This window comes from Cynocephalus volans, chromosome 1 (assembly GCF_027409185.1).
Source record: "Cynocephalus volans isolate mCynVol1 chromosome 1, mCynVol1.pri, whole genome shotgun sequence".
Taxonomy (NCBI): Eukaryota; Metazoa; Chordata; class Mammalia; order Dermoptera; family Cynocephalidae; genus Cynocephalus; species Cynocephalus volans.
This window is the reverse complement of record NC_084460.1, coordinates 162,752,886-162,897,064: the sequence shown is the minus strand read 5'-3', so window position 1 is coordinate 162,897,064 and position 144,179 is coordinate 162,752,886. Positions and strand designations below refer to the sequence as shown.

General features: G+C 35.9%; 1 protein-coding gene across 1 annotated transcript; it reads left to right on the top strand.

Moving 5' to 3' along the window:
- The first annotated feature begins 38,870 nt into the window (after positions 1 to 38,870).
- Positions 38,871 to 136,585, top strand: NRIP1 (nuclear receptor interacting protein 1). The gene is made up of 4 exons (XM_063101144.1): positions 38,871 to 39,133; positions 57,032 to 57,103; positions 78,390 to 78,509; positions 129,392 to 136,585. The coding sequence occupies exon 4, from the start codon at positions 129,733 to 129,735 to the stop codon at positions 133,201 to 133,203; it is 3,471 nt and encodes a 1,156-aa protein (XP_062957214.1). The 5' UTR covers positions 38,871 to 39,133; positions 57,032 to 57,103; positions 78,390 to 78,509; positions 129,392 to 129,732; the 3' UTR covers positions 133,204 to 136,585.
- Positions 136,586 to 144,179: the final 7,594 nt, after the last annotated feature.

Here is a 144,179-nt window from a genome sequence, read left to right as displayed (position 1 = left end):
CACCACTGTGTCTTTAGCATCTGATATATTCCCTAAAACACAGTAGGTGCCCAGTCATATTTGTTGAAGTAAGGACCGAGAATGATACAGCACATGAGCAAGCGTCTCTCTCTGTAAGTCACAGCTGGGGAATTTTAGTTAGAATATAAAGATGAGATCATGTGGAAAATCAGCTCATAGCTAATAAGTAGTTCATCACATTTTATACAGATGTCTGGGACCACAAATAGTATAAATATTAATGCATACCATGTAAGACAGTTTATTTAGAGCCAATCAAATGTGGTTATTTCATTATTTCTATCTCGTCAAGAAGAACATTTTGACTATTTTATTTGTTATTGGTAAAATGCCATCTCCATCCATACGCTCTGTTATCTGGGTTATTTCCCCAACAACACATGTCAGAACAAATTCTGATAATAAAGGCATTCCATGTATGAGGAGGTTTGGCTTTCAGTGGCTTTCAAAACTATTACTACCCCCAGGGCCTAGATAGAATATCAGAGAGACAACTGATCATTGACACTGACCCTTCCTTTATGTCAACCCGTCCCCTATCTTGTAGGACCTACATTCTCTCAAGTCAAAGTATTTCATTCCTTCATACTGTCTTCTGGCTGTTGAATTCCTTCATGGTAGAATGTATGCATGCTCTCTTACTCCTCTCTCTCTCTCTCTCTCTCTCTCTCTCTCACACACACACACACACACACACAAAATTCTCCCTCCTTCCTTTTCTCACATCTCTATAAAATCTTAATTCCTCAGTGTTCACGTAAATCCACAGGAGGAAAGAATCTGACTACACTGATTAAAGTAATGAACAAACAGAAATTCCTAAAACAGTACAGAGACAATAATTTTGAACAGAGGTGGTGGTTATCTAATCCAGCCCACTGTCCTCACTCCCTCATCAGACACCAGAAAGACAGAAATCAGGATGGGAGCATGGTAGCTCATTTCTGAAAGTTTTCCAACCCTTAAGCTATAAATCAAATGGGAAGTATAGGAGACATCTGGACATCCAAAATTTTGCATTGCTAATGCATGTGTTCTGGAAGCAAGCACACAAAAGGATGAATATGAGAGCTCAGTCTCTTTCTCAAAATTAGTTCAGAGCTACTTAGTGAGGATAAGGCTAGTGGCAGAAACCAAATACCAAACAGAACAAGGAAAATTTGATGGAAACTCAAGGATAGCACTGAAATATTTCTAAAGTAAGTTCTCATGTAAGAAACTTGATTTTACTTTACTGGTGGTTTAGTTTAGAGTAGCTAGATAACAAAGGCCATTCCGTACTACTGCTTTCTCAGATATCATTATTTTGACATCATAAATTGAGCATTTCATGATGCTTTAGTTTTTTATGAAAATTTCACAATATTTTTATTTTCAGCTACTTGAATCAACATTCCAGGCAGTGGTAGAACCAGGGAAAGGCTATATTTGGAGTAACAACTCTATTAATAAATATAGGAAAGAAAAAAATCAAAACAAATTTCCTATTAGAATTTTCTAGAAAATTTTCTTTTGTAGAATAACAAGTAGCCTTTTGTGTTTCATTTATCATGTGGCATTTTTCTTTTGAATGAGACAAGGATTACATTTGAAAGTATTGCTGTGTTCTGACCCATTGTGGTAGCAAATTATAAAGAAAGGAATAGACTATGTTCCTCTCTTTTATTCTCTGGTTTAGATTACGTGCAAACCTCTTCACTCCAACTTGAAACCAAGTACTCTTCAAGTAAATTAATCTATTTTCAAGTATAAGCCACCCATCTGTCCCTTTCACTCTCCTTTAATTCATTTTGGAACTCACTATTGAAAATAAAGTTACTAGCTTTAACCTATGTAACAACCATCCAGGAAAAAAAAAATGAGTGTAGGCCACATAAAGAAAATGAAAATTTCAACATCTATTCTACTGCATTCGTAACACTCATTATCAGAAAAAGCAAATTCGAACAACAATAATAAAAATACAGACTCCAACAGGTAAATGGATTGTGCTCCAAAATATTGTTTGCAATTAGGTTGTTTAGAGCATTAACGCTTATAATAGAAATAATGTTCTACATCATAGTTAGTTCCCTCAGACATTCTGTGAATGTGTATTTAGTCCACCTAGGATGGAAACCATGGAATCATGTTACATAAATGCATTTTGAGTCCCAGGATGAAGAAGGGAAGAGAAGGAAGAGGGAGTAGAAAAGGAAAAGATTATTCCCATTTGTGTTACAGGTATGAACACGTATATGAAATAAGAAAGATCACGTTTGGCCCTGTTCCATTTCCCTTGTGGCATCCCTTGCCCACATTTTGGTACCTTCAGTCTTTGGTTTCCAGGCACTGGAAAATTTACTCTTCCCTAAGACCCACATGATAGAAATCTAGACAAGTTTGCCATTATGAACTACATGCTACATGGTAAGAAATTATCTATCATTTGGCAAAATGTCTGTTCTTTCAGGTAATACCTATTCATTATTATATCCCTGGCATCTAGACTAATGCTTGGCATACATTAGGTGGTCAATAAATATTTGTTGAGTGAATAAATGAGTGAGGTATAGCTGATACAAACTCCATGTGAAAGAGGCATTTCTAAATTAGGGCGAAGTTATATTTGCATTGGCTTGGAATTCTTAGCTTTATTGGAATTCATCCATAATTAATTTTGTTCTCACTACATTGTCGGGAGCTAGTAGAAAAAGTTATTCTATTGTCTACATTATCAAATGAAAACAGTTGCTTTCTCAAATTCTTTTATAATAACAATAACAATAATAATAGGTAATGACACATATGCCATTTCCTGTGTGCCAGGCATTTCAAATGCTTTTCATATCTTAATTTACTTAATCATCTCATTAACGCTAGGGCCATGTGACACCCTGCATTGCTGTCACCACCCACCAACAAGGCCCTCACTTTGGGCTTCCTGGCTTCCAAAACTGTAAGCAATATTGTTTCTTTACAAATTACCCCGTTTCAGGTAGTTTGTTATAAGCAACAGGGACAAACTAATACAGCAGTCTAGCATGAAAACCGAAAGCTGTCATAAATTGATTTTGGACTTTCTTTTAGCCTTAGAAAATGTAATGTACAAACAAGAGAAAGATTACTAATATACCTTCTAGGATGAAAACAAAAAAAGAAAACCAATGCTAAGATAAAGACCAAGGAATGACATACGAATACATCTTACACACTGAAAACTGAGATATTGTACACATAGTACAATATGGATATTTGGCATTTAGTTGATAAATTAAACAAGTATAGATACATAATCTAAATGAGTTCAGTGGCTCTTGGTCAAGATATTTATCATCTGGAAATCTGTAAAATCTTCGCTTCACCTGGTCTAAAGGAAACGATCAAATAATTAGACCCCTTAATCAAGCAGGATGCTCATATAATGTGTTTTTCTGCTTAACTCTGCACTCACAGATCCTTGAGCAATATTCTGATGCTGCTTAACTGGCGGTATGTTTGTATCAGTATTCTTAGCGTCAATATTTATTGAACACCTACCACAGCAAATGGAGAAGGTGTGGAAGATTAATCTAACGATGGACTGATCACAGTACATGACTTATATGACTTCTGTGGAGGAGCTTAAAAAATAAATCATTGATAGTAGTTTGTTTTACTCATCAAGTGCAGGATACAAATTCCACCTAACTAAAGTCTCTGATTAATCAACTCTGTGCTTTTTAACTTTAGAATGATATGTTAGATGCTTTCTATTTCCATGAATGAATCTTTGCTATTTGTATTAGTCTGTTTCTGTTGCTTATATCAAAATACCTGGAACTGGGTGATTTATAAAGAAAACAAAATTTATTGCTTACAGTTTCAGAGGCTAAGTCCAAAGTCCAGGGAACACATCTGGTGAGTCTTGTTTGCTGGTGGCTTTACAGCAATACAGGGTCTCACATGGCAGAAAACGGTGGAGCAGAGAAAACAGAGAGACTAACCTCCTCATTCACTCCCTTTTTAAGCCCTCAGAACCACACCTCTGACCATCCATTCACTACAGCATGGTCCTGCAATCTAATCACCTCTTCAAAGCCCCACCTTTCAATTACCATAGTAGAATTTCCCATTCACTTTACACAGTCACAATGGGGACTAAGTTTGGGGGACACATTCAACCCAAGGCAGTATTGCTTTAATGTTGGGTCTGTTTCATGATTAAGTAGTGTAATGGCTTTGGCCGATAGTGTCCTCTATGGTGAGTACTACAGTATTTTTAAAATTTAATCAACAAAACAATTACAAAATAAATAGAATTTAAAAATCAAATAAGAAATCTTTGTGTCACTAAAAGGTTAGTTTGGAAAGAGCTTTAACTTGAAGACATCAGACCTTTAAATAGGTGTGAGTACTGGATATTATGACAAAGCACTGAGTTTTTATTGCTGCTCTGTGGATAACAGTACCAATCTGTTGGCTTGGACTTTGACCCAGGCCCCTGGGGACTCATATTCCAAATGTATGACTATTATAGTAAAGTTTGAGATTAGAAGCAAAACACTGTAAATGAAAGTCATTGACTGTGTGTTAAAGAAGCGATGTATCTTCTGAGGCAATGACTTTTTAAGGTTGGGGGTCTTTTTTTTTTTTGTCATTACTGCCTCATGCTGTAAAAGTGAAAACAAATATTATTTTCTTTCAAGACAGTGAATAATTTAGCTTCTTACTTTGGAAATTCTGACACCAATGTGCTGCATTAAAACAAATGTTTTAGTACTCATAAGAGTGCTAAGTGAAACATAAACGGCTTATGGGAATTCGTAAATTTCACATTAAATGTAAAAATAGCAGTCCAACCTTTGAATAATGGTACTTATAATTGTTGACTTGTATGCACGGTAAATCCTTTATTCCTGTCTTTTGGGTTTTAATTCTTAGACTTGGTTATAAAATGTAAACTGGGCAATTTAGAAATACCCAAAAGACTTTTTTTTTCTGACCTTTTTTTTTTTGTATCTTCATGTTTCTATATTTAAATCATAAAATGGAAAAGATTAATGTAAAGTCTAATCGAAGATACAGCACCCAAATCTCCCAGAATTGCTACCCATAATATTTATTTCATGAGCTACTGTGTGATTTGTAAAACATTTCCATTGGTATCTTGGGCCAGCCTCCTTAGCATTTGATCTAATGGAAGTCACTAGACAGATATTTTGATCATGCCAAGGTCAACAACTTAGGTCCACAGCAAGAGATTACATCAGGTATCTAAATTTTGTAAATGAGTGCTACTGTTTGGAAGGTGAGGATTGGAGAATGTGCACAGCTCAGAGTAATCCTCAGCCTAAGGTTTTCGGGGCTGTATATGCATGGGACAGCCTGCCAAGGGTGTGGGGACTGGTGAAAGCCTATCCACGTTTCACTACCCAAATTATAGGCCGGAAGACTGGGGGCTTTTTTCTAATTTATCCACCCAGAGGAGCCCCCTTTCTCTGAATGGTCTGTCCAGAGGTCAGATGCAGTGCTTCACACAAAGATATTTACCAGTCGTGACCTGGGCTGGGTGCAAATAACCATTACTACTAGAAACACAATTCAAAATGTATGTCATAAAAATAATAGTAGCTTCCCTTTTGCATTTAAAATATGGTAAATTTTACTTATTATTGGAAATTAAATTTTTTTAGGTTTACAATATACTTGAGTCTATTATATATTTTCATATCAAATAATATAAGTAATACTAGTAACACATTAAATGTTAACTAAATGTAATTTTGAAACTTTGATATTTTTAGGTAAGCTTATAATTTGATATTTTAAAACGTTACTCTTGGGAAATCAGAAATATTATGACAAACTAGGGAGACGGTTAAGAATGAAATCCCTAAAGTCAGGTCTGGGTTCATATCTTGGCACCACAACTTGCTGGCTTGTGAACTTGGGACAAAAATGTAGCTGCTCTAAGTCTGCTTCCTTTGCCAGAAATGGAGCTGACAATGGTACCCACCTCATAGAGATATTATAAATGTTAAATAAGATAATTCATATAAAGCACCTAGCAAAGTACCTGGCAGGCACATACCAAGCATTGAATAAATGCTGGCTAGTAATAGTAGTAGCAGTAGAAAATGGTCCCCAAAGATATCTCGACTTAATCTCTAGAAAGGCAGTGAGATATTACTCTGATGATTGTGCTATGTTATATGGCACAGTTGACCTTAAGGAAGGAAGGTTATCTGTGTGGGCCTGATCTAACCAATTGAGCACTTAAAAGCATAGAGCTTCCTCCAAGTTGTAGCAAAAAGGGTAGGAAGATTTGAAGCATGGGAAGGACTCATTGTGGCATTGCTGTTTCTGTGATGGAGGGAACCACAGGACAAAGAATGCAGTCAGTCTCAAGGAACTAGAGCATTTCCCAGCCAAAAGACAGCAAAGCCATGGAGACTCCATTCTATAACTACAGGAACTTGATTCTGTCAACAACCTTCATGAGCTTGGAAGTGGATTCTCGCCCTGATGCTCCACATAACAACCAAGCCAGTCAACACCTTGACTTCAGCCCTGGAGGCTATGAGCAGAGAACCTAATCAAGTTTACCTGGACTGCTGAGCTTCACAACTATGAGATAGCAAGTGGGTATTGTTTTAAGCTGTTAAAATTGTGGTATTTTTTACACAGCAGTAGATAACTAACACAGACAATCGGAGGGGGGCTTGTTATCTGGAAAGGATACCTGTTTTAATTGTTAGGGTGAATTTCCAAAAAGAAAGGACATTCTTATGTTTGCATGGAGAGAAATCTTGTGGGAGAATTTTAATCAATAATTAGGAGTACTAAAGGGTAACATTTTCATTTTCCTAACAGCATAACACAAAAATAGTTTATTATTAAGAATCAAGGGTCACCCCTTCTGAGATAGCCATACTATCAGTGGCCAACAAGAAAAACAAGTAGGGGTTACCTCTAGAAATCATATTTCAAAATAAGTCTATGGGGTAAAATCTTCAGTCTGGATCCCTATGGAAAGAATCAAGTTTTTACATTTACACATGGTTTGTACCGGTCAAATATGATAAAAGATAGAGTTTAAAGTGTCTCCTCATAGAGGACAGCTAATGCTTTTTGTTTGCCTAGCATTTTTTTTTCTTTTGGGGAACTGCCATCTTCCTGATGGCTCATCTTACATGATACTGTCTCTTCCTCCAAAGGGTTGACACTTGCTTCATGCTGGCCAATCAGAATACCCCAAACTTCTACACATAGTGACTTCTATGCATAGACATTGGCTCAGAGCTGTTCATAATAGCAAAACACTGTCAATCAAAAACTTAATCAGGGAGAGAGGAAACACATAAACAAGAAAGAAATATCCCTACCCTCTGTGGGTAAAGCTCGTTTGCATCATTCAACAAATTCCTGATTATCCAGCCACTGCTTTATCTAAACTCTGTTTTCTTATTTTTATTTCTTCCTACAGTTTGTTTTTTAAGATTTCAATAAGTATTTATTATTTTACCTTCTCTTGAGGTTGGGAAAAGGACAGGGCAAAGGGAAAATGTATGTATTTCACATGGCCATTTTGGGGAGGGTGGTAGTATGAAGAGAGATAACTTGAGAATTATCTGTGACTACCGTGCACAAATACTATTCCTGCATCTCATTTCCAGGTAACTCAAATTTGCAAGGCTTCTCCTTCACTTGAAAAGTCTCTTCAAATTACATATATTCCAGGAAGCGAAAGATTGGGGTTCAGCATCTCTCTGTAAGATGTGATTTGGTCACAAGTGAGGTGACTAGCTAATTTGGCAAATTGCTGTTAGAGCTTATTTTCAGGTGAACTTTTGCTGAGAGAAGAAAGAACAAGCAGGCGAGCAGAGAACATACTATATGCATCACTGAAACTTCTTGCTTATCTTTATTGCATTTGAGTAAATGCTCTTTTTTTTGCTGTTGCCAAGTAAGTCATCATATTTTAGTTCTGCACTGAATCCCGCAGCAGGAGATGAGATTTGAATAGATCCACAGTGCAGGAAATAAAAAGAATGCACACTTGGGCCAAAATGCTCCTCTCCCGAGGCTCTCTCCCACCGCCTTTATTGGGAATTTGCACAATTCATATTAATCTGTATGAAACATTTTATAGAAACAACAGTGGGGTTTTATGTTAAGGTTTTTAGCTGATCAAAAATATATATTTATTCCTCTGATTAAGATTGATACATGCTCACTGTAAAAAAAATACATAACCTTTAAGGAAGATTAAAATTTACCTGAACCCTCACCTCTCAGAAACCCATTAATTTTTCAGTAACCATCCCCTAACCTCTCTCTATTTATATAGATCTACCTATATGATATTATTTAAATTTGATCATAGTAACATAATTTTTCAAATTCTATTAACAACTTTATTTTATACATTATTGACCTCCTTCCCCCCCCTTTTTTTTTCTATCCACGACTTTCTCCTAATCAAATATGTAAATACATATACTCATGTAGAGAGTTTCCTATTTTATCTCCATAATGGACTCATTTTTTGCATACTTTTTGCATCTCGCTTTTCCCACTTAGCTACACATTGTTGAAATTCTTCAAGGGTAACTGGGATAAAATTAGCCCATTCTTTTTAATAGTTGTGTAATAAACCCTAGTATGAATGTACCACAATTTATGCAATTATTCCCCTATTTATGAGTATTCCGATTGTTTCCAGTTTTCTTGCTATTACAAATACGCAATAGACACCTTTATATGCTGGTGCTTTTATTTTTATAGAAAGGTGTCTCAAAGTAGGATTGTTGAGCCAGAAGTGTATATGTGTATGTATAAACACACATATTTGTTATTAATAGATATTACCAAAGTGCCTCCCAAGAGAGCCTAAACAGTTCACATGTCTACAGCAATGTACAAGAGTCTCCTTTTCCCCACAACCCAGAAAGTAACAGACATAAAACATTTGCTTTTATAATTTGATGAGTGAGTAGTGATATCTCATTGTTACTTTGTTTTCAATTTTCCCTACTACTAGTTAGGTTGATTAAATCTTTTTTTTCCTATGTTTTTTGGCCATTTAGGTGTTCAGGTCTGTAAAAGGCCTACTCATTTCTTTTGCCCATTTTTCTCTGGGCTGCCTTTAGTTTACATAACCATCAAAAACACAATGATGATTATTTGAAAAGCCTGAAAGATACTGTGATCCCCATGTTTGTCTTTCTTGGCATTACCCTGTGTTCTCATCTCTCCTTACATATGGCACAGTTGGCCAAGTACTGTCTCTTTCCATGTTTACTCTTTCTCTGAGAGTCCTGAAAACTCTCCTATTGGAACAGCTTGTTTTGGTGCAAATAGTTTATGCTCTGGCTTTGGAGAATATTGCTATGCACCAGTTGCCATGAATAGATTATAGGTCTTTGGGGAAGAAAAGGATTAGTTGCTGCTTTTAACATTTATTTCTTCTTTATCCAGGTATCTATTTATAGTACAACATAAAAAATAATTTCTTTCCCCAAAGTCCTAGAAAAGCTGTGAATAATTCTTTGATCCATTCCCAGCTTGGGCTGGTGGTCTTTGGTGCTGTTAGTTAGTTGCAAACAGTCCATGTAAAGGACATTGCATGACCCAGTTCCTTTCATTTATTCCAGGTCATTGGTAACCAGATGAATTCTAGTTGTGTAGAAGGTTTGGAATTTGTGTAGGCATGGGTTATGCTTCAGGTCTGTATCTTTGTTTAAAAGCATTGTTTCTCAGCAAACTAGGTGAAAGCTTGAGGGTTATATGGGCAACAGAAATATGTGTATATTTAGCTCTGTTTGTTCTGGCAAACTTCAGAGCACAGACCTGGCTATCTCAGCTCCCAGCAATGTGTAGCCAGACATTACCTATGCCTATGATCATATTTGACTTTTTATTTATCCATCAGATGCCTCATTCTCATCGCTTTATCCACCAAGGGCCCCATACCCAGTTTCTTACTGGCAGAATTGACAGAGTGGCTGATAAATCTCCAGTCTAAATGGCACATTCCAAACAATATAGCCAAAACAAGTACGTCAGAGCTGGAAATATAATATGCTCTCTCATTCTCAGTGCTGTCTTATAAAAGGTGGCATACACGTATGCTGACAGGGGAGCAACTTTTAAGAAACTTGGCACTCTGCACCAGAAATAAAATGAGACTCTGGGGTTTCTCAGAGGTGCTCAGGTATGCCTCTGAATCATAGAATAGCCTGCACTCCCAGCTACATGCAGCATGTGGCACCCAAATTGTGAAGCTCTCCTAATTTACTCATAAATCTTGCTTGTCTTGAAGCAATTCTTTCCCTTGAAGGGTTCTTTTAATTACCATCCTCTGGACTAACCAACCAAGCTTCAAAACCCTAAAGCAGCTGAAAGAGTCTACTTCCATGATTGTCGTGCAGCCTCAGCAGGTTTCCCTGCCTATGGAAGCAATTTCTATCAGCCACTTCCTGCCAAAGCACCGAACTGAACGGAGCATGTTGTTTCAGATGCCACTTCATTATCCACAAGACAGAAAACTTTAAGGGGAACATTTTCAGAATCTGAAAATTGATATGTCTCTTATCTAAAATGAAACAAAAGATACCACAGACCCTTTTGGGTTAATAATATGCTTTACTTGTGAGAAGAAATTTTTTTTTTCTTCTCTAATGTGGTGTGATATTTGTACAGGAAAAGCCATGATATGATTTGTTATGCCGAAGCAACTATACATTTCCCCTGTTCTATCCCCACCTTTGCTGTGTGCCACTCCTAAGTAAAGGCATAGCACACTTGTAAATGGCAATAAAATAAAGCAACACAACCCAATATTAAACTTTTGTTCATCAGCACCCTACTCTAACCATCTGAGCAACAATCATGTTGCTTCTAAATATAGAAAACACTTATAAATGAATTTAGATTATATGTTTTTCCATGCTTCTGTCAGAACACACTGTTAATATGAAGTCTTATTGTGTATCAATAGGCCCAAGTCTCAACTCCATTAAATAAGTTGTACCAATCACTTGTAGGTTTATGCTCAATAAAAGGTTGTGATTGCAGTTTGTAATAAGATGAGTCATTGGATCAGACTTAGTCATGGAATAGTGGAGCTAGAAGAGGCTTGTAGACTAGATCCAACTTTTCTGTCTGTCTCCATGCTAAGTTAATGAAACCATCTAAGTCTACATTCTCTAAAGCATATTTCATGAAACACAAGCCAAGAAAGATACTGCACCAAAAAAAAGAAGAAGAAAGATTTTGGAAAACTTGGAGACTCTTAATAAATGTTATAAGCTTTATTGTGACCTTAAGTACAGAAAATAATTTAACTTGGTTTAATCTAGTGTTTCTAAAAAGTATTTGATCATAGAACCCCTTTTCTTCACATTACCCCTATTTACATCCCATGGAACCACTGTTACACAGAAACACACTTTGAATAAAATTGATCAAATAATTTCAATTGCCAGAAGCTCACCACAGAAAATTTTTAACTGCCCTTCAGAGATCTATGCCATTCTCTCAGAAATATTTTGCATTATTGTTATTTTCAAGAGAAATCTTCCTTGTGGCAAATTGGTTTGTACCTTAAGAAAATGGGGATCCCCTGGCTCGCACCATTGAGGGGGAAGGGCAATGCTTGTTATTCAGCTCCCTGTTATTTCTACAGACAGCAAAACATTTGTGCTCCCCTTCTTGGGAAGAAGCACTAGGGAAGGACACTTCATGTCTTCTTTCTGTCTTGTTACTGCTTTTCTTACCAGTTAAGATTGTAGCAAAATCACTGCTCTTGCCTGGCCTGGTCTCTAGGTTCTCTCTATTCTTCAAATTACATGTGAGGCAGACTACAAACACCCATGGGCCCATGGGTACATGCCTTGCCTTGTAGACCCAACTCTCTCCTTGACAGTCCCTGTGTTAAGATTTGTGTAGTTAAATAGTGGAAGTGGAGTTGTAAGTAGAAGAAAGAAAGTAAGTAAAACAATAGGAAACTATACGTGGGTGTCAGGCCCAAGTTGCACTCTCCAACACAAGAAACCATGACTGCTCAGGGTGGTAAAACTGATTCTATCTTTGAATTCTCACCTGGCTGCTTGGACCTGTTCTCTCTTTGATTCTGAAAATTTGGAAACTGGAAGTGAGACGGAAATGATTAACGGGGATGCTCAATCCCCAGCACCTATTATCCTTACGATACCCCTTCAACAGTTGAAAATGATTATGCAGTCACCCTGCAGCAAGTTCTTCTCCAGCTCAAATAATTCCAAGTTCTCTTCCCTCTTGTTCCTCATAGGTCCATTTGCCAACACCAATTATTTTTGTTGCTCTTCCTTGGTTCATTTCCAACTTTCTAAATCACTTGAAATATAGAGCCCAAATGGGACAAAGCCATCTGTGGGCCTGGCTTAGTCTCAGCTTCTAGATGGTGTGCTGGCCACTGCAGCATTTTAAGCTTAGTGGTGGATGCAAGTGTATTCCTATGTTAGATTAGCTTTCACAACAATAAGTTGGCAACGATGACCCCACTCTGTGGCTTACTATAATTTGCACTCCTGTACTGTAAGGATGCTTAACAACCATGACGTTATGAGGGTGGCATCAGTTAAGCATTTCTCACTACGTATTGATATTGCTTATTTTTTCTATCTAAGTGCTTCATATTATATACTATTCCTATTGGATCTTAGTGAGTTTCTTTTTAACTCAAGTTTCTCAAAAATATTGAGTTTATTTTGACCTTCTGGTGGTTCAGGTTAGGAAAATTTCTTGTTCATCTTAAAACCTCCAGAGTATTTATTCCAATTTACAAAAGGGTCTTTATAATCTTGAGTTTGTTATTCAATTCCTGCGTATTGCATTGTTTTGTCAATACACATTTAAGGTTAAGAGCTTCGCACCTATAAGTGAGGGATACTTATTTTATAGCACTTTGCAGTTTGCAAATTGCTTTCACAGTACATGTTCTCCTCCATTCATTCGACAACTATTTATTGATGATATGTCAGGAATTGTGCTGGGCACTAATGGGATGAAGGGGAATAAAACATTATAACTGACCTCAAGAGGCTCACAGTCTAGTGGGGGTGATGAAAGAAAATGCAGTGATGGAGGTAATTACTATGAAAGAAGAACTGGTGATTTTTATGTGGGTTGGGAGGAGGTTTTGCAAGAAAAAAGAGCAGATGAACGTGGTTCACAGAAAAGAATGACCAAAGGGTTGCAGTGAGGGGCATGGAAAGAGAGAGTGCTTAAACAAAAAGTGCGTGCAGATTTTGACTGCTTTCCTATGCTGAGCGTGAATCCAGCATATTAACTCATTAGGTGGGGCGTGTATTATCACTCAGTTTTACAGATGACAAATATGGGGACCAGAGAGACACATGAAGCAAATGCTATAAGATAGACAAGTTCTAGTCTTTTGACTCATAGACCAGATCTCTTTTCACATGGAATGTCTGTTATAAAAGTGAATAAAAGGCTGCAAAATGCTTATGATATTAGGATCCAATTTTTTCTAACCTTTGTTTTTTATTACAGAAATTAAAACATGTTTATTGTAGGACATTCACAAAATAGAAATGAATGTGGAATAAATAAAAATCATAAGGTAATAGCATTTTGAAATATTTCCTCTGTCTTTGTATATATAAATATGCATACATATTTTATAAAATCGACACTATGATGCATATACCATATTTTATCCTGATCTTTTCCTTGAACAAAATATATTGTGAACATTTTTCTCATGCAAACAAACATGCTTCAATGCTATGATTTTTAATGGCTGCAAAGTATCCCATTATTTTTAATGGTTTTAAAATGTTCCATTGTATATATGTAATGACAATCACTTGCCCATTTCACTATCGTTGGACATTTAAGCTGTTTCTAATAGTTTGCATTATGAATAGCACAGATGTGAACAACTTCTTACAATTTCTAATTCCTTCTTTAGGATGAAGAATCACTAGGTCAAAAAGTATAGTGCTTTGAAGGCTCATGACACTTACTGGCAAATTGTCCAAATTTGCAATCCCGCTAGCTGTGAGCAAAGAGCCATTTCACCACCATTGCCAACACTATGCATAAGATAAACAACTTCTTTTTTACCAACAAATAGATTTTTGTATTTGACTGTTTGCTAAATTTGAAGGGCATGTGTCTCAGAGATAACAGGTTTAGGAGTCAGTGTGTTAGGGCCTAGGGGGATGTACTTTCCAACCTTGTTTGTACTAGACAACCAAGGCCCCTCTATTTCCAGCTATCCCGAGGCATTGTGGGAGATATCCGTCTTGTATAGTCAGACAGGGACTGAGCATCTTCTGTGTCATTCACACCTGGCTTTTGACAAGTAAAGTGTAGAGCATAAATTCCCTCCAGTCATAACAAATGTTACTATTTTGCCCAATGTGCTTCCAATATTGTTTTCTTTTTGAGAACTAGAATGTTAGAGATACTACTGAAGCCCCTTTATATCACTCCTTATTCTATCCTCATCTGTTCCTCCTTCGCTCCCTCCCTCCTCAGAGAAACCACAATCCTGAGGTGATGTGGATCTTTCCTGTCCATATTTCATTTTATAATTTTACTACATATGGTCAGAATCCATAAACAACATATTATGTTAATTTATTTGTAAACTTCACATGAATGAAATTATTCTGCATATATACTTCTGCAATTTGCTTTTATCACTGATCATGTTTTTGAGTTTTATCTATTTTGTTCCTGTAAATCTAGTTCATCTTTTGTAACTGCTATTTGGAACTCTATTATATGAATATACTACAATTTGTCTATTCTCTTATTGGTAGACACTTAGGTGTTCCAAGCTTTGCTATTACAAACAACGCTGTGATGAACACCATTGAATATATTTGTCTCCTTTTGCACCTTGACCATGAATGAAATTGCTGGTTATAGGGAATGCACACTTTAACTTGAATAGATATCATGAAATTAATGCAAATTAATTAGCACAAAGCAGGTGTACTAATTTATACTCCCCCAATAGTGTATGAAAATTCCCATCTTCCCATGTCCCCCAATTCTTGCATAATATAATCTGATGATCTGTTAAACTCAGAGCTCAGATCATAAGAAATTGAGAAATTGAGCTGCTCTTCCCTTGAGGGGAGGGAAGAATTAACCTTGCAACAACACTCCCAGAAAAGAACAGCTACATTCTATTTTCCTAATGCAGAAAAAAAAAAAAAAAAAACTATATTATATGTGCTATTTCCATATTAAAATAAACTAAACTATCATAACTTTTAGCAAATATTTTAATTTTCTATAAACCAAGTAACAGTCAATGGAAACTGTTATTCTTTTTCTCTTTGATGAGGCAATCCAGTTGCTTCTCATTTATATAGTGGATATAAGTTGAAGACTCTGAGTTGGATGCTAAAGAGAAAAGAACTTTTTATTTAGAAGAAAAAGAGTTGCTTTCATACTGATACATAGAGTCATCAAAATGAAATGACAGTAGGGAGTCTCTCACTCTGATCCTGACCAAATGACTATGGTCAAGGAGACAATAGAGCCATTAAATATAATTAATATGAAGATAAGGACCAAATATTCTGTAGGGCTATAAAGTTATTGGAAATGCAAATCTGGAGCAGTCTTCAAAGAAAAAATAAATTATGAAAGGAAATGTTAATTTTCAATAATGAAGAAATAGGTTAATAAAATATGCTCAATATTTATATGACATACAGGCTATCAAATCATGGATTTGAAGACTACTTAGTAAATATAGGGACATGACCATTTTAGCGTTGTGCAGATATTAATTCAAATAACTTTAAATGTGTGTGTTTATGTGTGTATGTTTAAGAAAGAAATGAGGTTAGAGATAGGTTGAATGTTTGAATGTATTTCAATTTTGCATTCCTTTGGCAATCTAAGAAGAAACAAGCTTACCTGAGATCTGTAGTCATGAAAGCCAGAGAAATTTTGCTAAGTTCGAACAGATGCAAAGTGGTCATTTTGTCCTGAGTTTATATGAAGGAACACTCATGTGCAAAGAAGCTGATTTTGAGATTTAATGGGCTTTTCACTGAATCAGATTGGATAGGTTACCAGTGTGATCACTGAGCACAACTGAATAATCAAGATGGCAAAAAGAGAGATTCAACTAAAAGTAATTGATCCAGTAGACACAGAATCAATTCCAGTATCAAGACAATGAGAAAATCAACGTAAATACTTGCTTTCTAAAACTTATTCAAAAATGCTTGGGAAAAATAAAAGATAATCCTGATTTTTCGATACAGCAATTGCTCTAATTTTTTTAAACTATTCATTTATAATGCTTTATGGAAGATAATATTTTTGTTTGACAGCTGGCCAGTATGGGGATCCAAACCCTTGACCTTGGTGTTATAACACCTTGCTCTAACCAACTGAGCTAACTGGCCAACCCTTATATGTTTCTAAGGTTCTTTTTTTTTTTTTTTTGACAGATCTTGTGGTTTTAATTTCTTTTCTGTACTTTTGAGTGGTTGCAGACTGCCAATCACTTTTGAGCACACGACATCTCTTCTTTCTTTCCTCCCTCACTACACAAACCAGAATTTTCATCTGGGTCAGGAATGTCAGGTCCTCAAAGAATTCCTACATTCTATCACTTTTATTGCTGTTGAAATAATTTTTGTTCACAAAATTTAAACTTAAATTTCCATCACGTGAGAGACTAAATTAGCTAAAACTGAGTGGGAAGAGTTATTCATAAAATGAAACTTAGGCTGAAAGTCATAATACAAATGATCTCACTGTGAGTGAGAATGAAAATGCCTCAACAGATGAACACACACAAACACACTGTCATCACTAAGATATTAACAGGCAGTAGTGTGCATTAAAATTATAGAATCTTAGTGGCGAGAAGGGAATTAGACATTATCTAAATTCAATTCCCTCCCTGTTTTTTCAGATGAAAACAAACAAACAAACAAACAAACAAAAAAAGAAGGCCAAAAAAAGTAACCTGCTAGGATTGTAGCCAAAGATTCTTAAATTTCAATCTACTCTGTTCAAAAACAAAAGAAAAATGTCTTCCAAAGAGTTGTGCGTGGTTATCCTTTCTGTTCAATTTGCACAGTAAATCCTAGGCAATCAGCACTAAACAGATGCCACATCACATAAACCTTTAGGGCTTAGTGAAACAGATGATTCCCTGGAAGCTTCTATAACCTGGGGACCTTCTGGCCCTTCAGTCCACACTGCAACTGACTGAGACAATTTAGTTTGGACAGCAGGTGAATCTGATGATGTAAAAAAGGAGACCACTTAAAAACCAATTGCTTTCAGACAGGCTTCTTTAATATTGGAGTCCACTATAAAATTGGTGATTATTTTATGTCATTATAGTAGGCCAACTTTAATGTGAAAGATATATTTTGTTGATTAAATGAAATTCTTTTTAGTGCCATTGGGTTACACATAACATATGTCTGGTCAATTATTTTAGGAGTAGTTGAAGATTTCTCTTTTCACAGTAATAGTTTTTTTGGCAATCAATAGAGCTTTGAAAAACCATTTTTCTTGATAATGACCTAGATCTTTTCTACAGCAGTTTTTTTCCCCCACCAAGATGGATACAGCTGGGTCATGGGCAAGGGTGACCAAACATGCTTTATTGTAATTTTTCCAGAAAGATTGATGGTTTTGCATTCCTAAATGATAGCCTAAAACAATAGTTTTTAATAACTTAGAATGACTAAAAACAAATGTGGGTTTGACTTGGCAGATGTCAAATAAAAGTACTGATACTAAAGAAATAGCCATCCTTTTTCCAGGAAATTTCATCTCTTTTTATCTTGCTAGATCAATAAGATAAATTTAAGCCATGTGGTGGTCAATAACCTAGCCAGGTAGAAGACTCAATACTGGATATATGGGGGTTTAATTTCAGGTCTAATTCTGACACACTTATTTTCTGTGGAACAATCGTTTAACTTTTAATTGCTTCACAAGTAAACCACTAGCTTTTAGCTGCCATTTGTATTTTATTAGAAAAATAAATGTTTACTAAAAGAAACACTTGAATTTTATAGATGGTTCTTTGCTTCCAGTTTGTGCTCGGATTGAAATAAATAATCCAGGGAGTATACTAGCCTGCTCTTTAGTTCATACAGGCAATTTACATTGGGTGGTATTTTCTCCTGAAGGGATGAAGAAGGACTTATACTGAATGGCTTAATCAGCAACCCCTTGTTGACATAAACGGTACTTACACTGAAAATTGAGTTAAATATCTCTGTCAGTCTTGTCTGAGAATTATCACGCATTCTGTCCATGACTCAGTGAATCTTGTTGACCTACCCTTTACCCCTCCTTCTTATTCTCCAAGCAGGATGGTACCTATGGACTATGGTACTAGAAGATAAAATTGAAAAGTTGAAGAGTGCTGGCTACACTCACTGCCTAGGCTAGAATAATGGGCTACTTTGTGTGTAGGTGCCCAACCCAAGAGTCATCCAGTTCACTGAAGAAGGGAGCAGACCATGCCTTGTGTTGTAACCTCATAACACCCTAGGTGAGAAGGAGAGGCAAATGTTCTGCATCCCATGGAATTAAAGCTAGAGGGAAGCTACATCTGGTTCTTATCCCTCTAGACCCAGAAGTATCAGGTGACTACTTTTGCCAAACACTGATCCCGTGGACCCAGGAACTTTCCTAAAACTAATCCATTCCCATGGGACTAGGTACTTTCATGAAGGATCCAAGTAAGGAACTCTCAACACAAACTGGGTGTGGTGACAACTCTGCGCAGCTGCTTTTGTTCATCATACAAGTTCCTGCTTGACAGGCATATTCGCTTTCTACATATGCAAAGTTACATAGATAGAGACATATATGGAAACCTTGTTAGACCCCCTGGCACCCTTCTTGAAAAAGAACAGAAAAATCTGTTTTCCACAGCTGCCTTAGCCTTAATGAGATTCCCCTTTGGGATCTTTAGCTATACTGGGCCCATTTCTATAGATGTTGGAGTCATCTGACTCCATTTGACTTCTGAGTCATCGCTAGCTGGACCCTTGATCTGAGAGGAGGGCAAATGGATGACAGTTTTCCAAACTTTTGAATGCACTGTAATTCCATTAAGTGTCCCAATAGTTTATTCTAAGGATTCTGAACCAGTCAGAATCGTATACTGACATCTTCTTGAAATATTTCACTGAGCTCCTTTTCTTAAGTTCCTGATGGGGACTGTTCTAAACAGAATGTGAATATACCATCTCTGTACTAATACCAGCAACACATATTAAGAAGTTTGAGTTTAATACTAGAACAGCACAAGTATCACAATCATGAAGGGGAAGAACCATTAAGGATGTCCAACAATTTCTATGATTTTCAAGATACAAACGGCGATTCATGCCCTACATTTTTACTCTGACCATCCCAACAAAGACCTCCTCATGCACTGATACATGTAATCTGGTCTATGGATGAACCATCAGCATTCCAGCAGTTGAAAACTGACCCTAATGCTGTCACCACCTAATCTTCCACCACCACCACAGATGATGCTGTAAGAATATCTTGGCAAAAGAAATCTTCATGCTCACATCTCTAGAAACCTAGTCCTGCCTGAAATCCACAGTGCTTATGGAATAGGAAATTCTGGCAATCAAAGCCAAGCTTCAGTCAGGTCTCTAGACAAGTGTCAACAAGCCATCCATCCACGGCAGCCTAGGAAAGCTGAGGCAGCTAGAATAGATAGGTGAGATGGGCTGTTTTCTTTAAATGCTTCAACCTGTATTCTATCTAAATTCTGAGCAGTCAGCATCAGATGGATACCAGAGCACACAAACTGGCAGGGCTCAGTAGAACAGACATCTCTCCAAAAGCGCCTCTTACCTGGGGACCTTCTGTCCAGCCAGACTGCAACTGATCAAGAAAATTCAGTTTGGACAGCATACAAATGCCTGATCGCATTAGTGCCTAACCAAGGTACTACACGTAGTCTTTCCCAGATTTTACAGGATCTCTATTATTTCAGAAAAGTGCCAGCATATCCCAGCAGAACCATTAACAATAGCTACTTATTCTATGCATGCCCTGGAGTCCTGCCCAACCTCTGATCTGTTGCTCTGCTTTTTGTCTCCCTGGCTCCATTTCTTGTTTTGGTATCTGTAACCTTTATCATCTGGCAACTTTTCTTTTGGCATTTTTGGACTTAGTTTCCCTCCCATTGTAGAAAAATGAGGGAAAGAAACTAAAAGCAAAAATAAGAATTCTACCTTTCCTTTCAAAAATAATCACCGTAAGCATTTTAGTGACCATATTCTTCTAGTCATATTCCAGGTCTATTAGTATACACACAGATACCACAAACACACACACACACACACACACACACACACACACACACACACACACCACGTTTGTGTGTATGGACTTCATGTAATTCTGCATATTCATCATTCTAGAATAAATTCCTAACAATGAAACTACTGGGTCAAAGAGTTTGGATAGTTAAGACCTTTGATATGAAAGGGATAAATTTATTTACAGATGATGAACTTATATCAGTTTACATTCTTCCATCAGCAGCACATTCAGAATGTCAATCCATTTTCTTATTCTTTTATCCAACAAGTGAATTACCCGACTATGATAAACACTACAGATATTTTGGGGACCAAATATATAAGATTCTTGCTCTCCTGGGTATGTATTTTAAAAGCAGAGAGAATAGACATTAAATAAATATTACAGTGATCACTGAAAAAGTTTTAAAAGTACCATAACTATAAAAAATGAAGGTGCTATTATATGTGTATTGGTAATATATCACTAAGTAACAAATTGCCCAAAAGTATAGTGGCTTAACACATCAAATATTACTGTCTTACAGTTTCAATGGGTCAGAAATCTGGGTGCAACTTAGCTATGTCCTCTAGAGAGATTTAACATGCATGTTTTAGAGGATGATATGGCAGGCCTTAGTGAAAGATTAGATGTGGATGAAGCAGAAAAAGAAATCAGACATGATTTCCAGGTTTCTGGCTTCAGCAATTGACTATAGGCATTATAGGTTTTATATTACTATTTTACTGTTACTATTATTTGCTTATTTGATAGGTAACAATGTTTTGCTCATTTAGTTTTTAATTTGCATTTCTTTTCATATGTTTATTGGTCAAGGGTGTGTTTTGGTTTAATTGTTTTAAGGCTGTCATAGCAATTATAATAGTATTTTCCAAATATTAGAATTCATATTAGAAATTTGGTTTTCAACATCCTTGTTAGGAATTTAACCACTAGAAATTTTTAGCAGGGCTTGCTGGTTAGCTCAGCTGGTTAGAGTACTGCCTTGTAACACCAAGGTCAAGTGTTCAGATCCCCATACTAGCCAGCCACCAAAAAAAAAAAAAGAAAGAAAGAAAGAAAGAAAATTTTAGCATATATTAATAAGTGAAAAAGTATGATACATAGTAATGTGTTTATAAATGTATGTATAATAATACATTTATGTTTGTAAATGTACTTATGTTTACAAATGCTTAGATTGTCTGTAGCAGAATATATCAGAAACAAAATATATCTGATTTCATTTTCTAGAGAGGAGAACTGGGTAGCTGGGGGACAGAAAGAGACCTGCTTTCCTGTATGTATTGTCTATCTTTTGAATTTGGTACCATATGCAGATATTATGGGTTTCAAAAATCACATAGTAATAATAATAATAGGTATATATGATGGTTTTATTGAAGTAAATATATAACAGACTTTAGCACGCATTCTATTGTTATCTAACAGCTATCTTAGCAAGTGAAAAAGATATATCCAAAGGCTTCCAGAAGAATTCATTTTAGAATATGCTGGCTCAAAAACATGGATTGTATTATCATAAGAATTGAATATAAAAAGTCATTACTGGGGATTGGTAGCTGGTAAACTGAGATTATTAGTAACAATAGCATTTTGCTCTGTGTATCAATATCCTCTATTTGAGTATTGTATACACCCATGTATCAATTATTTAGCAGTCACCATTGAGCTTGTGCATTATCTAGACTCTTTGATTCACATCCTTAGCTCCTCTGCCACCTGCCTCTTAATCATCTTCCTAATAGATCCAGTGGGCATGGTCATAAGGGGGAGAGAAAGCTCAAACAAATTTATTTGTCATTGTTAATTGTACATATAAAAAAAGGCTTTAGGAGGAAAAGTTGAGTGTAGTGATTAAAATGAGATGTTTCAATAATTTTAATTTTTTTTTCGTTCCAATTTCTTTCACAACTATGCACTCTACTTAGTACTAAGCACTGGCTTTTCTAAAAATATATTTCTGCATAAAGGACTACTTAGATGCTCACTGGCAACTCACTCAACTTTGCAACATTTATCCTCAAATTTGGGCAATATAAAATGAGAAAATTAGTACAGTGGCAGGTGCTGAAATGAGATTTTTCAGGATAATAACCAAAGAAAACAACAACAAAAAAATTTAATTGTTTGTAAAAAGAACAAAGTAAAGTGGTGTGGGCATGACCCAGGAATGAGTACAGAAAGGCCAGATGTAAGATGACTGCTCAGAAGCAAAAGGTCCCCAAGAAAAACAGAAACCAACTGTTTAATGTGCTTGTTAAAAGAACTAGAAAGAGAAAGAGAAATCCAAGGTTATGAATGAGTAGAAAAAATAACTAAAATGGCACTATAGTGGACCTACTGTTTAGTAGGAACCCAATATCAGTTCCTCCTATTCTGGTAACTGCTTCCAATTTATCTATTTAGGGATCTGTTCCTCCTCCAGTCTCAGTTCTTATGGTCCCTGTGGAGAATATGCTACCCTGACTCCAGAGGTGGCATGTGATCCAGAACTGGCCAATCAAAGCATCACTTTTTCCCAGCAACTGTCATTGGTTCCCAGTGAGCCTATGGCCCCCCAGTCGGGCCAATCAAAGCCAGTGACACTGATCTGGGGGAATTTATATTGCCCTTTTGAGGAATCAGATTTGTTCTTTTCTGCTGGACTATAACTTTGAGGAATTTAAAGTCAGGTGATATTTCTGCTATCTTGCTTCTGTGAATAAATCTGAGAATGAGGCTAACACATCAACGGTAGAGAGCTGGGTCCAGCCAAGAGGCCCGAGAAGATGCAAGACCTTCAGGACACTGCTTGAGCTCTTGCCTAAACCAGCCTTACCTGAACCCACCACTACTCCTGGACCTCTCAGTTACATAAGCTAAACAATTAAACTACCCCTTCTCCCTGCCACCAAACTATATAGATTGAGTTTTCATTGTACAAAGAAGAATCCTAATTAATAGGCTTTATTCACAGAAGGCACTGAGGGAAAGAAATATGATCTAATTTTTGGCCAACTAACCAGTTGGTACAGGTAGGGACAGTATCTTAAGGAGATAACTTGCCATCCATTCCCTATGAAGACTCAGCCTCACTTGGTTGGAGCCATGAGGAGCAACCTCTCCTATTGGGCAGTAAATGCCAATAAATACCAGTAGTTTTACTTTCAAAAATTTTGAAAGTGGTGGGAAATTACTTCTGTGGCATCTCTAAGAAAATAAATGACAGTGGCTTATCTAAAATTTTGTAATGGCAAACTGTTGACCTGTGCAAGAATGTGGATTTGAGACTGAATAAAAAGGAGAATAAAATTGGGGGACAAAGAAAGATAGGATAGTGAAATTCAGAATAGAAGTGTGGAAATGCAAAATTATTTCCATCCCTCCTATAATTAAAATCTCTCTGAATCTGAGTGTAACTGATGCCTGGAAAACATGGTAAATTTCACTGTGACATTGAAACTTGCTGAACAGAAACACTTTGCTTCCATCACACTTTGAAATCATCATCCTAGGCTTGAACTTTTGGGAAAAGTTGAACAAGATCAAAAACTCTGAATCACTAGTGTGATAGCTCAATGCCAGGAAGCTATGACCTCTTCAGAAAAGTGGGACAGTGACAGCAGTTTACAACGGGTCACTAGGTATTGCTTAGAGTGGCAAGTTTTTGTGTGCTATTCTGTAAGACGCTTCTTGCATGAAATATGAGACCTGAACTCTAATTCTAACAATATTATAAACAAACCTATGCAATTAAGGCCTGTGCATGACTGGAAGCAGAGATAAGCTAATAAGATTATGAACCAACTAAATAGATCCTGAAGCCATATGATGACATCATGAAATTTTAGAAGATACAGCTGGCTTCCAGTTATTTTTGCAGTTGAAAATATGTAGCATCTGGTGTTTCGCTTATCATTCTTTGCTGAAGTAGTTGTCATCTTAAGTTTCCTTTTATCATGAAGATGTGTTAAGTTTAAAAATAATGTTGAAAAAATTTGATAGAGCATTCCATCCAATTTCAAGTAAAATTAAGTAAAAAGTAGTTATTGTTTCATAAACAAATTGTTCATAAGGATGGGCAGTGCCCTGAGCCCTTGCAGTTGTATTAACCAGTTTGTACTCTTAAAGCACCATTAACCTAAAGAATGATCTCTTATCAAGTGTGAAACATTGGATCATTCATCCTTGTGTTTTCAGTATAGTGATGTAATGTAATATATGGGTTAACGGTTCTGGCACTGGATGTAGGTTTCTTTGATTCAAATCCCAATTTCACCTCTTATCAGATATGTAACTTTGAAGAAGTTATTTAATTGCTCACGTTCCAGTTTACTCATCCATAAAATAGGAATAATACTAACTACTATTAAATGACTCAATATTTGTAAAGTATTTTGCGTCATGTCTGCCACACATAAGCCCCAAGTAAATATTATTTATTATTAGTCACTCACTTAACAAATAATTATTGAAGTCTATATATGTGCTGAGCACTGTGCTAATCCCTGGGAATATTTGGCCAGGAAGAGAGAAATAAATACTATAGTCTCTTAACAATTAACTGGTGTGTAGGGATATTCTCTGACATTTTAATTGTCCATAACCAACCTGCTAGAGTTCCTGACCTTCAACTAAGAAGAATCTTGCTAAACTATGTTCTTAGCATCCACTGTTAAAAATGAGCAAGGATTTATCCAGAGAAATAATGTTAAATGGTAAAGTTTAGTAATGCTTCTATGACAAAAAAGAATGTATTCTAAAAATACATAATTGCATGTTATTATCAAAAATTTAATTCTAAGTGGTGGCAATGATGTGGGAGGAGGCATAGGACTATACTTCAATATCCGTCTGCTCTAATGGAGGGACATAGGCTGATGTTGCTAAGTCCCCTTCTGGTTCCACGTCTATTCCATCTTCTCTGCTTGTTCAACCCCTGCAACTGTTATGGCTGCTGGCAATATTTCTTCTGTCATGGCTCCTGCCACGCTGCCATGTGTCATCTCATTGTCTTTACAATACCTCAAATTCTGCTCCCCAGATCTGTCCCTGCCTTCCAGGATCTTATAGTTTAGCAGGATAAAGGACATTTGGAAATATGACTGCATTCAACCCTGGATGAAGTAAATACTAATGAAGAAGTATCAGAAACATATCATACAGAAAGGAAAATTTTATGTAGAGAGTGGTATTTGAGTTGACTCTCCAAGTAGTTAAAAAGATTTTTATAGACAAAAAATAAAAGGAAGACCATCTCAAGCTACAGTAATGGCATAAGCTACTAAAAAGGTCATCATTTGTCTGTTCTTCTAATAGTAGAAAAACCCTAAATGAATGAAGGCTTTCAACATGATGATCTAGCCACTTTGTTTTCTGGAAGGGCATATTTAGGTCAGTTTTTCCAAGCATACATGTGTGAATGAAGCTTTGGTTTTGCAGAGTGCAAGAAGCTGTAGGTATTGGGGGGGGGGATTGTTTGTTTTATTTGTGTCCACCAGTTACTTGCCTAATTTTCTGTGAGTGGTAGATGTTAACACAAAGCACATTAAGTGTGTATGTGGGGGGGTGCCGTGTGTGTATATGTGTACACAAACACACACACATACATATCTAAAATTTAAAACAATAATTTAGAAACAGGAACCAATTTAAATTCTAAAACACTTAGTCTAATTTCTATAAAATAATAGCATATAGTGATCATATGAGTTATTTCTACTTCTACTGTTATGAGCTACTGAATTTATTTTGTTTCACATGCCAGAAGTATTGTGTTTTCATATGAACTACCATAGGCTAATTCAGAAAGCATTTACACTGTACACTGTATCTGAACATTAATTACCAACTCTTTTTTTTTGATGAGTTGATTAGTGTCATTAATCCTCATTACTCACCTGAGTCTTATAGTTATGGTGCCCTTGATCCAAAAGATACACAGAAACAGGATGTGACAAAATGAGACCGTTCAGGTTCATGGTATTTAGATATGTCAATGAGAAACCTTTAATGCCATCACAATAACATTTCTTATCTCTCTTCACCAGAGCAGAACACAACACAGAATGAGAAATGCATATGCCCAGGTTTTAACAAGGAGCCCATTACCATATTAGACTTAGCTGTGCTCAGTTAACTCTGAAGGCTCAGAATACAGGCAAGTGATCCAATGAGTGCACTTTATTGCCAAATGTTGTCCAAATTAAAGAGATTATTTTAGCAAATGTTTCATTAGTGTTTGACTTAACAGACAAACCACTATTTTCCCTGTGAGCATGTTTTAATCAAAATGGAGAACGCAGCAGATGCTATTTAATAGTTTTCAAATTTATACTAAAATTTCTCCCACCATCAAATATATTTCAAAGTTCCTTTAAAGGTGATATTAAGAATGCTTATGCCCAAATTACATAGCTCAGTTCACTTCAGAGCTTTCTTGCTGTTTTATGTCAATTCTCTTTCACACATCATTCAAACAGGATTAAATTATACATGCCTTAAACATACAGTGCGTTGAAGTAATGAGAGTCAGCCTGGCTTCCTGGAAAGATTAATTAAGTGTATCAGTTCTTTCATGGGTAGAAAAAAAGCTGTAAATCTGGTTCTTTGATGCATGATTGAGCTACTCCCCCCAAAATGTAGTGAAAAAAGTGTTGATCACAGATAAGACTATCCTGAAATTAGAATGTCTTGTTCATATTATTTAATCAAAGAAAAATAACCCCTCCATTGTCTTATGGAGTGTCTCAAATTCCCACTCTTCAATTCACTCTTGTGAATTTTCTAAGGACTCTTCTAAGGAGTCTAACACAATAACTTGCCAACTTGTTAGCAGGGATTAGTCTGACTGAGCCATTAGTATAACTGTGTCCCTGGAAAGGGGAAAGCTTCTGGAAGAATACATGTAATCAAGGGTTTTTATATTTGTTCACTTAATAAAACACTTGTGGCAAAGCTTTTTCCATAACACCCTGAAAAGCTGCTATGGTAAACTAAAAATTACTATATGTTTTATGCAAAATCAGTACCATATAAAACAAGCTGCCAGTACAATCAAATGATAGCAGAAATTAGAATTTTTTAAAAAGATGAGAAAAACGTCATTTAGAAAACTGAGAGCAGATTTTTTCGCCCTGCAAATTGGAAGATAGCCATTATTTTATTTTAAAAAGCAGAAAATCTTGAAATATCAGTATTTTTCTAGAGTGTAATTTGTGAAGCTGGATTAAATTTTTCAATGGACAAGTACAACTGATAGGTAGGAGGTTGAGAATTACAGTGTAGATCTATGAATATCTAAGAAGTACAATGATAAGTAGCATGGATTGGTAGAAAGAGATTTAGATTATGTACAAAATGTCCCAGTACTACCAAGCATAGTATTAACTCTACTCCTTATTAGCTTTGTGTCATTGGGGCAAGCTACTTAATTTGGGGGATGTCTAGTACATCATTTGTAAAATGAGAACCATTGCCTACCTGACTTATCTTACATTATCATGATGAGACAGAAAGAGATAATGTATGAGATGACACTGGAAGTTATTGAGTAATAGCAGATGTCTTTGATTCTATGTCATATGCCATTGATTTGATATTTTATCAAATATTTTACCAAATGATATTTTAACATCTCTGAAATGGGATGTGTCTTGCTGTCGCTGTCTGTGGGTATCATTTACCTGTGCATCTTCATCAAAACATGCTCAATAGAGGTGAGCAGCTTGGGGAAAAAAATCCCAGAGATAGTAGGAGAGCACTCTTTTAAGAAATGCTGCATCAACAACACTTACTGATGGCACAAAAGATTAAACTGTGCTTTAAAAAATAGACATCATTGACTAAGTAAAAAAGTGGTTCTTGGGATACAGACTCAATGTGAAAATGTTTTAGGATTACCTTAAAGAATGTATTTCACTTATGTTATCCTTTTATTTATACATAAGAGTGATATAAGATTAAAAATCTATGCATGAATAAATTTAAAAGGGCTCTTCCAATAGGTATAAAATTAGAGTTCTATGTGATAAGAAAGCATTGTGTCATTATTTAATTGGTTGCAATCTTCTTTCTTAGAAGTAAATGAAACAACAGATGGTGTGTTAGAGTCAAAAAAATTTGGTACATAAATAAGCAATGTTATTATGAAGTTACTGGGCATCTAAAAGGGTGTTGGAATAAAAGTGAGTTAGAAAAAGGGCATACATTAGTACCAAAGGTAAGGTTGGCATATTTTACAACTTTGTTTAAGGCTGGCCCTGACACCAACAAAGAGATCATGAAATGACAACAACAACTATGAGTAAAGACATCTGAAAAGTTCTGATGTTCATGAAGCCATGATGCTATTAGAAAAACAGATTTTACCCCATGGGAGGTGTCTGAATCTACTTCCATTGATAAAATACCATTCTAGCTCTATATCAGGGTACTTTTAAAAGTTTGTGGAAAAACAAAATTAAAAGATAATATGACACTTTCCATAAACTTTTTGAAGACCCCTTGTATATTGATATATTGGGAATCATATGAAGCTTCTTGAAAGGTAAGAACAACTGCAAAATATGATTTGATGACATGATGCTATGGTAAGTGCATAAAGGCTAATCAGTGATGACCATAAGAAAAAAAAAAAGCATGTTGGCAAATTCATCATTCATGATCCAGTTCAAAAATCGTTTCCTCAAAGGAAGAAACCTTTCCTTGAACTTCCAAAATACTAATCAATGCCTCCTTTCCTTAAAACACCCATCTAAACTCTATCTTTATTTAAAAATAAATAAATAAAGATAAATATTATATGTCTCTTCCTGCGGGTGCCACAAAAGAATAACCATGATTTGTTCATTTGGTATCAAGAGAACCTGATACAGAGTACCATGGGATACTTAGTAGGCAATCAGCAAATAACTGGTGAAAGGATGAATATGTTTAAAGTATTTTGTACAGAAGAATTTATAATTTGCAAGGAGACAGTTTGTAAATAAGATTAATGATGCTGTTATATTACAAGTCTTAATTTATGTGGTGCAAAAGATAATGACTGTACTGGAGACATTAGTTTATTGATCTTCCACATCCATCTTAACCTTCTAGTTTTGCCAGTCCTTTTCACAGGCTTGGGAATATCAATCGCTTGTGTTAAGTGAACTTTCCCTCACCTCCACTGGGTACAACTGATTAGGCCAGGGGTGAATCCCACCCATGAAAGAAGTAGTCCATTGGCTGGCCAATGGTCAATCAAGTTTTTCCTTTAAATAATGACCAATAGACAGATCTGGGTAAGTAGAGAAGGAAAGCTCATTATTGGTGAAGCACCAAGATGAGGGTTGTGATCTTATGAGGACTGGTGGGACAGCATTTCCTTAGATTCTATGACTTTGATACCTCAGAAGTTCCTTTTTTCTCAAGTTAATTGGCACAGGTCTGTCTTCCTTACAACTAAAGATGCTCTATCCTCTTACTTATCCAAGAACAAGTATATTTTTTGTATTCCAACAAGATCAATATACAGTATACTGGTTAATAGGAGTTAGCCAAATTTCCAAGAGCTAAAATATAGTGAAATATAATTAGTGCAAAATTTACCCAAATGTAATAATCCTTGGACAAGTTGTTTATCATTTTATAGTCTGAAATACTTCCTGTGCTTCAGATATTTTAGGTCTTGCTCTTTACTGTATACTTGACTTTGACCCACTTTTAGTTGCAGATGAATTTTTTTCTTTTACCATTGGGCACTTATGGTCCTCAGGCATATGTACCAGCTTCATTGTTGCCTTACACCGTGTTCCAGTCTTATATCTCCACCAGGGAAGGCCTTGCATCAAAGAGGTGCACCTTATTAGAATGGAAAAGTGTGGGAGTGAAATGAGCAGTTATTGATTTATCTGCATAAGGGGATAAACATTTTTGGAATGTTATTAGTGACTTTAAGACAGAAAGATAGGCTAAACAAACTACAACAGCAACAACACAAGAAAACAAAAAACAAAACAAAAAGAACCAAAAAGAACCCTAGAGAAAAGGGGAAATGTAGTACGTCAACTTAATTTCTGATATTTATAAATTTTACTATATATGTTGTCATGATTTTCTTAAATTTTAGTATATTAATTAAAATATAATTAAAACTCAGAAATAAACCTTTGGCCATTGTGGAAGATACTGCAGAAAGACACACTAAACACCACTCTAATCTCTTCCTAGCATGCTTTCCTGGTTACGAAAGACTGGAAAGCTGAATGTGACATATGTTTCTCAGACTCAGGGAGAGCTCTGGTTTTGCACGTGACCTGATATTCACCAATCAGATGCACCTACATAAGGAATGGACGATGGGTATGAACATTGTGAGGCAGAGCACACAGGGTTGTTTGGAAAGTAAGGTGGTTGAAGTGTTTGGTTCTTCTACAGAGTTGTAATGGAGGTTCTAACGTTTAGTGTATATCTTCGCTAGTTCTAAGTGTCAGATGGTGGGTGGAGTTTCCACCTGGCAGTCCCTTTGTACAGCTGAGTATTTCTCTTATGTATCTTCCTAGCCTGGTTCCCGGGTCCCAGAAGAAGTTTTGTAAACTATCTATTATGCTGTAATAAACCCATTTCTGCTTAACCTAGCAAGAGTGAATTTTGCTTTGTGTAACCAAGAACCATGTCCAATGTAGTAATTGGTACCAGAAATGGGGTGCTGCAAGGTACAAGTAACACTGACTTAGTAGAAGCAGTTTGGCAGTATATGATGAAGGTCTGTTTTTAATGTGGTAGCAAAATATTTGGTTAAGCTGTCACTTGTTTACCTTGAAAAGCAGGCTGTTTACTGACTGAGGCTATAATGTTAAGAGAAACTGTAGAACAATTCATAATGCTAGTAGGGAGTGGATCATTTTTGCTATTTTCTGCAAAATCTTATGAGTTAGATTAACTCAGACTAGCACCGAACATTCTGGAAGTAGAGATGTATGGAAGCAAAGATTTGCTAAGGGAGACATTCTCTGTCTATGCCTGCTCACTATTCTGATGGAGAGTCCAGTGATTTGGGCCTTGCAGTGCTGAAAAAGTCATCTGCTCTGTACCTGAAATTGAATAAGTTTTAAGCCGTGGCCATAAAACTTCAAAATTAGCAGAAGGCAAGACTCTTGCCTTGTTATAAACAACAGTGATATTGCTGACAAGAAGTGATAAATTGTATTGCCTCCCCATCTCAGCCTATTATTTCAGATGATCTCAAGGTAGCCACCATTAATTTAAGGTCCAGAGGGATAGGCAGAGCAGAGAACCCAGTAAATAAAAATTGAGAATCTGCAGTCTTAAAAACCATGTCTGGGCAAGCCTTTTGGCTATGGTAGCTTGTACATGAAATGAAATGGAAAAAATCAAACTTCAGAGTATTTGAAGGAATTAACTTTCCAAAGAAACCCCAAACTTGGTCTGTAACAATTTGTGATTATTAAAATTTTAAGACAATTCCTGCTGAAATATTTCAAAATCCACAAGGTCTCCAAGAAAGGCATTCTCCCCTGTGCCTACCTCAGATATATTCGTCGAGGAAATTGTTGAGTATGGACCTCTCAAGGGCAGATCCAGGAGTGACAGAGGGCAAGACATGAAGGAAACATTCAAGAGAAAGAATCAAGAGAAGGAGAACATTCAAGAAAAAGAGGGGCTACCAGGTTTGACAACCAATGAACTTTCTGCAGTGCTAGGGCAGGGAGTGCTGGTTATTCCTGCTCAGTAGGTTTTGATAATTATTATGGAATGGTGACTAATGTGTGTTTTTCCTTCTCCCTTTTCCAAATAGATAGGTTTATTGCAATGATCCTGTTCCTTCTCTACCAGTGAAAATTTAAATGTGCTGTTGGCTGAAAACATCTCTTTAGTTTACTGGTTGTGAGCCTACAAGTAGTCCCAGCTAGGCCTTTTGGAGAAGGCTGCATATAACCCAGAAATCCTGGGCAGTAGATTTGACGCAGTAACCGGAAGATGCTTAGGTCTTTATCCCTTGGGGGAGGCAATGAGCCTGTTCCATGTGTGGAAACATGGGTGTGAATGTATGTTTGGGAAATCAAAGAAGCAGACCATGACAGAAAATGCTTATTACCCATTGTGGTAGTTTAAAAATATGTTCACAAATATTTGATGCTCCTCCCTTTAAGATGACTTTTCCTTCGAGTGTAGAATGAACTTAGTGACTCACTTCTAATTAATAGAATAAAATGGAAGTAACCATGTGTGAATTAGAAGACCAGGTCATGAAGGACACTGTGACTTCATCATTGCTCTGTCTTGTATTGCTGGCTCTGGTGGTAGTTAGCTACCACAGTGTGAGGAAACTCAAGCAGCTTGCGGAGAGGTCTGTGCAGCAAGGATCTAAGACCTCCTGCCAATATCCATGTGAGGAAGCTTTCTTGAAATTTGATCCTCCAGACCTAGAAAAGCCTTCAGATGACTGCAGGCCCTGCCTGCATCCTGACTGCAACTACATGAGACATCCATGGTTGTGTCAGGACCATCCAGCGAGGCTGTGCACTCTTTACCCCCAAAAGTGATGAGACAGTGTTTCTTGTTTTAAGCCACTAGGTTTTGAGGTAATTTTTTATGCAGGAACAGGAATAACAATTGAGGGTACCAATTACTCTTCAACCTCACCAACAGTTGTTTTTATCTGTTTTTTTCTTTTTCTTTCTTTTTATTTATTTGATTTTAGCCATTACTACTGAATGTGAAGTGATATCACACTGTGAGTTGATTTGTATTTTCCTGATGGCTACTCATATGGAGCATCTTCTCATGTGCTCAGTGTACATCTTTGCAGAAATATCTATGCAGACACTTTGCTCATTTTAAAAATTGGGTATTTGTCTTTATTATTGAGTTTAAGAGTTCTTTTTATATTCTAAATACTAGTCTTGTCAAATACATGATTTGCATATATATATATTCTATTTTGTAGGTTGTCTTTTCATTTTCTTGATGCTATCCATTGAAGCACCAAAGACTTTAAGTTTGATTTAAGTCCAATATATCTATTTTTTCTTTTGTCACATGTGCTTTTAGTGTCATGTCTAAGAAGCCTTTGCCTAATCAAGGTCATGAGCATTCACTGCTATGTTTTCTTCTAAGAGTTTTATTGTTTAGTTCTCACATTTAGGTCTATGATTCATTTTGAGTTAGTTATTGTGTATGGTGCAAAGAAGGGGTTCAATTTCATTCTTTTGCATGTGGATATCCAGTTGTCCCAACACCATTTTTTGAAGACTATTCTTTCTCCCATTGTATTGTATGAAATCTTAGGGGTATGTGTGGATGTGCATGTGCATACTCAAGAATGTGTATATGTTTCTTTGAGAGTGAAGGTAATTTTGGTTTGGCTTTGTGAAAGGATAAATTATATAAGATTTTTACATTCTTTAAACAAATCTAAAACAGTTACGTTAGTGTCTACATCTACTTCTTTTGAGAGTCAAACACTTATAAAAATGGTAAGCATACATCATGTTTTCTTATAGCTTTCTTCCCTATAGAACCCTGAGTAATTAGGAAAAACAGATGTGTACTTTTAGGATCATGTTTTTACAAATTGATTCATAACTGGAATGTATGTTTGTGAAATCCTGTAAAGAGATTTTTGTATTCATTTATGACAGGACTGTTCTACACACCACATTTCTACATAAAAGGATAGGATTCCTTATAATATTTACTTTTAAACATATAGACAAATTGAACTGACACATCATCAAATCTGACATGTTTTTCTTGCTTCACTGGGATCTCACCATACTAGACATTTTCTTGTTTTGAGAAGGAATGAAAAGGCATCATCCACATTTGTATTTTATTGAAGTATCTACCTTTTTCTTGCATAGTTTCAGCTGCTCGTAGACAATTGCTTTCAGACTTTTTTTAAAAGATCTATTTTTCAGGATTCACTTTAGTGTGGAAATTGAGTATCCTGGGTTTTCCAGTCCTTGGCACTTAAGTCTGCTGAATGGAAAAAGGCTCCAATCTCTTTAGGGAAAACTGCACCGTAATCTACAGACAGGGTCTCTAAACATCTTTACTTTAGTTCTTTAGACATTTCTCAATACTCAGGGAGCTGTAGCACATCCTTACTGTTGGAGTTTCTGGTAGGTGACTGCCTCAAAGCTGAGGGTGGATTTTGTAGTCCATTAGTAACTGGGCATGGAAGAATTAAAAAACAAAAACCTTCCTTCTACAGCTAGGAAGATGCTTGGCAGTAACTAGCATAGAGGTAGTTCCGTGTTCTAGGAAAGACTTTTTTAAAGCTTATTCAACCCCAAATTTATAGCATTTTATTTCTACCATAAAGACAGTTTACATTTACAGTCCACCACCACAGTTAATAGAGATAGAAGTAACTACAGTATGGTTAATGAAGACACAGTACATAAAATGTAAACTTTGCTTATTCTCTAATTGGTGTAAAAGCCTAGACACATGAAAATGGTTTTTATAAGGTACTACAGTTAAATACCAGTAATTGACACGAATAAAATCTTAGATTTAACAAGATTTAGATTTTCATCTTAAGAAAATCTCCTTTAACTGTACTATTAAAGATTTCATACATTCTCTAGAACTGTGTTGTCCAACATGGTAGTCATTAGCCACATGTGCCTATTGAGCACTTGAATATGACTAGCCCAAATCGAGATGTGCTGTGAGTATAAAAGACACACTGGATTTTGAAGACTTAGTATGAATTAAAAAAAATGTAAAATATCTAATTAACCATTTTTATGTTGTGTACACATTGAAATAATAATACTTTGGCTATATTGTTAAAAGTGCACTATTAAATTAACTTCACCTGTTTGTACTTTTCAAATGTGGCTACTAGAAAACTTAAAATTACATTTGAAGTTCACATTTGAGGTAAACTTTGTTTTTATTGCATGGTGCTGCTCTAGAAGCTAAGGGACTATAACTAATAGTGTAACTACACTGGGGTTCTATTTGTGTGTGATCTATTATATACATTTTTTTCCTTCAGGTGTCATAGTTCACTCAGTGTAGAATATGGGTTCGATATTTCTCAATGCATATTTTTGTTTTCTCACACCTCCCTACTGTTAATCTATTTTCTCACTTGAGAATCCCTTTCCCCTTCTTTGCCTACTTGGCAAATTCTTCTTAACTTTTAATAGCCAGCTGAAGCATTATTTTCTCTGTGAAATGTTCTCTGAACTCCCTCACTCCACACCCATATACCAAATAGAAATAAACACTCTGTTCTCTGGGCTATGAAAGTATCTTGGCCAATACCTACTGAATGCCTACTGCTTGCTGAGCACAGGGATAGGTGGTGAGAGGTATCCAAATGAGAATGAGAGGGTTATGAACCTTGTGCCTGTATTGCTTGCATTCTAGAGTGGGATACAGACAAGTAAATACTCAGTCACAAACTGGTTTGAAAAATGCTATACAGGAGAGATGTAGTGAACACATCAAAAGCATACCTTTCTATGTCTTTGTGGTGAATAGGAATATTGAGCCTTAACTACAAGCATCTGATCCCACAGAAGCCCTGGGCTTACAATACTTACATGTTTAAGTATATAAACTGAGTGACTTCTTTTTCACATCACAAGTGGTTCAAATGAGAGGTGGCTTCAAAATGCAAATTACCAAATAGGTATTCTTATATTACATACATGCTCCCATATCCTTGCGATGACTCTCTTAGCCAGGGAATTTAGGTATTGACTTTTTAAAAACGAAGAACAACAACAAAATAGTCTCCACACAAGCAGCATGATTAAGTAAAAATGAATTCCACAAAAGATGTGCAATTTACTTAACACTAACGCACTATCAAAAAGAGTTCAGGATTTCAATGGTCAGATTTCTGTGGGGTTGAGAAGATAGATTAATAATAAGCGAGCAGCTTTGTTAAGTCATCTAACATACATGGCAGCAGACTTTTTAATGCTAATATTGCAGGGCAGGACCAAGACTTGGCTTGTTGGGCAATCTCAATGATCCAAAACCCAGTTAAGAAGCAAAACAGAACGCTTTTAAAAACATTTGAGTCATCCAAATATCTGTCCCAAAGTCTATGCACTAAGGGGCGTGTAGCTTACACTTTGGCCAGAATATCAGTCCCTTACACAGAACCAATTTAGATTTACTTTAGACAGAATTTTGACAAGTGAGGCTATCTGGATTCCCAGTCTGCACCAGACTAGAAGCTGCCAATCAGGAGAGGAATGTTAGAGGCAGAGAAAGGACAACATATTGTCAGTTAGTGAAGGGGGAGAGCGAGAAACTACAAAAGGGAGAGATAATCCCTAAGTCATAGCATCCTGGAGGTGTTCAGTGCAGCAACAGATAGCTTACAGACTTCCTGGGAGTACCCCTGACACCTAGGAAAAAGCCTCATATACAATAGGAACTTGATGTATTTCTTAAATTTATGACAACCTACTATAATAATTACTTTTAACAAGATTGACATTGAATTTTCAAGAAAATGCCAAATGATGTCCAATAAACCTCTCAAGAAAACAGAAACATTTATAATGCATTTTAGAAAATCTTTGTATGACAGTTAAAAACAGTTTTTTAAGAAGAAGTTTGACCTCGGCCCCCCCACCCCACAAAGGGCCAAACTCCAATTATGCTGACCATCACACTTTACTGGAACAGTTTGCTTTTTATCAATCTTGAATAAACGATGCACTATAGAACAGCAGCCTGTATTAATTTGCTTTGAACAGATTTCAAACTTGGTATATGCAAATACTATGCTATTATATGAGGTTTAAACTATATAAGATGGCAACAGATTGCACAGTTGAATCACTATGGTGATGTAAAATAATTGTTCTAAAATGCACCATAACCATTAAGCAAACGTTTCTACTTTGTGCCTGGCACTGTGCTAGGTGCTGGATCTATTAAGGATTAATTTGAAAAATTGCTTTCACTTTCAAGATTATGAAGGTATTTCAAAAACTGTCATTCATATTTTTTCAGGTTAAATGAAATTTTAAGTGCACATTACAGCCCTTACATAACAGGCATAGAATACACTTTTATGACTTGGATAGTTTTTGTTTTATAAGTGCACTAGCAACTCTATTTCCAAACGCTATCAAATTCTTAAGGACACGAAAACCTATATATAAGGATAGAGTGCCTCATCCACTCATTTGTCTTATGTAATAAGTGTTTTAACAGAGGCATGCCATTTCAGAGTTTAGGGTGAGAGGAAGCTGTACTTTAGCGTTTTTGTGTCAAGCAAAAACAATTTCAGCAAAGGCACTCATTTCCCCTGGTAATCTTTTCATGGCGAGTTACTAAATGCTAGATGCTAGAGTCAAAAAGAAACCTGACATCTGGGGAGGTGTTGAGGGGGTGTTAATAGTTCTAGTTAGATGTTTGGGGAGCATTGAGGATGCGATTTTGAAACGGCAAATACACAGAGAAGGGGAAATTATGGTTTCGTATGACTCTCTCCTCCCTCCACTTTCTCGCTTCATCCATCCGTAGCCCCCCCAGTTCAGAGGCGGGTTCAGCCAGATTAGGCTGCAGGAAACCGAGAGGCTCCACAGCGCTGCCGCCTCGACCTCGTGATGTAATTGTTATTTCTTATTCGGAGACGGAACCGAGGAGAGCTGCCGAAGAAGTGGCAGCTCTGTTCCTTTTGCCTTTTCTTGTTGGGTCAGGTCCTTCCTGGGGATGATGTAGATTCGCTGACAGGCTCTGCAGGAGACTTCGCAGTGACAAAGCAGCTGAAGATAAACCCTGCTCCTGGGTCCTACGTCCGTCCAGGGAGCTGAGCGGGCACTCCTCAGGTCTCCTTCCAGTTCTCCTCTCGGAGTCACTCCACATTTATTACTGGGTGCCTACTATGTGCTGGGCTTGGGGTCAAAGTGACCTGGAGTTAGTGACTGGAGCCCCCCAAGATGAAAGCAGGACACACATTCCAAGGAGGTGGAAGTCGGAGGGTGGATGAAAGGGAGCCAGGGGGACGCGTGTGGTGGGGTGAAATGGGAGGAGGGAGACGCTTACGACGCCAGCACCCAGTCGGGGGGCGCCTGAGGCTTCCGGGCCTTCAGGCTGTGCCCCAAACGTGAGCCCCTTGGCCTGGGTCATGAAAACGATCCCCAGGCCCCAGGTAGGAGCTGTCCAGGCGCCTGCGGCGGTCAGGGGCGGCTGGAAAGAGCCGGGAGCCGAGGGCGACGGCTCCGGCACGCCGAGCACCCACCTCTCCCGGCTGACGCGGTCCTCTGGCTGCCTCCGAGCCCGGCAGCCCCATCCTGGCCATCCGGAGAGCAAGCGAGTAGGAAAACAACCATGCGGGGGGCAGGGGGATCGCCAGCTCTAGCGAGCCGCCCGGACAGGAGCGCCTTCCTCCTGCCCCAGTGACAATGGGAGGGGGGAGGGAAGAAAAGGGTTAAGAAACTTGGCAGAAGAGCTGAATGGCGTGGAGCGGCGAGGGGAGGGACCGGGCCGCGGCGGACTCGGCGGCGGAGGGAGGAGCGCGGCTGCGGGCGGGCGGGCGGCGAGCGAGGCGCTCAAAGTCAGCCTCGCAGACATTGCAGCAGAGCCCCGAACTCGGGAGGCGGCGGCGGCCGAGGCGGAGGGAAGACCCGGCCCCACTCCCGCCCGTCCGCGCGCGCCCGCCCTGGCCTCGCGTCCGCCGCTACGCTCCGTAGCGCTGCTGTCAGAGGGAAGAGCTCGCCCGGGCGCCGGGGAAGGACGGGGCGGCGGGGCGCCTTCGTGGAGTGAGCCTGACGGAGCCGGACGCACGGAGCCGCGGCGGCCTCGGGTGAGTGGCGGCCGCGGCCGGAGGCTGCCGAGGAGCGACCGCCCGCGCCGCCGGAAACGGCCCCGGAGCGCGGCCCACGGCCGCGTTGGCGTTGGCGGGCAGGGCCGCGGGGGCGTCGGGGCTGCGGGAGTGAATGCAGGCGTGGGCTCGGCGGCGGGGCCGAATCGTTTCCGGGGAAACCCCGTCTCTCCTCCCGGGTCCAGATCTCCCCGGGAACTCGGGGCCCCGAGCAGCGGGGCTGGCAAGTTGTGGAGTTAGCCCCGGGCGCTCCCGCCCGTCCGTGCCAGGTCAAGGGGCGGCCGCCCTGTGGCCCCTGGGCCGGGAGCGACACGGGTGGCCGGGCCGCCGGACCGGGGTCGCGTCCCGCTGGGCTGCCCCTTCGGCCCCGAGTCCCGGCTGCTTCTCGCCGCGCCGCTCTCGGTCCTGCCTCCCAGAGGCGCCCTGGGCGGCGCCGGGAACAGCTCCCCGCCTTTCGCTCGGGTGCCTCCCTGGCCTGTGGTCGCCTGACTCCCGGCCAGGAAAAGTGAACAGGAAAAGGGACCGCTCTCCAGGTCCCCGCCGGACCCCCAGGCCCGGCCCGCCGGCACTTGCCCGTTCTCTTCCGAGAGCGAGCACCTTGGACGCGAGGCCTCAGCCGTCATTTACCCTGAGCCGGGAACCGGTCTCATATTTAGGGTGAGCCCCGTGGAAGACCCAGGAGGCTCGGAGAAGCTGCTTTTCTCTCTTCTTCTATCTGCGTCCACCCTACTACTGTATAATATTGTTGTTTTAGGAAGGATTTCCATGGAAATATGTTACATACCCTCCCATTTTTTCCAAAGTAGTTTCTAAATTTTAATCCGGAGTTGATGTTCAGTCTGAAGGAACAAAGGAATCAACTATGTCTTAGAGACGGACAGTCTGGGAGTCTGTGACACATGTTGATCTCTGAAGCATTCCAGGAGTTTCTGCCTTCTATAATGTTAGTAATTTGATTGAGTTGTGAAGGTAGTAAAAAGAACAGAATGATAATACTATTGGAGTTTAAAATTTTTTTTAAAAATAGATTACTTTGTTTTGGGAAAAAGTTAAGACGTTCCAAGACGGTACAAGGATTTTTAACTTAGTTGGATCTGAGTTGGAGTTTGTCTCCGGTAAAGTAAATGATTAAATGTGAGATTGTGAGGGGAATATGCCTAATTTAGAGTAAGAGAGACTATCCGTAGGTGTCCAAAGTAAAAATGGTTGTCGGGTTATTTATGATGAATGCTATTTATATTTCTTGGGGGAATTTGTGAAGCCAGGTGTTTTGGTAATTCATTGTTTAAAGTTATGAATTGCATTGAACCTGCTTATTAGTGAATCATAGGTTTATGCAAGTGGGCGGCATCTTCCGATGCGATTATTCAGTGTTTAATCATCAGTTTGCCACCTTTGTTGAAGAGACAGTGAAATAAGTAGACTTTGAAAACAAAGAGTGCTTCATCTGCCTGGCCCCTAAATGTGGGTTGCTGCCTAGAGCATATTGAAATGTTTTTTGACTTCCAAGTAAGTAAGTTGCTCTGGTTTTACCCAGTGGTTTGGTAACGTCCATAGGGTTTAACTGGTTCAGGGAGCTGTGGCTTATCACTAGTAGTTACTTATGTCTGCCTGGACTTAATGCCTGGAGACAAAGAAGGAGAAATCAGTCAGTGGAACAGCTACTGCTCTGCAGGCTGTAGGATTGGTTACCCTAGTCTGTTTTCATGCTCTGGTGGGGAAAGACCTCTTTCCAAACTTACCGTTAAAAGTGCACTATGAGTGTGAGTAAAATGTATATTTAAAAATAAATAAATAAATACAAAAGAACTAATCATTGCAGCTTTTACTCCAATGACTTCTCTACAGTGCCTTTGAGGTAGCTGAAAACCAGGTTTAATGCCTATGGGAAGAACTGACTTAAAACCACTTCTCGAGTGTGTCTCCAAACTCTCTAGAACTTGGATTTTACTAATTTAAATACCCTAAAATAGTGTAAGTTTGCAATAAAGAAATGTGTACAAGAGGCTAAAGGCTCTTCTGACGCTCGCAGTTTTAAGAGCAAAACATCATGGTAAAAAATAACCTATACCACCACCTAGAGTCTGTTTGTTAGTTTATTACTCCTGAAGTTTGCTTTAAATTGATATGTTTCTTGTGGTTCTGATATAGTCACAAAATGAATAAGAAGTGTTGGCTTTTGAAAGACCATCCAAGAGAACAATTATTTAAGTAATAAATAGAAAGTGCCAATTTAAATTATCTGTGCCACCTTTAAAATTGAAAATGATCAATTGAGTGGGCTATTCTCCAAAAGATATTAATTCAAAAGAATTTAAAACAGGGAATTTTCAGCTCGTGCTCCAAGGTAGCTCTGATTGCTTAAAGACTTTCTGCATTGTATGTCATTAGGACTTTTTGAAGTCTCTGTGAAACAAAAGCAATGATAAAATTAAAATATGGGTAACATTACAAGTACAGAAAGTCTGGAAACTCAAAAGAAAAGACAACATAGGCTTTAGTAGAATTGTAGTTCAGAGATGTGAAAAGTAGAATCAATGTGAAATAAAGTGGTAATCTGTTTTGCTGGTAGTTTCTATGTTGTAAAGCAATCTATTAAATGGGAGACCTTAAGGAGGCAGCTTTGTTGCCATGTGGCTTATCACATTGTCCATGGAGGAAGTAACACTCCCGTAAATGGTGTAGCCTGAGAGAAAGATGGCCTCCAAGATCTTTAATTAAATACTAGTTGAACAGAAAGAACTAAAGCACTGTATTAATTCTGCCAGACATCACTATTTTAGAACATAGAAGACAACTAAAAATGAATTAACTCATATCTGAAAGCAGAGTTTTATGGAAGGTGACAGATGAGGCAAAATATGTCAATCTAATGGAACAAATAGGAAGATGAAATATGCCGTCCTTGGTTCCCTAGAAAGATGAGAGGGAAGAAGATATCACTAATTTCATAGATTCCATTGCAAACCAGTCCGAGAAGACAATGACATAGAAGTAATTTTAAATCAGAGTGGCTTAGGATATACTTGTTTGAGGTTAAAGGAATTAATTTTTATTTTAAAACTTAAAGAATGTAAGAAACTTGAAAACTCATGTTTTATGTATTGTTTGGGGAAAGTGATAATAGTTTTGTGTATCAGGTTAATCGATAATTCTGCTCAAAGTAAGTTTTAAAGAACTAATTTTTATCAAGAAAAAAATAGTTCACTTTAAATTGTGGTGGGGTTAGTTTTCTTTTTCAAACTTTAGATTACCTGATATAGTTAGTTTTTAAAGTGTAGATTAACAGAAAAGGAGTTCTAGTGTCACTTTCTCTCCCCCTTTGCTAGAATAAATAGCTTCTACATCTTTGGATATTTTCTTCTATGAAAATCACCTTAGTTTGCAGCTGTCCTTGTTGGCTGTAGTGGGGTTCTTTACTCTTGTTCTTTTTCCACCTGCCCTTTCAGGTGATTGATACACAATCAGAGTGAGTTTAGTTTTTTATTGTTTTTTTAAATAATGAATTATTGTCACATGGATGAAGACTGGGGAAAAAGCATTTGCTGTTCTATCAAAGCCCAGTGTACCCATGTCTTTCAACTGGAGAGATTTTTATTTAAAAAACTTGACTAGTATTTAAAAGTTAAAGAAACATTTTCAACGGAATATGGTGTGGGGACTTTCCGGATGTGTGAGTTTGAATCTGAATTAAAGTATTAAAGATGCATTTCCTTAAGTTGCAGTTTTTTCAGGGGACTGACTGGTGGGAAAATGGGTAAACTCATTCTGTAGTATTAAGATAATACCACAAAGAAGGGTAACACCAGGATGGTCACTAAGACTAAGGTAAAAACCAGGAGTGTCAGATGATGAAGCAGGCCAATGACATAGAACTGAGGATTATGTCAAGAGGTTGGAATGAACAAAAAGTAAATGGAGGCGAGAGATCTTGTTTCCGTATCCTGTTTGCATCTGATGCTGAAGCAGGACGTGAATTGCTGATGGTAATGAATTCCCTTTTATGAGGCCAACAATATTATATAAATAGCGGTTGTTTAAGGGAGAGAAATGACAAATCCCCCGTTAGTGTATGTGTACACTTTGTTTTTGAATGTCTCTTAAATATATCTAAAGTAGAGGATCAAAACTGAGTACCAGAATGGAACTAGGAATTATAGTTTATTTGGGAGAAAATGAATTAATATTAGGAACTTTTTCTTTATTCTTTTAAGATCTGGAGTTTTCAAAGGTCTTGGTCAATACAGAAAACAGTGTTTTGAGTGCTGAGGTTTGGGTGGTGAACTGGCGAACTCTTTTATAGGATCTCTGATAAAGATAACTTGATGTAAGTAACTACAGAAAGAATGTTTTCTTTAAGCACATTATCTTATGATTCAAGGTAGGGAGAAAATTTACACCAGAGAGATCTGAGGACTTGTCAGGGTTTCTTTACAAACTGTTTTATAGATGCCTATCTGTTGTTTTTTTCTTCCTTGAACTTTAATGTTGAATTTGATGGATATTGAATGTGTAGGATTCTAAAGATGGTAGTTTATTTAGAACAGAACTTCCATTTTGCTGCAGGTATGAAAGGTAGTTTTAATTTTTCATAATAAATGTAGAAAGTTAAACTAATTTTTGTCACTATGATAGTACATGCTCTGTATCATGAACCTTGAAATTCAAATTGATCTCTACACTATCTTTCAGGTACCACAAATAAAGCATTACAGAACTTGTGCTATTTTAGTTTATCAATACACCTGAAACATAAGATAGTTTTTCTTTTTATGTAGTTTATAAAACATTGAGAAGAAAAGGATTTAGTTAAAAATAAATGTGATACATTTTACCATTTCATTAGGATTTTGATAAAATGAATACCTAAAATCATGCTAGGGATAAACATTTAGCCTAAAACTCTGGGAGTAATATAATGCAAAGCAGACTTGAAGAATTTGGAAGGCTGGCAACTCAAAAATGGAGAAAAAAGTCACTCTTTGGGGTTATAAAAAAAGGATCCCTACTATATTTACTTATTAGTATTAAGGTTTTTTAAAAGTTATATCAGATTTTAAGATAGATTGTTCTTGAAGATAATGGTATCAGTAATTACTTGTTAAAGAAATTACGAATCATCCGATTTATTTTTTGGTTGAATTAATTTCAGGAACTTCAGCATGTATGGTGAGACTTTGTCTAGAAAGGTAATTGTGACATCCATCCATTCATCCATTCTCCTCCTCCTCTTCCTTCCCTTCCTTCCACTTTCAATAAAAATAGGGCTGGGGTGAAAAAGAGTTTTGTTAATAAATTTGGAAATAGAGGTGCTCCTCTGACAGGGTTAATAATTTTATTTCAGATTCAAAGCTAGCATGTTTCACTCTCCCTCCAAGTTTTTTAGCTTCATATACCTCAGGGAATAACAGCTGTAAATTAAAACCCATCTTGCTGCTTTAACTTTGTGTGGCTTAACAAAACTATCTTTAAGGATGAAAGGAAGAGACTCTTATTTGCCTTAAATTCCAGATTGCTGTGTGACTAAGCCTAGAATTTCAAGAAATATTAAACTAGAAGCCTGCTGGGAATTTGAGTCATCAGCTTAAGATACCACTGGGACAGGACACCCCTGATTGACCTGATGTTACTGTTTATTCAGAGCTTTGGTGGAAAGGAGTCTCTCACCCTTGGACTTTTAATTATGAAAAGTCATTTCTCAGTCATCTGTTAAGTGATAGGGCTACTCCTTGTTTTCAAACCTCTAATTTGTTGAGGGGATTGAGGACAACTCAAGAACTAAGGAGTTTGGAGCTTGTGTTAGTAGTCAGCTTTGATTATTTTACTTTCTGTACTAGCTGTGTGAGGGTACTAGGTAGCAGCCTGGTGATTAGCTTTAGAGAGTGAAGAGAAAAACTTAGCTTAAGTCATATATAGTGGCTAAGCTAGCTTCTTCTTGTAGTTAGTTAAGTGGTTTTAATAGCTGAGTTTGCCTATACTCTACCTAACATGTCAATGTGTTGAATATGTTACTGAATTAAAACAGTCATGATAATAATTTAGCACTGCAATAGTAAGATATAAAATTACGTTTATATATAGTCTTAAAATGAGAATAGTATTACAGATATAACCTAGGTAAGAGAACCTAGCATGTAACAGTACACAATCAAAATTTGAGAATTAGAAGTTCAGAATAAAAAAGGGACTTTTCTCTTAAGAAATCTTTCTAGAAATTGAAAGCTATGAAGTGTTTAAGGAATTGTAATTGGTTCGTGGAAATAACACTTTTTAAGTTTTTTTGATTCTTTAATTTAGAAGTTTATAGTTTCTGTAATAGTGTGGTAGATTAATACATGGGAAAAGAAATAAATAAAGGCAAGGCAGGAGGACAGAAGAAGAATGGAGGACATCAAGAAAAAGTATTTGGGAACATGCAAAATACTCCAAATGGTAAATTTTAAAAAATCCTCAAAATGAATTAATCACAGTTGCAGTTTATCCCTTAAAGGGACTGTTTGCACAATGGGTTGTGTAGGTCATGTTTGATTTTTGAAAAACATTAAAAATAGTATTTTTGTTTTGTTATTCCACATTTATTTTCCTAGTTTAGATGTTGCTACTAACTCAATGTATGATGCAGATAAAAGGAAGGACCTTTTATCTCCCTGGGCAGCATCTGTAGAATGAGGGGGTGAAATCTGATTTCTAAATTCTGAAATTCTGACTCTATACATCAGTATGAGCCGCTGTTGACAGTAAATAGCAGAGATTTCAAGACTGTGGTTTTAAAAGGAATAGAGATGATTAGGTAACAACTTGGAATATAAAAAAGTTGTTTAGTTACTTTTTATTGGGAGGAGAAGCAGGGAAAGGAAGATAACTGATATTTTGGAGGCAACTGCTTTGTTGCAGGCATTGTGCTGTCTGCTTTATATACATTTTCTCTTCTAATCCTTACAATTAACCTGTGACATATAGATAATCATTTTTGCTAGTTTACATATAAAGAAACCCAGTCTGAGAGAAGGCAGAGTAACTTTCCCTGAGATCGCATAGCTAATTTCATTGATAATTTGATTTTCCATGAGAAAACGCCATCTTTCGAAGAGAAAACCAGTTGCCATCTGATTTTCAGGAAATCATTAAAGTGCCTTCCCAGCCTGGAAGCCACAAAACTTATGCAGCATGTATAAGCCTCCCAGCCTGGATTCTCAAAGACCAGTCTCACTGGGAAGTCACGTTGCTGTCAGCTGATGATTCTGCAGCATGTTATGTTAGAGAACTGATGTCCTGCTACTTGTGCCTAACCCGAGGGAAATGTAGTCACCAAGGGCAGCTGTACAGGCTCTTTTCCCCCTCTTGTGAAGGGTACCACAGAATTACTGCAGTGTTCTTTGAGGCAGTGAAAGCAACTATGTTTCTTGCTATAATTCATTAAAATAGCTTGTCACAGTCTTAATCCAGCTGTTCCCAAGGCTAATTATGTTTGTCCACTTGGGAGCAGTTGTAGCAAATCCAGAACCATACCTCTTTCTGGTTGAAAAGTTACACTTCTTGACTCTCTTAACTATTACAGTTCTTACCATGACTTTTTTTTATTACCCTGTCTTCACCCACAGTAATTTTGTTAAAGACTATGCTATGCTAATAAACTAGTCACTCTAATGTAAAGAGGAAATTGATAATGCATTTGTGAATTTATTTGAAAGAAGTGGAATTAGAGCATTGAGGAGTAGTTGGCTTCATTTGGGGGAGGGTGGGGACCGTGGTCAGGAAGGAGATTTTTGAGTTGGGGAGGTTTGTGGCACATAGTGTATTTTTATGTGCGCGCCAGGCAATGTGCTTTTATTTTTGAGGCCACGAGAGAGAAATGGAGTTATAAACCTCTCCACCTCTTTTTACTTGCCTCATTTAAAATTTATTGAATTTTGAACCCAAAAGAATAAAGCTAAGTGGTTCCCTATACATTGAAAGATATAGTCAAATTGAAACTATATTGGAGGCAGAAGGATGAGTAATAAGGCTCATATACATAATATTTTCTAGTGTGCTTTGGATTTTGAATTGCTAAGTAAATGTTGGAAGTACAAAGGATTCATTATAGAAAGTTGCAAAGGAAATGTTTTACTTCTATCTTTCATTAAGAGAATGGGTTATATTTTGGCTGAATTAAAAAAGAGAAACTGTCAAAGCGAACAGTCTCTGGAGTTCAGATATGTATTTATATTATTTCCCTAACCCATCCATGCCTTTTTAAAAAAATCTAAGTGAAATAGGCTTAATCTATGTGATGCAGGCATAAGGACTGAAGTGGGAGTTTTTTATTTACCATCTGGTTCTTTCACAGTATCTGGATTTTTTGGTATTACTGAGGCAAAACCAAAAGGCAGTGAATGCATTGTTAGCTCTATTGTTAAAAAAAACCTCTTACCTGTCCTAGTAATACTTGACTGACCTGAATCAAAGTCATATTTTCTTCTTCTTCTTCTTCTTCTTTTTTTTTTTTTTGTAACTTTGAATTTCTTTTGTTTGGACTTTCACAAACTGAAGTAATTTTCAGGTTGTTTTCAGGTTGGAAGAGATTTGCTGAAAGATATGGATGCTTTGGATTTAAGCATAATACCTTGTCCTACTTCCCCTTTATCAAACAAGTCAGTTTATAGAGGTATCTTGCTTATGGAGGAACGCACAGTTAGTGTAGCCTATAAATCAGCTAGTGATAAAATGTTACCACTTAGCACTTATGCACCATTTTCTTTTCTCTTTATCCTCCTCCTTTATTTTTGATTTCTTTCTTTCTTTTTCTTTTTTTTTTATTTGCCAGGGATATCCATGTGATACAATGAGGTAAATGATTGCTTCCAACAGTTTTTGTTAGTGTTCTTAATTTAAAATTTCCAAAATATTTATTATCTGCAATTTTATAAGGAGGAAATTGAGTTCCTAAGAATTTAAATAAATTTTAAAAGTCATACAGCTAGCAGTTGAGTAGGCTCAGGATGAGTAGTCAAATTTTGATTTATTTCACACTTTTTTGTTTGTTTGTGCACCAGGTGTTAAGGAATGTTTAATAACCTTTGGCAGTGGATCCAGCAGTAAAATCCCCAAGTAGGGATCTATAATAATCAGAACTGGGTATTGAGAAGTGGAGTGAAAAAAGTCCAACTATATCACCCTTGTTCTAGTACCTTATTTTCTTCTCATGGTCTTCAGAACAGTCTTAGGATTCATTTGATATTCTAGTACTGGAATGTAATTTCTAGGCTGAAAAGTAAAAATAAGTTTTACAGTACAGTGTATACTATATGTTTATGTGGTGGCTTTGTTTTACATGTTATATACATTTTGATCTCTATTTAAAAACCAAAAGGGGAGCTTCCTATTTGTAGATTAACAGACCCAGGTAATTTTAGTTGACTAGCATGACCAGAACACTCACAGGCCAGCTCTACTTATTACTAACGAGTTATGTTCTAAAAACCATCATGGAGGTACTTGGATCTGTTGGTTCACTTGGGAACATAGTGCAAAGTTTATGGACCCCATTCCCATATTCTCCTGTGAAAAGGTAGCAAGATAAGGGGTCTCTGTGTAGGGCATTGGTGATAAGGTGCCAAGAACCAAGTGCCCATGGGTCCAGCCCTAGGAGGGGAGCAAGAGAGAAGAAACCTAACAGAAGATCTTTATGTTGGGCCGCAGGTAGACCATGTTCTTAGTGAAACAAATTGGAAAGGAATATTCTCACTCATGGGACAGTGGGCAAGAGCGTTTAGAGCCTCACTGATGTCCCAAGCCTCTAAAAGATCAGTTTTTTTCCCTCACAGTTTTCTGTACCCCCATAGTGACAGTCACACTTGTTTTATGTCTGTTTTCCTCATTAGACTATAAGCTCCGTGAATAGGAGCTTATTCATTGATGTATTGTTGGTGCCATAAGTGCCTGGCACATTGAAGGCTGTCTGTAAACATTTGTTGAATTGAATTGTGCCAGTCCCAAATACTGGTAAAATCTGGCTCATTTGGGTCATGGATAGAGCCTTTATGTATTTATATATAACAGCTGTTAATTATTTTGTATGACTTATGAATTATAGCCAATCCTCTACATTTTTTCTTTGGTCTATTTAAATTAGGACTTCTAAAGGGAATATTATTTCTTCCTTAAAATTTATCATCTTTTTTCCAGGCATATTAATTATGAGAGAAAAAGTTAAACTGTGGGTGACATTGTAATTAATTGGTACTTGAAATAATTTGTTTTGTAACATTAAATTTTTTTTAAAAATACACAAATTATAATATATTAGAAAACATGTTTAGCAAAATCTTTGGGGGAAGCATTTAATTATTTTTGTAAGGAAATGAAGCAAAATATTTTTAGAGCCTTCTGGGCAGTTTCCTTATTAGCTTTACTTCTAATAGTCACAAGGACTCACCAGCCTTGGTATATTTAAGTGCATTGTATTCTACTGCTTGAGAAGGTGGAAGCATCTTAAAATTTCATGACTAAAGTCAGTTTTGGTGTTCACTAACCTTAAAAGTTGGAGGGTATCAAGAACAATTGATGATTTAAAATCTAGTGAGTTATACAACTTAAGAAGTATATGAAGCCCTTTTGTTACATTTTAAAAATTGGGATTTGCTCTTCACTAGAGGTGAATTTCCTGACTATTAGAATGCCATCACGTTCAACTACATTAATGATTGCTGATAGGAGGCAAAAAATAAAATTATTTTGAAATGGAGCTCAAAAGTTTCTAGATGAGAAATTTATTTTCAAATGCTAAAGAAAATATATAAATTATTTGGACATATGTTTACAGCCTTGATTTTTAACAAATGCTCTTAAAATAACTTTAACATAGTTTCCTGCTTTGTGAAGAAAAGTTTTTCACTAGAAGTAACTTTCTGCGTGCTTGGCAGTGGATGTCTTTTGTAAACAGGAAAAAACATATTCTCTCATGGCTCACATATTTTTCTATGTATTCATATGCTTATATATCATAGCAAAAGAAGAAGAAGCTAATGGACTAATGTCCAAAATAAAAGGGTAGAAAAATGAGCACCTTTACTATTTATGTGGTATATTCTACTTTGTGCTTTGCCCAGTACTTATCCTGAGTACCTGAACTTTTTCCCTTCATTGTTCGTTAGTGTCAGTCAATATGTTATAGAGTGAATAAATTTCGGTATGTTAGTGTGAATTTCCCAAGTTAGATTCCTCAGCAGGAGAAACTTAATTTCTATTTTATTAACCAAAACTTGTAGCTAAGTTATAGTGTCTCATTTAAATTAACATTATTATTCTTTGCAATTTGAAAAAGGTGAATAAAACTCTGAATTTGCTGGTAAGTTGTCCCTGCTAAAAGCGCTTGTTTAGCTTTGACCAGACATCCCTCTACAAATTTTACATTTTACACATCCTTGCATATTCCTCCTGATATTGCCAAGGAATGCTTTCCATTGAAGGTATAGTATCATTCCACTGACACAAACATGTTTACCTTGAATTTTAAACTTTTGTCTTTTTTCTTTCCCTTTTAAAGTAGTAAATTCTCTTATTGGAGTCATTCATTTTTTTAGCACAACTCTAAGTGACCTTGCTTTTGCAAAATTATGTTTCATTTAATGGCATGTTACTTTAAACCTGTAAGATTCAGGGTTGTTAAAGGCAAAAGATGATAATATTGCTTAATATTGAGAATAGGTAAAAATGGGCCTTTGGGCAGTCAACAAAAAAAGATAAACTTAAAATCTTTTCAAAATGTAAAATTAATATGCATTTCTTCACACCAGTCATAGAAATTCAAATTTTGTTTTGTGTTACTGACCTTTTAAGTTGTTTCATGTGTTACGGTGAGTGGCAAAAATGTTTTTTCCAGTTGTATGAAGTAAATGGAAGAAACAATAGCATATATTATTATATGCTAAAACTAAAATATCTCTGTGATGGTAGCATGTTAATTTGGACTACACTTGATTTTATTTTACAGTGAATTTAAAGTTTTTTTGTTTTTTTTGAATTTTGGTAAATGTGCACAGCAATCCATATACATATAGGTGTAAAAAGGATATATTTTTAAACATATGCAACTGGCCCTATGGGGATGAGACGCTGGTTGTAATTGCTTTCTGTGTTGGCTCTATTGAATACTTAAATAAAGCACCAGGAAAGAAAATAATTTGTATTTGTACATATTGCCTTGTGAGTGTTGCAGGATTTAGCAGTTCTCAGAGACCACGGTTCCTTTTAAAAAGAAGGAAAAAGTAGTGAGGGGTATAGCAAATTTTGGTGTGTGGGAGGGGAAAGGAAAAATGACTTCTAAACTGTCAAAGTCACTATTTATTTTGCTTTAGGCCTATTTGTGTAGCATATTCTAGAGGATGGTGAAAGGTAATAATTTGTGGTGAAAATATTAGTAACCTTAACACACTGCTGGGTGGTTTTAAACTATTAATCAACACCTTGGAGAATAAAGAATTAGAGCTAGGGATTAGATAGCTTGGCATTGACATAGAAAAGCTATGAAATGGGTGAGTCATTTAATGTTTTCTGGCCTCAGTTTCCTTTGTATAATGAGAGGGTTGGACTGGAATGATAATTTGGTTCTTCTCCACTCTGTAAGAAGCAGTGTTACTTCGAAAGTGAGGTTTACTTTCAAATGCATTGCGTATCAGGGTGCATAGAACTTAGGGCTGGAGGATGTCCCTTATGATTTTTTGAGCTTGGCATTTAATATTTTACAGCAAAGTTTTTAGTTTAACATAATTGAACTTGTACTAGATAGGGTTAATAGGCTAGAACAAAAGGTCAAAGCATACGGCATTAGGCTTAATTAAGGGAGAGCAGGAGTGGCAGGAGTGTGTGACAGTTAAATGGGTTTCCCACAGACTAATGTCGGTTACAGTGCAACCATGCCTCAACTTAAGTGGGTTATTTTGTGCAAAGGGCAGCAGTGATTAGCAGTTTGACATGCCAGACACTTCTGGCCAATCCCATCTGTTTTAGAGGTTAAAAAAGCACACCTTTATGAGCTGATGGATTGATTTGTGTGCCCGTCTGGTAAAGATTAGAAGTCCAAGGCCAATGCAGTAAATGTCAGTTATAGAATATTGTACTTTCTTGGTTGGCTCATTGTTTTAACCGTCAACTGTTTTATAATGGGGGATAACTCCTGTTTATGGAGTTGAACGCAAGATGGGTGGATGAACAGGTGAGGGAGAAAGAAAAATATTTCCTATATGAAATTGTGAATTAACATATTCTGTAGCAGGTGTTTCAGATTTTATGAAGTGTTTTTGACCTGTTCCTTAGAGTTGGTATCATTGTTCTTTTGTGAGTGTTACCCAAGCAACATTGTCAGTCAGGATTTAATTTTGCATACTGGTAGTTTTCTTTATTGAGGCACCTCTCTTTTAGGCAAATGGATAGTTGATCTCCATATCATTATATGTATTTTTAAAAGTTTAATATTTTGTTCATTGACCTCCTGGGGAAGGGAAAAGGGAAAAGACAAGAGGAAATGAAAAGAGGTGTGTGCATGCACACACACACTGTTCTGTGTTCTTTTATGTGGTCAGTCAGGTGCAGCCACAAGAGGAGACACAGGAGAGGCTCAGGAAAACAAAGGTTATTATATTCACAGGTCCTGGGAGGCACAGCAGGCCACGCAGGGCCATGTGGGAGAGTACCATTGTTGGTTAGGAGGCCAAAGGGGCAGAAGTGAAGGGAGAGTCTAGGCTGCGGCCTTTATTGGAGTTTCAGTGGGAAAGACAAGGCAGGGCCGGATAAACACATTTAGGATTGGATAGTTTGAATAAGCTATGGGTATATAATAACAATAATAAGCTATAAGTATATAATGGTAATAGCTTTGAATAAGCTATACATACTTGAAGTACCCTCATATAAACTCTAAGCTTTAGGGTTGGTTCCTTGTAGCCTGGTACCTGGCCCTGGAATGATGGAGGCAGAGGAATATTGCTTCCTATGGTGTATGGGCCAGATAGAGGAGATATGAGTCAGGATTGATTAGTTTGCATATCAGAGGCATGCTCTAGGCTGAGCCTTTTGCTATCTCATTCCCCTGGAGAGGCAGTCCTCCATCAGAAAGATTTTAAGATGTCAAAACATCATAATATTTAGAAAATAAAAAACATGAACAATATGCACACAGGCACCCTTGCTTTGTGGGTAGGATTTACTATGGTTCTCTGAGATTGATGTATGTCTGAACCTAGACTCAGATTTATTTCCTAATTCATTGGAAGCCCTAAGAGTTGATGCCATTAATGTAGTTCATTTTCAGTTCATGGTTGTAGCATGTTTAAGATACAAATCTAGGTTGTGTTTATGAAAACTGGTTTCAACATATTCTAATATCCAAAGAAAGGAAAGTCCTAATTTTATGTGGATAATAGAACTTCAGATATTGTCATCACAGTCAATGATTTTAGGAACATAAAGCGTGCAGTTTTTTGAGGTGGGCAGAGAAGTGTTTGAGAGAAACAAAAAGTTATCATCTTTATCAGAAGATCATCTTCAACCTGAGGTTTGAATTCAAATGAAAATGTGACCAAGAACATTAGAGACACCATTGGAAGATTCTGATAGACCCCATATGCTCTTATCCTTTCAAAGAATGTGAACCATGAAGTAATTGCCTGTTACATAGTTACATAGATTGTGTATTACATGTCTGACCCTGAATTGCTTCTCATAGAAAGAAAATTAAAATGCCTAAAGAAGATGTGGTCACTGAAAGTTATAAACAGATAATAATGTTAATTAGTATTTCATTAAATATATGTATGTATTTATTTTAAAACTAAGCTAATCCAAAGTGAATTCGCTTAATTTATGATAGAAATTAAGATATTTTCTTTCTCATTTAGAAAAGACAAAGTGATGTCATGGTATCTGAGTTTATTTAGAAATATAGTGCTTAAATATTCACCCTTGTGTTCTTTGTGGAGTAACATCAATTGAAATGATTTGGATCTGATACAGATTTACATGAAAAAAGGCGTTGCTCTTCTCTGGAAAGAGAGATGGTGAGGAAGCATAAATATTATAATATCTTTGCATCTCTTTCACTAAATCATTTTTAAGTTGCAAAAGATTGGCTGGTGTAGTATAAAAGTGCTAGAGTAGTAAATTAAATGTGGGAGATTTACCTAATTTAATGGACATAAACGTCTTGAATGAATCTTCTGATGATGTTATATTGTATATAACAAATACTCCTACATTTGTACTAATATTACAAACATTTAAAAAGTACCCTGGATCCTATCCTTTTGGTTTCCTTCTCCTTTTTCCAATAAGTTCAAGTGCTAGTAATATCTAGTTTGTGTTAGAATTGCATTTTACTAAACTAAAAGGAAAAATTTTGTAGGGTTAACCTTTTTGTGTGTGTTTTGGTATATTCTGAGGTTTTGAAGGATGCACATTGTCCCCTGTAATATATAGTAGTTACTTTCTGTCAATCTATTGCACTTTTTTTTCTTTTACTAATGTGGTATTATTGGATTTGAGACATATAAAGTATGTTCCTGTAAGCAAATTAGTTTAAACATATGCTTGTTTAGGTTGCAAAAAATCAGAGCAGAAACTCTTAATATACTTAACATCCTGTGTTTGCAATTCTTGTCCTAAAACTATAACTTTGTAACCTGAATTTTAGTTGTTAGAACTTTTTATGAGACAGTGGAAAAAATAATAGCCCTATTTTGTGTTTTGATTTTAAATGCTGTTAGGGTATAAAGTTGTTCTTTGCCTCTATTTAGGCAGGTTAATTTTAATAAGAAAGCCGTAATATATGATAAACTTATTCAAATATATATTCTTCATATGTTTTATATATATGGGTATAAATATATGTATTTATAAAATCAATGTGTGTGTGGATGTATGTATGTGATGTATTGCACAGAGATGTCTACACCTGTTGATTGCAGTAAACATTTGGTATCTCCTAATGAGGGATGGACAAGGTGCTGCCACACTGTCTAAGTGCATCATTCCTCCTCCGTAAATTGCATACATTCTACTTTTTTGTATTCTGTGACCTTGCAGTCAGTGACTTCAGCCCAGAATAGTTTCAAAGTCATGTAAATGAATGCAATTAAGGTATTGCTTATCATCTTACATAGTTCAGATGGAACCTTATTGGATAGAGAGATTTGTTTGCTTTATGAGGAAGGTCAAAATAAGGTTAAGTTTTATTACATAAAATGATTTGGTAATGTCTTTATTTAGCTGCTGAAAAAGTAGTGTCCTAATAGGAAATGATAATGCTTTTTTTCCCCCCAGTCACTGGGAGTTCTCTTCAGGGCTTTTTGTTTGTTTGTTTTCTCTAATAGTTATAAACTTTATTTTAAGGATGAGCCTTCTGTCTACTTCTAAGATCTTAGGATCATTCTGCCCTTAGTTATGATTCTAGGTATCTCTGACTTATACACATAGGTGACATTCCCTGCTGCAGATGGAGGGTAGCTTTGGAATTGCTGATGTGTGTGCTTAAAACATTTGTGTTAATGTCCAATTACCATGCCAGTTTGTGTAGGACCTCTGACAGTGGAACTTAGTCCCAACTCACCTGGGCAAAAAGGAGACCTGCTACCCAGCCAGACTGATTATCTGTGGGGGTTGGGAGAGCATTGCCATAGATAATAGAAGAATCTTACTGATGAAGAACTGAGAGTGAAGAGTGAGTGAGCATGCATATGTGTGTGTGAAGTAATTAAAAGAATGGCAAGTATTCTTCATTGTAATTGGTCCATATAACTACCTTCTCTCCTTTTATGGCATTTTTTTTAGTTAAGCATGGTCTGTTAACTGATCAAGACTCTAAGATTCATTGATTCGTTTAGCAGACAGTTATTGAGCATCAGCTATAAGCCCTGCTAGGTATTGGAGAATTCAGAGGTGAATAAAGGGCTCATAGTTCAGGGAGAATAACAATAAGCAAGATACAGAGAAGGTGACCTAAAGGCATAGTGGTTGAAGAGCCTGCTTGGTTAGGATGCTGGGGAAACATCACTGTAAGAAATTTGGTGCCTGTATATGGTTTTAAGGAGACTGAAGGGCCCTGATAAAATGAAGTGATAGTGAAAAATAGGTAACTTTATTTTGGGAGATTAGAATTCAGGTTTATGGATTTATTTTTAGTGAAAGCTATAATCCTTGAGAACTGATCATGAGTTATGGGTTAGGAATTGAGAGTTCTAGAAGTGTAAGCCAGATATAAATGCAGGGGCTGATATAGATGGAATGCTGCTATGGTGGTATCAGGGAATTTGCATCATTCCTCTCTTATCACTAGCCAGCTTCACTGTTCATCGACCTGTTGATCAATATACAGTTTCCTCAACCACTACAGTAAGAGTAGGCTATGTCTCTCGCTAGCCAAAAGCTTTCATCCACTCTTTGATTCCTTACTTTCCCACACGTCAATGTCATTCTCGTGTAGGATGGTTCCAGTTCCCAGCTTAACATTCTCTGTTCCTAGTGGTCTGGAAAAAAAAAAGGAAGTGTTTCAAACCCTGCGATGACTATCAAATAATTCTAATACTTTTTCTCCCAGAATCCTTGATTGAAATTCCTTTTTGTCCTTGACATCAGCTTCTTACATCCTTAAGAAGAGGTGACGGTCTTTATAGTGGCGTAAAGACAGATAGGTAAATACTTCTGTAATGCAGGTCGTTTTCATCAGATCAAGAACTTTGCGCAAGGAAAGCATTTATAATTAAGAATAATTTTTACTTCACAATAAATCATTTTTGTTGTTTTCGAGATGATTTATGTTAGTAGTTAAAATTCTGTTGTAAATGATGGCTATTGAAATTCTTTGAGTTAAGAATACTTGAAGTAACACTTATTTCTCTTAATTTTCAGGAAATATTTGGATTTCAGAACTCTGCTCTCAGGACCCATTATTTAAACATTGAGGAGAAGCACATCCGGAAGGTATTGTGTTTCATCTCATTGCTCCATTTTTTAGAAACATAATCAAGCATTCTCAGTTTAAGACTGTCATGCCATATTGTGGTGTTTATTTTTCTTTAACTTTCAGATATTGATAAACTAGTTTGACATTTGTCACAGAGAAGGATATATTTCAGTCCTTATAAATTTGAATTTTGTATGAGAGATAAAAATGTGGTTTAGAGTAAACCAGTTTTGCCTATTTTAAAGATCTCAGGTATTTGCATTTTACCTTTTCACTATAGAACTGTCTTAAAGAATGTCTTGATTTGAAAGTGATATATATATATATATATGTGTGTATGTGTGTGTGTGTATATATATATATTTATAAAGTTTCTGTTTGTCTAAGGCAGTGTAGTCCTTCCTGCCTATGACAACTCTACGTTCCTAGTGTCATGATCAGCTGCCATCTGTATTTCTATCAGTCTGTCATCAGGATCCATGGACATATTCAACCCAGGCCACCTGGCTCTGCCTCTAAACATCCATCTGCTAAGTTCCCTCTTTGCATCATCACATGTGGTTAGATTGATGTAGCATAATAATTCATCTGTTTGTAGACTCAGAGTTTCAGACATGTGACATACTACTGGGAAGGAAGAATGTTAAGATCACCAATCAAGAAACTTACTATCTTTTTACTTTTGTCTTTTGCACCTTAGTCTTAGTCTGTTTGCTTCTGTAACAAAATACAGCAAAATAAAAAATGTACCAAAATAGCATGGGTGGTTTATAAACAGCAGAGGTTTATTTGTTATAGTTCTGGAGAAGTGAGGATCAGGGCACCAGCAGATTCATTGTCTGGTGAGGGCCCACTTCCTCATAGATGCCCATTTTCTCTCTGTAACCTCACATGGTGAAAGGGGCCAGGGAGCTCCTGGGGCCTCATTTATAAGGACATAAATTCCGGGTAAAGAGGGCATTGCCCTCATGACCTAATCACTTCCCAAAGGCCTTACTCCACATACATTCACAGTGGAGATAAAGCTTCAATATAAAAATTATGGGGGACACAAACATTTAGACCATGTCATACTCCAAAGACCCCATGTGGATATGTCAGCCAGTTTGGCTAATGTCAGTGGTAAACATAGTCCCCTTGATACATATCCACAGTTTTCTTCTTAATGTCCGACTTTATACTTCCCTTATATCTTGTGTTTTCCTTTTCAAAAACTTTTGCCAGCTGTCTTGTTTGGAATAGAAACAGCTAGAGCAAGGACATATAAATACATTTAATAAAATAATGCATTTGTTAAGATTCTATACTTTCTTAACTGAATATTCATGATTTATATTCATACAAAATAATACAAAAATTACTTTTACAAATTTTCTTAATCACTTATCAAGCAGTGTGAATTTCTAGGATTGATGAATATAGTCTTGTATGTTTCCCTAGTACATTGTGTTAAACTTTTAATATGGAAACTATGTTTTTATGTTCAGGATTATTCACTATTGGCAAAGTAGCATTTTCTTCCTTCTACTGTCAGTTATAGAGAGAAAGTAAAAACAGATAAGAAATTTAAGTAAGGGAATTAGGACTGTAAAGAACCCCAAATATTAAATTTAATTTTTACTATGTATACTTTATCAGTAAAAGAAATTATATTATCAGGAACTGTGGATTTGGTGGAATTTAGAGATACCTTTTAAAATTGAAAATAACGATTAATTATTATAATTAAATATTTGAAGATATAAACATTCAATCTTAGTTATAAAGAAGAATTTACACTTTTAAAGCCATTATGAATTATCTATTTATGAAAGTTTATCAGATAATCTCAAAATTAAGAGTGTTTATTATTTTTATTAAAAAGAAAATACAAAGAAACTAGTTGAAGGATTAAGTAGAAAAATTTTCTTATCAATTCAGAAAAGGAATTGGTTTTAAGTATTTCTTTTGAAAATAAATCATAATGTGCAATGTCCTTTTTAAGAAAAAAAAAACTTTTTAATTGAAGTGTAACTTCATGTAGTCAATAGACACTCCTACTTGCTAGCTCAATGATTTTTTACATAAGTATTCCCTGAGCGTAACTAACATTCTACCCCAGAAGTCTTCTTTGTATATTTCATAGTCAATACTGCCTCCAACCACAAGAAACCAATCTTTGGCATTTTTCCCATGGATTAGTTTTGGCTGTTTTTGAACTTTATAAATTTGGAGTCACATACTCTGAACTCTTTTGTATCTGATTGTTTTTTTCTTTTTTTTGGATCAACATTATGCCTATGAGAGTTATCCATGTTGTATCACTTGTTTTTCTCTCTCCAAATTGTCTGTATTCCATTGTATGATTATACAAATATCCATTCTACTGTAAATGGACATTGAGTATCTTTTGGACATTGAGTATCTTTCCAGTTTGTGGCTACAACTTCTTTATATCTTTTGGTAGAAATAAGCACTTATTTCTGCTGAGTAGATGCATAGGAGTGGAACTGCTGTGTTTTGGGGTACGCATATGTTTAACTGGAATAATAGATATTTAGAATGCTTTTAAGAATACTTATGAAACATTAGTCAGTGTATCTTTTACTAATGATAGATTTTACTGTGAGATAGATTTATTTTCCTTCAACTTAATGTAAACTCTAAAGTTGTTTTTTAGGAGTTATTTAAATTTTCCCTACTATTAGAAAATAAGTTGCTTCTTTTCTGATTCCAATATAACATGCATTTAGTTCAGAAAACCTGATCTATTCTAACCCTAGTGAAGGAAAATAGAACATGAAGCCCTCCTATACATAGTTAAGACTGTGGAAATAATGAAAATGAGTTTTGATGCAAATCAGGCATAGCATATAATGAAGGCTTTTTATTTGTCCCATTTTTGTATACTTCTTTGAGTATTAATGTTTCTTGTGACATTTATGTTTGTATTACTCTCTCTGGTGATTTAAAGTGGACTTATGAATTCTAGAATTTAAGTATTGAGAAATTTTATATTAATCTTTTTCTGGGTTTTTACAGCAGTGCTGTTCAATAGAAGTAATGTGAGCTGTGTTATATAACTTTAAATTTTCTAGTAACCACGTTAAAAAAGGAAAAGAAACTGATGAAATTAATAATATATTTCATTTAACCCAATATCTGCAAAATGTTATCCTTTTAATGAATAATCAATATAAAATTTGAGATTGTTTCCATTCTTTTTCTCATTCTAAGTTTTTGAAATCTGTATGTATTTTCACAGAGTGCCTATCTGTCACTTTTCAAGTTTTCAGTAGCCACATGTTTATAGTGGTTGCCATATTGGACAGCACAGCTACAGAGTTACATTTTGGGTTTTTAAAAGATAATGCTTTAGTTAAATTCATATCTAGTTAAAATTATCCTTAAAAATCCAATAGAAAGATGCCAGGTCGGGTACCAATATACCATTTTTAAGTAGGTCTCAAACAGCCTGATTTTTCTTTTGTGTTGAAATAAAAATATTTTCTTTGGTTGAACATCAGATAAAGCAATTAGCCAGTGTTTAGGGGGCATGTTGAATGACAAATAGTATCTTACAAATTTTAAGCTGTAAAATTAAAATCTGTGACAGATTGACATCTTTTATCTTACTCTGGGTTATATGCTGGGTAGAATTTTTACTTGTTTTGTTTCCTTTTTTTAAAGGGTGACTCGTTTACTTTGAAGAAGCTAAATTGCTCTGTGATATAACTACTATATTCTGAGTAAAATAGGGCAGTTTAAAAATAGTTTGAATGTGTACATATTCGCGGACCTGTGACTTTTCATTAATTAGGATATTTAAAGGCTACCTAGATTTTGAGGGTTAATGTTTCTTCATGTATATATTTGTGAAGTGGGATAAATCAGGACTGTAAGCTTTCTCACATGAATGTGGGTTGTATTTTGCTACCAAATCAGTTTTTAAAGCTTTTTTGTGTTCAGAATTGGGAATGCGGATGAAGGACTACTGACCTATGAATGGTCACATAGGGAGGCTTGTTGTGGGGGGTAAAGCTATTTGAATAGTAGTTGGCACATTCATGTGTTAGCTGTTATCTTGGATCCCAGATCTGAGGTAACTGTTTTACAAATCTGCCCCTCAACACACATTTTTGGTAGTACTACGTCTTTCCTCTTAAATGAAACCGACTGCATTTTTTGATACCCTCATAGCACATATAGCTAATAGTATATCTTATTGGTTATTTAAAAAAAGAGAATCATTCCTCTGCTTAAAAGCCCTCATCTTCCTTGGTGTAAAATAAAAGTCTTTACATTAGCCTAGCCTGGTGATGGAAGCCTCCTTTTATCCCTCTCTTCCTTACACTGTTCTCTTTTCTTTTTTCTACAGCATTTAACACCTTGAAAAATACAATGAAATTTATTTTAAAAAAATATTTATAGTTTATTGATTTTTTACCCTTTGTAAAATGAAAGCTCCCTGAAGGCAGGAATTTCTGTTTCGTTCAGCACAGATAATATCTGAAGAACCTAGAATAATGCTTGACGTCTAGAAGGAGCACATAAGTATTTATTGACAGTATTTATTGAATGCCTGGAGAAGATACACATTTTTGTACTCCTGAAAATTTGCCTTTATGGATTTTCTGGGGCAGGGAATATTTAAAGGAAGTGAAAGCAAAAATCTTCATTTATATGTATGATAATACATCTTGTTAATTTGAATAATTCAAAAGTACTTTTTTCATCCAACTGACATGTATATCTCTTTGAAAGGTAATATGTAGATCTGAGGTGTTTAGAAAATAGGATTCATTATTATGAGCAGGTAATACATCTTTTAGGTATCCATATGAAGGTACTTCAAAAAGTTCATGAAAAAATAGAATTAAAAGATAATACAAATAATTCCATGAACTTTTTGAAGAACCTCATGTGTGTGTTTTTCCATTTGGGTCATAAAGTAATGTTAGTAATCAGTTTGAGAAGTACGTTTATAAGAGATTCCTCCTGTTCCTGTAAAATATAGGAGACTACATTATATTTTGGTATCTTAAAATTAGTATAGATAAGGCAGACCTCAAAAGTTTTTAGGAAGTATTTTGTGTACTGTGTAAAGTATAATTTTATTCCATTTTATACAGGGAGTTTCTAATTATAGTTTTTGAAAGTTTTATATTTAGGGCATCTACAATAAATGTTTCTAAAATAGTACAAAAATATAATCAAGAGAGATAGTATGTGAAGAGAGATAGTATATGCTACCCTAGAATGCATTTACAGGGGTTTCACATTTCTCATACTGTCACATTATTTTTGCCATCTTCATCTCAGATGTCTTGATTCCACTAGTAGTTTTCTTTTACCAAAATGCTACCCATCTTGTAATTTGGATGAACACTGACAAAATGGAACATGTGCACTCGTCCTCTCTCCCATAGAAGTTGCTGAGTGCCATTCACACTGCATTTATTTCATAGCTTTTTGTTCATCTCTTCAGCAACATTGTAAACTTCTAAAGGGAACGGACTGTGTCTTTTATAAATTCGTGATTTACACAGTAGTGAACTTGATGCCTCACATTTATAGAGTGATAAATGAAAATGTTGATGAAACAAAACTCCAGGGTATATCCTGATACCATTTTAAAGCTTTAGAAACAGTCAAAAAAGGATACAAATTTATCCTCTATTATATTATGCAAATTATTTACACTCATTGTACAACAGGTTTTTCATATGGTTTGTGTAACGATGAAATGATAGCCTGTGTGTTAGAAATATTGCAGGTTCCAAAGTGTGATGCACTTATTTGTGATAGTACCCATCCTCTATTTTGCTGAATATATGCATTTCTTTGGCTTAACTTAATGTGATATACAGAATGTTCTTTAATGTGCCTTACCTGAATAACAAGCAAGATTGATTTAGTATGTTAGCTGAATGTTTGCTATAGTAAGTCTCTTTGCTGTTCATCCAGAAAGAAAATACAAATGCCTTTGAGGAAAGTGATAAATTACACGTTTGTAATGCAACCGTTTCAAAGATGAATTAATTTTAAAGTTTTGTTAACTTTCCAAAATTGATCCTTAATTTTTCATATTTAATTCACATTGGTATAAAATAGATTTTTCGAAGGACATCTTTTCACAGATTTCCCTAAATTTCTTAAAGTTGACCCTAACCCTGTCAATTCTATTTCATAGGAGTATTTAAAATTAAATAGCTTGACTGGCTAATGGAAGTTCTAAATGAGATTGAATTTGGGATGATGGCAATTTTTTTATTTAGTAGGGTCATGGTTCTGTTACTAAGAATAGCATCTAAGAAAAGAATAAGGGCCCGCGGGTTCGGATCCTATATAGGAATGGCCGGTGCACTCACTGGCTGAGTACCAGTCACGAAAAAGACAAAAAAAAAAAGAAAAAAAGAAAGAAAAGAATAAGTTTCTGACTTTCAGAGAATTTTTTCCCGCCTCAAAAACAAAATCTGAGGATCTTGTATATCTGGAGGTAGCTATAAATTAGCTCACAGAAAGAGATGGTATGAAGTTCAGGGAGGAAATGAGTTTTGTAGAATTAGCACCTTAAATTGGGATGAATACTGTCATCACACACAGAGTAGATCCTAAACATTCAGGCTGCTTATGGTCTTATGTATTTAAGTGCTCAGATGTTGGAGACACAGAGTAGTAGCAGAAACTGAATTTGAGAGGAGGAGACAATGATTGTGGTTTTTAAGTCTTCCTTATTCATAACAAAACATGATATGTGATTTGGATAATATTCTTTTGGTTGCTAAATAGGTTTGGAAAGTTAACTTTATAGACCACCCAGATGTATTTAGTCAGTGTACAGAGCCCTTGTTTTATTACCTAGGACATAACTATAGAAAATATTTAGGCTTTTTTGTTAGTTAGCTAAAAAAATTGATCCTTTGGCTTTATATTACAGATAAAAATTCTTAAAGAAAGCCTGTTTATTCTAATAGAAATGGATATAACCTGATAGTTAATATTATTAAAGTTGCTTTGATAAGTATATTAAAAACATGTACATGCAATTTATCAATAGTGATGCTTTACTGAGTTAATGCTAATTTGCCATTTTCACAGTAATTTCAGGAAATGAGAAATGGATAACATTTTTATTTTACTTAAGTACTCCTATGAGTTTCTGTTAAGGGTAAAAAGCATCATTATGGCATTTGTTGGAAAGCCATATACCATTTAAGCTTAGTCTAGTGACCACAGAATGCTGTTTTCTTAGCTTTTAAGCCTTTTAATAGTGTAACCTCTCTTCGTCTTGGTTAGTTTAATGTAAAAATGGGGATTATCATGATGACTTTCTTTTTACACCAAAATTGTATGAGAGGAATATATGTGAACTATTTAAAACCAGTTCAGGCATTGCATTTTAAAAGAAAACATTTATTAGGGATAGAAGGATTCTTGTTTTCTCATGAGAGAAAGCAGAGGTAGTTGTTTCTTTGTTGTTAAAAAAAAATTTCAAACCAAAGGGTATATTTCTCTTTCACCTTTTGTGTAGACACTAAGAGCAGCCAACATAACAGCCACAGTTTAATATAATAAATAGCACGGAAAATGCTGGCCTTAGAATCCTAAGATTTATATTTGAGCCCAGGCTCTCCACATGGACTTTCAGCAAATCACTTAACCTAAGCTTCAGTTTTCTGATCTGTAAAATAAGCATACAGCCTACATCATAGGAATGTTGTACAGAATAAATGAAGTGCATTATCAGAAAGATAACATGTTATAGACAATATTGTTAATTCTAATGTATTTTCAAAAGAAAGAAAATAGGTTTTTGGATGATCACTGTTTTATTCAGTAGCACATCCTTCTATATTAGGACCTTTTCTTCCATACATTTTCCCTTTATTTAAGAGTTCTGACAAACCCATGTTCATGCTTTTGAATTTCCTTCAAGTTTGAACCAGTTAACATCTGCCACCTACTGACCCAATTCTCTCCACTTCCTCCAACTCTTCCCTCCCCATACACACTTACTTATTATATTTCTTAGGTGATTAAACTGGCCTTCATTTTATTTTTCAAATATCTAGATCAGTACAGCGTTAGGAACAGCAGTTTCTGAATTTGAACTATAAAGCAAGGTGTTGCATAGGAGTCAGTAATATTCCTTTTTTTTTTTTTCCGGGGAAAACAATTACTAAAATCCCGTATGGACTTGCTTTTCTTTTCATCATCTGGCGGTTATGGGTTTTCAAAGTGATTTCTGCTACATATCCAGGTTAAAAAAAGTTTTCAGTATAGAGTTTGAGTTTTGGAAATGACTCACCATATAGGGAATTCAAAATGCATGCCATTAACTACTATTTGAATTTTTATAGGTTTGTAGTATTGCTGACTACAAGAAAATAAAAGGCTTAGTGCCAGTTCTTACTGGGTCAAGATTTATTTTAAAGTATCAACATTTCCTCAGCTTTTTGATACTTAAAAAATCCTACAGATTTTCCTGCAAAAAGTTTAACAGGCTTTATTCCAGGAAAGACAGTTCAGAGTGTTTTTGCTATGCCAGCAAGAAAAGAAATGTATTTGGTGAATTTGCCAATAGAAATTGCCAGAAGCTAGACTACCCTAGTAATATATTTTATTTAAATATTCTAGTAGGGTCAGCAAGAACTTGTAATTATTGGTATCTTTAACATAGATTTAGGCACAGAAAATTTGACCAATGATTTATAAATAGCCTGTTAATCTTTTACAAAATACTCAGGAGACTGGCTGATCAAGGCAATTGGTCAGACACTGTGGAGGTTTTATTAGACAATGGTTGTGGAATGTGTTATAGAAACACACTGCTTGAATTTGAATCCCAGATCTACGTCTTTCCTGGGTAGGTAACTCAACTTCTCTGAGCCGCCCCTGTAAAATTGAATATCTATTTTATACATAATTTTTAAGTGAAATAATATGTGACTTAGCACTATTGTCAAAAACTTGTATTTACTTACATCTGGTTTATAAAAGTTAATCATGATGACTGGGAATAACCCACTAGATAGCGTTTTAAAACATATTTCACGTTGAGAGTCATTTTTAGATTATAGAGGTATATTTGAGTCTGTAAAATCTTCAGGAAACCACCTTTGAGTCAAAGCAGTGTTTATAGGTAAATGAAGTTAACAAAGGATTGTGGCACCTGTGATGTGGTGGTTTTGAACAAGACCAGGTGATCTAGGTGTGAATCCTAACTCTGCCACTTCCTTACTGATTGTTGACTTTGGGCAAATCACCTTACTTCTATATGGCTCAGTGTTCTTATCTATAAAATAGAGATAACTTCATATAGTTGTTTTAAGGATTGTAGAAATTAAATGCTAGGATTTATGCAGATAGTGTGCAGTAAGTTTTAGTTATTTCTGTTATTCCTTAGATACCTTTTTGGACACGGCCTTACATACTTGTGAAAAATATAGTTCTGAATTTTTTTGATGTAATGGTTAATTTTGGAATTTGGGCGTTAAATACTATTTTTTTAGTTGAATAATGCTTATCCAGTTGATTTACATTAAGATGAGGTGTTTCAGAGATCATTGTTTTAATTTATCAGCTTTCCCTGTGGCTCATTATTTAGAGGAACCATAATCTGAATCTCTTGTAGTCAAAGAGATTAATTTGTATTTTATAAAACCCAGATTTTTACATTGCATTCATTTTTTGGTCATTCTGTGGTTCTACACTTTTATCCAGTCTTAATTCATGCATCTGCCATTCCTCCTACTTCATTTCCTGTATCTACGTAGACTGACCCAAAGAAGCAGCAAGGGAGAGCAGGAGGAGGCAAGGATCATACCTCATACCAGAGTATAGTCAAAGCTGCGATGATCAGATATTCTCTGCGGACTAAAGTTTTCAGTTAAATCGGTTCAGTGATCAATGACTGCTTTTTGAAGTTTTACCAGCAGAATAATTTTTGTTTTTATTTACTATTGGAGAATATGGTAAGAAGATTTTGAAAGACATTTATACTTTTCTCAATAGCTTTAATTTTTTTCAGAGCCATAATTCACCCAAAAAATGACAACTAATAAAAGTATTGATAATTAAATAGTTACCACATATTACAGATATATTAGGTATAGATTAAGTGTATCCTATAGTTTTTTTCGTATATCTTCTATTTTGGTCCCATTATGTCTAGAGTAAATTATTTGAGAGTTTAGTGACTTTATAAATTCATAAGAATTTTCAAAGTTTATAAGACTTTTATGAGGAGGTTAGGTTTGTTAGGTTGTTGTACTGAGAACTTGAAGAGTTCTAGTTTTGGATAATTATAATTTTGGCTTTGTTACTAACTAATGGTTCAACTTTGAATTAAAATTCAAGACCTTTTGACTCAAAATTAGCCCTTGGATTCAAACCATTACTAGCCCACTCCCTCCTTCCCTTTCCAATCTAGGATTACTTGAAGGATGAAGGGAAACATCTCAAATGAATGTTGCTGCCCCAGCACCTTGCAGTACATGAATACATGCAAAAGGAACATCATTATCTCATTTAATTTTGTTTGATTCATCATCTCCTGAGTTTATTTGGCCTTGGGACCTACTCTCCTCCCTCCTTCCCTTTTTTCCTTCCTTTGGATGAGCACTTATTCTGCAGAACATTGTTAGACATATAGTAGTAGTTTGGAGCATAATTTTACCATTTAAGTTATTTTAAAACTATATTTGGACTGCACTTGCCCTGGTCATCTGTTTATTTTCAGTTCTTAATTAAGAAGAAGCACACTGTTTTTAATGTTATTCTTATGAGAAAATATGACTTACATTGGAATATCTTGTTTTATTGTCATGACATTTCTCTAGGCATGCAGCATAAAAAGGAAAAACACTCAAATTCTATCAAGCGAATGAATCCATCTTCATCTTATTTTGTATCAACACACTGCAGGAAACTGAATATTGGAAAAAAATTTCTGTGTTAATTAAAATAGAAGTAATAAAAGACCTACTAAAAGTAGCTTAAATAGTGAGGAGCATATCATCTCACCCACCAGGAAGTTTGGAGTATGGGCAGTTAATTAATTGGCATAATGATGTCACCAAGGACGTTACATGGTGTTTTCCATCTTTCTACTCTGCTGTCTAGAATGTCTTGCTAATATCACTCTTCATGGTTGCAAGATGGCCATTTTCCTGTACTGTTTTTGTGGGGTTTTTTTTTAAAGTGAGCAAACATTTCTTAGTAAACGTTGTTGGCCATAATTGCATCATATAACCATGCCTTATTCCCTTATTATCAGAGTAAACAATCTTGTCATAAGTGGTTTGACCTAATGAGGATTTACCTCTTGACAAAAGGAGGGTGAGTGACAGTGTGTCTTTGCGGAGGCTACCAGTGTCTGTCACAGCTAGTGAAAATCATAGTTTTGTTAATTTCTGCAAACTCAGATAAAATCACAAAGTACTCATGTTTATTGAGTGCCTACTGTTTTCCATTTATTCTTCTAGGCCCTGGGGATAGAGCAGTGAACAAAAGGGGGAAAAAATTGCTGCCTTCTTGGAGCTTACATTTTATTGGTGAGATAGATAAATAAGATAAGATAACTCAGTTTTATTGTATCTCATTAATAAGTACTAAATAAAAATTGAAGCAGAGAAGGGAGTATGGAAGGTCTGAGGGTGGAGGGGTGCATGAAATTTTACATTGTGTCTAGGGAAGGCCTGGACATTATTCTAGAAGATGACTTGAGTAAAGGCTGAGTCAGCATGGGAGCTAGTGATACAGCTGTCTGGGCAGAAGAATATTTCGAGGTCCCGTGGCTGGAGTGAGGGGAATGAGAGAGAGTCACAGGAGATGAGATCAGAAGGGGAAGCCACTAAACAGTTTTGAATACAAGAGTGACCCAATATAATATTTTAACAGAATCACTTGGCAGTTGTGTTAAGTAGGCATTAGAAACAGAAGCAAAGAAACCAGTTAAGAGACTATTGTAGTAATCCAGGAAGGATGAAAATGACTTGAATGGGGTCAGAAAGAAGTAGTTGGATTGTGGAAATTTCCAAGGTAAAACCCACAGAATTTGCTAGCAAATTGGATGTGCAGTATGAGAAGAAGAGAGGCATCTAGGATAGCAGCCATGTTTTCGGCCTGAATAATTTGAAGAATGGAGTTGATATTTTCTGAGATTAGGAAGAACAGGAACTCGGTTATTGACATGTTAAATTTGAGATGCTAGTAGGCATCCAAATGGAGATGTTGAATAAAGTTGCTTTTGTAAATATTTTTTGAAGAGAAACCAATATATATTTTTAAAAGGAATGATGTTGGCCATTATTAATAGGAAATGCTTTTTTAAAAGAATAGAAATTCAAAAATAACAATAAAGAAGAAATAGGAAATGCAGAAATTAACAGTTATATGGGGGGTGATACTTTGTTTCCATTGAACAAATACAGGGGAATACTGGAAGTAATTTTAAAAGAGTATTTGAAGAAGCATTTATACACTTAACAAATATTTAGTGCCTATTAAATTCTAGTCTTAAAAATTGCATGTTAAATACATTTATTCTTTGAATCAGTGCTTCATTTTTGAAGCACCAAACCTTGTAAAAAAAAAATATACAAAAAAAAAAAAACCCCAAAACCCAAAACCCCAACAAAACACAAGAACATATGGTATGGATTTAGTTTTAGTTTTATTTCTGTTTCTTCTGTAACATAATGCAATGATCCTTGTAAAGGATGTGTGTTAACAAATTGGTGACCTTTCCCAATCCCTAACCCCCAACCCCAGCTTCCTCAATATTGTGCAGCCTGTAGTTAATGTTCAAGCACATCATTAAACAAAGATCAAGAGAAAGAATTAGAAGAATATGTCTTACGTGATGAGTGGCTTTTCTCTCCCTTTCTTTTGAAGAAGAATTAGTCCAAGATGCATTTTAACCAGATTATTGTACTTGTTTGCATTTACTGTTTGCACTTAACAAGGATGCAGCACATGGCTAAGATTTTCAATCTGTATGTATTACATAAAATATTGAGATGCACGTTGTAAAGTACCTTTCACATGATAGATACTCAAGAAACATTCTTAGAACATTTGATTTAGAACATCATCAACCTTTCTAATTTATTTAAAAATTTTTTAAATATGATGCTGCATGCAGTGGTTATTGCTTAATATTCTGTGCCCTACCTGTAATGTAAGGTTGTTGAGAAAATTAATTGTAATTGTTTTTTCAGATAAAAGTACCATATAATAGATATAAGGATCCATTTATTGGGCAAGGAAACTTTGCTGTTTAAAATGGATTAGGTATTTCTCATCACACTTTTGGCAGTTATGGTGATTATATGACTCCTGGCCAGTATGACCAACTGGGGAGAAAAGCCTGGTTAGATTTAGAAGGGAAATGCAGTTTGTTAAGAACACAGTGTATTAAATTACTCCTGTTTACCTAGTTCTCATGTTAAATAATTTTTGCAAAATGACCATCTCCCATGAGAGAGTTCTGAAATTTGCAGTAATTAAATAAGCAAGCATTTATGTTAGTTTTATTTGAGACCAGAGTGATGGTTGATGTAAATTCGCCTCATTCTCTTATTGACCACACTTTAAGCTTTTATCTGTAAGTCTGCTGTCAGGTTCTTTTGAGTGTGTCTTTTTATATACTCCTTTGTTTTGTTTTCAAAAAAGGAGAATAAGGAAAATCTATTGCCTACCAGCTAGCATTTGTTAGTGTGTGAAAATTATGACTATGCTTACCTAAACAGGATTCTTATGAAAATAAAGCTCTGATTTGCCACAATATAGCTGCTTATTTTTTATTATGTAACACAGTGTAAACAGGAATATATTTAAATTATGTGGCACAATATTAAAATGATCTCCCAAGAACCTACCACCTAACATGGAAGCAGAACTTAATTAATATGATTCCTTCTGTCAGCCTCTGCCTCTCCTTGCCTTTGCCCCTGTGGCCCTCCCCACCCCTGACCACTTTCTTCAATTTTGTGTTAATAACTTACTTTCTTTTTAATAATACTGTTTTTTTCATATGGATCTTTAAACAATATGTTATTTGGTTTAGTTTTATGTTTTTCTTAAGTTTTGTGAAAATGGTAGCATTCTGTATGCAGGCTTCTGAGACTTTCTTTTATCTTCATCATAATTTTTTACATTTATTTATACTGTTATATGCAGTTATAATTCATTTTTTCCACTGCTGGGTAATATTCCATTGTGTGAATTTATTTATTCTCCTCTTGGTGGACATCTAGGTTATTGTTGTGTGCTTTTGTTTGCTTTGTTTTTTTATATTGTCTGTATTGATGTACTTACACACACATATATATATTGATGAACTTATGTTCACACACACATATATAGTTATTACAAGCATTGCTGATGTTAATGTTCTTTTATATGTGTTCTGGTGCACATGTGCTAAACTCTAGGATATATACCTAAGTAGAAGTGTAGAGAATGTTCAATTATATGAGATAATGCAAAGTTGTTTTCCAAAGTCATTATACCAGTTTACTTTTCGCTAGTAATGTATCAGAAGCTCCCATTGAGCCACATCATTGCCATATCTTGGAGTTGTCGGGCTTCTTAACATTTGCCAGTTTAGTAGATGCAAGATGTCATTTTATTGTGGTCTTAATTTGCTTTTCTGTGATTGCTAATGGGGTTAAACATCTTTTCATGTGATTATTCACCATCGGTATATTCTTTCATGAGGTGCTTGTTCATGTCTTTTGCCCATTATGTACTGAAAACCACGTGGTCAATACATTTATGTTTTATATTTTTAAATTTAAAAATAATAGCCTACAGAAAAGTTATAAGTACAGTACAGAGTTACAGCTTGGGCTCTAACTTCCCATACCGCACTGTTTCTTCCATTTCACCATGGACATCCACCTCATCCTGCTTGAGCTCTGTCCTCTTATTAGGGCTTTACCCCCTCTGCCTTTTGACCATTTAAAATTAAAATGTTACAGGATACACGCACACATATATGTGTGTGTGTGTATATATATATATGTGTGTATATATATATATTATGGATACCAAACTGTTCAGATAAGTATGAGAAAAATCCAAAAGCAAATAAGTAAGATTAGAGGTTCAAGTTTTTACATTGAAATTACCTTTGATGTTTTAATAATACCAGGTGAATAGATTTTTTTTTTTTTTTTTTTTACAGCTTTAGCGATATAATTTACATACCATAAAATTTACCCATTTAAAGTGTTCAGGTCACTGATTTTTATATTCATGCAGGTGCGCAACCAACACCACCCACCTAATTTTTTAATGGTTTCATGACCCTAAAAAGGAACCCTATACCCGTTAGCAGTCATTCCCCATTCCCATCCTTCCCCTCCCTCCAGCCCTAGGCAACCACTAATCTGTGTCTTGTAATTTGCCTATTCTAGACATTTCACATAAATGAAATCATACAATACATATTTTTTTTGTGACTGGCTTTCATTGAGCATAATAAGGTTCATATGTGTTGTAGCATGTATCAGTACTTCATTCCTTTCTATGGCTAAATAATATTCCATTGTATGGATTTATCACATTTTGTTTTTCTGCTCATAAGTTGATAAACATTTAGGTTGCTTCCAATATTTGGCTATTATGAATAATATTGATATGAGCATGCATAGACAAGTGTTTGTGTGGACATAAGTTTTTATTTCCCTTCTCTATGTACCTAGGAGTGGAATTTCTGGGTCATGTGGTAACTCTATATTACTCTTTAAGGAATTGCCATAGCTGCTGTTACTATTTATATTCCCATCAGCAGTGTATGAAGGAGGTGAACAGTCATTTTAAGGCTATTTTTGCATTCTTCAAAGAGTAATTGTAATATATTAAATTTATCTTATATTTTGATTATTTTAAATAATGAGAGAAATTGCAACTTATTTTACATGACTCATTTTTAAGCAATTTATGATTCTGTATGGAGTATATCCTTTTTTTTTTTAAAGCAGATTTTTTAAGGTGTAATTTACATACCATGCAATTCACTTACTGTAAATGTTCAGTTTGATGATTTTGAGTCAGTTTATTCAAATGTGCAACCATTACCACTGTCTGGTTTTGGAACGTTTTCATCACCCCAAACAGTTTCTTCACACCTAGGTTTAAAGTCAGTCTCTGCTTCCTTCTGCCCCAGGAGGTGATCTGCTTTCTGTACCTACAATTTAGCTTTTTAAGAGACTTTGTATGCTTGTATAAAAGGAATTATACAATATAGATATCTTTTGTATCTAACTTCTTTCACTAAGCATTAAGTTTCTGATGTTCATCATTCCATGAATCATTCGCTTATTCCTTTTTGGGGGGTTTACAACTTTATGCTTATCCCTTCACCAGTTGATGGATATTTGTGTTGTTTACAATTTTGGGCTATGATGATTGATGTTGATGTCATTATTTGCATACAAGCTTTATGTGGACATATGTTTTCATTTCTCTTGTTTAGATACCCAGGTGCGAAATGGTTGGGACATTGTGAGTATATGTTTGAACTTTTTAAGAAACTGCCAGAGTGTTTTCCGAAGTGGCTGTGTCATTTTACATTCTTACTTGTGATGTGGGAGGGTTTCAGTTTCTCCCTGTCTTCCCCAACCTTTGATTTTTTTCAATCTTTGAAAAAAAATTATAGCTGTTCTAGTGGGTATGTAGTGGGATCTTACTGGGGAGAATTGACATCTTAACAATATTGAATCTTCCAATCAATTGAATCTTGTTCCAGTAAACAAAGAATGAAAAATATATCCTTGTTTATTTAGATCTTCTTTAATTTCTCTCAACCATGTTTTGTAGTTTTGAGTGTAAAGGTTTTACACTTTTGCTAAATTAATTCTTAAGTCTTTTATTCTTTTTACTACTCTTCTGAATGATTTTGGATTGTTGCTACCATATAAGAAATTCAGTTGATTTTTGCTTATTGTTATACACCTTTCTAAACTTATTAATTTTAGTAGGGTTTTTTTTTTTATAGATTCCTTAGGATTATTGACACACACGGTCATGTCACCTGCATATAAAGATAATTTTAACTTTTTTTCCCTATCTATATCTATACGTTTTTATGTTTCTTGCCATATTGCATTGAGTAGACCTCAGATATCTTATCTTTTTCCCAGTCTTGGGGATTTGGGGGGAAGTGTTAAGTCTTTCATCAATAGCAAGATGTTAGTTGTAGGCATTTATCTCAGAAAGTAAGGATTGTCTTAACATTGAAACAATTAATGTTATATATTATTAATGCAATAAAGGGCAAAAAACACATGATTATCTCAATAGATGCAGGAAAAGCATCTGACAAAATTCAACACAGTAGTGATTAAAGCAAACTAACTCAAAAAGTAGGTATAGAAGAGAATGGAAGATCGTACAGCTGATATCATAAGTAGGAGTGAAAGACTGAGTGTTTTCTTTCTAAAATCCGAGGACAGAGTGTGGTTGCCTGCTCTCACCACTTCTGTGCAACACTGGACTAGAAGTTCTAGCCATATTTTTTCTCATTATCATAATTATATAACCTATTTTGGAGCATGTGGGAAATATTAAGGGGGAAAAAACCCAAACTCTTTTTCCTACTATCTAGAATGATCACTGTTAATGTTATAGTCTCCTTCCTTTCAGTATTGTGTGTGTGTATGTGTGTGTAGTAACATATATGTTGCAAAAAAAAAATTTGAGATTATATTTACACTCGTTACTCTGACCTCATTTCTTGCTATTTTCTTCCTTGCCTATTACTACCCACTCCAGCCGTTTTTCACTTCCTGGAGCATGCAAGTCTTCTTTTGTTTCATTGCCTCTGTATATGCTATTCTTTCTATTGGAAATTCTCTATTCTTTGCATGACTAGAGCTTTCAGGTTGTTTAGATATCAGCTTAAATGTCATTTCCTCAGAGAAGCCTTTCCTCATCATTTTATGTAAAGTAGCTTCCTCTCTACTTCTTACTTTGTTTGAACTCCTCAATTACATTGTTTTTTGTTTCTAGTTTTTGTCTCTTTCCTATGCGGACTATGTTTGTTCTGTTTCTGTTGTAATTCCAGCACCTAGCATAGTACCAAGCCTTCTAATTTGTTTAACAATCTGTTCATTTCAAATAAATATAGTATCTTACTTTCTTAGCATTGTATTCTGATAATTTTACCATGTCATTAAATATTCTTTGAAAATATACATTTTAATGATTGCATAATATTCCACAATATTATTATGATAAAGTTATTTAAACATTTTCTTATTCATAGACATGCTTCCTGTTGTAATGATTGAATATGTATCTGACACATTCAGTTTTACTTGGATTTAAGGCTAATTTACCCATTTATTAATATAAGAAAACTTAATCTGAGAGTAGTTTATTCCATATTATTTTTTGTTAATATTTATTATTTAAATTTACCTTCTAATTTATCTTTCATATATGTTGTTTACAACTTTGTTATATATTTAGCTCAAAAGGGATATAATAATGCTTTATTATAGACCAATCATTAAAATAAACAATTCTAGAATGTGGCAAAGTCAGTATCAGACACAGATTGTGAGCTTGGAATGTTTTTAACTCCTTACATGAAAAACGTAGACTTGTGAACTTCTTATACTAGTACCATGTGTTTTGTGTTACCTGAATTAAGACCATTGTAGGTGGATAATAATAGAGAAAACTCAGTATTTGTGTTCCAGAGAGCTTCCAAGGCCATTTCACCTTTTTTCACGTAAGATATACTGGGGTTTGAATTCTTCTTCAACCTCTTATTAGCTTTATGGTTTGGGGTGACTTAAACTCAATTTCTTGATTTATAGAATGGGGATAATAATGATAACCTCACAGGATTCTTTTAAAGTTCATGTATGTAAAAGGCTTAGCATTGTTTTTGGCACATAGTAATAGCTCAGTAATTGATAGCTATCATTACCCATTAAGTCTCTCTTAATTTTGGGAGTGTTGGTTAAGAGTAGTAGCTATAAGGGTTCCTGAGCTTCAGGGTGTCATCAGCAGATACTGACCAGCTCGTGAATAATGTAGCTCTATAAATATTTACTTTTACTGGTTGGTAGCTTTCTTCATATGCCTGTTTGGGTACTGTTTCTTGTCTGTGTACCTATACCAAAAAAGATTTAGCCCAAAAGGTAGTAAAGTCTCATCAAGTTAGACCCTTTAACATCAATTTGTCAGGTCATTATTTGCAGCATTCTTAGATACAGTTCTGGTTACTTTCTTGTTCCAACTTGAAAATAAACTAACAATTTTTTTCAAGAAGAAAAGTAACTGAAAATTAAATAGTTAATTAAATTTTACTAGAATTTCAGTAGTTTGGTAGATAATGTTGGGTTTTTAGGAAATTTCTAAAGTCCCCAGCACATTCTAATAGGAGTACTAATATAATTGCAAGTATGGGTATTTTTAAGTCTACATGTAAATCACTTCCTTTTGATATAAATAATCAGAAAAAGTGATTGTTTTCTACTTCTCTTAGAATTATTATTAGAATTTATAGTCAAGGCCTGATCTGAACCGAAGATCTGTAATTTGGGGTGTATCACTTAACCAGTCCTGTTCAATGTCTATTACTCCTCTATAAAATGGGATGGTGCCTTCTCTGCTCATTTCACTCAGTTATGAAGACCAAATAAAGTCATGTCCGTGGAGCTCTTTGTAACTGGTAAAGCACGTAGTTTACTTAATGATTGCTCCTGTTCATCCTGTCAGACTGCCTCTTTCTCACAACTGTTTGGTAGGTCACTGGTAGGGGTGGCATGATAGCCCGGAATTACATCTGTAATGAGAACTGCCTTTTGGGAGTGTTTGTTTTATACTTGTACTAGGGAGTGCTTAGTTTTAAATTGTAGCTGTTTTCATCCTTTAATTTGTTCTGTTTGCTAGAAAAGTAATAGATATTTATTGTAGAGAAATTAGAAAATTTAAATCAGCATAAAGAAAAAATAATTACCTCTAAATGCAGAAATAATTACTGCATTTATTATTGTATAATTTAAAACAAAAATTCAATTATGCTGAACATAACATATCATGTTTTTATCATTTAATATCTATTATAGTATATCTTTCCATATAACTTAACTTTCATACCTAATGTTTTAAAGGCTACATAGTACCCCATGATGTAATATACCATAATTTAACTAGTTCCAGTTTTTTAACTTTGACATTCAGTATCTATTTCTAATTTTCTGCTATTAGAAGTAACGTAAACATCCTTATGCTTAAATATTTGTATATATCCATGTTTTTTTCATTAGGATAAATCCTAGGCTTGGAATTGCTGCATTAAGGGGCATATAACATTTTAAGGCATTGAATTTTTTTTATAGCTTTATTGCAGTGTATTTGATATATAATGAACTGCACATATTAAAGGTGTGCCGTTTGATAAGTTTTGACATATGTGTACACCCATGAAACTCACCACAATTAAGATAAGGACTGTTTGTGATTCTGCCCTTCTGCCTCCTCCATCCCCAGGCAACCCCACTGATCTTTTTTTTTTTTCACTGTAGATTAACTTGCATTTTAAAGAATTTTATGCAAATGAGATCACACACGGTGTGTGCCTTTTTGTCTGGCTTCTTGTACTCAGGATAATTATTTTGAGATTCATCCATGCTTATTATATATAGTGTATTCTGTTTTGTTGCTGAGTAGTAAAATTATGTTATATGGATATACCATAATTCATTTACCCTATTGATGGGCATTTGAATTGTTTCCAGTTTTTGGCTATTAAAAATAAATCTGCTTTGGACATTGGTGTGCAAGTCTTTGTATGGACATAGGCATTTGATATTTATTACCAAATTTTGTGCCAGAAAAGTTGCATAGTTGGTATTTTGAAACTGAAAAAGCTTAATGTTAAAGAAAATATAGTTACTATTTTCTTTTTTTTTTTTCTTTTGGAAATATACCTTTAAGAGGATTTAGAATTTTTGCATGTAACTTAATTGCATTAGACAGAACACTTAAAGAAACTTGAATTTAACACAAGTGAATAAGTATATCCTAGCAACTATACTATAAACCATTTTCAGTTTATTTTGTTGAAGTCCTTCGTTTTTTTTTTTAATCAAATAACTAAATGTATTCTCTGGAAAGCAAGGATGTTGCTTTCCTTTAATGAACTATAATATTCATAAACAATTTATATATCCCTGTCAAATGACAGCTTCTGCATTGAACTTGAACAAGACAAGGTACAAAGATAAGTTTACTGAACTTCACAAAAGATTACCAGAATCTGATTGGCCAAACTATCTTTTCCCTCTTCTTAAGGTGCACACTTGAAGGATGATCAGGGAATCTAAAGACTCCAGATGACATCAGAGCTACTTTTCAACAGCCTTCTCAATTTCCTTTCTCAGAAAGCAGAGGCTCAAACCTTGGAGACAGATGGTGAGAATATTTTTCCTGAGTACTTAAGGCTTAATCATTGTGACTTTAATATATTTCAGACAATTTTTTCTCAATTATAAGTTAGCTTATAATCATCAAATGTGTATTGTGTACTTTATCTGTGCAAATTATTTCATTAGGCAGTGTGGTTAAAAAAAACGAATAAGATACAATCCTACGTTTAAGGAACTTACAAGGAAGAAATAAATGTAGAAAAATAAATGTAATCGAGCAGTAAAAGAGGTTAAATGCTATAAGGAAAACACCAGAAATATTCTTGAGAATTCAACATGCAGATTACTTCTGGAGAGAGGGATTGGGAAGCTTGAAAGAAGAAATAGTATTTGTGTTGATGATATTTAAGTTGTTTTTATTAAAAAAAAAATGGACAATTAATACAAAATCTGAAATAGCAATCCGATTTCAGATTAAAAAGTTAATTTCTGTTTTGAAGAAAAATAGAAGCATGTTTGATTGTTGTGGGTTTATTATAATATTGGTCAATGATTACTTTTGGAATTATGTAAAATGGTTACCTCTTACAAGGCAAAGAATATATTAGCATTTCTGAGAAATGGTGAAATAATTGGATTAAATTAACAAAAGTAGGTGGGCAATGCAGTAAAAGAGATGAGTGAGTGATTAATTCTACTTGGATTAACACTTCTGTTTTCTAGTATAGCTACAACCTAAATGAATGTGTCATGTCTTAAGCTCCTGGACCTTATGCTGCTTATTCCCAGGCAAAAACAAGCCAAGTAACTGTGAAAAGTCACAGTGATTGATTATTGGGCTCATAATTAATTGTGAAGAGTTCACTTTCAACTAGCTACCTGAAAACTCTGGTCAGAAGATAGCAGATACAACATCCTAAAATTTAATGTTTTAATTTACCATGATGTTCCAAAAAAGGGATGGTAACTTTGAACCAAATTTGTTCTTTACCTGTAGGCATAATATGGTTGTCACAGTGATAATACTCACTAATTTTTCTTCACTATTCTGATTATATTCAGAAAACATAGTGAAATTATTTTAATCACTCTATTTAAATGCTTATCTTTTCTTATAATTTCACCAAGAAAATCTTTAAAACATTATTTTTTAAAAACAACTGTAAAATTATTAGTAATTATTTGGGTGCTAGTCATTTTTACATATTCATATATTTTTTCTGTAAATTGGTATTTAAAATCAACTAAGCTTTTATTTGTAAATACTAAAGTTCTTTCATTCCGGTACAATTGTATGTTAATGACTAGTTGAAAGTTTGAAATGTTTTTATATTTGATGAAATATAGTTAATATTGAACTCCATTTCTCAGCTTTTAATTTTGTTAAAATGAACATTATAACCACGCATATTCCTTTGACCTCCATGATATAATTAGTTTGTTGCTGTTCTTAATTTGTCAATATCCTTGTTTTACTAAGTAACCAGAATGGTAAGCAATAATCACTTACGACAGTTGGATAAATGAATCATATAACTGTCTGGTAAATATACTTAGCCAAGAAGTTGTTCTTAGAAAATGATTAAATTTAGATCTTCCAGATTAAAAAAAAAAAATCACTTAGAATGTACAGCTCTGAAAATATATAAAAATGAATTATTAGTAGTGATTTTCTGTATTCTTTACATATATTCAAAAGTGTTTGAAGATTTTAAAAGTATGTCAGGTGTTTGTTTTCTAAAATGTGTTTTGTTAAATAGTTCTTCCTTATGAATGAGGAGCCCACGTTCAAATAAGCTTGGTGCACTGTGTTTCCAAAAGGAAGATCTGACATATATATTTTATGAGGTTTTGCTATAGTTTGTCATACAGCCACACTCCCAAAACACTCATGTTACATTTTTAAGTATAGCAATGTCATTTTGAATGAGAACCCAAAGAGGATGATTGGGGGAAAAAAAGAAAAGAAAAGAGTTTGATTAATTAAATATTGCAAACCATATAAAGCATGAAGTGTTAACAAAGTTTTTTAGTGTTTTAGGCTAGGTTTTCCTTGTTCACATGTTAGATTCCCCTTTTGAAAGAAATACAGTCATCCCATGTAGTAACTAACTAAATTCACCCTTTAAGGTATTTTATAGGATCCATGTACTTTCTATGCTCTGTTCATCTCAGTGTGTAACATTTATTAGTAAATTTTGATAAAAATTTGATGATACAAAAACAGTGCTTATCTTGAGTAGAAATATACAGTTGATCATAAATCAATTTAGCTTAAATACTTGAATATACTAATTTTCCTACTAAATGAAATTTTTATTGTTATATGTCATGATTTTTCACTGAGAGAGAAGAGTTCTTTATTTTACTCATTTTTCCTACTTTGATTAAATTGTTGATGACAATTTCACCAGATGTCTTGAGTGTTAAAACTTTTATGTGAGACATAGAGAGATATCTGTGTAAACATACAAAAATGGTCAGTGATTCTAGCTGTTTCTGACAGGTTGGGTTATCAGGTTGGTAAAGTAAGCTAATTGTATACATGGAATGCTTTCCCCAAATTTTATAAAGCACTCCTCAAAGTAATGTTTTTTGTTTAAGAAATAATACTTTGTAAAAAGTGTTTAAAATTCTATACCAAGTTTTCAGTGGGAACATGGTACTAGTGAAACCAAGATCGATTTGTAATCTGGGGTGAGTCATCTTAGTTGGAATTAATTGGCATAAGTCAGCTTGGCTGTCTTGCTGGTGTTTCCCTGGCTCCATGGACAACCCTGGTAAGAAAATCAGCTCGAGTGAAGCATTGTTAGTTTCCAACATCGCGTCATTCTTCGTTCCCTTTCTCCTGGCCTACCATCTTAGTTCAGAGACTTACCATTTCTCTTCTGGAGCTCTCTTGCTGTCAAGCCTCTTTACTGATGTCCTTGCCCTAGTCAGTCTCTCTCAGCCATCACATCTTCCTAAAACTCCAATTTACTCATGTTACTTCCCTAATTAAAAATAATTTAGCAATTCCAATAGTATAATGACCACAGAAAAGTAACAGGCCTTTCTTAATAAATCGTAACTTACTGTTACAATAGGAAACATTAATATAATTAACATTTCTTCGGAATTCGATGTCTATAAAGAATCGACTTTCCCAAAGTCTTTTTCTTAGTACCTTAATTGATATAACTAACATCATTTTGTGAGGAAAATCCCTATTATACTCAGCCTCCATAGCAACTCAAATTTTTTTCTCTTCCATGAAAGGTTTCAAATGAACTAATTAAAATAATTTTAAAATGTGTTGATCAAAGTGTCAGTTCACTTTCTCTTCTTACAGTGACCCTGACCCTGGTCTTTTTCATTTGAATTAACTGTAGCGAAGCTGATATTCTCCTTGATTCCGTGCCCTTCAATCATGTGACCTGCGGTTTGCATATCTGAAATTGGTGTGATTCTAACAGTAGAGCTTATTATGCATTTTATTTAAATAACTAGAATTTTACCATTTTGGGTTAGAGATATACTAGTAATTTTCAAACCTCATTTATTTTCTTTTTTGCATTCACTTATAGAAAGACTGTACATAGTACAATCTATGCAAGCTCCTAGCCTGAAGCTTTATCTCATGCTCTTGCCACCCCTATTTGCACCTCCTCATCCTGTCATATTGCGGCCCATCCTCTAAGCTAGTGCTTTTCAAAGTATCTGTAGTGAAGGACCAACTTCTGTTTGTGTGTTTTAATTTCACTTCATTTTTTTAGTAACTCACTTTTATTTTACTTAAAATAATTTCTGACTACAACATATTGGAAATTCATAAAAATACATGCAAAATATGAGTCTAAATTTTTCATCATTGAACTCAATAGACATTAAGTTACTTTGTCACCTTCTATAAAAGTTTCTAATTATTGGCAATTTCTGTTCTTTAGGGAGATTATTTAAAGTTTTGCTAGGGCTGATGCTCCTTCCGCTCCCTAAAAAATGCTGAAGATTCTTTTCCGATTGGCAAAGCCTTGATTGTCTATCTAGATTCAATTCATATGTCACTCTGTACAGTGCCTTCATTAAGAACAGTGTTCCCTGCCTTGTCACCTGATATTCTTCCCCTAAATTAGTTCTTTATTGTTTTTTCACTTGGTTCATGCCTTCTTTTAAGTAGTATATGACTGTTATTGATTTATATTTTTTTCCTGACAAGTTTGTGAGCCCACTGTGGACTGTTTTATCACTTAGTTATTCTTCTAGCTTCAGCTCTTAGCACATAATAGCTTCTTTATAAATATTTGTGAGTTTGTTAGTTCTTGTATGGTAAATTCAGAACGATGGTGGTGCAGAGATGGGAGATATTTTATATCCTCCTTAGTTTGCTAATCTTCTTTTTAAAAAGGTCATTGTTTTCTTTTCTTACCTGGATCTTGAGGACACTTCTGCACAGAAACCGTTATTTATCTGGCAGAGTTATAACTGAAATTCTTGAAAGTAGAAAGTAGAGATTTTGTTTGATGACAACCAGTGTTGCACTTCTTTACTTTTAACTGCAGTAGACCAGCAACACTTCACATTCTTGATGTGCTCAGGACCCCTTTATATTCTTAAATTATTGAGAAAATGAGAGCTTTTATTTATGAGTCATATCAACTAATACTTACCATAATATAGATTTAAACTGAGAAAAAATTTAAAACACAAGAACACCCAAGGATGCATTCCATTCACCATCAAAGCAATGACACACTCCACTGAACACTCAGAAAAAGATACAAAAAAGCAGATAACGTTTTAGTATTATGAAAATAGTGTTGACCTCATGTGCCTCCCAAATTGGTCATGGGGTCCCTTAGGGTCCCTAGAACACACTTTGAGAACTATTGTCTTATAGGAATTGACTTGTCTAATTGCCAACAGAATATTCTATATTTTTATTTCAATAATGTTGTAACCTAGCTTTTATGTTTGTAGATTAGTAAATGGTGGGGGGGGGGTTTGTTTGTTTTTTTAATATCTGCAAGGCTTATCATACCCACCCTTCTATTAATGTCAAGACATAGAATGTGCTGGAACTTATTACCACTTTTGGCTTGGCAGCTATAAAATGGAGATGCTTACTCAAGGAGAAGTCATTTTATTTGTGGATACTCAGTAAGGTCATTTCTACTTGTGCCCTATTAGTAACCTTGGATTTTAGGTGCTAGACCTTGTTATGATTTATGAACCTCTATATACTCTTCCTATGGTGGTTCTCCTTACTCCAGAGGTTTGAAGGTTTGGTCATTTTCTTAACGATTTCACAGAATGAAGTTGATGTCTTCTTTTGGGGAAGTGAATAGGCTTCCCTTCAAGTCTTTCTTCTTCTCTCCTTTGTGTGACCTTCCCCTCCACTTGCCTCAACCTGATCCCTGATGTTGGCTCTCCTTTTCTGAGAGTACAGTCTGCTCTCTGGCAGGTATTTACTTGGCCCTAGTGACTCCTGTTCTTTTTTACTCCCTACCCTCTCACCTTGGCTGATACTCTGTTAAATTCTTTCTGAGGTCTTAGCAGGACACACATTCTCTAGAGTATTTGATGGCTCTTTTCAAATTACGTGGTACTGGGTCTTCTCTGAGAGTTCTGGGAATGCATTGTGTACCATCCATCTGGATGCGAGTACTAAGCCGGCTGCTAGTTCAGACCCTGGATTTACTAACATCTCAATATTCCTTTTACTCATGGTCTTTTTATTGTGTTATGATGTCATGGTCGAGAGCTGGAGTTTGGGGACTTAGTGTCATAAGTGATAATCTAGAAGCATGAAGTTGATAGAATGTTGGGGAGTTTTTATTTTTTAATTTTGAGTCCTAGACATAGTAGGCACTCAGTAAAATGTTTGCTGAGTTGTTTTTTTTTTTTTTCTCATTAGTGTTGGATAAAAATCTTAGCTCCAACAAACCTTACAGTTTAAGCCAGACATCTCTCTCTTATAGCCAAAGGAAATATGCCCTCACTCTGTTCTGAAAAGCTACATGTTGGTATTTTAATAAGCAAAATCCTTAACTAATACTTACTGAAGATTGATATTTGAAATACAAAGTTCAGATTTCAAACAGACTCTGTTAAATACCTCTACAGGAATTATTAGTTTTCCTGAGACTTTGTACAAATCATTTCAACACAGTGTTTTACAAACCTATCTTTGAAATACAGTAATTATCTTCATTATTCTCATCTTTTGATTTCATGAAGTTGCTAGCAAATAACTTTAATTTTATAGCACTATTTATGTTCTACAGATTGCTATCTAAATATTCAAACCAGCCTTCATTGTTTTCAGAACTGTCTTTTTCTTCAACTCTCCCGCCCCTGCTATAATTTTGACCATGATTTCTTCTCTGCACTAACTGGTCTACAATTTCTTTTCCTCTGGAAACCATCAACAACTCCACAGCTTCTGTTTTTGTTTTTGTTTTTCAATATGCATATAATCATATCATTGCTTATAAACCTCCCACTGTCTGCCAGATAAAGGTCAGCTCCTTGGCATGGCCTTGATTCAAAGTCCTTGGTCCCAATTGCGTTTCCAGCCTAATCTCCGGTCACATTGGATTACCCGCTTCCTGTATCACACTCTGCTCTCCCTGCCTTTGTGTGCTGTTTCTGCAGCCTAGAATGGCTGCCATTCTCTTTTGCCTGACCAGCCCTTACTCATTTCATTAACCATCACTGACCACCGCCTGTATATATACACGTGAACTAAAAACCTAGTGATAGCCTACTGTGTTCCTAGAGTACTTTTTACCTACTTTAGTGATAGCATTTAGCATAGTATATACTCTCTCCCCTTTTGCACAGTGACTAAGGAAGAAATTTGCATGTACTATGCACTCTTGTGTGTTTTCTTCTCACTAGGTATTACTCTGTTCTTCTGTCCAGTTAAGGAAAGAATATCCAAATTCAGGAGAGTGAAAGTATAGTTGTTACTCAGCATAATCTTGAATTTATTTAGAACTGTTTTTTAAAAGGAGAATAATTTAAACTGACTGGATCTAAATAATTCTATACCGTACACTAAAAACTCTTTAGAACTAATCATGACATACCTTCTATCTAATGATGACAAACTAACGTGTCACAGATGGAGACACACTAATTTTAGGATATTACATTTTATGTATTACAACTGTTTGTTCTGTTTAACTATTTATTTTTTTGAGAGTGAGGACTATTTTATTCATCTTTTTTTTGTTATTGTTATTCTAGAATAATGATTTTAAAATTTGCCCGCTGTTAGCTACTAAATTAAATTTAGAGGGCATTGCCAGAGAAGAATCAAACACCCTCTACTGGCATTAATACTTTATCTTTTGGCCCATATATTGAAAATGTTAAAACACAATAACAAGGTGTCATGCTGATTTCTCATAAGAAGACAGATTGCTTTACCTATGTTTTACTTATGTTCACTTTGTCTACCTGGTGAATTTTTTCCCTCTTAACATTGATCCATCATGTTAGGAATAAGAAATTTGATAAATATATGATGAAATTTTCCTTACCTATTGTAATTTTAGTAAGCTATATGCAATATGCATGAAGTTTATGACATAACCGGCTAAAAGCTTATTTTTTAAAAAATGAAAATTCTAGATTGATGTTGATGGAAATATTTCCTTACTTTTAACTCATCAGTGGGTTACAAATCTGAAAGATACAAATAGAGCTTTAAGTTTTACATTCACTACACTAAAATATAGTCAAGGAAAAATTCGACCTGAATTCTTTAATAAGCAGTGTAAGGGTTGTTTACTTTTGAGGACTCATAGGTGCCCCATCCTTTGTGATTGCTTGCTTACATAATTTGTTATGAAAGAATGCTTTTAGGTAAACCATCTCTCCAGAATGCTTGTCATTTGTTCTGTTCTGCTTGTGAAGGGTTAAGGGGAGACAACATCCTGTCAAAGACCTTGTTTTTAATTTTGCTTCTCACACTGGCACATATCCTGCTAAGAGCAGCCCAGATTAGTTCAGAAAACCTTTGAAGAGATTTAAGATGTCCTTCAGCCAGTTTGAAGGTTTTTGTCTTGCAAATCCAGTACAAGGGCGCCTGCAGGCATCTCGACCCTTGCTGTGCTGCTGATGCAGCTCAAGGTCACACTAACCCGCCCTGTGACATTCAATAACAAAAAAAAATTATGCGGTGAAACTGCTTCAGCGTTCAGCCAACCAACAACTTCCTTTAGTGAGGAACTAAGGAAGAAGTCTTTTTTCCCCCTTTTTCTTTTTTTTGGGGGCTCTCAATTTTTGCTGTAGGAAATAATCCCAGATTTCTGGTGTGTGTGATGACAAGGTCATTTCTTAATTAGAACACATGTAAAGAACAAAGCTAAATGGCTTCAAAACAGCTTTGTAGTTGATGGAGAGGATTTAAATTATTTAAAGAGATAGTCACCCATGTATGATGGAAGCTGAATTCTAAAGGCTTTAACTCCTTCATTCCCTCCTACTTGCCATTTCTTTGAATTCTTTATCTTATTTTAGAGGGTTGCGTTCTAAACTTAAGAAAATTTATGTGCCCATTTTTTGAAAGGGTGAAACATAATTTATAAATTAAATTATCAAATAGACTTTCATGAAGAAGTTTTCTCCCCATGACATTTATCTCCTGGAAGTTTTATCAGATGGCTTGATGTGGGACCCAGGAATTACACACTTTTTCCTCTGGCAACTGTGATTTATTTATAATCTGGGTGAGTAAAGTGCTTCTTTCTTGCCTTACCTTCTCTTCCTCACTTTTATGCGTTTGTGATTTAGAAGTCTAGTTGAGCAGTTTACTCCTGCGTCCTAGAAATTTCAGCACACATCATTCAGGTTTCTCAACTTTCAAGAAATGGTATAGGAAGACATGCTTTTTTTCTAACGAAAAAAGTGATTTTAGTTTAAAATGGACTGTAAGAGTTGTTTCTGAACATACATGGCTTTTAAAGGCACAATGAAACCATGTCCGTAAACACTTAATAGCCATATTGGATTGGCCTTCTTTGGGGCTTGTTTCCCCATGTTGTTCCTCTTCTGTTACTTGTGAGTGCTAACTACCAAATACATTGGTTGGATAGAGACTAAGTGAATTGGCTTTCGCTGCTGGAAACTTAATGCGTATCACCACTGCAGTATTGGAATTGAATAATCTAAGGGAGTTATTTTATGGTTGATGTTTTCTTTATATGTATTATATAGAGAAGCACACGTTGCAGTTATATTTTTATATACAAAGTCACATAATGTAAAGAAATTTAACTTCAACATTATGATATTAGCAGAACAGTTTTCTCAAGAGTTTGTACTGAGTTGCTTTCTCAAATAGATGTTTTCCTGTAAATGTGAATGAAGTAGAATCAGGGCAAGTATTTTACAAAAATAGATATTATGTTGCGTGTGATTATTTGAGCTGATTTTGGATTTTGTGGGCCGCACTTAAAAATTTTGTTTGAGGGGATAACATGATGGATTGTATAAGAAGAACAATTTAGAATTAATTGGACTTAATATTCTAAAGGATTTTCTTCCTGTCAAGAAACAATTTCTTTGGGTCCATGAAAAGATAAAAGGTAATACATTAGGATACATATTTTTAAGTATGGATATTTTAAAGAATTTCAGGTTTGCGAAAATAAAATGTTGGAGGGGAAATCTATATGCAAGGAAATGGTTAGTATGATTCAGTGCATCCTGCCCTTGCCTGGAGTCTGGTGTGCCCTAAATGTCATGTATGACCCAAGCTCACCTGCTAGTAATTTCTAATTTACTGTCCTAATTCATCGATTTGTTATCACTAATTGTTCTTCATTTACTTCTGTGTAGTTTCCAGTACCTAAAGGGTTGAAAGGTTGCTGTAATTGGCACCCGCAGCTGCTCTTTCTTTTGACAGGGGATAATTTTGCAGCCTATGCTTTGTGTGACAGCTGCCTAATTGGGCATTCTCCCCTTGTAGCAAGCCTGCCTCCTCCAGCCTCCCTGCTGACAAATGGTGGTGGATTATAGATGAGGACACGCTGACCCATTCGACCTTGCTGAGACAGCGGGGAGGGGCCTCCTGCTACTTGAGGGAAGCTTTAGGTCATTTAGAGGACAAGGTCATGAGCCAGGTGGAGAAATGACATGATATCACATGACAGTAGCCTGATGACATGGTCAGTGTGTCAAGGACAAATGCATCAGAATCGATTAAACATTATTGCAATACTTCATTGAAGTCCCTAGATTTCTTAACTGTTCCTACTGATTTTTTTATTTAAGAAAAAGGGTGAGTGCAGAATAAGGCACATGTATTTTAGCAGCATTAAAGCAATCATTTACATGAAAATAGAGCTGGTTTAGGAAGCCTCCTAATAAGTTTTTTCAGTTATTTAGAGTATTTTGTTCTTAATTATTGCTTAGTTTTCAGTCCCTTGTCTATCAGTACTTTCTTAGAGTTATTTGAAAATTAAGTCAGGCAAATTAAAATGAGGTAATGTGTGTTAAAAAATATTTAACAACTTCTATCATCACCCTACTCAATGATTGGCATATCTTTTCATATTTTGAATAAAAGAAAAATAAGCCTAGTGAAAGTGCTTAATTGAAAGGATCTTCAAAACTAGATTTGTGGGATCAGATATACCACCATGCTACTATAATTATAGTGTTAAAGATACTTTTAAAATAATTTTTGAGACCTGAAAATATTTTTTAAATAGCTTGAGATTATACTTAATGTAAAAAACTTCAGGATAAATGAAAACCTTTGGACATCTTTTCATTATTGGTAATGCACATGCTTTTTTTGAGGAAGTAGACTTGAGCTATTACAGTACATTTTCAGGTGCAAAATCTCAAGAATCCATGCTAAGTCTCTTAACCCTATATTAGTACGTGAAAGTATAAGTCTGTGTAAACTGTACTAGATAGTTAGTACAGTTTTGAAAAAATGCCTTGTTTTAAAAACAGCAAACAGTTTAATGCAGAGAATACTGATCATGATTCTTATTTCTGGAAAAAACAATTGTTGGGCGCTGTTGGATCTAATAAGCCCTCAGTTCAACAGTAGGTAATTTTATGCCCCTGAGATGAAAAATGAAGAGTGGTAAAGTGTGATGAATTAGTTCATCGAAGTAGACACATCTGTGTTTTCATGGCGTGTGTGTGTGTGTGTGTGTGTGTGTTTAATTTTGACCGTGCTGTGCATGTGTTTAGCTCCTCTCAAACCCTGACTCAAGCTTGGTGGCAGCTTAATCCTGTGCCCTTGTACACGTATACTTGATTAGTAGTTGTGGTTATCTCAGCGGAAGACATACCGCCCTCCTCCTTGCATTGGTCGGGACCCGGGCATTGGGGAGTCAAGGCAAAGGAGAAAGAAAAGAGATTTTACATTAGTATTCCACGAAAGCCTTACTGTCTGCAGAACAAATTGATTGCTCCGGTGTACCTGTGCTTGGCACCACTGCTGTGAAGGAAAGGTAGGGCTGTAATCTGTTTTATTGTATTACATATTGTGACACTCCAGGAATATTTAACATGTGCTCTTTCTATGGCACGTGCTCTAAGTCTAAGTAAAGAAAAAGGAAATAAATGAATGGAAAGTATGTAAGAGCAGTGGGCTACAGCTTTATTTACTTCAGTCCGTGAGAGTTCATTTGAAAAAGATAATTTTGCTGAAAGCGTCACTGGAAACATAACCTGATTGATAACGAAACCCTATAAAGTGTTCTGAGGCACTAATCTGCTTCCCTCCTTGAAACATGTTAGACAGAGATGAAATCTAAGCTAATATTGTACGATTTTAACCACAAAATGGAGAAGTCATGGAGATGGTTATGGACATTATTAGTTTAGGTAATTATTTTAAATTATTTTTCAGTACATTGTATTCTTGAAGGTCCTACATAATGTGATGCAGAGGATAGGAAAGAGATTTTTATTAATAAAAGAAGTGGCCACTACATCACCTTAAACTATATTAAGAAAATTAAGAAATATGTTATTTACTTTATTCTTTTACAAGTTTGATTTGTATAAACATTGTATTGTTTGATTCTGTTGTAGGAAAGGAAATTACAACATTTTTCTTACAGCTTTATTTTTTTTTAATCGTATGAATGTTTTTCAAATTGAGACTTACAGTGTCTTGAGATTGCTTAGTATAAATTGAATAAATCTTTTAACACTTTACAAAAAGATTAAAATGTCTGTGATGGGAGTTTGACCCCTTGCCATTTTTAGGCATTCTTGAAATGTGGTTGTAACTGCACTTCTTAGGTTGCGTGTAAATCCATACTGTGAGGGGAGAGAAGAAATTCCTCTTGTCCAAGCCTCTTACCATGTGTGAACTGCAGGTGCCCTTTGCCTCCTCCACCCTCCTCCTGATCCTTTGATTACAGTCGAGAGAGAAGGCAAAATAGCTCATACTCATACACCGATGGAATTATAGTTATTTTCCACTGTTTACTTTTATATGCTGGAAATTATACATAGCTTTATACTTTTTAGATTATATTTTACTTCTGATTAAATGTGTGATTAATTATTCTGTCTGTACTAGTTATATATGCATTATAAAGATATCCAGAAACAGATCCATGGAATCAGAAGCTATGGACATTGGTCTAGACTTGCTTACAGATACTTCTGTAGAAAATGGTCGCGTGGAGAAGCATTTTTAAGCATTTGTAAATAACAAATACAAATATACCAAACTCTGACATGAAACACTGATTAAAACTATTTGAGGTCATGTTATATAAATAGGAAGGAGAGGGGATGTTTTCAAAGAACTTTTGAACCTCATGGCAAAATTAAGACTATTAAATATGTTTTCAGTTGAATATTGCCATCAAAATTATTAGTACTCTATTTTTATAAACCTAGTTTTGTCAGGGGCTTTTTCTTATCAGAAAATGTGGAAGAAAAATAAACCGTAGAACTAAGAATCAGAATAATTTATTTTCCAGAATAAACACGTTCTTAAACTCTTTCTAGTTTTTGATTTTGTAATTACCTTAAATATTTTGAAAATTTGCAATCTTTCACCCTTTCAAAATAAATACATACATATATTTAATAATTAGCCATAAAAAAGAAGGATAAAGGGGGAATACCAAGTAGAGAAAATTAATATTTATGGATTTTTTCTTGCTCTTATAAATTTTTGTGTGTGTGTATGTGGAGTGGAAGATTGTTTTTAACAGACAAGGACTGTATTTTGCTTAATGCTTAACACTGTAGTACACATAGTACCTGCTCAATAAATATTTATTGAACAAGAGAATAAAGAACACTCAACCCCCCACCTCTCCCCACTTTCTTTTCTCGTGTCTGTTTACAATTTCAATTTGTGCTGTGCTCATGGTAGTGAGTTTTTAGCATTAGCTTCTCTTCTGTTAGTATTGTAGGTATTAAAGGAGCAGAAATTCAATGTTTTAGAACCAACCTAGGAACCTGTTTACAGAATTGCTTTCCAGTCAGAGTAGTTCACATGACTGACTGAGCCTTAAGTGGTTCCTCTCCCACATGTGTGCTGAGAGTTCTTCTTGACCTAGAGTTGCCTCCATTCTTTTTCCTCATATGCTGACCTCCTGTAATGTTGAATTTTTTTAAAGCTGTGAAATCTATTTATTATAGTTTCGTTTTGTGAATTTAGGTACGTTATGCTTATTAATCAGTATCAACAAATTATTTATAAATATACAAGAAAATTGCATGCTAACTTTAATCAGAGACATCTAGGTACATTAAATTTTGGAGAAAACAAACATTTGACATGTTGCTGTGACTATGAATTTAAGCCATGAAATGAAAGTCATTCATGAGAACAACTTTATGTGACTAACACTTCTCTACGCTCAGTTAATGAGCAAACCTTTTTATTGTTTGGTATCTAACATTAGTTAGGCTTGGACTAGAGTTCTTAGAAATTAGTTAGTATAAAAAGTTTCTTTAACCAGTGAGAACACTAGGCTTTAGATAGGTTGCTACTTAGCCACTCTTGTAAAACTGCATAGTACCTGAGACAAAGCTAAAAATCACCTAGCTTTTTAAAAAGCAACCTTTTTCACATGCTCTCAACTCTTTGTTCAATTTTATGCTTCTAAAATAATTAGTGTTGATATTAGCCAAACTTTATATCTGTAGCCAAAGTAAAATTTAATTTATAACCCAGTAGAATTTAAATCAAAATAAACTGACATTTTGTGTGTGTTTGTCTACAAACACCATTGTGGATGGCTTCCTATGGATGTGGACTCACTATACTTTTGTGCCAAGAAAGGGTGACAAAATATTGGGTATCACCAAGAAAGATATTAAAGAAAAGAAGAAAACTTCATATAAAATTATATTGTCTATATTAGAATAAATTCATGAATAGTACAGTCACAAATAAATACATTATAGTCTGTTAATATTTAATATATTATGGCTGTGTTTTCTTTAATAGAGTAGTCAAGGCTGGGCTCAGAAAGGAGGCAGCCAACTGAGATTCTTGCCGCATGGTAATCTCCAAGGGGAAATATTAGTTGGGCACGGCCTCCTTCAAGGATAATGAAATGCTGAATTGTCAAATTCAAGAAATATTCTAATTCAGATTGTTCATGGAGAGATTGGATTCTAGGGGGTAGAGTTGGGGTTTGCAGGTTTGTCTCATCAGTACACATATGGAGGTTATCCAAGTTAAAAGATTGAGAAGATCCATCCAGAAATCAAATGCTTAGCTCGAGGGGCTGGCAAAACTAGACATAGCTATGAGAGGGTCAAGCATTCATCCACCTGCATTGAGATTCATGACTAGGTTTTATTTCCAGTGAAGAAGTGAACAAGGAACTAGAGACACTGTCACAAAGCCAAATTGACCAAACAAGGTAGCAGTGAGGAAACTAGTGGGCAGTGGATGTGTGGTTTGGGGACTTGGCTTTCCCATGCTCAAAATTAAGTTTATAAGCTCACAAGTCATGAGATGGCAGTTAAACTATTTCCAGCCCTTTCTCTCACATTAATGGAAGAGAAATCTCTAGACCTGGCTCTTTAGTTCAATAGTTGGGCAAAGTTTGCAAGCAAATTATTTAACCTCTCTAAGCTATGGTTTCCCCATCTGCAAAGTGGGGATTATTATACTATCTATCTCTTTAGGTTATTATGGGGATTAAATGAGAAGACACATTTATAGTACCTGGAACATTAATGATTATTTTTTGTAGGTTTGTGTATCTGAGTATAAGACAGCCATGCCCTCTACTAATCTATTTTTTACACTACCATTAATTACAGAGGACTTGACTTAGGTAACCATAATATGATATAGTAGAGCTGTTTGGGTATTTCAGAATCAATGATAGTCTTTCCATCTTTTATATGCAGAATGGTGAAGCTGTGTTTAAACTCTTATTACTATTTTTTTTACCTATTAATTTATTTTCAGATTTTAACCTAAAAAATGGTCTGTGACTTTAATAATAATATAACTCCCTCTCCCAAAGTGTATACTTTTTGTCTTGATCAGTTATGTAATTTTTATTTGTATTGACTTTATTTGTATTGACTTTATTAAAATATGTTTAATAAACAAAGTTTTCTTGTATCAAAACTAGGCATAATTTTTAAGTCACCTTTCCACCTAAAAGTGTAAAATGTGTAAATGAATTATGAATCTCACTTTAGAATTATAGTAAATAATTTATAAAATGAGAGACTAGAACAGAAAAAAGTAAAGCTTAATTTGTTTAAATCTCAGCTAAACATTTTAGCTTTCTTCAAATGCCACTTATAATTTCCAGACTTTTTCTCTTTAATTGTAGAAATTTCTTGGTGATTATAGATTTTTGCAGATCTTTAGGAGACTGGGGTGATCTGATTTCACAAGTGTGAATGCCAAATGTATAACAATTAATATAATACTTTTCTCTGGAAGGCAGGAGAAGGAGGACTATTAGAAATGCCTTATGATTTGATCTGATTTTAAAGTTTTACTTTTTCATTAGTTTTCATTACTACTTGTAATTTTAAATGATTATTTTTTGATCTTCATAAAAGCCTGTTACTTAAAAATAAGGATTTTTGTTATACCTTATAAGCATCTTTATTTGGTTTATGTAATAATTTAAATAATTGCCTATACATTGTCTGTTTTTTTCTGTGTGTAAATTATGCTGCCAGTTTTCCTTAGAATTGTATATATAAATAAGTGATCAGAAACTAAGAATCTGTATAGATATATTTATTCAGCAAGAATTTAGTATCTCAGATGTTCTCATGGTAAACAGAGTAAAAGTAGTTCTTTTCTTCATGGAGCGATAGTTACATACTAGTGGTGGAAGACAGGTGATGAACAAGTATGAAAAGACAAGGAAAGCAATCAAAAAAAAAAAAATGACAGAATGAGAAATCCTAAGACAACTGTCATCTCCTGGGTACTCTGTTAGGGAATAAATGGGGAGACTGTTTACCTAAGGCCATTGTAAAAGGCTTGTCTTAGGAAGTGATGTTTAAGCCCAGTTAGGGGAAGGAGGCAAAGAAATCACCGTGAAAACAGCTAGGAAGAACTTTCCAGAAAGAGGGAACCACACATGCAGAGGCCAGAGAGCCAGAAAGCCCTATCTGTGTTCTGGAATTAAAGGAAGTTCATGTAGCTAGAGTTCTGCTGTCCAATATTGTAGCCACAAGCCACATGTGGCTTATCAGAACTGACATGTGCCATAAGGGTAAAATATACACCAACTTAGAGGACTTAGTGTGACAAAAAGAATGTAAAATATCTTAAGAAATTTATATTGAATTCATATTGATACCATGATATTTTTAATAAATTGGATTAAATAACATATACTGAAATTAATTTTATCTCTTTTCAACTTATGGCTACTAAAAATTTAAGATTATGTTTGTGGCTCTCATTACATTTCTGTTAGATGTCACCTGACTATAGTGTAATGAGCAAGGGACTAAATGACATGCAGTAACATTGGTCAGATTTACTGGAGCCAGTTAATACAAGACCTTCTAGACCATAGAGAGGTATTCGGACTTCATTCAAAGTGAAATAGGAAACCATTATGAGTTTTTAGCCAAGAGATTTACCTTTTATAAACAGCATTGGCTACAGTTTGGGGAATGTATTGGAGAGGGGCCAATTAGGAAGCTAATACAGTACCACCATGTGTGTGCGTGTGTGCTGACACACGAACACAAGCACAGCTAAACCAGTTATCACAAGTTGTCAGATAAAGTTACATAAAAAAAATACATAGTCTTTCTGATCATCAGTGAGTTTCTTTCTTAGTCTTATGGAATTTCTTTTCTTTTTTTTTTTTTCTTTTTTTGTGACCAGTAAGGGGATCACAACCCTTGGCGTGGTGTCGCCCGCACCACACTCAGCCGGTGAGTGCACCGGCTGTCCCTACATAGGATCCGAACCTGCGGCCTCGGCACTCCCAGCGCCGTACTCTCCAGAGTGAGCCACGGGGTCGGCCCTGGAATTTCTTAAGCTGTACGTATAGGCATTGGTTTAGGTTTACATGTATAAGAATTCTCTTTCTCCATATTCATGGAATATTAAAATTCTGTCATCCTAGGGCCGGCCCGTGGCTCACTTGGGAGAGTGTGGTGCTGATAACACCAAGGCCATGGGTTCGGATCCTATATAGGGATGGCTGGTTCGCTCACTGGTTGAGTGTGGTGCTGACAACACCAAGCCAAGGGTTAAGATCCCCTTATGGTCATCTTTAAAAAAAAAACAAACAAAAACTGTCATCCTCACAGAACACTTAATGGAAATAGCAATCATTTATAGCTTTAAAGGTTTTGAAGAGTTTTGACAAACCTGCAACATTTCTTAATATTTTGGGATTCAAGTCATTATTTGATGATTTGTTGGAAGCTATTGACATGACAGATTCCAAAGGACTATACATACTTCTCAGGAGGCCTTGAATCTCAAATTATCCTAACTATCCTCTGCAGTGAGGCTTGTTCTCCCTGTTTTATAAGTGAAGAAACTGAGACTTAGAATAATTAAGCAAGCTCCCAAGGTTAATATTGGTGGAAAGTGACACCAATCTTTTAGAGATACATTGTGGTTTTGACTTACCTAATTGTTCCTTTTATGTAGGGTTTATGTGTATATCTGTCTGCATGAATGTGAATTAAATTTGCCATTTGTTTTTCTGGATCAGAAGCTATATTTGCAGTACCACCATTTAATTTGTATGAACGTGGAATAATTATTAATCTTTGACTTTTTACTGTTACTTATAGTACTCTGTGATGGTATGAGGTTTTGAATTATTCTTATAGAACTGAGAAAATGCAGGACATGTCAATACAATTTAGTGTTTTAGTTTGTTATTATTTCATTTTTACTTAAAAGGGAAAAATAAACTTTATTTGCTATAGAATTTGCTTTTACTTATAAGTACATAGAGGATATCAGACACAATGCTAAGTGCTTTGAATGTTTTATTTCTTTAAATCTTTTTTACAACTCTGTGAAATGGGTAACATCCCAGAATCTCAGAAAAGTTGTTTCTGAAGTAATATTCAAAGCCTGGACCATCTGACTCAAAGGCTTGTACTCTCAGCTTCAGTGTTCTATCCACTGTTTAGGTATCTTTGAAATTAAGTATTTTCCTAGTGTCCCTATTGTGTAGCATTTACATTTGTCAATGATATTTTTCATTGTAAAAAGCAAAGGTCATTTGAAGTTCCAATGAAAAGTTTCAAAATTTTTTTAAAAATCACATCTTTTTAGTGAAATTAAAGTTGATCCATGTCTTATCACTAACAAGGCTGACTGACCCTTTTCAGTAAACTGATAGTTTTATTTTCTGTAGTTAAATAAAAATAAGAAAAAAATCAGGTAGTGCTCAAGGAAGCTCACTGTATAGTGTTAAAAAAAAAATGGCAGTTTGCTTTTAATAGATGATTTTATAAACAATGGGCTAATGGAATCAATAGGCTTATTACCACCAAGCATTGTCATATGGTGGAAAGTACCAAGTCATAGTAAAATATGTAATTTATGGTTCCACTTTAGATTTTAGATTTTGTTAGGAATTAGAAATGCCAGATACTTGGTATGTGGTATTATTGTACAGAAAGTTGTTGAACTTACTTGAGTATACAAAATATTGGCAATATAGTAATGCTTCCTTTAGTTTCCATTATACTGTTTGACTTTGCAAAAGATATGTTTTGCCTAATTACTATAAAATTATATTAAAACAATTACATAAATCATGATCAATATCTACTATATATATAAGCAGAACAAAAAGGGGAAAAAAGCATTAACATTTCTTGAGGACCTCCTGTGTTGGATGTTGTACATATGTTATCTTCTTTAATCTTCACAACTGCCCCATTAGGTAAATTTATATCATACATATTAAACTGAAGCTCAGACAGATTTACCCAGGCTTACATAGCAAGTGAATGAACCCCAGAGTTACTGTTTTTGAAGCTCATGGTATCTTATAGAAATGAAAATGGAAGGAATTTTTGATTATAGAGATTTTTGGACGGTGTAAAAGAAGCTCTTTCAGAAGTGAATTGTGGAAAATCAGACTCAGATTTTCTTTTTAATTGTTGAGATTGACAACTGGTGAATTGGAGTGGTATTTAGTCCTGTGAGTAGCCAATATGGTAAAATAATTTATGAAGTCAAGTGTAAAAAGGTTCCTCAGCCCAATTTTTTTATTGTTGCTGGTCTTGATTTTAGTTGTTTACTTGCCATCATCTTTTGTCTCTAGGCTCATCATTAGTAATATAAAGGTATAAATACATAACAATGCAAAATACAGGGATTTCCCTCCGCAATTGTAGAAGTGTTTTTCCTGTCAACATTTTTAGAAATAATTAAAAGTTAATTATTGAACAGAGATTTTAGGAAGGTTTAACTATTTTTATCTCTTCTCGGTCATAATTTTGCTAGAATTTGAATAGTATCAGCTATCTGACCATATTTTAATTACATAATTAAAAGCAGAGCTTCAAGGCAAATTCTTACTTAGCTTTGTTTCAGTATACAGATTTGAATGTATGTAGTTTATTTCAGTTTTATAACTTTGTTCTTTCATTTTGTTGGCTATGCAGAACTCCCCTTAACCCTTTTATTCTGAACATATGTTCCAACCAATTTTACTTCATAATGTTTATGCTGTTGACTTACATGTTTGGAAGAAAAATATTGCCAAATTTAGGGACTTTTTAAAATACACTGTAAAGTTTTTAGCATGTTGGAGTACTTTTTTCTCCCCTTTGTGTTACTTCATGGGAGTATTCCTGTAGTATACTTACTTTTGAGGGGGTAGGGAGGGAGACACCTTACTTAACTTTGGTAATTATTTCATAACCACCATGTTTACAGTTAGACTCTTTTGGGAGGGGGTGATTGTAAGTTTTTGATTTTGAAAGTTTGAATGGTATTCTTTTGTGTAAATGAAATGCAGAAACTTAACCATGTGTATCAATATAGTATAAACCACACAACTCACTTGTTTTGTAGGTTAGATTGTTTAAGTTTGCATCTATGGTTTATTTCAAAAATATATGGAATTCCTTTAGACTCTGTAAGATTCTTAGAAGAGAGGAGAAAACATTGGTGTTGGGAAAATGGAACAATTTGGTCAGGGTCCCCTTGCCTTGGAGCTGGTTCTGGGTGGTTTGGTAACATTGTGTGTGTGGATGCAGTTCGTGCGCCTGCAAGGCGGTGCCGCTTTGGCTGGTTTTTACTGCCTCGGGCGCCCTCCCTGTGTGACCATGTTTTTCCAGACCTGCAGCTTCCAAGGACTGTGTGACAGTTGCCTAGCTTATAGACCTGCGTGAGGGGGTCTGGTGACCCAGCCTGGTGGGTGAAGAGTTTGTGACCCAGTCAGTGAATGGGCTTGAGGGGTCTGGGAGCTCCAGACCCAGCCCTAGCTCAACCATTGGCCCAGTTGGTGCAGAATTACCATCAGGTAAAAGAGCTGCGACAACTAGCGTGGTCACCTACCTTTATAGTTGGCTTCCTGAACAGGATTAAGAGCTAGACAATTGTCACTGTGAGGATTCCAAGCCTTAGCCATAGCCTCGAGTAGCCCTTAGCAGTAGCCAGACAAAAATTTGTATGGATACTTGTAAACCTTGTACGTGCTGTATTGCCCTTTTTGTAGCCCGATAAGCTTGTTCTACTTCCTCAGTCCAATCCCAGAGGGCTCCTTCCTTTGTCAGTGCATATAGTGGGCATGCCAATTGGGCCATATGGGGTACAAAAGCTCTCCAATACCCCAGAAGTCCCATAGCTTCTGAGATGACCCTCATCTTACCTGACCAGACCACTCCCAGGAATTTGACTGACAGCCCAGGTCCTCGCACTTTGGCTGTGTTCACGGCCCACCCACATTGTTCCAAATGACTTAGCAGCGTTGGAGCTACCTGGGTTAAATCTGCAGGAGAATCAGATGTAAATAACACATTATCAATGAAGTGAAACATTGTAACCGTGCTGGGCCTAGTCCACTTGGCTAGGTCCCCAGCCACCAAACCACGACAGATGGTTGGGCTATGCAGATAACCTTGGGGCAGTATTTGAAAGGTCCACTGTCTTCCTTCCCACATGAAGGTAAATTGATCTTGGCTATCAGCCGAGATTGGAATGGAGAAAAAAGCATTTGCAAGGTCTAATACATAATGATAGGTCCCCAGCTGAGTCATCAGCTGATCCATCAAGTCATGAACTGAAGGCACAGCTGCATGCAAAGGAGGCACTACTTTGTTCAGATCTCAATAATCTACAGTCATTCTTCAGGTACCATCAGGCTTTTTCACTGGCCATACCAGAGCATTAAGTCGGCTCTGAGCTGGGCGAATAATGCCAGCTTTCTCTAATTCCACTATAGTAGCACTTATCTCTGCATGTCCTCCTGGTAGGCGATACTGCTTTACATTAACTACACATCTTGGCTTGGGTTACACCTGTGGGTCATGTTCAGCATATCCTCGTAACACAGGCTTTCCTGACCGTATTTGCAGCCGAAACTCTCCAACTGTTGTTTGCAGGTGCAAACCATAAAGTACATCCATACCCAAGATGTATTCAGCTATAGGAGATACATATACAGTATATACATGAGGAGGTAATCTTCCTATACCCAATGGCAATGACACAGCTTTGACCTCAGTAGTATGTCCTCCATAGCCATCTGTACGAACTGTGGCCCTTGAAAACTAATCTGGATTGCCATATATCAAGCTACATTCTGCACCTGTATCCACCAATGCCAAAACACGCTGCACATTCATCCTTGACCAATATATTGTCAATTCAGCATGAGGCCTCTGGTCCTCACCTGCCCCCAAAAGATGAGTACCTTGGCCAGCTCCCTAATCAGAATGCAACAGTTCATCTGCCTCCTCGAGAGCAACCAAAAAGTCCTTTAAATCCACTGAGCATACCTTGCTACCTGTTTCCCGACGTTTGGTGAAATGCTGTTCAGGGCACAATTGCTGCCACAAGGCAGACAGGACTGCATTTGGCTGTTGGTCAGTTTTCCTTTTATCAACCCCTGCTGCAAGCAAGTCAAGCCATATCTGCTTATGGCTAGTCTTGCTTGGTCCCTTTGGGATAAAATCCCGAGCATTTCTTGGGGGTTTGGTCTTAGCCACCTTTCCGACCCCTTTTGCTTGTCTTCCATCCTCTTCTTCACCCAAGCTGGCTATCATGCTCGTTACCTCATGTATAGGACGACCAGTGTATGGGTCCAGTATGGCCATCAGTGACCCAAAGGACGTTGATGGGGCATTTTGCAGCACTATGTTTCTCATGCTGCCTGTAAAGTTTTCATCGTCTGGGCCATGAGTGTTCACATTATTTTTTTTTTTTTTTTTTTTTTTTTTTTTTTTTTAAATTTTATTTTGTCGATATACATTGTAGCTGATTAATGCTCCCCATCACCAAAACCTCCCTCCCTTCTCCCTCCCCCCTCCCCCCCAACAATGTCCTTTCTGTTTGCTTGTTGTATCAACTTCAAATAATTGTGGTTGTTATATCTTCTTCCCTCCCCCCCCCCGATTTGTGTGTGTGTGTGTATGTGTGTGTGTGAATTTATATATTAATGTTTAGCTCCCTCCAATAAGTGAGAACATGTGGTATTTCTCTTTCTGTGCCTGACTTGTTTCACTTAATATAATTCTCTCAAGGTCCATCCATGTTGTTGCAAATGGCAGTATTTCATTCGTTTTTATAGCTGAGTAGTATTCCATTGTGTAGATGTACCACATTTTCCGTATCCACTCATCTGATGATGGGCATTTGGGCTGGTTCCAACTCTTGGCTATTGTAAAGAGTGCTGCGATGAACATTGGGGAACAGGTATACCTTCGACTTGATGATTTCCATTCCTCTGGGTATATTCCCAACAGTGGGATGGCTGGGTCGTATGGTAGATCTATTTGCAATTGTTTAAGGAACCTCCATACCATTTTCCATAGAGGCTGCACCATTTTGCAGTCCCACCAACAATGTATGAGAGTTCCTTTTTCTCCGCAGCCTCGCCAGCATTTATCGTTCATAGTCTTTTGGATTTTAGCCATCCTAACTGGGGTTAGATGGTATCTCAATGTGGTTTTGATTTGCATTTCCCGGATGCTGAGTGATGTTGAGCATTTTTTCATATGTCTGTTGGCCATTTGGATATCTTCCTTAGAGAAATGCCTACTTAGCTCTTTTGCCCATTTTTTAATTGGGTTGCTTGTTTTCTTCTTGTAAAGTTGTTTGAGTTCCTTATATATTCTGGATATTAATCCTTTGTCAGATGTATATTTTGCAAATATTTTCTCCCACTCTGTTGGTTGTCTTTTAACTCTTTTAATTGTTTCTTTTGCTGTGCAGAAGCTTTTTAGTTTGATATAATCCCATTTGTTTATTTTTCCTTTGGTTGCCCGTGCTTTTGGGGTCGTATTCATGAAGTCTGTGCCCAGTCCTATTTCCTGAAGTGTTTCCCCTATGTTTTCTTTAAGAAGTTTTATTGTCTCAGGGTGTATATTTAAATCCTTAATCCATTTTGAGTTGATTTTAGTATACGGTGAGAGGTATGGATCTAGTTTCATTCTCCTGCATATCGATATCCAGTTATCCCAACACCACTTGCTGAAGAGGCAGTCCCTTCCCCAGTGAATAGGCTTGGTGCCTTTGTCAAAGATCAGATGGCAGTAAGTGTGTGGGTTGATTTCTGGATTCTCTATTCTATTCCATTGGTCAGTGTGTCTGTTTTTATGCCAGTACCATACTGTTTTGGTTATTATAGCTTTGTAGTATAGCTTAAAGTCAGGTAGTGTTATGCCTCCAGCTTTATTTTTTTTGCTGAGCATTGCTTTGGCTATTCGTGGTCTTTTATTGTTCCATATAAATGTCTGAATAGTTTTTTCCATTTCTGAGAAAAATGTCTTTGGAATTTTGATGGGGATTGCATTGAATTTGTATATCACTTTGGGTAGTATGGACATTTTCACTATGTGCATTCTTCCAATCCAAGAGCATGGAATATCTTTCCATCTTCTTGTATCCTCTCTAATTTCTCTCAGCAGTGGTTTGTAGTTCTCATTATAGAGATTTTTCACCTTCTTGGTTAACTCAATTCCTAAGTATTTTATTTTTTTGGTGGCTATTGTAAATGGGCAGGCTTTCTTGATTTCTCCTTCTGCATGTTCACTATTGGAGAAAAGAAATGCTACTGATTTTTGTGTGTTGATTTTGTATCCTGCTACTGTGCTGAAATCATTTATCAATTCCAACAGTTTTTTTGTAGAGGTTTTAGGCTGTTCGATATATAGGATCATGTCATCTGCAAACAGGGACAGTTTGACTTCATCTTTTCCAATCTGGATGCCCTTTATTTCCTTCTCTTCTCTGATTGCTCTGGCTAGTACTTCCAACACTATGTTGAATAGGAGTGGTGAGAGTGGGCATCCTTGTCTAGTGCCTGTTCTTAAAGGAAAAGCTTTCAGCTTTTCCCCATTCAGGATGATATTGGCAGTGGGTTTGTCATATATGGCTTTAATTATGTTGAGATACTTTCCCTCTATACCTAACTTATAGAGGGTCTTTGTCATGAATGAGTGCTGAACTTTATCAAATGCTTTTTCAGCATCTATAGAGATGATCATATGGTCCTGGTGTTTGAGTTTATTAATATGGTGTATCACATTTATTGATTTGCGTATGTTGAACCAACCTTGCATCCCTGGGATGAATCCCACTTGATCATGATGAATAATTTTTCGTATGTGTTGCTGTATTCTGTTTGCTAGTATTTTAGTGAGGATTTTTGCATCTATATTCATCAAGGATATCGGCCTGTAGTTTTCTTTTTTGGTTATATCTTTACCTGGTTTTGGTATCAGGATGATGTTTGCTTCATAGAATGAGTTTGGGAGATTTGCGTCCGTTTCAATCTTTTGGAATAGTTTGTAAAGAATCGGTGTCAATTCCTCTTTGAATGTTTGGTAAAATTCTGCTGTGAATCCATCTGGTCCTGGGCTTTTCTTTGTTGGGAGCCTTCTGATAACAGCTTCAATCTCCTTTATTGTTATTGGTCTGTTCAAATTTTCTACGTCTTCACGGTTCAGTTTTGGGAGCTTGTGTGTGTCCAGAAATTTATCCATTTCCTCCAGATTTTCAAATTTGTTGGCGTATAGTTGTTTATAGTAGTCTCGAATGATTCCTTGTATTTCAGATGAATCAGTTGTAATATCGCCTTTTTCATTTCTAATTTTTGTTATTTGAGTCTTCTCTCTTCTTTTTTTTGTTAGCCATGCTAATGGTTTGTCAATTTTATTTATCTTTTCAAAAAACCAACTTTTTGATTCGTTGATCTTTTGAATTGTTTTTTGGTTTTCAATTTCATTCAGTTCTGCTCTGATCTTAATGATTTCTTTCCGTCTGCTAACTTTAGGATTGGATTGTTCTTGTTTTTCTAGTTCTTTAAGGTGAAGTGTTAGGTTGTTCACTTGCCATCTTTCCATTCTTCTGAAGTGAGCATTTAATGCAATAAATTTTCCCCTCAATACTGCTTTTGCAGTATCCCACAGGTTTTGGTATGATGTATCATTGTTTTCATTAGTTTCAATAAACTTTTTGATTTCCTGCTTGATTTCTTCTTGGACCCATATGTCATTAAGTAGAATGCTGTTTAATTTCCATGTGTTTGCATAGTTTCCAGAGTTTTGTTTGTTATTAATTTCTAGTTTTAATCCATTGTGGTCTGAGAAGATACATGGGATAATTCCAATTTTTTTGAATTTATTGAGACTTGATTTGTGACCTAATATGTGATCTATCCTGGAGAATGATCCATGTGCTGATGAGAAGAATGAATATTCTGAGGTTGTTGGGTGGAATGTTCTGTAGATATCTGCCAATTCCAATTGGTCTAGAGTCTTGTTTAGATCTTGTGTTTCTCTACTGATTCTTTGCCTAGATGATCTGTCTAATATTGACAGTGGAGTGTTCAGGTCCCCTGCTATTATGGTATTAGTGTCTATTTCCTTCTTTAGGTCTAATAGAGTTTGTTTTATAAATCTGGCTGCTCCAACATTGGGTGCGTACATATTTATGATTGTTATGTCTTCTTGATGGATCAGTCCTTTTATCATTAAGTAGTGTCCCTCATTGTCTCTTTTTATGGTTTTTAGTTTAAAGTCTATTTTGTCAGATATAAGAATAGCCACTCCTGCTCGTTTTTCTTTTCTGTTTGCATGGTAAATCTTTTTCCATCCTTTCACTCTTAGTCTGTGTGAATCTTTATGGGTGAGGTGGGTCTCTTGTAGGCAGCATATAGTTGGGTCCTGCTTTTTGATCCAGTCAGCCAGTCTGTGTCTTTTAATTGGGGAATTTAAGCCTTTAACATTAAGAGTTGTTATTGAAAGGTGTTGATTTATTCCTAGCATTTTATTGGTTGTTTGGTTGTCTTAGGTGTCTTTTGTTCCTTGCTTTCTGATTTACTGTTTGGTTTCTTTGTTTGTTGGTTCCTTAGGTTGTAGATAGTGTTTTTGTTAGCTTGTTTTCTCTTCATGAATGCCATTTTTATTGTACTAGCGGGTTTAGATTTTTCTTAGGTTTTTATGGCAGTGGTAGTTATTTTTCGGGAACCAAACCCAGTACTCCCTTGAGGATTTCTTGTAAGGGTGGTCTTGTGGTAGTGAACTCCCGCAGTTTTTGTTTGTCTGAGAAATATACTATTTGCCCCTCATTTCGGAAGGATAGCCTTGCAGGGTAGAGTATTCTTGGCTGGCAATCTTTGTCTTTTAGTATTTTGAAAATATCATCCCATTCCTTTCTAGCTTTTAGGGTTTGTGATGAGAAGTCTGATGTTAACCTGATTGGGGCTCCCTTATAGGTGATTTGACGCTTCTCTCTTGCAGCTTTTAAGATTCTCTCTTTGTCTCTGAGTTTTGCCAGTTTGACTATGACATGTCTTGGAGAAGGCCTTTTTGGGTTGAATACGTTTGGAGATCGTTGAGCTTCCTGGATCTGAAGATTTGTGATTTTTCCTATACCTGGGAAGTTTTCTGCCACTATTTTGTTGAATATGTTTTCAATGGAATCTCCATTTTCCTCCCCTTCTGGAATACCCATGACTCGGATATTTGAGCGCTTGAGGTTGTCTGATATCTCTCTCAGATTTTCTTCCATGTCCTTGATTCTTTTTTCTTTCTTTTTGTCTGCTTGTGTTATTTCAAACAGCCCATCTTCAAGTTCAGAGGTTCTCTCTTCAACTTCGACAAGCCTGCTGGTTAAACTCTCCGTTGTGTTTTTTATTTCGCTGAATAATTTCTTCAGTTCAGCAAGTTCTGCTACATTTTTTTTCAGGACATTGATTTCCTTGTATATTTCCTCTTTCAGATCCTGTATACTTTTCCTCATTTCATCATGATGTCTAGCTGAGTTTTCTTGTATCTCATTCAGTTTCCTTAGAATTATCACTCGAAATTCCTTGTCAGTTATTTCAAGGGCTTCTTGTTCTATAGGATCTAGAGTATGAGATTTATTAACTTTTGGTGGTGTACTTTCTTGATTTTTTGTATTTCTGGTGTCTTTTTTTTGGTGTTTATTCATTGTGGCAGGGGGTTTCACAGTCCACCGGTTTGAGACTAATGACTAACTAGGATGTTGCTGTGGTTGCTAATTTGGTATGGCTCCCGCCGTGACTGCTCAGTTGGCCTCTAGTGTCTTGTGTGTGTGGTTGCCTCGGGTCTTGGGCTTCTCCGGGGATCCACCTTTCTGGTCAGCTTGTACTCTGCTGGGCTGGTGGATCACGTACCACAGGGTGTGTGATCTCTGTTGAGCTTTCACTTTCTGTACAGGACTTCTCCCCGTTCCGTGTGCTCTGGCCCAGGCTGTTAGATCGTGCAGTGGCGACCCCACCGGGTGTGTGGTTTCTGTCGAGTCTCCCCCCTCTGTGCACACTGTGCTGGGCTGGGGCGTGTCTTCTGCACCCCTCGTCTATCAGCTGGGCCTTCAAGACCCTGCTCAGCACCGCCTCGCCCAGGAAGTCTATCAGGTTTCTGCTAGGCACAGACGACCGGTCTTTCTGGGTGCCTTTGTAGCACTGTGTAGATCTTTCTCGGGTCTTGTTCACCTTTGTATCCCCCCGGTATAAACCGAGTCTAGTGCCTGCCTGCAGCCTGCTCTCCGGCAGGTTCAAGCGGACCTGGGAACTCTCCTACCACACTATTCCCAACCAGAAATTCGTTAGGCTTTTGTCCAAACTGGTGGTCGCAGAGATGTTATCTGCCTCCCAGTACCAGGAAGTTTACCGGGGCCGGAGTCCAGGGTGTGGTGGAGTGACAGTCGGCCCGCCCGTACTTTCTAGCCCTCCCAACACTGGTCGGGACGCCCCACACCCCCAGCCCCGCCAGAGAACCGGAGGGAGTGGGAGAGGAGGCCGGCCCGCAGGGTCCGGAAAGCCCCGCGCCAGGCCAAGCAAATGGGCTCAGTGATGGCCGAGCAGGGCGGAGCTGCCCGCACCTGGGAAAATGGAGGCAGCACCGGGGCAGTGAGTGGCCTGGTGGTGCAGGCGGGAGCCGCGTGGGCCAGGGATCACTCACAGTGCTGTGCCAGGTCGGGCGCTGGCTCTGTCTCTGGTTTGTTGCCTTCCGTGTTCTCGGCGCTGCCGCCTCGGGCTGTTCAGTCGCGGCGCCGCTCGGGCGCTCCCAGGAATCTTCTTTAATGCCGGCCTGAAACCTCGAATCCTGAATAGGGCAGCTGGCCGCCTTCAGTGCGGCCCCAGCCTCCGGGATCCTGGATGCATCCACAGCAGCCCTGGCGCCGTGTTCCCTGTTTCAAGACTCGCTTTTGCAGCTAAGAATCAGTTCTTTTCCTGCTCCACACTTCAAAGCTGTTGCCTGTAAATGAGGCAGCCTCTCCTGCCGGGGGCAAAGTGGCGTTGAGCCCCCACGACCGGCCAGCAGCAGCAGTCCTCCCTTAAGAGATGGCCAGAGGAAGGTCCACAAGTTTCCCGGCTGCCTGAGGCCCAGTGGCCACCTTTTCCACCTCAGCTACTCCGCGCCAGCCGCCGCAGCCGCCGCCATCTTGAAACCCCTGAGTGTTCACATTAAACATAGACTGCCACATCCCCAGCTCTCGAATGATTTGGACCAGCCCAGCATACATTTGCCATTTACTAATAGTCTTGGGCAGTTCCCCAGCATTTGCCTACATGGTTTGGGCAGCTGCATTCACCCATTCCATTAAGAAGTGATTACCTCGTCTGGGTGCATATCTGTGGCTATTTTGCAGCCGTTGTCTCAGGGATGGGTGCATGGCTATTAAGGCCAATTTTTCCATCTCCTCACCAGAGCACATTACACTATTCACCCCTAGGTCCCATAACCACAACAGCCAAGCAGTCAAGGTCTCCCCATGTTTCTGCCTGAACTGTCTCCCCAAGTCAACCAGTTCAACCTGGGTATACGGGACATAAGTAGTGAACTGGGTCACCTGTGGGTCACCCACCGGTTGTCCATCCAGTCCATAGGCTGCTCGTGCCTCAATTTCTCATGCACAACAGGTCGTGCCTGGAGATGCACGGTTTCACCCAACTCACCATTGGGTTTGTTCTTCTTCCCTGGTGTGAGAGGCAGGAGTGGCCAGTCACCGCACATCATCCTCCAGGAGTTTCATCTGTGCTTCCAACGCCTCTGCTTTCTGTCTCGAATCTGCCAGTAGCTGCACATCATCTGCCAACAACTCTGCTTTCCACTTCAAATCTCGATCAATTTGCAGCAGAGTGAGCAAAGGCCAGGCTCTGGTCAGCAGAAAAGTGGCCACTGGGCACCACACGCTCAGAGACAGCCACATTTCTTCCCCCTCCCAAGGGGTTTTCTACCTTAGTCCCTGGTCTATGCTGCCTTGCAGTACAGTGTGCAGCAGCCAGGTCTCGGTCAACAGAAAGGTGGCCATAGGGCACAGCATACTCACAAATAGCCACATTTCCTCCTTATTCCAAGGGCTTTTAGCTCCTGTACCTGCTCAGAGTCCTGTCACAGGCTACACCAAATGTGTTGTAATCCTAACTAACTATGCCAATTTGTCTGGCTAGAACAAAGGCTACTGCGCGGCCACATTTTTCCAGACCTGCAACTTCCAAGGACCGTGTGCCGGTTACTTAGCTTATAGAACTGTGTGAAGGGGTATGGTGACCCAGCCTGGCATATGAAGGGTTTGTGACCCAGTCTGTGAATGGGCTTGAGGAGTCTGAGAGCTGTAGACCCAGCCCTAGCTCAACCATCGGCCTAGTCGGTGCAAGATTACTGGCAGGTAAAAGAACCCAACAACTCGCGTGGTCACCTAGCTTTACAATTGGCGTCACGAACAGGATTAAGAGCAAGACAGTTGGCGCTGTGAGCAGGATTCGCGACATTAGCCTCGTAGTAGCCCGTGTCCTAGCCAGACAATTGGTTAGAGAAGGAGAAAAAGAAAAAAATTGAAGGATAAGCACCTTTTTATTCCAGATGAGGTTTCTTGCCATCTTAGATGTAAATCAGACAACATTTTCAGTTATTTTGCCCTTTAATACTAGGAATACTTTGGCAAATCTCTGTCACATGCCTGGGCTCTAAGAATGTTGTGGAGAAAGTAAATGGAACAGTGACCACCTTGTTTTCCTTTTTGTTTCTTCCTTTCCATGGAAGAATGTATTAATTTTCTTATTTGCTTTTTGAAAATTTGGTACCATTTATGCAAATACTTTTTTCCTTTTGGTATCCATGGTAGTTTTCTCTAAAGCTCAACTGTAAAAAATCTGGAGTGACACCTAAAAAGGTCTCTCTTTTTGTGGGTAAGAAGGAAGATAAAATAGGCATTTTGTTAATGACTGAAAGGAACATTAGTTCTAAAAGATGGAGCAAAGAAAGACAGATGGGGTGATTAGGTTTAGCTGTATTAAGAACATTCTCAAGAAGGCTGTTAAAATAAAGTAAAATAACTTGAACCCAGGGAAATACAGTAGAATCTTAAAGAAGATCTTGTCGAGCCTCTGCTTTTAATGAGTAGAATGACACACAAGGAGAAAATAATACTCACTTTTTCCTTTCTTCAGTATCTCTCCTAGTCCCTGAGTTCTGAGTGTTGGTCTGCATGGACAGGTTCAGAATCTTCCTTCTTCGTCCCGTCCAGGTCCTGTTAATAAGAAGAGACATGTTGCATCAGATGCAGGAAGGAACTGAGTGAGAAGTAGTCGGAGAACTATAGCAGTGGAGCGTTGTACTTCTTTTTCTATATTATTCCACCATGGAATAATTATTTCTGACTCCTTCCTTGAGGCAATTGTTGTCAAAACATTTTCAGCCAGGGCTGTAATCTGGGACCAGGAGCCACCAAAGTTTATTTAAGAAGAATAGGAGACATGTGGAAACTCAGTAGTTTATAGCAGCAAATGAGACAAGAGAAGCACCTCAAGCTTTTAGGTGGGAAGCAGGCAAGCTGGTCTTGCCTGACCCAGGTAACCCTTCTTCCCTCTCAGCCTCACTAGTCAACTTTGACTGCAGGCACAGTGTGATGGCTGCCAGCTATCAGATGGCATGCCCATTTCCCATTAGAAAGAGGGGCATATTTTGCTAGGGATGGTAGAAGTTAGCTGTATTAAGATTCCCTCATCTAATATTTTGCTATCTGGCCCTCTGAGGAAGAACTATTTGGTCTTTGTTTGCTGGCCAACTTCAGCATAACTGTACATCCACACTTTGTGCTAGGTTTCGCTTTAGGAATTCATTTTCCATACCTGTTCCCACATATAGCTTGAATACTAGCATCTCCCTTAAGATTTCATCAACTCTTGTCTGGTTCTAGCTGTTGCTCCTTGGCATGGACTCTTTCCTCCTTCTAATTAATAGATATAGTATCTAGATTGTGTATTGGGTAAAGGCATTCCCTCTAAGCTTGCCTTTCTTTTTTTCACTCTCCAGATCCTCTTGAACTTTGCTCGAGCTCATCATCTAGGGCTTGGACAACCCTAGTCTGACCCACAGTTGTAACCCATCCCATCCTGCCCCTATGTACTGCTCCTAACATAGGGAATGTGGCCTTCATGTTAGTGTCAGGAGCCTTTATAGTTTTGAATGCCAGCAGTGTTCATGAGTAAGACAGAATTAATTTGAGACTGGAGACTTAAAAGATGGAAAAAAGAAGAGAGAGTAAACTATGTGAGAGGAGGGGTAGAGGGAGGGAGGAAGAAAGAACGTATGGGAGGCAAAAAATATAGGTTTATGGACTGGAGCAGCTCTTAGGCTAGTGGCACTAGAATCATGATTTGAACCCACTTGGTGGCTATGCATCTAATTTTGAGCTATTAGGAAGTACTCTTGAATTTAATAGTCCAGATTTTGTTGTCATCTTAGCAAAATTAAAGTGGCAGAAGTAAGGAAAATGGGCAAGGAAATGAGCTACCTGTGCTTTTTCATGCTTGATTGATAGGAAAACCAATATTTTGATTTAGTTTTCATGCAAAAAGAATAGTGAATCTTTGTTTCTTTTCTAGTATCCATAGTCTAAATGAATAGCTCTCTTTCTGAATATGGGAAAATTTTTTTCTTAACATCAAAAAATTTCAGGCTCAACCCCCCCAATCCCCAGCCCAAACACACACACCTACACACACACAAAATACATATATTCATGTATATTCAGTAACTTCAGAGTCAGTGAAACTGCTTGGCTAATATGAAAATAAAGATTTATCTACTTTTAAATTTAATAGAGGGAAAATGATAGAACAAATTAAACTGTAAAGTTCTTTAACATCAGTAAGTTTCACACAGCTGCAGGGATAACTTGACAAAAGGACATGTTCAGCCAGATGGCCTGTGCTGGCCTCCTTCCCATTCCTGCGAAAGATGTGTTATTCACTCCCAGGGTAGCTCAGGGAAAGAGCTGATTATGGAATTAAAACAACCAATGTCCAATTAACCCCTGTTTTGGTCAATGTTCCTACACAGTTTGGATAATTGGCATACTTTAGTTCCGTCGAGGGAGGCAGCTGCAGAATTGGTTAGTGCAGGACCCTGGGAATAAGACATATGAAACTCTGTTATCAGCTCTGCCCCTACAAACTCTAAGTATGACCTTGAATGTCTTATTTACCTTTGTGTCATTAGCTTTCTCCATTTGAAAATCTGAGATGCAAGATGCTCTTTGACCATACATGAGGTAAAGGTAAGAAATGTGAGTATTGGTATTTGCAGAGTTCTTTAGGACCATGGATTAAAAGGTGTACTTTGTCTTATATAACATTTCTACAGTATCTTAGGAGTGGTGTGATTAGATGGAAGAGAAGCCCCGTCAAAGCTCAAGTACAGGGGGATTTATTAGAGGTATGCAGTAGGCTCTTTGTGAACCCAGTGAGGGGGGTTCTTTCCACCTCCTTGAAACAGGGAAACCAACAATTCCTTACAGTCTCTTCTCTCTTTTCCATTTTGCCTTCCTCATCTCTGCTTTTGTCCATAGGTACACTCCATTCTTCCCTCTCAGCATACTGACTCCTTTGGATACTAATTCGTGAAGTGTGGACTCATTAAGGCCCTCAAAAATGAAGTGTTCTTTGTCTGAATTCCAGATCTCAGGAGAGGAAATGATTGGTCCATTTTAGTCAGGTTCCCCATGTTTGTCTATTCTCCTAAGGCTTGTGGTCAGAGAACAAGTTCTTTTTTTTTTTTTTTTTTTTTTTTAAAAGGCCTAGGGAAGGAAGAAATCATAGGTGTCTTTTGTACATGAAATTACTCTTTGCTTTAAGTAAACCTGTCTTACAAAATTACAAAAATTAAAGAGGTGCAATTAGTTAGGTTATTCAATTATTTCACAGATCCAAATGCTTAATTTTTTTATTTGTTTTTCAGATACACACACGCACACACCACTCGTGTATAATATTTTAAGGATTAAACAGATAATTTGGGGTGCCTCTAAAGTATCAGGCATGGTGATACAAAGACAAAAGATAACCCCAACCCTCAAAGAGTTTTATATGGGGTGACTAGCAAGTGAAAAAAAAATTTTTAAGAAAGTTCTCTGGTCTGGTGCTATGTCTATTAGTAACAGAATAGTTAACTTTCATCACGTGCTTAGAAAATGTCAGATATTATACTAAGTGTTTTACATACATATTTCATTTAATAAAACAGCATTATTAGGTAAATATTGTTGTTATTTCTCTTTTACAGCTAAGGAAACTGAGCCCTAGAGTGGATAAGTAATTCAACCGCAGTCACCCACTGCTGAATTGTCAAGTCAGAAATCCAGAGACTGCTCTCTTAACCAGTGTGCTTTGTGGCCTATCTAATAAAAAAAAGAGAGACTTAACAATAGCAGAAACAGAATTTTAGAGGAGGAAAAGTAATAAAATTTTCAAAGTGCTGTGCAAGTGTTTACTTTACCAAATGTTTTTAAATCCATTTTTATTGATAGTTTTTGGCAACTTAATGTAATGGGAAAGACTAGAATTTATTTTTTTATTTTTATTTTTTAATTTAATTTTATTTTGTCAATATACAATGTGGTTGATTATTGTGGCCAATCACCAAAACCTTCCTCCCTCCTCCCTCTCACCCCCCCAGCAATGTCCTTTCTGTTCGCTTGTTGTATCAACTTCAAGGAATTGTAATTGTGTCTTCTTCCCTCCACCCCCCCACCCCGGTGTTTGTGTATTTATTTATTTATTTTTAGCTCCCACAAATAAGTGAGAACATGTGATATTTCTGTTTCTGTGCCTGACTTGTTTCACTTAATATAATTCTCTCTAGGTCCATCCATGTCATTGCAAATGGCAGTATTTCATTCTTTTTTATAGCAGAGTAGTATTCCATTGTGTAGATATACCACATTTTCCATATCCACTCATCCGGTGATGGACATTGGGCTGGTTCCAACCCTTGGCTATTGTAAAGAGTGCTGCGATGAACATTGGGGAACAGGTATACCTTCGACTTGATGATTTCCATTCCTCTGGGTATATTCCCAGCAGTGGGATAGCTGGGTCGTATGGTAGATCCATCTGCAGTTGTTTGAGGAACCTCCATACCATTTTCCATAGAGGCTGCACCATTTTGCAGTCCCACCAACAATGTATGAGAGTTCCTTTTTCTCTGCAACCTCACCAGCATTTATCATTCACAGTCTTTTGGATATTAGCCATCCTAACTGGAGTGAGATGGTATCTCATTGTGGTTTCGATTTGCATTTCCCGGATGCTGAGTGATGCTGAGCATTTTTTCATATGTCTGTTGGCCATTTGTATATCTTCCTTTGAGAAATGCCTATTTAGCTCTTTTGCCCATTTTTTAATTGGGTTACTTGTTTTTTTCTTGTAAAGTTGTTTTAGTTCCTTGTATATTCTGGATATTAATCCTTTGTCATATGTATATTTTGCAAATATTTTCTCCCACTCTGTTGGTTGTCTTTTAACTCTGTTAATTGTTTCTTTTGCTGTGCAGAAGCTTTTTAGTTTGATATAATCCCATTTGTTTATTTTTCCTTTGGTTGCCTGTGCTTTGGGGGTCATATTCATGAAGTCTGTGCCCAGTCCTACTTCCTGAAGTGTTTCTCCTATGTTTTCTTTAAGAAGTTTTATGGTTTCAGAGTGTATGTTTAATTCTTTATTCCATTTTGAGTTGATTTTAGTATATGGTGAGAGGTATGGGTCTAGTTTCATTCTCTTGCGTATTGATATCCAGTTATCCCAGCACCATTTGCTGAAGAGGCAGTCTCTTCCCCAGTGTATAGGCTTGGTTCCTTTGGGAAAGGCTAGAATTTAGAGGACCATGATTTGGTTTTGGATCAGCCACTTACTGGACAGTTAAACAATCATTCAGTTGTTCAGACCTCTAGTGCCCTTGTGTTTTAAAATGTGAATGAGGATAAATAATATATCATCTAAGTCAATGAGGAGAATCAAAGAAAATATATCCTGGTATGTCATTTGAGGAAGGAGAGTATGGTTTAAAACACTTATGAAAAAGCAGGACTTTTTTAGTGTACAGTACACTTAGTAGGAGCCATCAGTCTGTGGCAGAGAACTCCCAGGAGGTTTTATACACTACTTTGGCCAGTGAATAATTTGTAAAGAATTTCGTCTTTGCAGCACACACCACAGACTGATGCCCAGGAACATTTATCTTCCTTTGTGTGCTCTTCGCTAGGCTCCTGTCAACAGTGAATTTTAACTGTCTTATGTAGACTTTAACAAGGTGATAGACCTAGTCAGTGGAATATGGCAGCTATTTTCTAATGTTTGAAAGATAACTGAAGGATTAGACTTGTTCTCTATGGCCCCAAAGGGACCAGTGATCAGACTAAAAAGAAACAGATTATAGTCCAGGCAAGGAAGAATTTTGAACTGTTGCAATTGGGCAAATAGGGAACAAGTTGTCTGAGTAAGGGACAGCCCTTATGGAGGTGCTCTCTGCCAGGCTGTGTGAGCATTGTCACATTTGTTCCGCACAACAGCTCTGTGAAGTGCACGTTTGTAAATGGTAACACTTTTGAAAGTAGTTGCCTTGCCTAAGTTCAAACAGTTGGTAAATGGAAAAGCCAGAAATGGAACCCGGAGCCATGTGATTCCAAAAGATAACACCTTGGATGGAAGACAGTACATGGTCCATAGAGGTTTTCAAAAATAAACTAGGCAACCAGAGTTAGCAAATAGGTTTTAAGTGGGATTAAGCATCAGACGAAATGATTAGCTAGCCAGATGACCTTTCACCTCTCTTCTAACCTTTAAATTCTATTATTTTGTCATGTTTGGATAATTGCTTTACAAGTCATACTGTTAGGAAAATGATAGCTGGTGGAAAAAATCATTAGAGGAAAATAGATTTTGCTTCATAAAAACTGCTCTTCCAATTTTATGCGGTTTTACAAATTTGAGTATCTAGCATTATGGAGAATGAAGATGTTTGCCAGTTCAGTTTTAAAAAGGAGTCATTAGTCCAAGTGAATAGTGTCTCCCCAAAAATGTCTATTTTATGATAGTCAAGGAAATTTGAATTGATAGTGTATTATCCTGAAAATGAATGCCAAAAGAGTATCTTACTGTACACTTTAGAAAACTGGATTTTCTAAATTTTATCCATCCACATCAAAGTAAGATCTCTTCTGGACCCACATGACTTCTTAGCCTTCTCAGACCTGAGAAACATTATTAAGGTTTAATACCCTGCCACAAATTATGAATGGACCTGAAGCTCAGCTCTTCAATACAGGTCAAAGGAGTGATTCGCCTTGATTTTGTATTTCTATTAATGGCAACATACCAATATAATAAGTAGTAGAAAAAGTATGGCAATGACATGTTGACTCATCTTGACTATTCAAGACCTACTTGAATCATGTTTGTTTTTGTTGAATTGGTTTTTAGTTTTTTAGGCTTACAGTCTTTAAAATGCAATTTGATTACTTTATACGAGGGTATATCAAAAAGTTCTTGGAAAAATTAAATTAAAAGATAATATAAATTCTTCCACGAACTTTTTGAAGACCCCTCATATATTCTAATTGAATTACTTTATGGCAAGATATTGTTTTTATTTAGCCAGATTCAATGAAAACTCATACTTGAAGCTCTTCAACAAATACAGGTTCTAATGAAAAAGAATAGCTTTGACCAATTTGATTTAATCTTTATCACACAATTTAATTTGCTCAAGTTCTTTGGCATGCAATTATTATCTACGTCAATTATTGATTTTTTAAATGAGCATAAAGAAACACTTTCTCAGTTGCGGTTGATACAGTAAAAAAAAAAAAAAAAAAAAAAAAAAAATTATTTTTCCCAATTTCATTATGATTATTTTTCGGAATGCTTGCATTTGTCTGGTTTTATGGAATAAATCTCATGATGTAATACTTCATTTCTTATTGTTAAATGGGTTTTATTCATCTTTCTATAGAGGAATTAATTTGAGGGAAAAATGATGAAAAGCTTAATGCTACAGTTACCAGTATTTTGAAACATACTCATTCTTGATATGGCCTATATGCATACCAGATCTTACTAATAACCTTTACTGGGGAAACAGTGATCAAAGGAAACTAAATGAATATGATCAGTTCCTTGTAAACAAATATTAAAATAAAGACTATCTTTACATAAACTTCAAAAACTTCTAAAAATATGTGTATTTTTAAAATACTTAAATCTTTTGTTTTTCTACCAGATATTAGTCACGCATGTTTTCCACACCCACAGAACTTCTTGTAAAGGATAAAATACTTTAATTTTGTAATGTTTTGGTTAGTTTATATTCAGGGGAAAAAGATGTCTTGAACTTGAAACCAAACATTATAAATGACTCTTCATTTTAAATCTTAATGTACCCTAAAATTATGACAGCCCACTGCTCTTTTTCCAGACTGAGAGAGAGGCTCCAAGAGGTTGATTTGCTACATGTTCTCCTGGGAATGCTACCTCTGCCCGGTGCCAGGATGTAAAGACTGGCAAAGATGTAATTCTTGCTCATAAGGAGTTTACACTATAATTGGGAGTCAGACATAAACAAACCAAAATACAATTATGTAAGTGAGATGATTGAAAGATCTTCTGAGTGCTGTGGAGTTACAGAGTTAAGAAAAACTGTCTTTAGCCTGTGGAGTTCAGGGAAGGCTGCCTGAAGAGGGACTGAGTTCTCAATTGAGACTTACAGAATGAAAAAGATGTCCTAGTTCTTTAGCTTGATTTTAGGTAAATGGCGCTTCTTATATGATTCTCTGTGCATTTTTAAGTCTGATATATTTCATCACATGATGATGATGGTAGGGATTATATGGGCAAATGGGGGAAAGTTTCTTTCCTCTTCTATACCACAGTTTCTTCCCTGTCATCTTATTTATAGCCAGCCTCATCTGTAATGACAGGAACTTAAGTGTAAAACAAATCATTCATTTTATATATATTACAGTAAAGACCAAAACACAATGCAAAATATAAACAGTAGGAAATATTGATGTAAGAATTTAAATACTTGACTTTAGTAGTTAAAAATGTTTAATAAGATATATGTATGCCATTCTTTTTTCTAGCATTATATCTCAAAAAACAAAACAACCCCAAGAATGACAAGAGATTTTCAAAAAGCTAAAGTATTTATCTTTTTGATGTTCAAATGATTTAATTTTATTAAATGATGCTAATAGTAGATAGTAAGTGGCTGTTTTTAATGATCTTATTGTTAAAGTGAAAGTAGTTCTGAAATATTTTTGGTCCCATAAATGAAGTCAGAAAAGCCCTGACCTATGTCTCTAGATTAGTGCTCTTCCTGTTCTTTCTCCAGCTCATTGGAGCCTCTTCTAATGCCTCCTTACTTCCCCACACCCAAATTTATATCTCTCTGTGAGTGGCTGGCACCACAGCAAGGACTATGTATAGGCAGTCCCTGCTGTACAGACTGTGCATGCCTAGACCTGGACAGCAGCAAGCTGGGTCTCCGATTATCACTTACTGCTACAGGTACTGAGAATTTCAGACATTTTATTAAGTGCACAGATGGGCAAAAGAGAGGTCAGGGAAAAGTATGTGGGCAATTTCCTCAATAAAAATAAAAACAGTTAAAGTAAGTAGCCTACTGATGGTCTGCCAGTAGCTTCATCTTCCTAGTTAAAGGACGTATTTTAATGTTAGCTGTTAATATGTAAAGATATAGAACTTCTCTAGGTACATTTTATATATAGTAGTCTTGTTTTTTGTTCATTAATCCTCTGGGATGGGACTCTGTATTGACTTCCTCCCTTTACAGATCTCATCATTTTGTCTGTCTGTCCATTGATCGTGTCTGTAGTGATATTTCTCTTCCACAGACTGAATAAAACCTTCAGTATAGACATCTTTGTGTTCTGAGCCAGTACTGGCAAGAGTGGTGTCACATAATGTTTATCATTTCTGGAAAATCATGTCAAAGTTCATGGTCCATTCACAGCAAGTCAGTACTTTCACCCAGGTAGCACATAAAGAAAAACGTGTTTATTAGTTGATAAGTTATTCCTCTAAAAAGACTTTTTTTTAGTATTTTGTAAGGAATTTTGTTTGTTTTCAAAGAATATGTCAATAGATTTTGCGTCAAAGTTGGATGTATTTCAATATCTCCACAGTCTATTTCTGCCTGGTAAAGGAAGTTTCATTTTCAGTCGTATTTAATTTGATATAATTTTTTCCTTTTTACTTTGGTTTGTTGTTGAGAAACTAGCAGTCTTTCTAGGATAGTGCAATTCTGGTATTTTTATTCAAACCTATTTAAAATAATTAAAAATTCATTTAAAATAATTTTGCTAAATGAAAAACTGATAATTGAGAAGATTTACGTGTATGATCATAAGATTTTGCGAATGGTATAAACCTGTAGCAGGTGGTACTTGATTTAACAAGGGAAACTTTTATAGTATAAATTTACCCCAGCAACATTATGCATCCTTAAAAATGATTTCTTGATCAGAATGCTTCAGTAAGAACATTCGTCACATAACTCTTGTTTTCATAAAGGTAATTTAAGATAAATTCAACACCTTGTTTGAACAGCTGAAACAAAATACATGGTTTTGTTAGACAATTTCACTCTTCAATAATATATTCCATTAATAAGCACTTTTGTTGCTATTATTGATAACCAGAGTTTCTTTGTATATGTTTGATTTAGAAATTGTCGTGGAAGACTGTGGATATATTATAAAACTTTCCTGGTTGATCCAGTACTTATCAGTTAAATCTGTGTATTTGGGAAGAAATGGCCCAGGATATTGCAGAACATAATCTTAATTTCAACATCAGGTAGGGCAAAGGCCTGGAAGTATAGGGGATCATGGTGCATTCAGGGACCTGGAAGTCAAATTAATTGCAAAATTCTCACATTGCAAAGATCAGCTATAACAAATAAATGAATAAATAAATTGGAAGCATATGTACACATATAGATACACACATAAAAATTCACAATTTTGAAATGCGTACACTGGTTTCTTATTCTGTGATCCAATACAATATTTTTAGCTGAACATTCATTTATAATAAAAAGTGCATGAAGATCTTGTCTTCAAAGATAGGGAACATTTTTAAACAGAGTGTACTTTGTGAGTAAATGCTGAGTATCTGCTAAGTGTACTAAAAACCTTAGGAGCTTTGATCAAATGCCAGCTGTTACATCAGTTCTGTTGGTAATCTTCCTTGCTGATCTGTGACCTTGACCTTGTGCTTGTGTCTGTATGTCAAATCTGTTTTAGGGATGGGGAAACCATAGTTGAACTTAATAGGATTTATTTTCCCATCTCAAAGGATGTCCCTGTATATATATTATAAACACTCAAACAATTCCAGGAGAAGGGTCCATTTTGCATTATATTTCTCATTTTGATAGAGATTGGAAAATATTATGCTTTTGAAAACTAACAGAAAGTACCAGTTACTTTGAAAAGCTATTGGGAAAGGTTAGGAGAAGCTATCCTCTGTTGGTTTTATATTTAAGCTCTTCTTTTTACACTTATGTAGTACCAAAATGATTTTTTAATGATTGTTTTGTGTTTCTTCAGAGAAACTTTTTCCTTTGAGAAGAGTAGAAGACAGTGAATAGACATTACCACTAATGATAAATATTGTATGTACTCCCTGTCATAAAATGATTAGTTCTTGTCCTGGATTTTTAAAAAATTGTAGTTAGAATTAATTTTATTTAACAGTATTCTAGTTTCCAGTTTTCAAGATAACGCAGCACAGCATCCAGGAATGTCTTGTATTTTTGAAGTAGAAATTGTTTGGAAGTCTAGCTCTTTCTCTATCACTTTTGATTCTCTAGCTTGTTGATTTTTAACTTAAAATCTCCAACTTCTTTATCTTAATTTAATTTTGATATAAAATCTAAAAAATTTTTAAAGATAAACTATAGAGGTAGAGTAAAATGAACAGTGTATTTATTGAGTCTGATTCATATATATTAGCCCTTAAGAACAAAGAAGACCTTCTTTATTTTGCTATATCACTTAAAGGGGGTATTTGTTTCTCTCACCAGGACAATTATTTCATCTCTCTCTCTTGCATGTTATCTATGTCATCAAGGACCCTAAATCTTTACCTTTATCTTTCATTTTGTCCAGTATATAGCCATTATAAGATAAGCAAAAGTTCTGGCTTGAATATAAGCTCATACTTAGCTTTTAAACAAATGTCTGTTTGAAATTCTGTGAACTTACTGAAGAAAATAGTGAAGATAAATAACTTTTAGGGGATTGGGTGTTTAAGTTGTATGGCTATTTCAAAACAATTTTCTTCCCCTAGAATTCACTAAAAAGGCTATAAGACATATTGGTCAGGGCAATTTTCACAACTTTATGACAGCATACCATGTTTCTGGTTAAAATACTTGTCATTTTTATCAACTACAATTTGACAAATTACTTGGAATCGTGGAAATAAAATTTTAGAGTTGGATAGGCCCTCAGACACGTATGTCCTTGTGTTGAACACTTGAGTTAGTCAAGCAGTATTGTCTCCTAGTGAGTCTTTTTTAATAGGGAGTGTGAGTGATGCTGTTTCACTCCTATGGAAGTAGCTGACAAGCAAGTTGAAGCTGATGAACCTGGAAATTTAGAGCAGATTTGGCCTTGGGCAAAATATGTAGGTCCCTCAGGTTGTAATGGACAGCAATCTGGGGAGCTGTTTTACTAACCACAGTGTCAGTCAGTGGCTTCTATGTTACCTATCTCTGAAGCATATTTACACCTGAAACAAGAATCCCTTGGAGAATGCAAGAAACTTAAACTTTAATTTCAAATGTTGAGGCCCTCAGCTGACAAAATGTTTTTATACATTTTTTGGTATCCATTAAATTGTATAACCACACATTTATTTTTTGATAAAGATAATATTGCAAAGAAAGTTATCTTCGAATTCAAACTCCATCAAAAGGCATGTACTAATTTTGTTTCATTTTTCCAAGAAATTAGAAGTATAATCTAGTAAATGAAATTTTAGGCTTATTCTTTCTTCTACCTTCTCTTAATCTCTTCTGTCAAATGTCAACACTTGAATGTTTCTTTAATTCTTTTTCATAATGTTTTTTCAACAACTTTTTAACTTTTTATTTGTAATAGAGGGTTCACTGTAGTCATCATTTTTTAATGAAGTTTTAGGGCCGTTATCTAAAATGTTACTTTTCTTTTTCTATGAAATTAAGTTTTGGGTTTTATGTATTCTAACTTTTCATGGGCCCTTGGTTTAGAAAGCTAATTTTATCCATTTGGATAAAATGTTTGGTGTTACATTCTTTTAGTAAATTGTTCTTGTTTTTTTGTTTCCTGTTCAACTTTTAAAACTTCCTTTCAAAGTTCCATTTTAGAAAACACCGAGAGTTCTCTGAATTATTTACTTGGATCTGTATTGTTTAAATAAAAAGTACAATAATTAGGACTTTGGAATCTTCTCAATACTTATTTTTTTCTAATGCTTAATGCAACAATCTTGATGTCTTTATTATCCTTTTGTATAAAAAGCACCCCTGAAACAATCCACAGTGTAATGTAGATAATATTATTGTCCACTAGGAGTTATTCTTGAATGACAAAATTATGTAGCCTTCAATTACTTCTACACTTTGAGGAACAAGAGCCAAAAGCTAAATGCTTATGAAAGTGCATTGCATAAATTCTTTTAAATTCAGTACTCAAATAGGTGCTATTTGATAATGCAGAAGAAATTGGGGGATATTTCATAGAAACAATTGAAAGTCATGATGTATTCCTTAGACAATTTAAATAGCATACTAAGTGACTTCATAGATGTTTAATCATTTAAATGTGTTTTTAATGGAGAATTTGAGTTCAAGTAAGATACTAAATCTTTTCTTTAAAACAGCTGGAGAAAGACCTTTGTCATTGTTTATTCTCAACCAAAAGTAATCCCACAGGTGAGAATTGTATTAGATGCATCCTTCATTTATCTAAGTAAAATCTTATTACTTGGATTTTACCATTTTAAAGTGTGTAAAAGTTCAGCAAAGTTTCTCTGTACTTAAACCATTTCCAAATAGAGAATGTAAAACACATTGCAATGGAAATAGTTTAACTACAGAGAATCAACGTGACACTCATTTGTTAACTGTTAATATGCAGATTGTTTACAGCTGTCTTCTATTGATAAAGCCCTAGTACATTTCAATGTAATTTCATATTTTTCAGGTACTTTTAAAAAAAGAAAATACAGCTTTTAAAAAAATTTACTCTCTAATTTAAGCATTTTGCTAGTTATTTCATTCAACTAGTCTGTGTGTTTAAACTTGGATCTTTCCCAAAATCTGTACGATATGCATATGGCCAAGATTCCCTGCAATTCTTTCATGGTTTAGTTTGATTTTATTATTTTATAATAATTCTCTCTCTTCATTACAGTAATTTCCTACTGCAAACTAGTGGGCCAGTAAAATCTCAAATAAAATTTAAATATTTTTTATCCTTATAAACAATTTTAATAAAAGGAAGATTTTCTTTGTAATTTTAACATTGTTAAGCACTTGGACATGAATTTTATTAAATTGTCAAGAAATGCATTAATCCTTGGTATACTATCAGGGTTCACAGGACCCAGTTTTAGTTTTTGAGGGTTTCTTAAAAAAATATTTTTAACTAGTAGGAAGGATCATATTACATGACATATTCTTTTTTAAAGTTTTAATGAGTATGTTTTTAATGGAATAAAACATAGTATCTTGCTATTTTTATCTACGTCCATTGGGTCCTTTTATAAATAGAAAATACATTATGGAATCTTTGTAATATTATATTACCTGTATCTTTAAGTATTTTGCCATTTTACTGCCAATTAATTTATCATTTATTCCCACTATGCTTAAAAAAAAAAAAAAAAAAGACAAAAGGAAAATAATGGAAGTGCCTAGAAGGATAATAAAATAGTGGAGTAAGTCTTCACTATTATACTATCTTGAGTTTTCTTATTACGTACCTCATTTTACTGCATCATCTTTTAAAAATGTAAAAAAAAAAAATCTGTACACACTATCTAGTCTTTCAATTTTTTTTTTAAGTTTTTATTGAACACAATTGAGAATTCAGTATTTTTCATTTTCAGTCCATAATGTCAAAGAGAAGGAAGTTAACATAGGCAGATATTTCAGTTAGATGAATCAGAAGATGAATGCAAAGAGCTGCACTCTAGACATGCACTGTAGACATGAATGATACTGTACAGATACTGAAGACAGGTGTATGATAAAGGAGATTGGAAGGAATGATCATACAAAGAAGAAATAATTAATTGGATTGATCATTAAAATTGCTGTTAATAAATCTAAAAATGAAAAATGGCAATTATGAAACAAAGAAGATTTCTGACCTCTTCAGCATAATTATTAGTTGTTGACGTTTTTACATACAAAAAGAAGACGTAGAAGTCCTAGAACTTTTTTAGACATGTATTTGAAATCTAAAATCATTATTTACAAGATATTTCCAGATTCATGCATGACTACCGATGAGCTGTCAGTTTCAAAGTGCCATTTCAAATATGTGGTCCTTCAACATCAGGAAGAATATGGAGAATTGGAGTATAGTGCTATGTTAAAATTCTTATTAAAAATTCTAAAGAAGTTTTATATTCCTTTATTCTTATTCTGTAAATTATTCATGAGTTGATTAAAATATTAATAAAATACCTGTTGAACCCAGATGGTAACTGATGATAACTATTTTTCTTAGTGTACCAATGGTTAAAATAAATTCATTAAAATTATAAAGAGCTGATTTTGATTTAAGAAAATTCTAAAATCAAAATTTAGTCATTTCTTGATATACTAGATGTTATACAGAATTTTTTGTTAAAACAAGTTATTTTTTCTAGAAATTTTATGGAATCACTCTTTGGAAATGATAAGTTGAAACAAGCATCATTTAGTTAGCCTTTACTTCATTATTGGGTAGGTTTTATTTTTTCTACTTCATATATATGCATTTTAGTGTTCATTAAGTCTTTCTTAGCAAAGTCATGTCTACATGACTACTTTTTTACAAGCGTGTCATATCTACCGACTTAATGTTTAAAAATAAGCTAATATAAACTATTTTAGTTTGTAAACTAAGTTTTTTTCTTTTAAAACTTTATGAGAGTTGGAGAATTAATCAGGTCTTCATTTGTTCTTAGTATTTTTTTTTTTTTCTCTATTGGTTCCTTCCTTCCTCCATAAACCAAGTTCTGGAAAAATCTGTTGCCTTGACTCAGAAATCATTTAACAAATGTATGCTATGCAATTAAATTTCTCCCTTATTGAGTTTATGAAATAAATGTTAAGTATCCTCAAATAGATATATCTTCAATCTCTAATAAAATTATCGTTGAAGTTAGGGAAATGGCAAGCCATTGGATCACAGTATTTTATAAACTATTTCCAGTTTTAAAATATATTGCTTCCAGATCCCTAAAAGAACTCAGTTCTTAAATGTGCTGATATTTAGGTATTTTGTAACTGAATGTACTCAAGTGCAAAACTGGCAACATTCTTAAGCAATATGTATATAAAACCAGACAAGAGAGCTATATGTTGGTGCTTCAAGAATGATGTGATTGTCTTTTTGCTAAAAGAAAACGAGTCAGGCTAACACTGAATAACTTTAAATAACATTTTTAACCTTAAGACCTCTATTTATTAGGTAGTGATCATATTTTACACTGTACCCTAATATCTGTAGGTGCCAATGAGCTAATTATATCCAAGTGTCATGCCTCATTTTCTTTTCCAAATTTCTCAAATTCCATAATATAGAAATGAAAAGGCAAGACTTGGAAAAGGTAGGAAAGGTTCTTAATGATTTCTCACTCTTTAGTTGTTTGAAGGATAGAAAAAAGTTATTTGAAGAAATTAGGCTCTCCACTCCCTAACAAGCTTTCAATAGTAGGATCTAAGTGAATTCAGGCCTCAAGTAGTCTCAGAATTCCTGCCTTCTTAGCCATGTCATTTTCTCCTAGAATGGTATAAGTGTTACCTCTGAGTGTCACCTGAAGCAGCCTCTCCAAGTAACCACACCTTTGATTTACAGATTCATCTTATTGAAAAACGGGTTTCATGAGAAGCTCATTTACTTCCACTGCTTCATGTAATTGGTGCTTTTTGTAGGAATTCTTTTCAAAGAAATTAATGAAAAATAACCACCTTGACAGAATTTTTTGGAAGCAATTATTTGTCTGCCCTTCAAATCTATTCTAAATTTGTTTCTTGCCTGCTTTTCTAGAGGAAGGTGTGATAGCTTAGTGTATACACATAGCTATGTTTTTACATATTATGGTAGCCATATTTTCTAAACTAATATTTCTTGTTTTATAATTTTGTTTAAAAAACATTAAAACAATCTTAAAAGATTTTTTCAAATCCCATTTAATCTTTTAATTTATTTGTACTTATTGATCTAACAAAGTCACATGAAAAGAAATAGCATGGGTAGGGAGGGGAGAATTTTATATTAGGACTATTTTAGAAATTTAGGGGTATAGGTTTGCCTTGCCAAGTCCTCTAGATGTCGCCTATCACATCCTTCTTTTTAAAATAAACATAATTCACCAATACTGAAACAGATCTCCAGGCAGACTGGGAGTTCAATAAGAGTTTGTTTGTATTGATTTAAATAAAATGAACAAATTGAATATTTAGTATGACCATTGCTTTGTCATTTCTTTGATTTATAGTAATGAAGTTACAGTAAGTGTGTGATTTCAACTCTTTTAGCTTCTCATCCATCCATATTTTAAGAGGGTGAAAGGAGAAGAGGTGTCTGTGGGTGTGTGTATAAAAATGCTTTCCTTCCTAGTAGCAGTTTGTTCATTCAATAACTTAATGTATTAACATTCAGTTATATTTTGAGGGTGTTGCACTGTACTAATTATAATTAGCATAGGCCTCAGACCCAAAGAGTTTAACGAAATTATTTGTATATGTAATTTTGTGTTCCTGGAGTCAGTTTTTGAGTGTTACCTAATTTAAGAAATGGTTATTATTAATCTCTGTCATTTAGTATCTCTGTTAAGATAGGAAATAAGTGGTAAGATAGGTGAATAAATGGTAAAGTGCAGCATTGGAGTCCCTTTGCAAAAGAACTATTGTTTTCTTTTTAAATCAACTTCCAGATCAGCTTCGTAAATTCAGAGATGTATAAATTCATTTTAAAGCAATGAATGATACTTTACAGCTTATATTATGCATAGTAAAACGTGGAATAGAAATATCACATGAATAATATGAACCTAAAGATGCTCCAGTAACCTTATTTTATTCTGCTTCATGAAGTATTTTTTTAAGGCTACTACAAAGCAAATATAAAATGACTAATGTGACTTACTTTGACCAATTTTCTTCAGTCTGCTCAAGAAACAAAAGGTTGGCTGTGATATGGAGAGAAATACAGTGGATTTGCATACCCCATTAAATGGTTGCTAAATGTCTTAACTAGGTTGAGAATTACATATCAACCGTTTTTAAGAGAGTTATAAAACCTTATTTCCTCAACTCCAAGATGTCATCAGTTGTAAAATGCACCCTTATTTTTGCACCAATAAGAAAGAAAAAAATGCCTCTAATTAATCAACATGTCATCAATTGTAAGACATATACGAATGGAAAAAAGTAATGTGTTTAGCTGGAATATCTCCCCATTCCCTGAAAAATCAATTTTTTTTAATAAGGGAAAAGAGAACGGATATTGGGTGCCAGTCATCAGGTCTACCATGCTTATCATTTCATTTCAGTATTATTATAAATCTCTTAAAACGTTCATCTTACTTAGGTACACTCTGGCAAAGCTTAGAGACCTTGTAAAATTGTGACTTTGGAATCTCAAGAAAGTTCTTTCTCAGCCTACTCCTTGCACACCTGGAATTTATGTATTTTAATTATTGCTGACTCTTTTTCTATATCTTTTTCTTGGGCTATCATTTTTTATCCTTTTAACCAATAAATCCAGCAGTTTTATACAATCAGATAAATCTTGCCTAAAGTCTGATTTTCAGTTAAGCATTTTCATCCGAAAAGCTACAGGGTAATCGTTAAATTAAAATTAACTTTTTGGGCCGAGCCCGTGGCGCACTCGGGAGAGTGCAGCGCTGGAGCACAGCGACGCTCCCGGCAGGTTTGGATCCTATATAGGACTGGCCGGTGCACTCACTGGCTGAGTGCCAGTCACGAAAAAGACAACAACAACAACAAAAAAAATTAACTTTTTCATTTCCATGCATGATCAAGGTAGTTGTTGATAGAACCAAAGAGGTCTAATAGCTTGAACAGCATGTTCTGGCATCTTGAATAACAAAGTTCATGGAATTTGTTCCAGCTTCTCTTCCAAAGGCGTGGTGGCTCCCTTCTTTAGGTTAAATCTGACAGAAAGTTTAACAACTTTTCAGAAATGCAGTGAATTCTTGCTTCTTCAATTGTATATATGTTAGTGATGGGACATTGTTTGGAATCGTCTTAGATAACAGAAATCAGTGGACTGTTTTGCAAATTCTGACTAATAAAAGACATTTTTTATTGTACTTTACATATGTAGTAATGTCTTGTCTTCTGTATCTGCAAGGAATGGACCTCACATTAAAAGTTCTACATAGAGTATGAGAGTAAGGATTTGAACACTGACACATTAAACTTTTGATAGCCCTGAATGAGCATCTAAAGAATCATTCTTTTCTGTCTTTAATAAGTCATGGTAAAAACTATGGGTGGATAAGCTTGTGATTAAATTTTGATGTTTATGAATATGGTTAAGACTGTCACACTTTGCACAGGCCCATAAAATAATTGTAAACTTACTAGTGCCTCCATTTCTTTGAAAACAGAAATTCTAAAAATTACTTAATGTCCAGTGTTTGGGGGGCAATGTCAGAAGAGAATCTGTTGGCTTCGACTTCACATCAGATTTACCAGATGGGTTCATGTCATATGCATCTCTTTTTCTTTTTTTGCACATATAGTAGTCAAACTTTAGGCAAGAATTATCTGATTGTATCAAATTGTTGGATTTATTGATTAAAAGGATAAAAATGATAGCCCAATGTAAGGAAGCTAATTCTAGTTCCCTTATAGAGGTATAAAGGAGACTTAGCATTCACATTACTTTATAGAAAGGTACTTAAGAAAATTCAAAAACTTGGTGGGCTTTGGAAGATAGTTATATAACATTAAAGTATTTTCTCTTCTTTAAATGATTTGATCATTTTAACCCATATGGATTAACCCATAGGATATCCAGTAGAGATTTCCAATTTCATAATGGCAATAAAATAAATTACTAAAGCAGTGACTATAATGCACATATATGTATATTTTATATATATATATGTATAATATATATGCATACTTACAGATGCTATATTTTTTTGGCTTATACATATCATAGCATGATTCTAGTTCTGCACCTCCTTAACTATTTCTATTTTTATTTTTTTTTAGAACATTGATATTTGCATTTAATGGGGAACAAAAGATGAAGGAGGAAAAGCACTATATTCTCTAAGGATTATATCTGCTTGCTGCTACAGACCTATGTGTTAAGAAATTCTTCTGCTGCTTCTTGCTTAGAAAGAAGTTGATCAGCTGTGTGGAGTTGCCTGCCTTTTATCTTGTCATTGCTAGAAGAAATCCTAGTCGGAATGTAACAGTACATGTCCATCTAATTGCTATGGAAGGTGATAAACTGCCATTCAGTTATTAAAGTTATATCTAACTTGCCCACAGAAAACCATTCTTTAAAGTGAATAGAAATCAAGCCCTTGTGAACACTTCTATTGAACATGACTCATGGAGAAGAGCTTGGCTCTGATGTGCACCAGGATTCTATTGTTTTAACTTACCTAGAAGGATTACTAATGCATCAGGCAGCAGGGGGATCAGGTACTGCCGTCGACAAAAAGTCTGTTGGGCATAATGAAGAAGATCAGAACTTTAACATTTCTGGCAGTGCATTTCCCACCTGTCAAAGTAATGGTCCAGTTCTCAATACACAAACATACCAGGGATCTGGCATGCTGCATCTCAAAAAAGCCAGACTGTTGCAGTCTTCTGAGGACTGGAATGCAGCAAAGCGGAAGAGGCTGTCTGATTCCATCGTAAATTTAAACGTAAAGAAGGAAGCTTTGCTAGCTGGCATGGTTGACAATGTGCCTAAAGGCAAACAGGATAGCACATTACTGGCCTCTTTGCTTCAGTCATTCAGCTCTAGGCTGCAGACTGTTGCTCTGTCACAACAAATTAGGCAGAGCCTCAAGGAGCAAGGATATGCCCTTGGTCATGAATCTTTAAAAGTGGAGAAGGATTTAAGGTGTTATGGTGTTGCATCAAGTCACTTAAAAACTTTGTTAAAGAAAAGTAAAGCTAAAGATCAAAAGCCTGATACCAATCTTCCTGATGTAACTAAAAACCTCATCAGAGATAGGTTTGTAGAGTCACCTCATCATGTTGGACAAAGTGGAACAACGGTCATGAGTGAACCCTTGTCATGTGCTGCAAGATTACAGGCTGTTGCAAGCATGGTGGAAAAAAGGGCTAGTCCTGCCACCTCACCTAAACCTAGTGTAGCTTGTAGCCAATTAGCATTACTCCTTTCAAGCGAAGCCCATTTGCAACAGTATTCTCGGGAACATGCTTTAAAAACACAAAATGCAAATCAAGCAGCAAGTGAAAGACTTGCTGCTATGGCCAGATTACAAGAAAATGGCCAGAAGGATGTTGGCAGTTTCCAGCTCTCAAAAGGAATGTCAATCCATCTTAATGGTCAGGCAAGAACATCATCTAGCAAACTATTGGCTAGCAAAAGTAATGCTACAACATTTCAGAATCCAATGGGTGTTGTTCCTTCTTCCCCCAAAAATGCAGGCTATAAGAATTCACTGGAAAGAAACAATATAAAACAAGCTGCTAGTAATAGTTTGCTTTTACATCTTCTTAAAAGCCAGACTATACCTAAGCCAATGAACGGACACAATCATAGTGAGAGAGGAAGCATTTTTGAGGATAGTAGTACACCTACAACTATTGATGAATATTCGGATAACAATCCTAGTTTTACAGATGACAGCAGTGGTGATGAAAGTTCTTATTCCAACTGTGTTCCCATAGACTTGTCCTGCAAACACCGAATCGAAAAACCAGAAACTGACCAACCTGTTTCTCTGGATAACTTAACTCAATCATTGCTGAACACTTGGGACCCAAAAGTCCCAGATGTAGATATCAAAGAAGATCAAGATACCTCAAAGAATTCTAAGCTAAATTCACACCAGAAAGTAACACTTCTTCAATTGCTACTTGGCCATAAGAATGAAGAAAATGTAGAAAAAAACACCAGCCCTCAGGGAGTACACGATGTGACAAAGTTCAATACCCAAAATTATATGAGGACTTCTGTAATAGAAAGCCCCAGTACAAACAGGACTACACCAGTGAGCACTCCACCATTACTTACATCAACCAAAGCAGAGTCTCCCATGAATCTTTCTCAACACTCTCTGGTCATCAAATGGAATTCCCCAGCATATGCCTGCGGTACTCAGTCTGAAAAGCTAACAAATACTGCATCTAACCACTTGATGGACCTTACAAAAAGCAAAGAATCGCAAGTAGAGAAATCAGCCCAAAATGAAGGTGCACAAAACTCTGCAACTTTTAGTGCCAGTAAGCTGTTACAAAATTTAGCACAGTGTGGAATGCAGTCTTCCATGTCAGTGGAAGAGCAGAGACCCAGCAAACAGCTGTTAGGTGTAAACATAGATAAACCTGTGGGTATGACTGATAGATTAAATAGCCCTGTGCTCCCAAATAAAACAAATGCAGTTGAAGAAAATAAAGCATTCAGTAGTCAGCCAACAGGTCCTGAACCAGGACTTTCTGGTTCTGAAATAGAAAATCTGCTTGAAAGACGCACTGTCCTCCAGTTGCTCCTGGGAAACCCCAACAAAGGTAAGGGTGAAAAGAAAGAGAAAATTCCTTCAAGAGATGAAAGTACTCAGGAACATACAGAGAGAGCTTTAAGTGAACAAATATTGATGGTGAAAATAAAATCTGAGCCTTGTGATGACTTACATATTCACAATACAAATGTGCACTTGAGCCACGATGCTACGAGTGCCCCATTCTTAGGTATGACTCCTACCATGCAGAGACATGCACCTGCCTTACCAGTGTCTGAGGACTTTAAATCAGAGCCTGGTTCACCTCAGGATTTTTCTTTCTCAAAGAACGGTCTGTTAAGTCGATTGCTGAGACAAAATCAAGAGGGTTACCTGGCAGATGATCCAGACAAGAGTCACAGAAATAGTGAACTGACACCCCTAGAATCAAAGAATCTTTGCATGGTTCCTAAAAAAAGGAAGCTTTACACTGAGCCATTAGAAAATCCATTTAAAAAGATGAAAAATAACATTGTCGATGCTGCAAGTAATCACAGTGCTCCAGAAGTACTGTATGGGTCCTTGCTTAACCAAGAAGAGCTGAAATTTAGTAGAAATGAACTTGAATTTAAATATCCTGCTGGCCATGGTTCAGCCACTGAAAGTGAACATAGGAGTTGGGCCAGAGAGAGCAAAAGCTTCAATGTTCTCAAACAGCTTCTTCTTTCAGAAAACTGTGTGCGAGATTTGTCCCCACACAGGAGTAACTCTGTCATCGACAGTAAAAAGAAAGGACACAAAAATCACATGACCAGAAGCAAACCTGAATTCAACATTTCTTCTTTAAATGGACTGATGTACAGTTCCACTCAGCCAAACAGTTGTGTGGATAACAGGACATTTTCATACCCAGGAGTGGTAAAAACTCCTGTGAGTCCTCCTTTCCCTGAACACTTGGGCTTTGCGGGGTCTAGACCAGAATCCGGGCTTTTGAATGGGTGTTCTATGCCCAGTGAGAAAGGACCCATTAAGTGGGTTATTACAGATGTGGATAAGAATGAGTTTGAAAAAGACTGTCCACGACTGACCAAAACTAACCCAATACTGTATTATATGCTCCAGAAAGGAGGCAATTCTGTTACCAGTCGAGAAACACAGGACAAGGACATTTGGAGGGAGCCTTCATCTGCCGAAAGTGTCTCACAGATTACAATCAAAGAAGAGTTACCACCTCCTGCAGAAACTAAAGCTTCTTTCTTTAATTTAAGAGGCCCTTATAACAGCCATATGGGAAATAATGCTTCTCGCCCACACAGTGCAAATGGAGTTTATGGACTTCTGGGAAATGTGCTAACAATAAAAAAAGAATCAGAATAAAATGTACCTGTCATCCAGCTTTGGATCTTTTTAAACCTGATTAGTATGAACTTGAGATCTGTATAAATAAGAGCATGATTTGAGAAAAGCATGGAATAATTGAAACTTTTTTCATTTTGAAAAGTATTGGTTACTGGTGATGTTTAAATATGCATATTAATTTTTGCTTAACATTAGATGTCATGAGGAAACTACTGAACTAGCAACTGGTTGTTTAACACTTCTGTATGCATCAGATATCAACTGTGAGTAGCCTATGAATGAAATTCTTTTATAATCATAAATGATAGGCATAAATTAAAATTTAAAACTCCACCCATAGTGGATTAATGCATTTTGCTGCCTCTGTTAGGTGACTTTATTTTGCTTTTCTGAAGTCAGCCTATATAACGTATTTTTAAACATCCAAATTCTTAGATAATTCTTTAAAGGATAATTACTGAATAAAAAATCTAGTGCTGATTCACATTTCATTATCCAATTCAAAAATAAATTAGAAAAAATATGCCTACATTTTTCACTTTTGCTAAAAAAACATATTTATTTTTAACTCTTGGAGGGGGTTTTGTGGATCCCAGTGTGTCTGCTCCACCCCAGTCCTTTTCAATATATTTCTTTAAACCTTGTACTACTTAGTAAAAATTGATTACAATTGAGGGAAGTTTGATAGATCCTTAAAATAAAAAAACATTTCCATTTTTGTATTTTAACTACTTTACTAATTTAATACTCCTCCTTTTACAGAATTAGGAAGGTTAATGTTTATCTTCAGGTGGTTTCCTGAATAGTTGAATGTTTAAGAAATTGTTTTTAACAGAAGCAAAATGTCTTTTCTTTAGACAAATTTCACCATCTCTTATTCCTGTGATACCTGTGAGTCCTATGTCCAGGATATCTTAAAGCTGGACACAGACTTCCTGCATTAGAATCATCTGGAGATGTTTTTAAATGCAGATTCATAGGCTGCATCTCAGATCTGCAGAACAAGAATCACTGCTAGGTGGACCTGGGAGTCTTCTTTCTTCATCTTAACACTCTCCTTAGGTGTTTTGGCTGCACATTGAAGTTTGAGAACCATTGCTTATGACTTTTCTCAGAACTGTAAAAAACTATTTGAGGCCTGTGTTTTCCCCAGTACAGTCACACGTCAACTCAAAACTTGCAATATTGTCATTCGTATATTACCGTATGTCTTTGGAAATCGGGTTCAGAATACTTTTTATGACAAATTGCGTAGAGGGGACAACTTTCATATCTGGCTCGACATCTCAGGAAAATCTGTGATTATTTATGTGTTCTAATGAGTAACATCTACTTAACTAGCCTTAGGGATGGAATAACAGGGCCACTTACCAAACTCAGGTGATTCCAGGACAGTTTGGAAACTTCTCCTGAATACATCCTTAACTTCTGTTAAAAACCATTGTCCTAAGAATAATGCTGACAAAGACTAACATATTTAGTTCCAACCCAAGAAAGACACTAAACTCAGATTGACTAAATGAAAAAAGTACAAAGGACACACATACATAACGAAATTATACACAGTCACTCCATTAGATCTCTTATTTTAAAATAGTGATTAAAAGTAAACATTGATAATGTCCTGGAAGAACTTAATGTATTATCGAGCCACATGGGGTTTCGATCTTGAAACAAGTCCATTCTTAAGTTGAGTTTTTACAATCCACAATTCATTCATCAGATAATATTTTTAATTGTGAACCAGGTTAGCAACTGACCTGTCAAAAATTATTATATAATTAATGTAATATTAATTGAAGGAAATTTATTTAAAGTTGTTCTACTTGAAGTTGTTTCTAAGATTTTTATATTAAAAATGGGTCTTGTTTCTTAATATGATCTAAAACCCTAAATGGTTATTTTTTTCTCAATGATTTGTAAATAGCTACTGGATATAATAATAGGAGTGAATATTATGCTACATCATAGAAAGATGAAGGCATATGCTTATTCTGACATGAAAATTCCACTGGCCAGTAAATATATTCTACTCCATGTCCATACTGTGACAATCTTATTGTCTACACTATATAAATAAGCTTTTAAACAAGTCATTTTTCTCGGTCATTGTGAAAAGCCTGGAGCCGTAGAAGTATGTCAGAAAAAAATGTTGGTATTCTCCCATGGTTGGAAGAAATGGGCTTTTTACAAGGGAGTAAAACTTAAGTCAGGGAAAAGAACATCAAGGGACAGCATTGCTTTTCTTCTTCTTTTTTGTGTGTTGTTAATTGCTTGTTTTTTGTTGTTAACAATTAAAGGAATGAAAATATGTAATACATAAATATGACCACAAAGAATACTGTTCTGATTTAGTAGAGCATGTCCCCAATTTGAGTTGAGTGATTTTAAAGAAGAGCAGTGAGAAAGGGCATACATCCACAAATTCACTTTGTTTATGCATATGTAGATACAAGGGTGCATATATACACATTTTCAAGAACTATTTTAGATATCTAGACAATTTCTTCCTAATGAAGTCATTTGTGGAAGGGTACTACAGCTCTCATTGACATCAGTAAGGTAGCATTACCTGTTTATTCTCTGCTGCATCTTACAGAAGAGTAAACTGGTGAGAGTATATATTTTATATATATATATATATAATATGTATATATATAGAAAGAGAGACTTGTTACATGAAGATGTTAAAATCGGTTTTTAAAGGTGATGTAAATAGTGATTTCCGTAACAAAAAATACATATTTTGTATTGTTCTAATGCAACAGAAAAGCCTTTTAATCTCTTTGGTTTCTGTATATTCCATGTATAAGTGTAAATATAATCAGACAGGTTTAAAAATTGTGCATGTATGTATACAGTTGCAAGTCTGGACAAATGTATAGAATAAACCTTTTATTTAAGTTGTGATTACCTGCTGCATGAAAAGTGCATGGGGGACCCTGTGCATCTCTGCATTTGGCAAAATGTCTTATGTCAGATCAGACATTCATCCCAACACGACAGTATTCCATTTCTGGACATGACTTCTGTGGTTTAAGCTTTGTGACAGAATGTGCTTTGAATCCAAGGGTCTTAAAAATTTTTTTAAATCAAGTCAACCACTTTTCAACATAAAGAATTCACACAACTACTTTCATGAATTTTTTAATCCCATTGGAAGCATACCAGGAGTATTACAGCATTAGCTGATACTGTAATACAGGCACATTACCATTCTTGGTAAGAATTCTGGGGTTTACACAACCGATTTTGATGCGATCTGCTCAGTAATATAATTTGTCATTTTTATTAGAAATTTCATTTCTTCATGTGATGTCATGAAACTGTACATACTGCTGTGTGGATTTTTTTTGTTTTGTTTTTTAATCTTTTAGTGTTTACTTCCTGCAGTGAATTTGAATAAATGAGGAAAAAATGCATTGTCTCTGCTTATTTTGTGGGCTTTCTCTGGTTTTTAGTTTTTCCATAAATATAAAAGTCCCGAGTCATGAAAATAGCAAAAGGTCTTCAAGGATATTTTGCCCTTCTCAGAAAAATAAAGGGAAAAAAAAAAAAAAAAGAAAGAAAGAAAGAAAGTGGCCAGCAAGTTAGCGAATCTAGAAACAGGGCGGTTTAAAGCATAGCTCAAATTGAGAATCAGCCTATAGCCTGTTTTTCATCATTCAGTGTGTAACTGTTCACTGTAAATTTTTTAACTGGAAAAACACTTTAAGATAAAATTTTGCAAGAGGGCTTTTACCCAACTTCAGTGGGTTTTAAGTTCATTTTAAATGAAAAAAAGGTACTTAATCATTTTCTAAAAATGAATGTGTTTGTGCACACAAATACATATGTAAGTGTATACTACATGTGTACAGGTAATAAGTACAGTAGTTGAGAATAAGCAATATACATATGTAATGAGTAATAGAGACCATTTATTTAGGAGAAAAATACCTGTGTTTCCTTGTGAGCTGATGGTGAAGGGATTTTTATTTTTACAAATATATTGATAATTTAGGAGGAAGACATTTTCCCAAAGATGAGATCTGTTTCCTTGTACTAAAACAGGTCTATTGTAATCCATGCAGCTTCTCTCTCAAAAGGTTTATAAACATTGTCTAAAAAATGTTCAAATAATAGAAACACTTCTCCCTGTTCTACATTATTAAAATGTTGAAAAATGGCACCTTGCTATATGTATAGATGCCGTCATTAGAATGAGAGGTACACAACCAAATTTTGTATTTATTTACATGGTGAAAAAGCAAGACAAGTGTATTGAATGATAAGTTGCCTAAGTAATTTTTGAGAACTATACCAGTTAGCCATTCTCGGCTATAAAATGGTGCCAGTGACTTTAATATGGAGAGTCTTTAAAAATCAAATCAGGTTACAATCACTCATGCTATATCAACAAACCACTGGTATCACTAAACTATGACCTGTTGGGGTATAGAAAATAGGTTTTAGATGTTCATTATTAAGCATAAATCTTAAAAACAAAGTATCTAACAATACATCATCTTGTAGGGGTTGGTAGAGGAACCTATCTATTGACATCATTTAGCATTAATTTAATACTCCAGTTCTCTAAGTGGAATCAAACAGGCAGAATATACTCACCTGGTGTGTATGGTAAGACCAACTCCTTGATAGCATCCTCAGTGAAGGAGTTGGAGTTAGCATTAGGCTATTTCAGATCCCCAAGGAAATCTCAGTCCTTGCGGGTGAGGGAAATGCAAAAACCGGTGCCACATATGAACCAGTCAGCTTGTGATTGTTCATTTGCTAGAGGGCTTTGAAGATGGCAATTTATCTACTAAGACCAAGTCACCAAGTTTTCAGTGATTCAGTCAGTAGGTGTTTAATAAAGGTGTGTTAAATTGACGAGAAAGCAGAAGCTCATCTTCCTATCTGTGCAGTTGGGCTGATAGATATGATATCCTTTTGTTCTGATGCCATAAAATTAATGTAATAAACATCTATTTTTTAACTATTGCATTTTATTTGTTCAGAAAAATCTCATTTCCTAGCCCCACCCCGCAAGAGAGGAAATAAGGTCTTGGTTGAAATCACCTTTGTTATGTTTTAGTTCTTTCCAAATGGCACTGAAAAATCTAAATATAGAGCATATTCAGGATGAGAGATTTGTTTGCAGTGTGGATGGAATAGCTGCCTTTTCCTAGCCAAGTAATACTAATCAACATTACTCATGATTTCTACCCAAGGCCATGGGGAGGAAAGAGATGGAAGCCTCTGGCTTCAAGGCTGTCTTTTTCAAATAAAGAAGACATTTTCAAATAGGTGTTTTTGTAATTACAGGAGACATAGAGACAGGTAGATGTATTTAGGAGGACAGAGAAGTTTAAAGTACAGTGTCCCTAGCTTTGCCAAGGAAGAGGGCAACTTCCCTAAGCTCTTCTCTTCCCATAAGCACCTTTCAAACTTGAGCAAACCACCAAGGCTTCTCATCTTAACTGTATGAATATAGCATAATCATACTTTTATACTCTGATGGACGATAAGGAGATTCTTGTGAGTCTGTACATTTAGAATCATATTTTTTTCCCAACATTGCTCTACCTTGGATAAGGCTGTAGATTGGTAGAAATGGAATATGAAGCCATAGACTATAATAGGGCTAAGATGTCTTATCAACTACATCCCCCCCCCCCCGAAAACCTAACAAATATACCATCAAAACATCATGCTTATTTACCTTAAACGGCCTTAACGATTAGCAAAAGAGTGATACCTCCTTTTGTTCTGTAGCCTGCCTCCCCACCTGAGCACAATTTCTGAGCCACTGCTCCGGAGCTAGGGACAGAGGTGGTTTCCTGCTTCTCTCAGAGTGACGCCCCTGCTTTACAAGGAGGGGGCTGGATCGGGGCAGTCGCCTCTGGAGTTTTCGGCTTGCTTTTCCCAGCGGGGAACCTCTATGAGTGAGCTGACATTAAGGCAACCGAACTCAAGTATTCTCGGCCTGCCACACCTAGGGTAGACTGCCCTCAGAGTGGAGACTGGGAAGAGGAAGAAAGCACCTTTCAGTGAAACTCGCTTGGAATTCAGCCTCTGTAACATGGAGCTTCACAAGGTGTGAGAAATGCTGCTGGCCTGCCAATCCCAAGGAGGTCCTGTAGCCGTTATCTGAAGGCTGGGGATGGAGAGCCTCGTGTTGGCCACACTCAACATGAGTGGAGCTTTGTGAGGAAAGTAGAGTAGTTTAGTCAGGCCCCCTGCCTCAGGTCCGGTTGGGGAGCACATTGTAAACAAGTTGGGGTGGAGTTAGTGTGCATGCGCGCCCGGGTATCTTTGGCTTCTTGCTATTCTTGTGTGCTGTTCAGAGTGAGAGGCAGCGGCTCTGAACTGCTGGTCTGGAGAGCTCAGGTCTAGAAATAAAGACTATTTATTCTTCACCCACGGCTCCAAGGACCTTTTTCCTATTACCTAGCTGGTAGACCTGCGTGTGAAGGGTTTGTGCCCCAGTCTGGACAACAGGCTGGATGGGTCTGTGAGCTCCAGACCCAGCCCTAACTCTACAAGCTTCATCACACTACACTGAGGAGGGGCAGAAGGAGCAGGTCACGACTCAAGTGCCATAGAATCTCACTATTCTTACCAAGACTTAGTAGATTTTCTTGAGTAATTGTTTCTTCATTTGCTGTATGCCCTTAGGGACATTTTCAGATTTTTCTTTTAGGTATTTTCACTGGTTATGTTGTGTTGGAGAATAGGTTTGCAGAGCTCCTCATGGTACCATTCCAAAAGTGGATCTTTCCTATTTATCTTATTTCTGGTCACCAAATAAATGTACACCAGAAACCACATTCCTCCAGTGTCACCTGCTTAAGCAATATTGTGATGGAGCATTATTTCTGTTCATAGGATGGCATATTTCTGGCCTGAAGGGCTAAATCACATGCTACTCTTAAAGACTATTCTTCCCTTTCATTAACTATGATTTACCTAAATCTTCCATTTTCCTCTCTCCAAGAATTTTATTTATTTTTCATGTGCTCTCCTGGATAATATTTAGATTCATAACACTTTGTGCCCATGAAACGTTCCACAATTGTACCCACCAGACCAACCCTCAATGCAACAACTTGCCACCACTTACACATTCACTTGGTAATAATTTTAATGACTCTTTGGTATTGAGCTCAGTTAAAATATTTATTTGTTTGGTTGGTTATTTTTACTTAATTTTTTTAAGCAGTTTTAGATTTACAGAAAAACTGAACAGAAATTACAAAGATTTTCCGTATATTCCCTCTCCCAGTTTTCCTTATATTTAACATCTTGATTAGTGTGGTACATTTGTTCTAATTGATGAACCAATATTGAAACATTATTATTAACTGAAGTTCAAAGTTTACATTGGGATTCACTTTTTCTACTGTACATTTTATGGATTTTGGCAAATTTGTAATAACATGTGCCCACCATTATAGTGTCATATAGAATAGTTTCACACCTTGAAGCTCCCCCTGTGCTCCACCTACCCCCACCTTCACCCCCACCACAAACCCCTGGTAAGCAGTCCCTTGTCACAATAGTTTTGCCATTTCCAGAATGTCATTTACTTAGAATTATATACTACGTAGCCTTTTCTGAGTGGCTTCTTTCCCCTAGTGATATGCATTTAAGGTTCCTCCATGTCTTTTTGTGGCTGGGTAGTTCACTTCTTTTTATTGCTGAATAACATTCTATTGTGTGGGATGTGCCACCGTTTGTTTACCCATTCACCTATTGAAGGAGATCTTAGTTGCTTCCAAGTTTTGACAATTATGAATAAAGTTGCTATAAACATTAGTGTGCAGGCTTTTGTGTGGACATAAGTCTTCCATTTACTTTTGATAAGTGTTTTTTAAGAGGGCAGAAACTTACTGTCTAGTAATTCAAATTTTCTACCACTCCTGTGCTCAAGAAATGCTTAGCCATCAATTCCAAGCACATCAGTTTCATTGGATGTTTCAATCAGGACAGGATAATATGTTGTGTATCACACCACCCTAAACTCTCGGTAACTAGAACCACAAAGGTTTATTTCATATTATTGCTACCTGTCCATCTGGAGTTGGTAGAGGGCTCTGTTCCACCTCATTCTCACTCCAGGGACCAGGATGGTACAGGCTCTGCTGTCTGGAAACGTCATTGGCTATCATGGCAAAGGAGAAAAAACGTGGTGAATTGAGCACTGACTTTTAAAGAACATAACACCTTTTCTCCCATTACGCTAACCAATGCATTGGTCAGCTTAACTTCAAAGAGGTTGAAAATGTAATTATATAGCGTACCCAGAAGAAAAAGAATCAGAAATATTGATGAGAATTTAATAATGTCTTCTTTTAATACTTGATTTTCCAAAGCATAGAACAGTGATCTTTTGATCACTAAATTAAATGTGATTATATTTTAATGTTTGTCTTCTCTCATCATACTGTAGAAAATAGGCTAGAATCTAAAATTAGCCTAAAGACTCAAACAATATTTACTAATCCAAAGAAAAAGGCTTAGATTGTCAGCTAAGCTCTACAGGCTTGCTGGAAGGAAGATGAGCACACCATCTAATCAGTGGTTGGTGGAAAGCTGCTGACACTGTAGGGCTCCAAATGAAGGAGACCAAGTTCTTTTCAGCTGAGCTCGGTGTCCCAACAGAGACTCTCCACTTGTGATGTCGTATGCCGGTATATGCATATACATTTGTTGATTTTATTATTTCAGTTTGTTTATATGAATAAAGTTTTTCTTTTCTTTCCAAAGTGGGATATTCCATTTGAATCTAAACACATCCTGAAACAAATTTCAACTCAGAAGACAGTTTGGGTTTAGGTCATTTCAATTCATTTAATTGTCCTTGAATTCTCAAGTTAAATGTACACTTTTTTTTCAAGATTTTCTGGTAATTTCTGATTTACCAACATCCACCTTATAAAAATTCTTTATTTATAAATGGCTCCTAGATCTAGGTACTCACTCTTTTATATGTTCATTCTGAGAAATTTCTCATCTGCTTTACAGAAACTGCTGTCTTTGGGAAAGTCATCTCTGCCTCCTTTTTTCTTGTCTGTCTTGTCTCAGCGTCACTGTGGTCAAGGATCAAGACATGTCCCACTCCTTACCTGTGCTGTTTGAGCCTGTGCTCGACAGGAACCAAAATCATCCCTGTACTTATGTTTCCCACTGGAAGAGAATTCTCCTAAGTCCTCATCTCAAACTTCTGCATTCCCCATTCTTTTTCCTGAACATCTTCAGAGGCTTCTCCAGGGTTTTTCATTCTCCCTCTTCCCAACATATACCTTGAAAGTAAAGAGATGGCCTGGAGAGGGAGGAGGAATCATCTATGACTGTGGTGATGAGAAGCAAGGAGATGGCAGAAGAGATTCTCTCCTAGAGGATGACACACATTAGCTGCAATTTCCAACCCACTTTAAGGAGAAACCATGGGAATTAGAGTACTGTAGAAAACAAGACTTTGGAATCAAAAGCCTGGAATTTGAGGTTCAGATCCACCACAAACCAACAGTGAACCTGACTAAGTCTCAGATTGTTGGCCTGCAAAAGATCTCCTGCCCTTGAGAGTATTGCTATGATCATGTGATGTATTATATATGAGAGTGTTGTATAAAGTCCTATTCACATGCTCTCTTTTCGAAAAAGTATGTTTATATTTTCAATCGTAGCAATTATATCTGATCATAAATTTATGGGGAATTCAGAAAAGTACATGAAAAAGAGAATAAAAATGATAAGTCTATAATTCCACCACCAAGATATAAATACTATTAGTTTTCTCTATTCATATAAAATGCTAGTACTACTTTCTTCTAATCTGCTAATAATTATATATTTGTGTTTAACGTTGTCAGAATTATGTTCTGTGTATAGCTTGTGTCCTTGTGTGGCATACTCTGTTTTCCAAAAATGTCCACACAATATTTCTAATGTCAAGAACTTGCTGCCTCATAAGAGGTATAGTCTTATTTTCCCTCCACCTGTAACTGGCCAGGCCTTGTAACTGGCTAGATAAATAGAATGAGGCAAAAATGACATTAAATGGTTTCTTGGGCTAGGTCATAAAAGGTGATATGAATTCTGTCTGGCTCTCATTCTTAGGACACTGGCCCTTGGAACCCAGCCACTGTGTTGTGAGGAAGCATAGTTCACACTGAGAGCCTGTGTGAGGTGTTCAGACCAATAGCATCAACTGCTGGACATATGAATGGACAAGACTCACCTTGATTCCAGTTTTTGAGCTGCTTTGCTTGATGTCAAGTGGAGTAGAGTAAAGCTATCCCTATTAAGCTTTGTCCAAATTACAGATTCATGAGCAAAACAAATATTGTCATTATTTCACTTTAATGTTGTATGCACATTTTCTCATGTCTTTAACAAATTTACAACAACTTAATATAGTTGCATAACTTTCCATTATGAGGATATTCTATAATTTATACAAACCTTTCTATGTTGTTGCATATTCTCCCTTCTATCATTTTTTATGCTACGGTACATAATGTTGCTAAAAACATTTTTGCACACATATTTTGAGTTTTGCATTTCTGATTATTTCCATAGAATAACTTCTTAGAAGACAAAAGCAAATCCTTTCTATACCTCAGTTACATTTAATTAGCTTTATGTGGCTCACTAGAATCAAAATAGTTTTAAGTATTGTTATCTCTATAGAAAAGTCACCTAAGATCTAAACTGTAAACAACTGACTCAAAATTTTGGAGCACAATTCTCTTCTGAAGTCAGGAACCCCTTTTTGCATTGATTACTGAATCACAGGGTCAGCACAAAATTTTTATTGAGGATGGTTCTTTCTATCACAGCTTATACCTCGTATCTTCAATTTTCCCTGGATTTATTGCACCCCAGAAGAAATTAGTTTTTAGTTAGGTAAGGTCTTCACCATCTGTGGTACTCTGAATATGGCCGCTAAATGGATATCCATCTCCTAATCCCTAAAGCCTGTGTATATTAACTTAGATGGTAAAATA

Bases quoted from the DNA above. Each gene is read 5' to 3' on its own strand.
- NRIP1 (XM_063101144.1), top strand. From the start codon at position 129,733: ATGACTCATGGAGAAGAGCTTGGCTCTGATGTGCACCAGGATTCTATT.